The sequence below is a fragment of the Hydractinia symbiolongicarpus genome, chromosome 15 (genome assembly GCF_029227915.1).
Source record: "Hydractinia symbiolongicarpus strain clone_291-10 chromosome 15, HSymV2.1, whole genome shotgun sequence".
Classification (NCBI taxonomy): Eukaryota; Metazoa; Cnidaria; class Hydrozoa; order Anthoathecata; family Hydractiniidae; genus Hydractinia; species Hydractinia symbiolongicarpus.
In genome coordinates, this window is record NC_079889.1 from 1,554,430 (window position 1) to 1,683,567 (window position 129,138).

General features: G+C 34.6%; 11 protein-coding genes across 14 annotated transcripts; 5 read left to right on the top strand and 6 right to left on the bottom strand.

Moving 5' to 3' along the window:
- The first annotated feature begins 14,446 nt into the window (after positions 1-14,446).
- LOC130629252 (uncharacterized) lies at positions 14,447-23,796 on the top strand. The gene is made up of 3 exons (XM_057442390.1): positions 14,447-14,595; positions 14,936-19,680; positions 20,085-23,796. The coding sequence occupies exons 1-3, from the start codon at positions 14,492-14,494 to the stop codon at positions 22,406-22,408; spliced, it is 7,173 nt and encodes a 2,390-aa protein (XP_057298373.1). The 5' UTR covers positions 14,447-14,491; the 3' UTR covers positions 22,409-23,796.
- Positions 23,797-24,136: 340 nt separating this feature from the next.
- Positions 24,137-26,292, bottom strand: LOC130629253 (calcium/calmodulin-dependent protein kinase type II subunit delta-like). The gene has a single exon (XM_057442391.1). The coding sequence runs from the start codon at positions 25,612-25,614 to the stop codon at positions 24,463-24,465; it is 1,152 nt and encodes a 383-aa protein (XP_057298374.1). The 5' UTR covers positions 25,615-26,292; the 3' UTR covers positions 24,137-24,462.
- A 1,996-nt stretch (positions 26,293-28,288) lies between these two features.
- Positions 28,289-50,133, top strand: LOC130628612 (uncharacterized). Its single transcript, XM_057441593.1, has 19 exons — positions 28,289-28,379; positions 28,465-29,202; positions 29,736-31,329; positions 31,599-31,783; positions 31,975-39,471; positions 39,868-40,149; positions 40,491-40,640; positions 41,214-41,450; positions 42,345-42,754; positions 42,855-42,965; positions 44,538-44,697; positions 45,047-45,225; positions 45,806-46,130; positions 46,643-46,794; positions 47,095-47,278; positions 47,810-47,968; positions 48,885-48,950; positions 49,168-49,397; positions 49,607-50,133. The coding sequence occupies exons 1-19, from the start codon at positions 28,289-28,291 to the stop codon at positions 49,754-49,756; spliced, it is 12,900 nt and encodes a 4,299-aa protein (XP_057297576.1). The 3' UTR covers positions 49,757-50,133.
- A 690-nt stretch (positions 50,134-50,823) lies between these two features.
- On the bottom strand, positions 50,824-59,589 carry LOC130629254 (transcriptional activator protein Pur-alpha-like). Its single transcript, XM_057442392.1, has 7 exons — positions 59,381-59,589; positions 53,678-53,787; positions 52,614-52,716; positions 52,459-52,504; positions 51,728-52,028; positions 51,410-51,479; positions 50,824-50,952 (listed from the first exon to the last, which is right to left on the bottom strand). The coding sequence occupies exons 1-7, from the start codon at positions 59,466-59,468 to the stop codon at positions 50,921-50,923; spliced, it is 750 nt and encodes a 249-aa protein (XP_057298375.1). The 5' UTR covers positions 59,469-59,589; the 3' UTR covers positions 50,824-50,920.
- A 152-nt stretch (positions 59,590-59,741) lies between these two features.
- LOC130628867 (F-box only protein 30-like) lies at positions 59,742-68,847 on the top strand. Its single transcript, XM_057441898.1, has 4 exons — positions 59,742-64,977; positions 65,102-65,228; positions 65,855-66,789; positions 67,457-68,847. Exons 1-4 carry the CDS (start codon positions 64,681-64,683, stop codon positions 67,682-67,684), a joined length of 1,587 nt encoding a protein of 528 aa, XP_057297881.1. The 5' UTR covers positions 59,742-64,680; the 3' UTR covers positions 67,685-68,847.
- Positions 68,848-75,665: 6,818 nt separating this feature from the next.
- LOC130628762 (uncharacterized) lies at positions 75,666-77,177 on the bottom strand. Its single transcript, XM_057441765.1, has 2 exons — positions 76,986-77,177; positions 75,666-76,782 (listed from the first exon to the last, which is right to left on the bottom strand). The coding sequence occupies exons 1-2, from the start codon at positions 77,034-77,036 to the stop codon at positions 75,967-75,969; spliced, it is 867 nt and encodes a 288-aa protein (XP_057297748.1). The 5' UTR covers positions 77,037-77,177; the 3' UTR covers positions 75,666-75,966.
- A 1,044-nt stretch (positions 77,178-78,221) lies between these two features.
- LOC130628761 (uncharacterized) lies at positions 78,222-80,024 on the bottom strand. The gene is made up of 2 exons (XM_057441764.1): positions 79,906-80,024; positions 78,222-79,744 (listed from the first exon to the last, which is right to left on the bottom strand). The coding sequence occupies exon 2, from the start codon at positions 79,709-79,711 to the stop codon at positions 78,488-78,490; it is 1,224 nt and encodes a 407-aa protein (XP_057297747.1). The 5' UTR covers positions 79,712-79,744; positions 79,906-80,024; the 3' UTR covers positions 78,222-78,487.
- A 1,509-nt stretch (positions 80,025-81,533) lies between these two features.
- On the bottom strand, positions 81,534-84,951 carry LOC130628763 (G-protein coupled receptor family C group 6 member A-like). The gene has a single exon (XM_057441766.1). The coding sequence runs from the start codon at positions 84,498-84,500 to the stop codon at positions 81,948-81,950; it is 2,553 nt and encodes an 850-aa protein (XP_057297749.1). The 5' UTR covers positions 84,501-84,951; the 3' UTR covers positions 81,534-81,947.
- Positions 84,952-86,464: 1,513 nt separating this feature from the next.
- On the top strand, positions 86,465-90,738 carry LOC130628764 (uncharacterized). Its single transcript, XM_057441767.1, has 4 exons — positions 86,465-86,743; positions 87,762-87,901; positions 89,406-89,552; positions 90,118-90,738. The coding sequence occupies exons 1-4, from the start codon at positions 86,575-86,577 to the stop codon at positions 90,346-90,348; spliced, it is 687 nt and encodes a 228-aa protein (XP_057297750.1). The 5' UTR covers positions 86,465-86,574; the 3' UTR covers positions 90,349-90,738.
- Positions 90,739-97,698: 6,960 nt separating this feature from the next.
- On the top strand, positions 97,699-108,405 carry LOC130628753 (regulator of G-protein signaling 17-like). 3 transcript variants are annotated; one of them, XM_057441756.1, is made up of 8 exons: positions 97,699-97,869; positions 105,714-105,904; positions 106,109-106,337; positions 106,568-106,657; positions 107,130-107,191; positions 107,272-107,438; positions 107,884-107,973; positions 108,050-108,405. In XM_057441756.1, exons 3-8 carry the CDS (start codon positions 106,135-106,137, stop codon positions 108,158-108,160), a joined length of 723 nt encoding a protein of 240 aa, XP_057297739.1. In that variant the 5' UTR covers positions 97,699-97,869; positions 105,714-105,904; positions 106,109-106,134; the 3' UTR covers positions 108,161-108,405. The 3 variants fall into 3 exon arrangements, with proteins under 3 accessions (XP_057297739.1, XP_057297738.1, XP_057297737.1); XM_057441755.1 differs by lacking the exon at positions 105,714-105,904 and having other exon boundaries at positions 97,700-97,869; XM_057441754.1 differs by lacking the exons at positions 97,699-97,869; positions 105,714-105,904 and adding an exon at positions 104,125-104,307.
- A 2,079-nt stretch (positions 108,406-110,484) lies between these two features.
- LOC130628752 (amidase-like) lies at positions 110,485-118,932 on the bottom strand. 2 transcript variants are annotated; one of them, XM_057441753.1, is made up of 5 exons: positions 118,751-118,932; positions 115,296-115,928; positions 113,780-113,959; positions 112,437-112,745; positions 110,485-111,705 (listed from the first exon to the last, which is right to left on the bottom strand). In XM_057441753.1, exons 2-5 carry the CDS (start codon positions 115,882-115,884, stop codon positions 111,221-111,223), a joined length of 1,563 nt encoding a protein of 520 aa, XP_057297736.1. In that variant the 5' UTR covers positions 115,885-115,928; positions 118,751-118,932; the 3' UTR covers positions 110,485-111,220. The 2 variants fall into 2 exon arrangements, with proteins under 2 accessions (XP_057297736.1, XP_057297734.1); XM_057441751.1 differs by having other exon boundaries at positions 115,296-115,932.
- Positions 118,933-129,138: the final 10,206 nt, after the last annotated feature.

The following is a 129,138-nucleotide window of genomic DNA, read 5'->3' on the forward strand; positions in this document are numbered from 1 at the left end:
TTTTTTTTGCTTCTGCAAACCTCATTTTCTTTTTTCTGTCATTTGTAATTTGCGGAACAAACTATCCTTTTTACGTACTTAGAAAACTTAAACATTCCAAAGGCTTATGACGTCACGCCACTCACAAGTTTCTAAAACTGGAGCACAAAACAAAGAATATTTTATAGAGTGTATTTTGATTTATTTATATTTTATTAACTCGCTATTTTAATCATTTGGTAATACTACCGGAATAAACAGATTTTGGGGTGATTGTTATAAGATATTTTATTTCTCGCTTCCGGCTTTCACTTAAGTTCACTCAGCCACTCATATATTCTTGATTGCTCGATTTACTTTCCCACACCTCATAATTTACATAATTATCAAAACGAATAATTTATGCACAGTTTTAAATATGCAAAATGGCTCAAGTTGCTAAAACTTAAAATAGAATTTCTTATTGCCATTTGGGAAACCATTAATCTCAATTTCTGACTTTAAGAAAACCCATGTGTTTAGTCATAAAATTAGCAAAATCAGTAAGCATCTATACAGTGTTGTCTGTTTTAAGGCGGATCTACACTTAAAAAGAAATTGTAACGGATCAGAATTGATCGGAACAAACAATTTTTATTCTCACAATCTGATTTGTTAATAAAATTTTCTGTTCCGATCCAAACTGAAAGCAAAAATTTTTCTTGTGGACAAGAAAAGAAAGAAATATAAAAACTAAATAATGATAATAAGATTTAAGTATTTTGTCTTGTTCCGTTCCGATCCTTTTTTCTATTGAGTTAAGTGTAAACAGGACACCCGTATATAGATCACTCGGAACATATTGGTTGATTTCAGAGCAAACATTTACAGAAATTCTCTAACAGATACCTGTGTAAAGCGAACCAATTTTTTACACCAGTAGTGTCTCTTTTTGGAGTGCAAAGATGGTAGCTGTGAATAGCGGAGGGTGAATTTCACAGGCTAATGACCGGTACTTAATAATTGCAGTTTTTAAACTGTGTCTTAGCTTAGAATGTTTTGAATGTTATGATTTGTAGCTAACACTGAAAAACATTTATAACACCATTAAATTGTTGGAAATTTTAATAAATAATTCGTCAACGTTAAAAAATGATGTCTGTTTTACTTGCAAAGTTTTTATGATGTTCTTATTATTGAGCACATTCTCAGCCTCGATGTTCTTATATTCTAAAAAGCTGTTTCACCCAACTTATCGTAGGCTTTGGAAAGGCCTGTGGATGAGGTTTGTTGTGACTAACAAACTTCTTTTTATTGAGGATAAATTATCGGACTAATGTTGTTATAAAATTAAAAGTAGTATTTATATGCTGCTTCCAGGTGTTTTGCTCCTTGAAAAAAACGCAACCTCGAAATTGTAAGAACAATATAGTAAAATAACAAAAGTAGTTATCCGAGCTTTCGAACACACTATCGAACAATTGTTCAGCACAGTCACGCTCGACTGATCGCAAATGTATTGTTTTATCTGTTCGATTATGTGTGTTTTTCGGCATGATTCGCAGCAAGAAATGCAAAATGGCGGCCGGAAAACAAACGATCTTCACAGTAGCATGAAGCAACGGTGAGTCTTCTTGTATATCGTACATATGTTATGCATGTTTGGAATGTTGAAATTTTAACAGCTCCTTCAACAAAAAGGCCAAAATGCCTACAAGGGTTTATTAACTTTGCATCAAAGGTCGTATTAGCTGCATTTCATTAACCATGCAAGATGAGCACAGTAAACACAGTTCACTTTTGTGCTCATCCTCAGTTGAACCCTCTTGTTGAATAAATAATCTTTTACCCAATTCACCATCTTGGCGATTTATTTTCTCATCAGGATCTAAACGTGCACGTTCAATTACCCCTGAGACTGCATCTCTTGGGAATTATCTCAAAATATAATTTGATAACTGCAGTATTGTGTGACTACAGTGTCTTGCAGCAAGACAAAAAAATGTCAGAAAACATAAATATTAAAAGTGCACTATCTCAATGTATGGGAAAATATTTTAAAATTGGAAATGTGCCGCAATTTCATTTCCGGCATTATAAGCGACGCTCTCTGCCACAATCTCTCAAAATATTTTTTGTTGTATTATAAGTTAATTAGGGAGTCATGAACATGCCTTCACTTTTTTTACAACTTCACATCAAGATTACACTTAAATTGACATCCCAGTTAACGGCATGGCATAACGGCGTGGCATTTTGATATAACGGCGTAATATAATGGTGCGGTGTGACGACGTGGTGTGACGGCGTTATATGACGGTGTCGTAACATGTCGATGTGAATTGACAGCCTGACATTACGACATGACATAATGGTGTGACATCCCGTTACAACTTGACGGGTGGAATAACTGCGGGTTATGGACAAGAGTTGTCATGGAAACAAAGCGAATGCGTTAGGCGATTTGACTGTTTAAAATAGTTGGAAAAATACCGTTTCAGCTTAGAATCCTCACTCCAGTGTACTTTTTATGTAGTGTTGTCAGCCCATTTGGTGCCATCTATTGACCACGGACCAGCAATGCTATACGTATCTTTAGTGGTGTTGTGGAATGGTTACAGCCAGGGGGAGAAAGCCATCAGGATGGAATCCCTAAGGACGTATCACGTAAACATATAGACAAAAAATTTGCTAAAGATTTATTAAAACCATATAGAAGAGATAGTAAAGTGCTCTGTTTTTAGTATTCTTTATATATGTGCTGTTTTATATATATCAAATGATAAATTAGAATTGAAAGCTAAATTCCCAGGCCTAAATTATACTGCTTATAGTAAAGTTTCCGACGTGTCGGTAAATTTTGTTTTAGCTATAGCTTTAACTTCCGCTTCCCTAGAGATAAAATATTACTAAACGGGGCCCTGCGTCACAGACCGTGCACCCTGCAGATATGTCTCCGTTATTCACAAAGATATTGTTAACGTTGAACAATGAGAAAATATCAAAAAATTTGATACACGCTGTTTTGATTGTTTTTTAAAAATTCCCGTGGTGATATTTTCGTCACAAATTTTTTTGCATGCCATTACTTTGTATTACCTTTCACCATAACACAATGGATCGGATCAATATGTGCTGCATGTTGATAACGAGAGTCACGCTATTGAGGTTAATGCAGATTCTACTTGTTTTTATTAATTCTCATATATACATCGACCTCACAACAAAATGTATATAGATGCTTGGCTTAGCCCTACAACGGATTGTATTTGGTTCTCACGCACAAATCTGTTCTTTTTTCTTATCTATCCAATATCAAGATCACACGAAACTACGCCTAAAGCACTAACCATAATCAATTTTCTTTTGAATCAATGCTTTGATGTTTTTTTATACCGTAAGGAAACTTTAATGGTTAAATCTAAAACGCTTCGTTGATATCGTATTTTTTTATCTTGTGAGTGGTCTCTATAATGCCGCTAGGAAGTTTTGATAAGGTCATAAAAATTCAGGTGGTCAAAGATTAGGGCCTATGAAATTTCGAAAACATAGTATTCCTTAGTACCAAAGAAAAATTATTTTTAAAACAACTCTTTTGTTTGTCCGCTTTTATCCACAACTTTTCTTTATTGTGTTTATAAAAACATTCTTGGCTAGTGGTCTGCATATATCTCCTCGTTGCCCTATTTCAAGTCAAAGAAATTGCTTCCTTTCTGCAGTGATTTTATACTATATATCAGCTAGAAATTTATAAACTTTCGAGGAGAGAGGAGAATTTATAAGAGTCTTAAATTACAGTTAATTCACATAAAAATTCATCAAGATGACAGGTAGAAGTGCAATTTATCTTTCGCGTGACAGTTTGGTGTTAAGATAACAAGCTTATCAGTATATCTTTTACTTTCAATCATAACCTTTAACAAGCTTTCAGTAGATAACAAAAAAGTTGACATCCATTCTCGTCATGATCAATACTTGATCACTTGAACTTTGTACTGTGTTTGGGACAAGATAAAGGTCTCCCTCTCGGAGGATGAATCGTTAAGCTTATATAGCTTTTGTAATGTTTAAAAACCCTAAAAGCCTTCCTTTTTTAACAGACGTTGTTTTGCTAGAAAAATTTAGCATACTTATATTGTTCCTGTTATTGCTATTATGGGTTTTTTTATTTCTTTTTCTTTTTTTTTTTAATTTTTTATCTTTGTTAGACTTTATGGCGGATGCATCGTCATTAGCATCAAACAAAAATAACCAGACAGTGATTACGAATAAATTGAAGTTATTACAACCAAATATTAAAGGAATCATCATTATTTCCGAACAAATCAATTGTCCCCTGTTTGCCGAAAGCCGAAAAAGTAATTCTATTAATTGCCGTCTCACCATAAGCAAATTTATGATGAGAACTTTGTTTTTAGAACTGATCATTCACTTATATGCAGCCATTGTAACAATATGATAACAATTTATTGACAACTACTGCATGCAATTATCAGCCTTATCTATTTCCGAACATGTATTAACCTTTTTCAAGTCCTATAAAAACGCTTTTTGGAGCATTTGCCCAATCAAAAGCAATTTTAATTTAATTTAAACTAATTTAGTTTTAGGCAAAAAGACCAGTTAGTTACCAAAAAAAGTTGAACATTTAAGGAGGGAGGAGCGTGACCGTCTACTTAGACATAAAATGCAGTTTTGGTAACACAAGTAGCAACGTAAAAAAATATCAAAATATCGAGAGAAATTTATGAATATATGTTAATTATGTTTCTAACTTTTTGCCTAGCAAAACCTTATGTTTTTGCACGGTTTATTCTCATTTAAGAAAATGTATGCAACCAGATCCTTCAAAAATAATTTTTTTTCTGGAAAATATAAGAACGTTTTTGTGATTCTATTGTGAACTAAAAATTAAAAATACAAGATAACAACATTCCCAGTAATAAAACTCGTCTAAGGAGAGGGAGATTGTGTTAACATTCTTATGTCTATTGCAAATTCTACAGTGATGAAACTCGTGTAAAGAGTGGACGATCGCTTTAAAATTATTAAGTTAAAGCAATTCTGTTTTTTTTTTTTCGGTTGGTGAAATCATTCCATCTCAATTCAACTCTAATTTTTATTATTCTGCTCTCAGAAAACGAACGTGCCCTCAGAAAAAACAAAGACGTTATAGAAAAATGCTGACGCCAGCAAATATTTATTCCCACTAATCAATTTCCAAATTATGTTCCTGTCAAACATTTCATTAACAGCCATTCATATTTTTCTTTAAGTGAAGAAGATGGAAAAAAGTGATGTAGAAGATGTACCTTGTTCTTTACTTTACACTCATCTACTCAACCTGTTGTCACATACATAGTAAGTATTTTACGATAAGCATCGAGTCAAAAAATACACATACTAATAAGTACAACAGTAAGATTAATTGTGAATACTTTCAACTTAATTCGAGTAAAAACCTGATTTCATAAACTAAGTAAGACGGAGTATCTCATTTGCTTTTAATTCTTTTCACATTTGCTTTGAATTCTGGTTACTCACATTTAGAATTGCATCTAGAATCCCTGCATTACAGTAGAGAAGCCATCGTCTTATAGCCTTGAGATTAGCCATTATAAAGGCGTGTTGTCTCATTAATATTTGCACTGTATTTTAGATCGTCACAGTAGAAACAATTTTACATTTGATCACAGAAGTCACCATTTATCGTTTCATACCAAACATAAAGATGATTCATTAAAACGTTTCCCCAACAAATTTAACAATAATCAACCGACCAGCATCAGTGCTAAAGTGAAAGAACCTACTCAAGGGAAAAACATTAAAAATTCTGAGAGACCTGACGATAACACCACATCAACATTTACTATCTCAAAAAATGGTAGACGAGTACACTCACGGGACAGTAGTCATAACAACATAGAGCATACTGGGAAGAAATATCTACATAACGACACATACATTGATAGATATGATGGTGTAGATTTTAAAATAAAAGGTCTAGGTGAAAAAGCGTTCCTGGTACCAAAACTGTTTTTGGAAGACAATGCAGAGAAAAAAGCAATCACTCCAATTTCAAAGAAGGCGACTAGAAGACACAGGTAAAAAGTTCACACGCACACACTCCTTTGTGTAACAGGTCACTTAGTATTTTTTAACACAGGTGAGTGTAGCACAGGATAATATTCCATGTTTTCTTTTTTATTATTCCAGACAACACAATGAAACTAGGCGACCAGAATTTCCAATGAAAGATATTGCGCCACAAATTATTGAACGAGAATTAGGCGCTTCCGGATCGGGAGGTGGACCTGATGAATTACCCTTCCCACCTCCGCCATCACCGCCTCCCGCTCCACCTATTATTGTGCCACCGGCTCCACCAGCTGCTCCAATAGGTAAGACGTTGAAACATTTCAAAGGAACTATATTGTAAATTGTCTGAGAAAAAAATGTGATATGACAGATATTGCTTCTACAAAGTCATAATTAAAGAGAATAACAGATGACAATACTGCGAATAGAGACACTAATGTTAATGTCAACTAACAATAAATGTAATGTTTCGATATTTGAACAGCAGAAGTTTGATTTTAAGTTATTTTGTTTCAATTTGAAACTTTTCTTAACTTTTTTATTTAACAGTTATCAACACAGCCCCTGGACCTGGTGGTAATGTGATTATGGGTGAAAATGGTGGGGAGGCTGGTGCGCCTCTAGGAGCAGGAGCAGGAGCAGGAACAGGAGCAGGAGCAGGAGCAGGAGCAGCAGGCGGAGCGGGAACCGGAGGTGGCGCTGCTGGTCCTGCTGGAGGTGTTGATGCTGGAGCAGGGGGTAGTGGGGCACCTGATTGGGGTGGTGCTGGTGATGGAGCAGGTGCAGCTGGTGGTGGTGGAGGTGGTGTTAGCGGAGGTGGGACTGCTGGTGGAGAAGGAGATGGACCAAATTCTGGTGCTAAAACCTCTGCCCTTTCAGAAGCGGCAAACGAAAAGCTAAAGTCTCTTGAAAACGTGGTACAAGCTTTAGCTAACAAAGTTGACAATGAAGCAACTGAAGCCGATACCTCTCCTCAAAATTCAGGACCCACCGGTGCTCTTAATGATATGATGGAAAAATTAACGAATAAAATAAACAAAATAAATTCAATGGGAGATAAAGTTGGAGCTGGAGGAGACTGGGTTGGAACTATAAATGGTTTAGGACCCAACGAGCAGGAAAAACCTAACCCATTAGGTACTGATTATGGAGCTGGTCCAACTGGGAGTTCAGGATCAGGAGGCAGACCTACACAAGTAGCAAGTGGATTATTAGGAGGGCAGTTGTATAAACTTGAAGAAATCATAAGTAATTTGAACAAGAAAGTTGACACAATAGGACAAAATTTAGATCATAAGCCAACAGAACTTGAAAGAGCCAGTTTGCTTGCCGGAATGACATCCACCTTTGGCAATTTAGAGAATACAATTGAGTCATTGTCAGGTAAAATAACAGAGGGACTAAAGCAACCTCCACCTCCTCATCCCCAATCTGATCACGATGCAGAAGCAACTGCTTTACTCGCATCAAAAATTGGTCATCTGGAGGGATCCATGCTGACCCTATCTGATAAAATCAAACTACTGTCAGTTGCAAATCAAGATTCTCTAGAAAAAGCAATGCAATCTGGTATTAACTCTGAAAGAATTAAAAGCAATGCTCGACTGGAAGAATCAATGAAAATGTTAGCCGATCGAATGACTGGGCTGGCTGAACATTTAGCAAAACCACCACCACCTCCTGCTGCACCACCCCAACCAGCAACTCCTCCACCCGCACCTGCACCTCCACCACCTCCACCAGATCCACAAGTAACCGCGCAACAGACTCAATTATTAGCGGCTCAAACCGATTTAACAAATCAAATGGCAAATATCCAGAAAGGCATTGGAGTTTTATCAGAGGCATTGGCAAAAGCAAAGGATAAACCAGCGCCACCTCCACCGCCGGATAAACCGCCGCCGTGGATTGACATCGCCAAAACTGTTCTAAAAAATGCCGCTGATTCGTTTCGTGATGCTGCCAAAGCAAGCGAAAAATCTGCGAATGATTTTTCTAAAGGTTTAGACAAGACAGTTGGCGATGCTCAGAAAATGATGAAGTCAGATAACTTGTTAAAGGTATTGAAAAAACTTCCTCCTTCATCTGTAACTGCCATCGCATCTACTGGTCCAGGGGCTGGTTTAGGTGGATTAGGTGGCTTAGGTGGATTAGGTGGTGGGTTTGGGGCAGGACTTGCAGGAGGTGTAGCAGGGCTTGGTGGAATAGGTGCCGGTTTAGGAGGCCTTGGTGCTCCTATTGCACCCCTTGCAGCGAGTCTTGCAAGCATGCCTCTTCCTGCTGCACCAGTAGCACCCATAGAACCAGTTGCACCGATAATGCCAGATTTTTCCGCTGGACTTTACAATTTAAATGCTGGTGTAGCTTTACCGACACCACCACCACCATCTATATTTACAGGAACTAATCCTTTAAACTTTGGAACGCATGGTAACGGTTCACCGCAGCTTGGCGTTGTTACTGGTAATTTGGGTGGAAGTCTTGGTTTAGGCGGTATTGGTGGTATAGACGGCGGCAATGCCTTAACTGTGAACCGAACATTAAGTCATAAGAAGTTTATGATATGTAGAGGAAGAGCAATGAATTGTTTCTGGAAAGGAAACAGAAGATCTAACATTTATAATAAGAGAAATCTGCAACTTAAGAGGAGTAGAAGAAAACGAAGCACTGGATATTACCAGAATTTTGGAAGGTCACGAATGGGTAGAAGTTACGTTATTCGTCCAATAAGTGCTGCAAAAGCTATAGCGAATAGATTGATGCAAACGCCAACAGCTCCTAGGGATACTGAATCATTGTCTAAACTACCATTAGCTGATGCATTGCACGTTCTTTCGACACCTCCTGAGCTACCTAGTCTTACGTTGGACAAATCATCCAGAAGCGACAGTCCAAAGCAACCTGTTCCTGCTGGGGGAAATATGGCTGCAGCTATAAGTAATCTTTTAACACAACGACTGTCTGATCAACAGAAGTATGGTCCTAAAGTTATAACAGGTATTTATTTCAGGTTTTTTTTCAAATTTGGCGGATTAAACTGATCTAGTAAAATTATGAAATAAATTTGCCAGAGAAATTCTCTTTGCGATCATCGTCAAAATTATATTTTGCGAAAAATCCTGAGCAGAAGTTTTTTCTCGCAATTTTACAATACAAAGGTGTTTTGCTCTTTAATAATAGTCGTTTTCTGTCTGTCTGTCCCTGAGAAAAACGTAATCTTACGGAAACACGAAATGCAATATATAAAGGACGGGAGGACCTGTAGGTTTTTTAACGGGTGGCTGACTAGTACAGATATGTTCTCTATATTCCATCCTTACTGTTGTCAGAACTTTTTTGTTTTTTTTAAATTATAATCTTTTGCAACTTATATTTAATTGTGCTTGTGCTCATAACAATTTAAAGAGAATGCATCTTTTAGCTGCCGTCAATTCTGCCAATGGAAACTCTGGTCCTGTCATCGACCCTGTAAAAATAGCGGCTGGCATCGGTTCAGGAATTGCATCTGGGACACAAGCAATGCTTCAAAATCTAGGAGAACAACTAAACTTGAGGATTGGTGATGCAGCGGCGCAAGGAGCAGCCGCAGGTGCGAAATTCATTTATCAACTGTATTAATCATCTGCCTATTATATTTTATTCAATTATTTTTCAAACTCTTTGCTATTAAAGTACAAAACTCAGGGGAATCCTGTTCCATAAACTGGTGTTTCAAGAAGTTAATGGGAAAATCTCTTTTGTATTAACAAAGCATCAGTTCTTTCAATTTATTTTTTCCTACAAGCATTTTAATGAACTCTGCTCCTAACTTTCGAGAATTATTTATGGATTCTCTTACAATATTTCTCTTCGAAGTAAATATTTTTTTTAAAGCTTACCTGTTAAATGCATATGTTATGACGATTGCGGTAAATTCAAGAATTATGCGTATTATACATAATAACAACATGCCTAACCCTCGCTCTTATAAACAATGCTGGGGGAATATGCATAATTTCTGTATACCTACCTGCATTATCTTTCAAGGAAACGCAATGAGCGCACCAAAGGACGGTAGCATTGGTGCAGGAACTGGAGGTTATACGTCCTCTCTTGGACGGTTTAATGATCATTTGGGATATGGTAGTGGTCTCTTTGGACCAGGAGTTGCTGCAAATACAAAAAGTTCTGGCATGATCACGCCAGATGTTGCAGCTGGAAAGATAGCAGGTTGGTATTGCTTAGGTGATACAAATTACAATGCTTCATCAAAAGAACTATTTTTAATATACCACTCAATGCAGCATTTTTATTATTAATATTTTGAAATTATTTATTGATCATAACTTCATGGGTTCCTATTTGTACTACTTCCCTTAGCAGGACGAGGCCCCTGCTAAGGGAATTCTAGTACATTTTAAACTTCTACTTCAGCTCAACTACACAAGCGCATAAGATCTCAATCTTACGTTAAGCAGAAATGATCGATTCACATTTTTCTCGTACGCAATGTGATTCCTAACACAAAGCTACCAGTATTTATAGAGTCAAGCTGATTATTAAATTTTGCCTTCTTTTTCTCCTACATTGTTGTTATAGAAATTTCACTTAATATAATAATATGATTTGAATAAATATAATTTTTCAGCAATGTCAACTGCAGCTGCGGAAGCCAGTTCAGCTACATCAAACACTGCTCGAATGATTCAAGAAAATTTATGGGGAAGAGGAGTACAAAGTCACGCTGGTACAGGAAAAGACAGTCATATGCAAGAATGGCAGAAATTCTTCGGTGAGCTACCTCATCATAGTGAAAAGGGGCTGACAATGGGTGACGAGCTCCATGGAGAAGATCATAATAAACATTATTTTGACCACGGAGAGCATGGAACAGGTATGTAAAGCTGAATAGTCTAATGGAAAAGTACTTTGAAAAATTCTTTAAGCAAGCAATAAGTTAGCAAGATGAACCATGCTTGGTTACAACCTGCAAAAGGGCAAACGCATCCCACAGGTGGTAATCACGGTGCTCCCTCCATCGTGGGGATAATAACATAAGCAAGTAACTTTACCACTTTTCTCCACATTAAAAGAACGTAGAGAAAGCCCTATACTATACACCGTTTACCAATATCTTCATTAGAACTATAGGTGTCACATTGGTTCAATACACGTGCCAGCCAAGCAGCTTATTGAAGACATAACCAACATTACGAATAGTATGATACTAACGGAATAAGATTTTGTTCAGATTAAACAATTGGTTAATCAAATATTTTGTCTAACAACAATTGATTTTCAGATAAAAGAGCACCAACTTATAATGCCTGAATATGAATTAATTAAAATTAGAAGAAGTTAGAGTTAATCTTGATTTCATTGCCAAGCACGATAAAAAAATAAAACAAAATTCACGTAACTTTTTTATGAATCTAACAGTTAATTTTTTAAATAAAAACAGTAAAACTTTGCCTACTCTTTTGACACAATGTTTTCGGACACAATTTAGGCGAGGACAATCATCACCACGTTTATGGACATCACACTGAGTATGGACATCATGACGAATGGGGATTCGGTGACACAGGACAATACGGTCACCATCATAAGTGGGAAGAAGGACCGAACGGAGTGTTTGAGCATTTCGGGGACTGGGGCAAAGAACATGATAACGATGGTCACCACGAGGAACATCACGACGAAGATCACCATGGTAACCATCATGAAGAACATCACGATGGAGGACATGAAGGTATCTTAAAAATTTTACTTTAATATTTATATACAAGAATGCAAGCGTATACCTAAAAATGGTTAGCAATAAAAGTAAATATTTATTTAGAAGGACATGGCCACGACCACGACCACGATCATCATCACACACATCATGACCATGGACATTATCACTACATTGAAGTTGAACATGGCCATCATGATGGTGGTCATCTTGGCGGTCATCATGGAGATCAAAATTGGTTTGGACACCATCTAGGGGACTATGGAATAGGTGGAGGTGGTGGTGGAGGAGGATATGGAGGGGATAATAGTGGTATGAGACGAGGTTTCGGAGGTGGCAGTTACGGTGGTGGTGGTTATGGAGGTGGCAGTCACAGTGGTGGTGGCTATGGTGGAGGTGGTTACGGAGGAGATAGTTATGGAGGAGGAGGTTATGGAGGTAGCAATAACGGTGGAGGTGGTTACGGTGGAGGTGGTTACGGTGGAGGGGGGTATGGTGGTGGGGGTTGGGGTGGTGGTAGTGATGGTGGTGTGGGCGACGGAGGTGGAGGTGGTTACGGCCATCACGGAGGACACGAAGATGATGAGGGGCATCATGGATACCATCATAATGGTGAGTATGGTAGACTTCACCTACCTGTTCATTCATTCCTCGACCACAGTGGACATGGTCATAATTTGCGACCGTTGCATGCACTGCATGAGTTTCACGAAGGAAGACATCACCGTTTCCATGGCGAGCATGAAGAGCATCATGATCCAGGTAAACAAGATTATTAATAATTAATAATTCCTTTTTTCATGTCTTTTTGTGTATTTAAAACTTCCAGGAATTGCGATCGCTTTTAAAATAGAAGTGATAGATATGAAACTTTCCAACGATATGGTTGATCAAGCAGATTACTTTAAACCACAGTTCTTAGTTGATCTCTTAACCCTGTTAGGTTTGGGATTATTCGAAAATTTTATGACTGGAGGATAAAGATAAGACTAAATTTGCTTCCCTCCGTGGCATGTGACAGGCTTCTCTAACTTGGCACAGCTGTGGTCTGTTATAAATGGAACAAAATGAATCATGTCAAACCTTTTTCTGTATCCTAGTCAAAAATTAAAACTTCGTCCATATGTCTAGTATTTGCTTCTTAAAATCCATTAATTTCAATCTCAGAAAAATGTTTGAGCTATACTCTCCAATTTTTCGCTATGTAGTAAAAATATGTTGAGAGATGGACAAAAAACAGCTCATAACCATACCATAATGTCTAACAATTAGTTTTTGTTTCTTTTATTTTATTTTTACACATGGTGATTTTGCACATTTTCTTTCTTTTCTTTTGTTTTACTTGTCCATGATTTTTACTTGTATTCCCTTGGGTAGAACATTTTAATTAAATCAATTAATTATTTTATTGTAGATATTTTGTATAAAGGTTTTTAGCTTAGGATATTTTTATCACTTGAAAATGTAACTCAGTTACGAAAAGCTTCGTGCTACTTTACAAATTAAAAATAAAATTTTAACATGTGTTTTTAAAACTTTTCTTATATAATGTCTAACAAGTTTGGTTTTTTCTGATGTTGATGAAAACTATGGTGCAAGTTTAAAATTCAAATTACAAACCTAATGACAGTTATTACATGGTGTTATTGACATTAATGATGTCATGAAAATCTAAACGGTAGTTTCAAATAATAGCCAATATCTGGAGGTACAGAGCATAAATATATTTGATAGGTTGGTGTCCTATTGCGTCAGTAGGTGCAATAGTTACGCAACATATCGAAAAACGAGTTAATAAAAACCTTTTTTTTTGCTTAAAAATCGGTTTCTATTGAAGTTATTATTTGCCGTACAACATTTGATGTGTAAATGTTGTAGTAATAGAAAGACATCTCTTCCTTTGTTTGTTGTACAAAATGTGTCTCCAATACAGTGGTAACCGCGAATGTTGTGAGACAGTTGCGTAACATTTCTTGTGTTAATAGGGACCTTGACTAAATTTCTTGTGATCAGCATTACCGATACAAACAAAAACATTCTTGCCTTCACAGGTCATGCTTTGGACTTTTTGTCACATGGACTCAGTCATCACGGTCATCACCATTTGGATAGGTTACATCATAAATACCACCCAGAAGGAACAGGTCACCACTATGAATACCACCAAAATCATGATGACGATTACGACCATGGCAAGTTCTCTTTTTGGTTTTTAATATTTTTTGTTTCATTTTGTGTGTTTGAGAAGATGAACTTGCCAACTTTCTTTTTTTTTATCACTCAACTATAATTATCGAGATATGGCTTTAATGTTCGCCTAAGTATTTTTCATTGTTTAAGTTGTTTTCTAAATTCCAACTATTTAAGAAGAATAAAATTTCATCCTCCAATGATTATTAGTGTCCTCTAACTCCAAAACAGTATTTCCATTGCGTAATAACCGTCTTTTGTTCAAAATGGTGGACGACTGCAACTCTCTTCTACGGATGCACAAAATAGTGATGTTGGGAACACAGGCGAAAGTCTGAAGACGGATTCTTCCATGGGCTAATACCTAGTGTATATTATAAACGGCCGACCTTACGTAAGGCAAAGATGGTAGCTACAAAGGTTCACAATTCCAGCCTATGGAAGTGAGGTATAACCTAAAGTTAATGGACATTATAACACAAAATTTTATCACTAGGCAACCATCATAATTATCACCATGACGATCACATGGAGGATGAACAGGACACCGACCACTCTCATCATATTGGTTGGGTTCATCACGATGACGATGAATCTGAAAATCACTCAAACGAAGGAGAGCGGCATGGAGGGTGAGAATATGACACTATCTTGTGTTTATTAAGATTTTTCTCCCGCAGGCGTTCGTTAAAAAAGAACTAAAATAAAATTGATAAGCTTATTTTTAAGGAATGTTAAGTCGCTTTTATGTTTCTAATCTCGTGAAATTATTTTCTAATTTTATTATTATCCGCAGTCTAACACGGGTCAACTCAACAATGAATTTCTCTTAAATGTTTGATGAAACAAGAGAACAAAGGAAGAACACTATAAATACGTCTTTCTAATGTCAACACAGCTTTCTGGCGATTTAAAGACATGTTGTGCATCAGCTATACCATATTTGATTTGCATTTATTAAATATTTTATAGCCATCACGACGATGGAGAGGAATATCACGAAGAGGGTCACCATGGTGATGACGACGTTCACGATCATTATGACGATGAGATGGAGCACCACGAAGGAGATGAACATGGCGGCGGCCATCACGGTCATGACGACGTCCACGATCAATATGACGATGAAATGGAACACCACGAAGGAGATGAACATGGTGGCGGCGATCACGGTCATGACGACGTACACGACCATTATGACGATGAAATGGAGCACCACGAGGGAGATCAGCACCATGGAATGAATAGAGCGTGCAAGAAAAGTGATATAAACTGCTATGCTAAACCAATCGAAGTCAACATAAAATCAAAAAGTGACCACATTGGTGTAAATGACCTGAAAGAGATACAAAACATTATCAATGGACGTCCGTTTCACAAAGAGTATGACGAACGTAAGAACGATGGAGAACACTTCCATCGCACCCACGAAGATATTGAAATAGATGGAGCACCTGATAACAAAGAAAGCGCGGTGGAGGAGAGTGTAGATGATCGCAGTGATGTTGAACGAGATGGAGGTACTAGAGAAAGTTCTGATCGCATGGACAATCAGCACAATGAAGGAGGGTTGGAAGAAGGCGAGCCTGTTGAAGGAGAGCAGGGAAATAGAAAGACTAACTTTGTCACTGACGCAAAAGAAGCTGATACTGTTTTACCAGAGCAGTACAAAGAAGAAGAAAGAAATCGTTTTAAGGAAACATTAAGCAAAGAAACAAAAGCTCTTGCAGATTTATACAACCATCCAGAAAATGATGGAGATAACACAAAAGGGCCAGAAGAAAAATTTATGGAGAAAGCATCAAAATTGACTGGAACGAATTGGGGTTTAAATCGGAGAGGTTATCAAAGAACTATCATTGCAAAAAGTCCCACGAGCGGTATTCATTTAGGTAGAAATGCAAGATACATTTCCTCTCAGGTGAAATCATATCATTTTGACAGAACTAAAAAACAACATCACCAAAAGAAAAACTCACATCTTAAATCTCGAAAATATAGGAAAAAACAACATGGTCGGAAACTAATGCAGAAAACACAAGGCAATGCTACGAGTAAAAAACATATATTACCATTTGGTGAGAAAATAAACTTTCGTGAATTAACATGGTTAATGAACAAGTCTCCAGAAGCAATATCCAGGCAAACGGACGATAAATTCACAGACCAGAATAAAGTAAAGCCAGAGAGCGAAGTGGATGGTTACGCAAAAGATAGATTAAAGAATGAATGGAATGAAGAAGAGAATAGATTTTCTGATCGTATTAAAAACTGGAATAGAAAACACAAAAGCAAGGAAAATGCGCCGTCTATTAGTTGGCATGGTAACAATGACAATCCGTCAATACATGATACAAGAGAAGATGAAAATATAAATGACGACAGCGAAAAAGAAAAAAGTCGCTATTATGACATGGACAAAAGTGACCAAGCCTTTTCAAATAAACATCGCGAGAACCCTGGGAAACACAACGGTTTTGCGTCTTTTCCACATGAGCCAGTGCACTATCAAACTCACCATCACGGTTTTCATAAACCAAGTCGTCAATCACACAATAATGAAAAGTCAGATAGACAAGCACGTTATGAACCATCTGATAGACATGATAATGATGAGCTCTCAGATGAAGAAAACAGCGACCTGAAAAATTCGGAAAGTGAAATTATCCAAGAAGAGAATAAACAACGACAAGACGAGGAAGACCGTCGTTACCATGGTGACAACAATAATGACGCGGACAGCTATCATGATGACGATATTTATGAGAAGAACAATAGCAACATTGAACGACAAAACGATGATGGCTACGAAAATGACGTTGAACACCCAGGAAGACGTTACGACAATTATCAAAATATTGATTACGACGACGACGACGGCGATAAAGATGGCGGAAATCCCCATGGTTACAGAAATGAAAAAGAAGATGATGTGACATTAAAACATGTCAATAAGACTGGTAAATATCCAGCGGATAGTAATATGGATAACACAACTGTTCATGGTGCGAATATCTCCTCCGTATCTCATGGTTGTAACTTAACAATTATGGATAATAGCACCATAGACTTAACTCAACTCGTTAATGCATCGAATATAACATCTATGGAGGAGAGGACGGAGGAAGATCAACCAAGTAAAACTGGAAATTTTCATGAAAAGTTAAGAACAAACGAACAGCTTAACATTGGTGCAAAGAACAACACCATGGAAAAGAACGACACCAGAGAAAAGAACGACACGACTGAAAAAAACGACGTAGACAAAAAATATGACCAACGGGAAAAATATGACGTACGTGAAGAAGATCAAAGGATAGAAAAAGGGAAAGAGAATGACAACAACGAAACTAATAACAAAACCCAGCAGAATCAACAACAACATGGAATGAAAAATGCCTATCACGATGAAGAAGATTTTAAAAACTTGCATGTCGAAAAAATTCCATGGGGAATAAAACGAAGCCAAGCTAGTGGGACATATATAAACCAAGCAAGCAAGACAAGTATTAAAACTATTTCAGATGGGTTTGACGCAGTTGTTAATTCTAAATTTGGTCAATATTCTGCGAACACAAAAAACGGTCCAAAATTCAAGTTATTCCAGGGACTTAGAGCAAACAAAGGATACAAGCGAGCACTGAGTCAAGTGGGTGGATTAAATTATCAGAGCAGTGATGCCACGAAAAGCATGCAAGAGCTGCAATGGTTGCTTAGCAGTCCGGAACCTAACATGGGTAGGAATGAGGAAGCCGTCGATAACAACTTTGAAGTTTTTAATCCATCAAATCAGTTGGACACCCAGGGCGATGATAGATCAATCACGCCCTGGGTTAACAAGAATTTATATCCCAACCTCCATGATGATTCGTACCAGCCAAGCGATAGCGGAGACGAATACGACTATTCGGATAGGTCGGAGAGAACTGAACATAATAATATGGAAAATAATTATCGACCTTATCGCCCCTATAAAAGGGGAAGATATTTGCGTCGAAATCCTTGGTATATTACAGGTTATGAAAGAGAGGACATCGCACAGCGAAAAAAGGCTAAACATGACGAGAAGCACTTTCCATTGGTGGAAGAACATAACGGTCATGGTCTTCACCAGACTCCTAAAGAAAAAAAAACAGAGGACGGAGAATTTAAAAGCCACCACAAAGAAAAAGAAGTCGATAATTTCAAGGAGCACGAAGAAAGAGAGAAACATGAAAGAGAGGCTCAGCATTTAGAAGAACTTGAGGGTAACCATGATCATAAGGCGCACGAGGAGAAAGAAAGACATAAAGGAGGAGAGCATGAGCTTGAAAGGGGAGAACATGAACAACAGCAAGAACATAGAGAAGGTATGACAATACATAAACCAGAAGAAGAACACGACGAAGAAGAACATGAAGAGCACAAAGAAGAAGAGCATGAGGCACATGAAGATAAAACCCACCATAAGGAACACGACAAAGGAGAGCATGAAATGGAAGAACACGAACTTGATGAACACGATGAGCGACATGAAGAACATGATGATCTTCATAAAGAGAAGCATCATCATAAAGAACCAGACGAAGAAGAGCACGTGATAGAAGACCACGAGGAAAAAGAACATACTGGTGTTTATGAAGAAAAGCACCATCATGAAGGACCCAAAGAGCATAAAATGGAAGAACACGAAAAACAACAGGAAGAACATGATCACGGTCATGAAGAAAAGCATCATAATAAAGAACACGAAGATGGAGAGGAGATAGAACACAAGCCTGAGAAGGAAAAGCATGGTGAAGAGTTTCACAACACAAACCATGAGGAAGACGAACACTTTCACGAAAGTCATAGAGGACGTAAAGAAGAGCATGAAAAATACAGAAAAGAACACCACCATGACTACAAAAACACTGAGAGGAATGATGATCATGACAGAAATGACCATCAGGAGGAGGAGGACGACGAAGAGCACCATATGGGTGAAGACATACACGGGTGGTCAGGATATAGTAAAGATCATTTAAAACTATTCAATCCAAACTTCGCAGAATCGTTAATACCACGTGAATTAAAAGAGCTGGAAGAGAGACGTCTTCAGCACAAAGTGAATAAGGAAACAAAAGAATTGATGCATCTTTTCGATGATATCGCGGACCACAAAGTGAAAGAGCCCGAATCAAGATTCATTGGAGAGGCTTCCCATCTTATCGGCACGAAGTGGGGTCTTAACGGAGACTTAGGGTATAAAGTTTATTATCCACACATACCTCATGGTGATCACGAGTTTCATCACATTGTTGTAAATATCAACGACGAAGGTGTGCACGATTATAACTCCCACACGGAGGATGATTACTCCAGGTACCGGCAACATGACCAGTATGAAAATGGCTATAAAAGGAGCCCAGTACAAATGCTTCCGAAAAACCTAAATACTAAGCCGAACGTACGTATAAACAGTTTTCCACTGTCGATATTAAATACCAAGACAGGAAAGTATACAAACAAAAAAGTAAAATTGAAAAGAAGAAAGAAACATTCCAGTAAAAAGAATATTTTTAAAAAGAAATTTAAAAGTTTTGAAATTGGAGTAAAGAGAGATTTGTTGTTTCAAAATTGTGGAATGCAAGGTGAATATAAGGAAGGAGGTGAGATGGACATAGCAATTGATGATGTGAAGTTCAAACCGAACTGTGGACAGGTCGAAGCACAAAAAGACTTGCCCACAGAGAGAGGTATATGAATGTTCATTTTTGTTATTTCTTTTTTTTTATTGATTGATGATTTCCGCTGAGCTAAAACTGTTCGCCGCAGTGATTGAAAATGCATATAAAAATTCCAATGTGATGCAACAAAGCAAATATAGGTAGCTATTAAATGGAATTAGAGGCAGCTTGCTCTAAAACATGTTCTACTAACAAAGTTTCAAACTTTATTCAAAAAAAGGTTTTCTGCGATTTATCATGTGAATTTGCTCTAATACCTCATATCTACAACCTAAATTACTAACGTTTTTAATCAGAAGAACTGTTGGCTTAACTCAAATATTCATCTACACTTCTTCCAATTCTGGCACTGGAGAAATTTTCTTCATTCTAAAGTTTTTTAACCAATTGGTAATTTCATATTTTTTCCTCAGATTCTCCAACAAAAAGTGATGAAAGAATTGCAAACATGTTGTATACAGAGGTAGATGACGCAGATCATCACAGGTTTGGAGATCCTGAAGAGTCAACAGGAAAAGAATATAAGCCCATTAAAAACCAAAAAGAAAGTATGTTTAATAGTAATGACAATAGTCATTTCTCCGACGACGTCTACCCTCGTCACGACGATAATTATCAGTATGGCGATGAAAGACGGCGTGCGCATGACCGCATTAATGAAGTAATTGATCGATTCGATAATATGCAGGAAGGATCGAGAAAAGATCGAACATCGCACGATACAAGTAGTGAGCAACTGCAGTGGGATCAAGATGAACGTGATAATGATGATCATGGCAAAACACAAAGTTTACAAAACGATCACAGCGATGAAGACAAAAGTCACCAAGATGGAGAGCATGTTGATGACGACCACGAAGGAGAACATAAAAGTGATAAAGATGATCATGAGTTTAATGATGATGAGCATGCTGGGAAAAGTGATCACCATGGTAACAAGGAAGAACATGAAGAAGAACATAAAGAAGGTAACCATGGCGATAACAGTCACGAAGATATTGATGAACATAACATGGTGACCGGGCATTACCACCCGCATGATATTACGTCACATCACAATCACGGTGACATCGATGATCAATTTCATAATTACATGCGCCACTCCAGACAGGCCCAACATCTACCATCTATTGGATACACTTTGGATCATTTACATGGTCATGAGATTGGCTACACAAAAAATCAAAACACGGCAAATAGTTGGCATGGTAACCATGACTACGGACATGATTACTTAGAAGGAGGACATGATGGGAAAGGGTCGATGGGGGGCTTTTCTGCGGGAAGCCACGGACATGGAGGTTCTTCTGGTGATAAAGGGGTAGGTTACTATGGTCCTACCGAAAATGATGGTGTTCATTCCACTGTCAGTAATGAGGGTCATGTAATGCCATTATTTACATACGGCGGACATACAGATGGACATCACAATGTAGACGATTATGGGCATGACGAGAGCAGTGCTTTTCATCACGGCGTTCAAGATGGAATGCCAGTGGACGACCATCCAGCGCATTATTTATTCAGACATTTTACACCAGGTGGAGACTTTAGTGACCTCAGCTTTGAACATAGCTTGGATGATCATCTTGCGCATCACGCAATGCATGGTGGATTGCAAAATCACCATGACGACCATCACACCCATCATGGACACCATCATTTAAACGAAGAAGATTTCCATCAAGTAAATCCCTTAGATTATCATATTCCAGAATTTCCAGCAAGAAAGAACAACTATCAAACCAATCATTTCTTTGAGCACGAAACACAACGCATAGCACAACATGTTAATGAATTCCCATTAATCTCTGATAAGCAGACCGTTCATCCCAGTGTCTTTCAAGATCAAATGGATATGCTGCCTTCTGTCTCAGATTTCAAAACCTTGTCGATACATGGCATTCGCCATGTCAAGGGAGGAGGTCGATACGCAGCTGGTGGAACTTTGATCGGAGCAGGAACAGCTGGATATGGCGCCGTAGGCAGACCAGCGGTAGGCATCGGATTGGCAGCAGGAGGCGCTGCTGGTGCAGGTATCTTAATGGGCGGAAAATCGCCTCCACTAAAAGCATTACTGCAGAAAGCTGCTACTAAAAATTTAGCCCCAATTGGATCCGGTCTAAAATTAGCTGCGGCACCAATGGTTAATATGGGATTTCCTCAGTTTCATATACCAAAAGCCGAATCCTTACCAACGCCACCCGATTTTTACAAACCGCTGCCCTTACCTTTTGGACCAAATCCGTACCAAATACTAACTTCAGAAGGATTAGGATTTAAAGATACACCACCACCACCTCCACAACCACCACCAAGTTTTTCAATGGCATTTTTCAACAAGTTAACATCTGAAGGAAATCCTAAACCTCAAAAAGCAGAAAAACCGCCACCAGATTCTCCACCTGCTCTTCTTCCAGATCCAAAGCCTCCTCCTCCTCCTCCTCCACCACCACCGCCGCCACCTCCACCACCACCACCACCACCACCACCTCCACCACCACCGCCACCACCACCAAAGAGTGATGATAAACCAGAAGATAAACCTCCAAAGGGAAAGCCAAAACCAGTGGAGGTTTTAATTTCTGCGGCTAAAAAACCAGATAAAAAGCCAGACAAATCACCGGATAGAAAGCAGATGTTGTTGTGGAACCCATTGATGCCAATAACTCAAGATGTTCCTACATCACCGTTACCAAAGTTATTGCAAGCGTTAAATGAAATGACGAAAAGGTGATATCAATTAATGCATCGATTTGCAGATGGCGAAGTAATGAGAAAAAGTGTTGAATGCTTAAAATTAAGCCATTAAGAAGAAAGAATGAAAACAATTGTTGCAATCGAAGAATGAAATAACTAAGTGATTGAACAATTGTTAAAATTTTTTAGGTACAATGACGAAGAAATAAAAGCAATTGTTCTAAATGTTAAATGAAACGTTGAAAAGATAGTAACAATGGTTCAGAAAGTTAGGTGAACTATTAATGAAAACATTATTAACAGGCGCTGCTGTATCCAGGAGATACAAAGACTCGGAAATAAAAAGATTTCTTTATTGGTGGACGGAACCTTTTCTTGAGAACTACACCGTTGTTAAGGCTCGATCAAAACACTACTTACATTAAGGAGGCTTGAGCCTTCTTGGTCACACCTATACATCTATGTATGCATTTTTATTATCTTGTTGCTTCATAAAGAAATATTGTTTGCAACGTTTTTCAATCAGAGTGAATGTGATACTGATCAGTCTATTTCGGCATCATGTTAAAAAACTTTGTTTCTCCAGTAACCAAACTTTTTCAAGCAGAACGAGTTTGGGAGTTTTACTCACAACTGGGTGAATTTTCCAGCAATCGGAAATTACATTGATTTATCAAAGATTTAACCTCCTGAATAATAGAGATGGTATACATATGATACCAGTCGCTATTTCCGCACCACATGCTATTGGAGTTAAAAGAACCAAGAAAGGAAAAAGACACATCAATTTAACTTCAGACCGACATTTTATGCACTGATTTCAAAAGGACATTTGCATCCTAACTACAGATCAGGGAATGAAACATAATTTTTGAATAAATAGATTTTATCCTAATAGTCATACAAATAATTTCTTAACCAATCAAATTTTTTTAATAGCTCTACGGAGTTTTTTTTTATCCAATCACATTTTTTAGTTGCTATATAGAAATGTTCCTGTCCAATCACAATTTAAAAATAAAATTAATTGGTCAGGTTTAGTCTCTAACATGTTTAGTGTGCCCTAAAAAAATTGTGCAGTTTGTTGCTTAATTTTTTTTTCAAATATCCTAGATTATCGAAAAAATACTTCATGGATGCTAAACACAACAGACAGACTAATTCAGTATTTTTTAAATGTCAAAATATAACTCATCAGATTGAGATCAGAAAAGCTATATCATTTTCTAAAAAATAGTGTATTATTTTTTTATGTATTTATTTATTTTATAATTTTAACGTCAGAAAAATAATAATAATATTTTTTATATTTAGGGTATTTTTTAATGAAATAACTTTTGATTATTTCATATGTCAACAAATGGTATTTAGGGGTGGGAAAAGCTTTTCCTAAATTCTAAGGCACTCGTTATATTTCATCATAAGCGAATTATCTCGTCCCTAGGCCTTCTACACCTCAAAAAAAATGTGACTAGGTTGCATAGAAGATGCGATAACACTCTTGTTACCAATTTAAGTAGAGTTAGCACAACCTTATTCTCAGGATTTCTTTCTTCTTGTCGCAAGATTGTCAGAAAAAAAGATAAACACTCTGGACGAGGTTGGGGTTAGCAGACAGAACATTGACCTAAATGAGAATTATCCTCAGATTTAATTCTTTAAAAAAATGTCCCACTCGAAGGTTTAAAATAAGAAAAATACTTATAAGGTAATTTAGACTAAACCATTTTTTAAAAAACCCGTCAAGATAAAGAGAACAACAGAATTCGATCTTATTTCAACACTTAAAGGCCAGGTTCCACAAATAACCGGTCAAAATCCGGCAACATGCCCACCACCATAAGTCCTGAGCACTAAGTTGTTATAAAAGGTGGCGCGCGTTTTTAGAAAGAAGATGAATTGGACTACCTAAAAATACAAAACATAAACTATGCCTAGGTCTTGTTCTCAGCTACCAATCGCAGCTAAACCTTTGAGAAGCTGATTATGTGTTAACAGAAAGAAAGGGTTTCTTAAAAACCAGCCTGTCTTCTAAGGTTTATTGATGGACAATCATTACAGTACAACCTCAATCCATCCTGCATGAATTCTTTAAATGTGAATCCCTCTCAATCCAGGAAAATCGTTTTTTCTTTGCAGCAGAACGTTCACTTCTGATACTTTTCTCCTGCTCGGCATGTCTTTATCTATGGTCACGGCTACAGAAGAACGTCTCTCTTGTTCAGTTATTTTGAATAAACGAGTTCCAACGCTTACTTTTCGATTTTTTGTTCCATCATAACTGGATCGTTTTGGAGATTGCATTCGGTATATTGTCTGTACGGTAAAAATAGCTCCACGAAGTTTTCTGCGCGCGTTAAATTCTTTTAACTTCTCGACTGTTTTCCTCCGGTGCATTTTTGGAATTTCTGTATGAATGTCGATCCAGGGATGATTTAAAGCGGTTTCGGCGGTGATTCGGGTTATCGGGTTTTTGTCCAGTAATCCCAGAATAAGCTCCTTTGCATGATGGGATACGTTATCCCAATACGGCGAAGACATTCGTACATCTCTTGTTATGATGTCAGCATACAGAGTTTCAAGTTTTTCATTCCAAAATGGCGGATAACCACCTAACAAAGTGAACAGGATTACTCCGGCTGACCAAGCATCAACCGCATAGTTTACCGGTTTCTCTAAAATTGTTTCTGGTGCTAAATGTAGCGGGGCACCATTAGCTTCAACTTTCACAAATTTTTTGCCTTTCTCTAAACGCATAGCTAACCCGAAATCCGATAATTTCAATATTTCCCCGCAACGGTTTTGTTTAATTAGTAAATTATCAGTTCTTATATCCCGATGTATAACCCGTTTCTCTCGAAGGTATACTAGAGTTTCTAGTAGTTGTCTCATAAAGTGACAAGCATCGCGTTCTGTGTATGTTGTGAAGTTGACAACTTGATCAAACAAATTTCCGTCCTTCACATGCTCCATTACTAAGTAATGTTCCGTCGGAGTCCGAAAAATTCGGATTAATTCAACTATATTTCGATGCTTTAACCGTCTCCATATTGCACCTTCACGGGAGGAATGTATCCGGTTCCCGTCTGCGTTGGTTCGGAATGTGATAATTTTCACAGCAAACTCGTTTCCAGTTGATTTTTCAAAGCATCGATAGACGTCACCAAAGTGACCCTTATTGAGGAATATAGAAACATCATAGTGGTCATCGAACTGCATCTTCTCCTTTTCTTTCAAACCCATGAAATAAATTCGTGAACACTTTATACGAAAATTTATTTTGTTTGGCGGAATGAAACTTGATCAACCTCTCTTCACGTGATTTTCTCAGTAGGAAAGATATCCAACAAGTAAAACGCGATAAGAATTTTATTCGCGTGTTAAAACAAGTTTTTAAAATTAATTGTACAATACTGCTTGCTGTCTTGTGTTTTTTTTATTTCTTGTGAATCATAAGTAAACTTTTTTTCGCATCTGTTTCTAACGGTTTCGGCACATTGTGTTAATGTATACCGTTATGAATAAGTACTTCCGTACCGACTTACGAAAACAATAAAAGGTTAAATATTTCTTCCGTCTTCACTTTCTTTTTATCCGAGTTGTGCATACGCTATTTGTATTCAAGTTAAATCAAGTTATAACGAGTCACATAGTTCTATTTTAATCTTTGCATGTGAAAATATCTTTTCTCGTTCTTTTTGATGAAAATTTAAAAGTTTATTTACTTCCTGTCAAATTTTAATATTGTTTTTTGTTCATCTTGACAATCGTTTGAAATACATAATCCCGATTTTCAAAAAGAATTGGCGATTTCGTTTATTCTTTGTTGTATATACCGTCTTTGTTCGAATATTCTGTGTTTACCTATAAGTTATAAAAGCTTGCCTGTTTTAACGTCTCCGTGCCACCAATCACGAAAATTATATTCATCAATACTTACGACGAACTTTTGTATTTTTTCGTTTTGTGTTGATTTATTTGTTTTTCACAAATCTTTTCAGATTTAAAACGTATTAATAAAACAGTGAATCTAACATTTAAATTCAAATATCAATTTCGTACCCAGGCTTTTTTTCAAATCTTTATTCGATGAGGACAAGGTTGCTTAAAATAAGAAATAGCTGAATTTGACGACTGTGTGTGTAAGTTTATTGTGATTAAAGATATCCTGTTAACCAGATGAATTTGTGTGTTCTAGTGAAAGTTTGGGCAAACGAGTCTGTTATATTAATACCTGGATTATAATTCAAAATAGTAGCGTAATCGCTATTGTATCAGCTAGTGTTGGTATGATTTTGCAACAGCGCACTGTTATATTTTTTTCAGTTACATAAGATTAGTTTAACATTATAATGTTTTTAAATTTATTATTATTGAGCGATATTAACCTATTAAGGAATGATTCACAAATGGAGAAGTGCACGAACGTCACTACGACGTTAAAGGGGGGAGGAGAGGAAGCTAAATTATTGAAATTTAAATATTTTATACCGTGAAACATCGACTTGTAGATATAATAATAACAGAGATGATAATAAAAATAGCACTTCAAATTGACTTGTCGTCTTTTACAGGAGTGTATATCTGAATTTCTGTGATTTAAGGAGATACAAAAATATTACATTGTTTGATATAATCCAATGTTTAAAGCAAAACTGAGGAGCAAAATCGGATTGACGTTCAGGGTATAGTTTTCAATATTTGACTCATCTCTGCGATCCAGTTAGTTTCCTTATAAAAACATCAGAGGGATGTATAACTGTAAATAATATTTGTTCTCGTCTAGACATGATTAAAACCGCCAACCGCAGTTGGCAATATATCTTGTACTTCTCATAACATCTCAGACAATGCAACAAAAACAATCAGTCGTTATGAGCATATTATCTGACTTCTGTCTAAATAACGTTTTAGATAGAGAAAAAATTAAGCCGGGGAAGAAGGAAGCAGAATTTGAGGACCAAAGCAGAGAAAATGTTGAAAAAAAAAGAAAATAGAAAAATTATAATTGAAATTAAAAATCGGTTGATTTAAATACTTTTGTCCTTTTGTCGTTGTGTTATTGGAAGAAAGGAAGGCTTTAAAAATCAAACATTTGTGCAAACTCGTTTCCAGCACTTGTTGTCTCTTATCTGTAACCGGGACGGCGTACCGCAGTCTCGATGTCAGAAAAGATACAAGATGCCCTGGGGACGAATCAATCTTGAATTTTATTTGCAAAAAGTGACTAAATTATGTCAAAATGACTTTTGCTGAATTTTTTTTCAGGCTTTTTTCTATCGATAAGGTATCTGTTTTAAAGCTTACTGTCTGTCTTTGAATCAAAGATGGTAGCTGCTATTAGCGATAGGCGAATTTTTCAGAGACTAGGCAGAGTAATTTCATGTCATAGCAAATTGAACGGTGTCACATGTATAAATTCTTTGTTACGTCACATATGTGACATTTTATTAGTTTGTGCGACTTCTTTAAATAAATATATTTTCAACGATTTCAAACATGCTATCAAGTCTATGCTTATATGTTCAAACAAGCGGGTTGTCGTTATCACGTGACTTGACAAGTCGAACCGCAACTGACCAGCCTCGCTTTCAATGTTAGTAAACATACAAGACTTCGCAGAGACGAGGATGTCACTACATAAGCACATTTTGTTGTGTTTCTCTAAAAATTTGTATCATTTAAACACGTTTTTTCTTATTCAGAGAAAAAAAAATGATTGAAAATTATTCAACCAGTTCATGAAAAAGCTACTAAGTCTCAAATATAAATATATTTCAGTCTGAGAAACTTTGCTGTAATGTTTCTGTGGAAATTATAAATATTATTAACATATTCCATATTCTTTTTGTCTATTTGGAAGAAAAAGTCGTCTTACAGACACAAAAATAACGATATACATTATGGTTAAAGTTAAATGACGGGCGACACAAACTTGCTCTTGCAGTATTCGCTTATCAAAAATCTAAAAAAAGCCTTTAAACCAATTTTTCACGGAATAACGACCAGTATTCTTTGATGCAACTGTTTCTGGAAAGTTTCTTACAAGAAAAGGGTTAACCCGTGCAATAACTTAAAAACAACACTCAAGAAGAAGAAGAAGAAGAAGAAGAAGAAGAAGAAGAAGAAGAAGAAGAAGAAGAAGAAGAAGAAGAAGAAGAAGAAGAAGAAGAAGAAGAAGAAGAAGAAGAAGAAGAAGAAGAAGAAGAAGAAGAAGAAGAAGAAGAAGAAGAAGAAGAAGAAGAAGAAGAAGAAGAAGAAGAAGAAGAAGAAGAAGAAGAAGAAGAAGAAGAAGAAGAAGAAAAGAAGAGAAAGAAGAAGAAGAAGAAGAAGAAGAAGAAGAAGAAGAAGAAGAAGAAGAAGAAGAAGAAGAAGAAGAAGAAGAAGAAGAAGAAGAAGAAGAAGAAGAAGAAGAAGAAGAAGAAGAAGAAGAAGAAGAAGAAGAAGAAGAAGAAGAAGAAGAAGAAGAAGAAGAAGAAGAAGAAGAAGAAGAAGAAGAAGAAGAAGAAGAAGAAGAAGAAGAAGAAGAAAAAGAAGAAGAAGAAGAAGAAGAAGAAGAAGAAGAAGAAGAAGAAGAAGAAGAAGAAGAAGAAGAAGAAGAAGAAGAAGAAGAAGAAGAAGAAGAAGAAGAAGAAGAAGAAGAAGAAGAAGAAGAAGAAGAAGAAGAAGAAGAAGAAGAAGAAGAAGAAAAAAGTTGTCTCGTTGAACGTCTGAAACAACTCACGTTCACAGTTAGAGAAATGCACCACTTTGTTCTCATTCCTTTCCTACGTTCCCTTCTAAAAGAAGTTGGTGACGAAGTTGATTTTTTAAAAACAATACTGTTTGCCAGTGAGTGCGCACACTTTTCATTAACTTTCGATGCGGGTTCAAAATAAAAGTGCGGCAAGTAATGCTCAAAATGATGAACCAACAAGAATTAAGACTTACGAATGTTAAAAACAAATATAAAGTACAATGAAATAAATTTTCCAAGAAATTAACATAACAAGTGATGAATGTATAAATTTTGACTATGAGACTCTTTGTTGTAGTGGTCACACTACTCTTGAATGTTAATGGAAAAGGTAGGGATTAAACGCTGTTTTTACTCTATTTGTTATTGTTTCGTATGACCACCATTTTGCTGCAGCACAACCTCATATATTTTACTGCTACCGTTTCTTCACCAATAATTTCTTAAATTCTTTTTTTTCCTACTTTTCGCTAATTGTTTTAATTTTTCTGACAATTCTGGCCTTTGATTATGTTTTGGTTTCTCATTTTCAGCAAGACTTGTCATCAGTTCTGTATTACTATTTTTATTGTTTTTATTGTCGCTTGAGGAAGTTATGCCTTAGTTAGACGGCATTATTACTGTTTAGATATGCAACTACCATCATGGTTAGACGAGACACTAAGAGAAAGCAGAGGAAAGGATACAGACAAGCAGTATCTTGATTCAGGCTGTACTTTGAAAGTAGTAAACACACAATGTATCTCCACAATAACACCCAATGGAGATAATTGCTATAGATTGCTTAACCTTAAAAAGATGTTAAAAGGCTATTGGAAACTAAGAGATTTTTATAAATTAACAGACCGGAATTTACCAGCTGAAAAATTTTATGCCATTTTACTGACCGTTGATAATTGTCAAGATCGAGTGACATTTCTTGCTAATAATACGGCCACGATAAACTTTTTAGATAGATATTTATTACTAACGAATGTTTCGTTAGCTGTAACTTTTCAGAATTATCACACCAAAGTTATCAATAATTCTCAAATCAGTATTAACGTGCAAAGTAACGTGGAACTAAACGAAAGAATGCTGACTCTGCAAGCTTCGAAAGCATTTAACGATAGTAAATACGCAATTTCAATAAATGGGGAGAGGGTCACGTTTTTAGATATTCTGCAAACATTTCGAGCTGAACATACGTTTTACGAGAAAATCTGTTCCTCGATAGAGCGAGACGTAATCGAGAACATGGAATTTAAGAAGTTCTACATGAAAGGATTATACAATCTCACGCAAGGATTTTATTTAACATCTACTGCTACACTCAGAAGCTCAGGATCTAACGTAACAACTTTCATCGAGATTATATTAATACGTAAGCACAATCAACCAATTAAGTTAGCCTTTATACTAAAAGGAAAATTAGAAGAGGATGTGTTGACGTTTTTATCGGCGTTACTGCAACGACGTCGGAATGCAATACCCGTCATTGACCGATCCGTTGATGTCGGTGTGTTAAGTATATCTGGTCATCATATTACACAAAATGAATATCAATCCGACACCCGTTTAGGTGATATACCGGTAGGGATCGCTTTGCAAACTCTAACGTCGTTTAATGACGTCAATAAACGAGCACTGACGACAAACGTGACGACGGATAGTAAGAGTTATATTTTATCGAGATTAAAAATTTGCGAAAAAAAAGACAAAATTAATTTTGATGCTGAAAACAAAATAATATTGAGTGAATTTTTAAAGAAAATCCAGGACCTACAAAATCCTGACTTTCCAGACTGGTTATATGCAGGTGACGATGTGTACGCCCAGCTAAAGAAAATCACATTTACTGGATCTAACAAAAACCAAGTGTCGGTGCAAGTTACCATGCTAACAACAATTGACGCCTTGTTTAATACGATGAAGATTGAGAAACCAAAGTTAGAACTTTTGACTGACAGAGACAAAGAGGGCGGTGTATGGAACTGCGGAACTTTAAAAAGTAAACAAAAGCTTGGTACAAGGAAAGCTGATGTTGTTTTAACATGCGACGAAGGTTTAAAAAACTTTAAAATAATCATTTCTCTCCCTACATTTGGATTTCAAGATTTTTTAAGCTTACTCCAAGTAGACGTGCTTCCAGAACAATTGAAAATAGTTATGGAAAAACTTTTGAAGTTTGATATACAAGATTTCAGAGTTGAAGCAAGTCAGAGTGCTGACCAGTTCATTAGGTAAGCATATTTTTAAACAGTTGAATACAAGCTACGTAAAATGATTTTCTCACCCTCGACATCGTCCACACCAGCCCGCGCCTACCCAGTTGACGGTCTGTTCACCTGTTTGTCCATTCGTTCGTTCGCTCAATCCATTAAAGGGGCCAATCGTAAATTCACTCATACATTCGTTTGTTCGTTCACTCGTTCATTAATTTCTTCATTCGTTCATTTTTCATTCATTCACTTATTAAATCATTCATTCACTATTGCTAATTTTCTTATAGAATCACAGGTTCTCCGTTATTGTTTGGACTCCAAAACCTTACTATGGAAGGAATATTGTGGTTGGAAAACGACAAGAAGAAGATTGCTGTGGGAATCGTTCTAAAAGATGCAAAATTAGATGATCTGTTAGAGAGAATGATTGGAAAGAAGTTAAGCATTTCGTGGATTGGTGACACGAAAGCAGGTAGACAATTTACTTATTTGTTAAAGTTTTAGCTCGAAAAATGTATCTATGGTAACGGATACATCAGAAAATAAACAACCTGGAAAAACATGCGAAAACACTGATATATGAGATAGGCTATGAAATAGGCTAATATATGCTGCATGTCAACATAGGTATAAATTTATAACTTGTTTCCTTCTTTGTTTTAGCCATTCTCATTAGCAACACGAATTTAGAATCCAAAACAAAACGACAAAGCCTTCCACCTTCTTCTGGAAATGCCACATTTAACTCGACTATGCTCACAATTGGTGTTCAAAATAATTCCGTTAGCATTAGTCATGGTCACTCTCGCAAACGAAGAGATGTTTATCAGTCAACAGGGTATAACAACATCGCAATAGGCCAGGCTCAACCTGAAGTACAGCAACAAACGTTACCGCATTATAATAGCCCTGAACTGGTCACACGTCCTAATTCTTATGACAATTCAAATAGTGTAGGTTACTCTACGACAGAACAGCAAGCAAGTCCGGTCATGGAGCAAAAACCGGAATCAGAAGAGACATCAGCAATAACAAGTAATCTAAGCTCTGAGAAACCGACGTCGTTAATGGATCAACTTATTCAAGCTTATAATACCAACAACCAAGAGAAGAATGCTAAGAACTACGAACTTCAACGGGAACTCAACGAAGGAGTGCTTGATGAATCAGCAGATAAACGCTCCATCTTAGGTCATCATCGAGCGCGTGATCTGGAAGCAGATAAACAAAGAAAAGGGAAAATAAAGAAAAGTAAAAGTAACCCTGGGAAACTATCAAATAAAGGAAAAAAGACTGTAAAAAGAAAGAAAAAACGAAATGAAAAACAAAAGAAAAGAAGTGAAATTCGAAAGTTTAAAAAACGAAGAAAACATCATAAAAAACACAAAACTTCCAAAAGAAATTTTATTAACAAACATACGAATGTAGACAAGAACTTTAAAGAGAAATATTTGACTTGGTTACGCACTGCTAGGAAAGGAAGTCCTCGTGAGAACATAGAAAATATATTTGACGACGCGTACAAATTGACCAGCTTCCAGAATGTTGCAAACCTAAATAATGTGCAAAGTGCACTCACTGAAGGTGAAAATGCATACAAAAAGGACACGAAAACGCCTGATAACATCAAGAAAACTTCAAACGTTGACTTGGATGTTTTTAAGCAATCTCAATTGGATAACGCATACGAGGCTGAGCTTGCGCAGTATCAACGTAACGTTAATCCAGTCTCTTTACTGAAACCATTAAGCAGGCGTGAAAAACAAACAAAACCTGAATTTGAGAAGGAGGAGTATGGAGTGGAGAGAGAGGCTGTGGCTTACATCCCTGAGACAGGAGCCGATGTTTACAATTTGTACAAGAAAGAACATAGAAATGACTCTGAATTAAACAATGGCTTCAATGATGATGATGAAGAGGATGAAGAGGAGGCGCGTGTGGCCACGGAAAGTTATACTAGAAAGAAAAACGAAACTGCAGATTCTCAAGAAGAAGAGAAGCAGAACGAAAATAATGATTTGATACAAGAATACGCACGATTGAATGCTGAGTTAGCTGCTATGCATGAGCCGACGGTTGCACCGCTTGTGGCACCGCAAGTAAACCAACAAGAAGAGATTCAAAAGAAGCTTTACCATCACGCTGAGAAGGAGGCTACTAACAACCATGATTACCAGCAACATAAAGCACACGAGACATCCATACAACTGGACCCATCCGATTCTAAAGACCTCACGGTGACATTAAATAAGTTAAAATCGATCCAGACAGAGCTAAAAAAGATGGATTCTAACAACTCGAATCAAAACAGTTTTGAAAATGTGGTTGGGCAGGTCAAAGCAAAAGAGATGCCGTTTATGCTTGAGCAAGCTCCTTTAAAAACGGATGTAGGGTCAGCTCTTGCTCCTGAGAAACAAACCCAAAACGCACCTGGAAGTACTTACACTGCCAGCGAACATCTTAGCAAATCTGTGCCAAGCCAAACAGCTACACCTGAGACAATAGTTGCTATTGACAACAAGAGTACTCCTCCCAACGAAGTCCTTCCGTTGCAAGCTAAAATATACACTCCAACAACCACAGTCAGTCCGGAGCACAGTGAAAATGCCGGCATGGCTCAAACTCACAAGGAGCTTAACCATATAAACAACATTGGTCTATCTAATAAAGTCACTGAAACAAAAACCCGAACTGATCTCGGTAAAGTCAAAGTTTCTGAGAAAGAACATGGTATTAATTACAACACCGCACCGATAAAAGATAAAGAACACCAACCAAGTTCAATACAAAAGAATGCGAAACTTGCGACACCCGCAAAAGAGGTCTCTGCAAACGGTTTGGCGGTAGCAGCGCCATTCAATGTTACGGTTGACGGTAATGATGGGCGTGAAGTAAAAGACACATTTCTCCAACATGAAACTAAAAAAGTTACTTCCACAACCGTAAATTCTAAAACTGAATCTATGAATAATTGGGCGGATGCTACAGTGGATGGACAAACGCCTGATAATAATCTTGGTAAAAGTAATATGGTTTATACTGAACAAAAATTGACTCAAGGAGTGAGAACACATCAACAAAAACTGCCACAAACAGGAGATGCTAATACCGAAGTCACGCAAGTAAAGTTTGTTGCTCCTAAAATGAAAACACTCCGGGTAAGAGTAAAAGGAAAGAATGATGATATTATTCCAGCGAAATCTGAACCGAATCATCAATCATACTTAAAACATAAACCACTACCAGCTAACACGACTAATAGTTTGATAGCTAGCTACAAGTTTGTTCCTATGAAAACTAATCAATTTCACGTTAATTACGGGCTATCAAATAAAATTGGTGAAATGCAGAATCTTACAATGAAAAATAATATTTTACAGAGTATCAAAAAACCAATAGCGCCACAAGAAGATTCTTTACAGAATATCCCTAAAGCGAAAGCGACACAAGAAGATACTTTACAACATATTCAAAAAACAAAAGCGTCACAGGAAAATACTTTACAGAATATCCAGAAGGCAAAAGCATTAAAAGAAGATACTTTACAGAATAGCCCGAAAGCAAAAGCGACACAAGAAAATACTTTACAGAATATCAAGAAAGCAAAAGCGACACAAGAAAATACTTTACAGAATAGCAAGAAACTAAAAGCAACACAAGAAGATACTCTACAGAGTATGGTATACAAACCAAATGACATTAAGGAAAAAAATTTATCAACAACAAGAATACTTTCTGATTCTCCACCTTACAAAAAACTTCATAGCGCCAGTGAAACTAAAAACATTCAAAATTCGATGATACATCAAACTCGATTACTTGAACCAATCACAGAAGTATTTCCGCAAAAAACAACAGCTACTGATCCAGCAACAAGCATTCCAGACAAGACGCAAACTAAAAAAGTAATAAATACAAACAGTGGGGACACTTTCTTCAGCAAAATTCGAAAGTTAGCTTTGAAGAAGGACGCACGTAAAGACAGCGACCTGAGTGATAATGACGCTGAAGATATTGTCATCGTCACAAAAACTGCAGAAAGAAAAATAAAGCCAAAAAGAAATCACACTCGGCCGAAACAAAACATATTCCATGTTGAATTAACAGGTGATGAAGGAATTGGTATAAACGAGACAAATTACAAATTAAGCGAAGAGAATCCTATGAACGACAATAAATTATTTGGACAGATGAAGGAAAGAATGGAAGTTGGCATCAAGAACCAGAAAAGTAATGGAGGAAATGATTCTCACAGCCTTTCTTTCTCAATAGTAAACAATACCAATGATACAGCTTTGAACATCCAAAACAGTGACTTCAAAACTGGAACCAACATTAGCGAGGCTTCTACACATATACCCATGAACAAAATCAAAGATGATTCTAACATGTATGATAGTAAGTTTGACCACGTCTCAAATAACACCAACAATAGTACTGCTGCAGATCTAACGAGTGTGAGGAATAATACTGCAACGACAGCTGGGGAGAGTGTAAGAACTACTACTCACAATGTTGAAGCCACCCAAGGGTCAACCACTGTAACAAAAATAAAACCAAATTCAGAAATGTCTTCTCTAACAGATACAAAACGTAATACAACGGTAACAAATGCAACAAAAGAGGATTCTACACATTTAGCAGCGAATAAACCTGTCGCCGATGCAACTGGATCTAAAGCTAACACCGAGCAAGCAACGCCAAAGGTTTCGTCAGCACGAAACAGTACAGATTCATATCAAGCACTGAACAATTCAGCTACAGATGGTGATGAAGAAAATGCTAGTATGGATCAAGATGCTGAAAAAGATCACGAAGAAATTATGGAAGCCAAGTCAGAATTAACTGCATTTAAAAGTCAACAATCTAAAGGATCTAAAGAAAGAAACTTTTTAGAAGAAACATATGATGAACCAAACAGGCTATCCTCTCCATTCAACAAAAACGATACACACGTAGGTGGGCGCGACTACAACATCACAGAGGAGGAAGATGATGATGACAGATTGCATGGCGATGGTAGTGTTGGACAAAAGGATGATGAAGACCAAGAAGAATTGGCTGCGCTTGCAAAAACCGAACCGAATCGTCATACAACTCATGAGAAATCAGAGGAGGAAGAAATACTCAGCCTTGCTAAAAATGCTTTGAAGAGCAACACGGATCATGGAAGCATCTTGCCGTTACATCATGGGGATAATACTGTCAGTGTATTGCATGATGGGAATGACACACTGGCTTCAGATGATAGTGACGTGAAAGGTAAAGGAGAGAAAGGAAAGATATATGAAGTTGAAGACGCTTTAAGTAATAATGACATAGAAGTCAAGACTTACAATAATGACGGTTTAAAGAGGCAGAAACATCAACACGTGTATGCTAAAGAAAGAAATGAATTGACCTTACAAGATGAAGATAATGGAGCAGAAGAAACAGAAGCAGAAGAAGGATCTGATAATAACGAGTACAGCATAGATGAAAACAACGAGTCGGCTCTGATTGGAAAAACAAAGAGTCAAGATATTTCCAAAGTAAGCGACAATAACACCGAGGAGGAGGAGGATGAGGCAGAGGAACTAACCAATCAAAATGAAGATATAGACACTCCGGCACTTAAATCTGTTGAAGATGTTAAAGTTGAGGAAAGTACAGAGACAATGAAGGAGGACGAACTCAAAGATAAGTTAGAACCAGATGAAGAGGAAGAGATTGTGGTGAAGGTACCGAGAGAGAGTCAACATAAAGTCATTGAGCTGCAAGAAAATGATGACAACTCCAAAATCCTTACTGATTACGTTAACAAAAATGTCAAATTAAGTGATAAAAATCCAGACCAGATTGCAGGAGAGTTAAGTGACTATGCATCAAACATTAATTTACTCGGACGAAAAGTGGAGGCACACCCATCTAGGAAGCTTGAAAAGGTGGCCGACATTTTATCGGATTATCGCAAAAAATTGAAACATGGTATCAACGCGAGGAAGCGGGACGAGAGGAAAAACAAAACAATGTATTTAGTAAAAAATAAAAACTTACAGGTTGTCATGGAGATTCGACCCGATAGCAAAACAAATGCGATATCCGTTGAAACTGAAGGCTTGCAAAATTTATACAAAAACAAGCATAAACTTCTTCCAAAATTTCATCCAAACCAGAGAAATTATTCCTACCTTGACAAAGACGACAACACATTCGAAGATAGCATCGCCATGGCAAAACAAATCGAACATGGCAGAACAAGACACGAGCATCGAATTCATCGCAAAAAACATTTGAAAAGTCGATTAGATGAAGGATTGGAAAGTATGGAAAAAGAATTAATAAAAAAATATAAAATGCATTCCAAAGAGCATAATAAAAGAAAATTTCAGCCTCATCCTGAAAGTGAGAGCATAGACGATAGCATTTCAAAAAAAGATTCAAAGAATTTGGATGACAGTTTAGTGAATCATAAATACGAAAGCATACTAAGACCTGAACAAAACGCAAAAGATCAGTATATAACAGTTGGAAATGGATCTTACATTGAGAATGGCTTTGATGATGAACTTCGAAATGAAGTGTCGCAGATCGGAAAGGTGGAAACATCAGAAAGCGAAGTTTTCTTAAATGCTCTGCCGAGAGCACATATCTACAACAACTCTGAACCTAAAAACCATGTTAGCAAGAAAAATGAAACTTTCTCCAGAGAGGAAGAAATCATTGAAACATATTCGAAGAGGGAAAGACCAATCGCAGGAGTTATGAGAAAGGGCAACATAAAACGCATGGCAATTCCAGAGACGTCTATGGACGCATATAACTTATACAATGGAACGACAGATTACGGCGGGGATATGCTAGACGCCGACGAGTTCAAACCGAGCAAAACCACCAATTCTGAGATGGAAACATTTCATTTCAAAAACAAAACACAAAAACACAGCAAAGGGAAGTCACATGGGATATCTGTTGAAACTGCAGTCAAGAAAATGAAGGACAAAAAGAAAAACAAGAAGCTGCAAATAAAAAACGACACGAAGAAACATAAGAAAGAAAAAGCAAAAAATAATAAAAGAAGAAAGAATGAAAAAGGTTTACACCTTGACAGTATGGAAAGCAATGCTAAGAGTTATGAGACTTCGCTTGAACAAGCTTTGAAGGAATATCTATATCCACAAAACGACAAGAATATGGTTAATTCTGAACGATCCTCTAATAAGGATAAGACTGGCAAATCCAAGAGAGAAAAAACAAAGAAAGGTATTATAACAAAAGAAAAGAAACCTACCACAAAAATAAAGAAACGTACCACAAAGGAAAAGAAGAAAAATAAAAAAGTTGGAAATTCCTCACAGCGCAGGGTGATAGTACAGACGGAATTGAAGCCACAAGCAAAGCGCAATCATAAAAAGAGAAACTCAAAAGTAAATAAGATCGCCAGGTCAAGATTACGACATCGTAACCGAAACTCTTCTTTGGATGACAGCGATATTAGAGAAGTTCCAAGTGTTGACGGACAGCAACAGGGAAATCTAACGCAAAAACAGTCAGATGACGTTATTAATAATATTTCTCAAACATTGACTAAAAATCCAGGAAATATTTCACAAGCTCTATCAGACGACAGTCCAGGAAAGCAAGAACACAATAACAGCATCATGGAATCCTTTAATGTTTGGATTCAAAACACGACAGGCGTTAACTTTAAACGTCGACATAATAACGTCGTCGGAGGCGGTGCAGAAATACTGGTAGACAGTACCGAAATGTCTCCGGCATTTGGAAAGTTAAGAAACTCAACTGAAGATAGTGTCATCAAAGAGGTAATTGGAACCACGTTGAAAGGTAAAAGTAAAAATTTGCAATATTCCTTGATGCAGTCAAAAAGAAACGAAGGAAAATTACATATGTCTGACGCGCAACGAGAGCAAAGAAATGAATCGTCCACATTTAATAATTCAACTATGTTGTATGGAAAATATATAAAGCAATTAAACAGTGCTAATATAAAAATAAATGAAACTAAAAAGGTAAACGAGACAGCTCTATATTACAACAACACGAAATTTAACCAATCAAATAACAGCAAAGCAGTCGCACGAGCGAAACATACAAATATGAAAATCGAACGTAAGGAGTTTGCTACCAGTGAGTTAAGATCGTTGGAAGTCGTGGAAGGTAGGTTCTTTTTTTTGTTTTGTTTTGTTTTTTTGCTGTTTTGTTTGTTTGTTTTGCTTTAAACTCACTTAATTTCATATTCTCTTGCTTATGTTAGCGCGCCCATTATTTTGCAAATCTTTGTTTGCGTTGTATTTGTTAGTGTCGTAGAAGAATCGTAAATGTAGTAGCATATTCTTGAGGATAAATCTTTCCAAATAATCTTTTAACTATATTGTTTGCTGTGTAATACCAATAAGAACTCCCATCCAAGTTTTTTTAATACCTCTGGGGTCTTGGGCAATCAAGACCCCAAAAACAACAAAACTCAACTTTGATTTCTCAAGGAAATCTATTAATCATTTTACATGCCTAGATTTGACTAAATTTAATCTCCACATTAAACAATTCTCATAGGTGTGTCAGTAGACGTCGAGTTCTCGCCACCTGGTGATTGTGAAGGCAATAAGATGTGCTTATTCATCAAGGAGAAACTTCATGACGTTGACGCATTGAAACTTCAAGGTTCTTTTAATGCCAAAGGAGTACAATTGTCGTTCAAATACCCTGGTCAAACTGAGTTGACAGAATCTACGTCTTTACGCAACATACTGCTGGGGATGTCTATTGAAGGTGTCAATTCAAAGGTAGTGATAGAAGCAGAGTTGAAAATAATGGATCCTGCGTTGAAATTTATAGGTAGGTGTTTTCTTTAGATATCCTTAAATTTTCAAATTTTATTGGAATTTTAACGTTATTTAGACTAAGAACATCTTTAAAATAGTCGAAAATTAAGAAATATTTTGGAGCAATCTTTGGAATCCATATCCTGATCCAAGTTGTAAGAAAATGGCTTCATTTTCTTTAGATATCTTACAGAATAATAAAACGCAGATAAAGTACTTTATTATGCATTTTCCCAAAGATCCATACGACTGTTATTTGTTGTTGTTGTTTTTTGCACTGCCTAAGTTATTTTTCTTTCTTATTCGTGTCTATCAAATCATACTTTAGCAGTTTTCTATCCTCTTTGTGTTCAGGTAAAATATCAATCGATGCAACAGGTAGTTTACAGTTTGAAATGTCAATGTCTGGTATATGGAAGAAAGCATTTGGTATAAACAACTTGGCGATCGGGAATGCAATATTATCTCTTTCCTATCAACCTGGGGCACCGATGCCAGGATTCGGTAAGTAGTTTGGAAGGTCATTATTGGTTAGAGATTTGTCGGGTAAAGTGATTAAAGTTTTCGACGGAGGAAAATGTTTTTGATGATCTACCCCTACAGTTTATACGTTCGTGTCGACAACATTTTCAATCCGTTTCTTGGCGAAAAGACCACGCCTAGGTTACATAAGAAAACAGGTAGTTAACAACTGTCACATGGTGAATGAATCTCAGAGAGCTGCTAAACCAAATCGTACGAAATGATTGGTCAAGAATAAGAAATAGATCTAATTTGGTGTTTCAGCCAGCCAAATAAAATCCAGAATATTAATCGGTTTGAAATTTAGATTGTTTAATGTGATCAACTTATTCTGTGCTGGTTTATTTGCATCCTTTTTCTGGTTATTGGAGTAAAATAATGGTTTCATTAGATTTTTATGACGCTATGCATTTAAATTGTCTACAAAATTTTTTATATGAATCCTCAATACATCGAGGGAAATGACTTGCTTGGCAAAACAACTAAGGGCAGGATGATAATATGTATATTTTCACCTTGATTTCATTTCTTTTTATCGTTCCCTTTCTTCATTAGAACTTGGTGGCGATGTCTGGTTTGGTGTGCTTGGAACAGGAAATGAAATCAAGTCAAAAGTGTTTTTTGGGTTTGATCCAACTGATCCAACTGGAAACTATTTATATGGTAAAACTGACAAATTATCAATTGGTGCGTTATTCAAAGCTCTTAATAAATCAGTACCCTTGCCGAATCCAATCAAAGATAGCGGTTTCCCGAAAGGCTTGCAAATCGCGTTCACATCCAACCCTAAAGGTAGGCTGTTTTTCACTTTCCTGTGCAAACTGGAAACTATATTGTTTTTATAACGAATTCAGTAATGTATATTGTGGTCACATTGTGACCATCGTAACAATACAAATAACGAAGGGAGAAAAACATTAAAATGTTCGACATTGGTGATATAGCCTTAGATACAGTTTTATTTACATCTTTACAGATGATTTCAAAAATTTGCATGGCATTACATTTTCTCCTAACAAAAATTTGACTGCGAAAAGTCTCAGGGTCCTTGTCTTAACCACCAGGGCATTGCTCCCTGGCTTAACGAAGATTATCCTAGTATATTTCAGTGGTTACAAGGTCATGGTCGAAATTTTAAAGCTACTCGCAGAACTTTGATACGAATAACTTTATGCGATTTTATTTCATTAATAAATTTTTTTGCACTGGTCGTTAGCTCGTGGAAAACTCCACTGAAATCTTTCGCTCATCGCAGCAACAATAATTAGCTCATTGGCAAAAGGTTGATTATTGTGATGAAGAACTTATTCTCCCTCTATGCATATGTACAAAGCAGAGCGTCTGAGTAAACTTTGATATAAAGAACTTCATACGCGATTCATTTCATTTTGAAATGATTATTCCTGCCCGATGTAAAATGGTACTTAAGGTAAGAAATCACGTGATGAAAATAGAGTGTTTTTTGTTTATTTTATTTTTATTTGTCACCAACGGTGGAGTATTTTTGTATACACCGTGTTTTCAAAAATTGTCGAAAAATTGATTGGCTTCTTATAACTATGTGATATGCCTATACATCAAGAATACAAAACTAGTAGGGCACACGGCGGTAGTTGTTGTGCAGATGCAAAATTATCGCCTCTGAACTTGATTTCACTTAATAACTGGAGTCCTCGTTTTTCTTAGGTGTCGACATACCGAAGGATAACATACACGTGGAATTCGGATTTTTCATTTCCGGTCTAATAAATTTACTTGGTTACGAAGCGTCATGTAAAATCAAAATCACGTCAAATGAAATTGACATTGATGTTAAAATGTCTCCGATGGAGTTTGCAAATGGCCTAATTAAATTTCATCGTTCAATTACCGATAATAAAAAAGGTCCAGCGTTTACCATAAAAGTCGGGAAAACCGGATTACTTGTAAAAGCAGAGGGAGCGGCATGTTTACTTGGAATCCAGGCAGAGGCATTCCTGCTTATAACAAACACAGAATTTAAGATGAATTTAAAAGCCAATCTTTTCGACCTGATAGAAGGAAATATTATGCTGTTAGCTGACGCAAGCCAGGGTGTGGCGGCCGCAAAATTTCGAGTGAGTGTTTATATTTTTACTCGATTTATTATTAAACTTAAATTGAAGGCGACAATTTCTTCTTAACGTCACTCAATATGTCTACCATTTTATTTTTCAGTTGGAAGCATGTTTATCAATAAAAATTGAAAAACTGATGCAAGTTATCACAGACAGGTTAAATGCTATTGCTGACTTAGCAAAAAATGCAATCAAAAGAGCCAAAGAGAAGGTAAAATTATTATTGAAATATTTACCCAGGATAGCCTTTCAGTTTCTATTGGTACTGCTATCGACGAGGGTCGTGCGATGGGCGTCCTAGTGCATATAAAGTTCTCATTTGAGCTAACGAAAGTCGTGCAAGCACAGCAATTGCTCAACTAGACAACCGCCTGAAATATCAATCCTATTCTCATGCTGAGTGCTAAGCAGAAAGGATAGATTCACACTTTTATAGTCTCTGGCATGGCTTGGCCAGGGTTTGAACCCAAGACCTTCTGCACTGGAAGCGAACGCTCTACCATAAGGCTACCAGAACCATATTTATTTAAGTAAAGCTGATCATGGATCAAAGAAACATTCATAAAGTCAATCACCCAGCTAGACTCTCCAAATAGTTATTTCAGCATGCCTAGCTGCTCTTTTGTTTTTCTTAGCTAGTTAGAAAAATAGAAATATGTCTAGCTTGTTCTTATCACCTTGGAAACACTGCGTCTTTATCAGCGCATGCGCAGATATGTTTTACCTAAGTAAATATGCTAATAGTTTAAGCACTGCTACTACAGTTGAACTCATGTAATTCGAACTCCTATAATTCGAAAACTCACTTAATTCGAACAGATTCTGTGGTCCCCTCAGAATTTACCTTGAAAACCTTACAAGAAAACTCCTATAATTCGAACCCATGTAATTCGAAAAATCATGTAAATCGAACAGATTTTCCGGTCCCATCAAGAAATTTTAATCATGTAATTCGAATTTTCGAATTTTTTGAGTTTTTGAAGCTTACCAACTCGATAATTTGCAATCGAATGTTTTTTTTTACATTCGATTGGAGCTCGTCCACTGCTTTTGGCTTCCATTTCTTATCAAGACAAGATGGGGAAAAGAAAGCATAAAGAACTCACTTTAAAAACAAAATATGAAGCTCTCCGTGACTTGGAGGATAGTATGTCCAATAAAGACGCATCCATCAAGTATTACGAAAGATTAGACCTGACATTGCACCTGACGATCTGGATGTCGAATCGTTCATTGATATAGATTTCAACGTTGTTACTAATGAATCACGCCCATTGTCTGTCAAAGAAATTGTGGATATGTATAAAAATCCGGAAGTAGAAGTCATCGATGACGGCTCTTCAGACGACGAAAGTGCAGAGTGTCCTGATGATGAACCAATTCCACCCCCATCGCAAAATGAGATTGACGACGCAATCGAGACTCTCAAAAAGATGACCCTTTTCGAATCATCGAACGTCATCCCATTGATTCAGAAGATCTCCGAAGAGATTTCCAAGAAACGAGAGCAGAAAATGAAACAATCAACAATCAAAGACTTTTTCGAAAATTTATGAATTTAGTATTTCATTATTCTAACTCGAAAATACAAAAAATAGTTCGAAAGTAAACCTGGGAAAGACTTTTTTCATCGAATTAGGTCAAAAATATGAAAACTCATCTAGTTCGAAACTCATGTAATTCGAACAAAATTCTCGGTCCCTTGAGAATTCGAATTACATGAGTTTAACTGTATCTTGCCGGCATTTGCGCATGCGTACAATCTTATGCCTTTTTATTTCAGGTCAAACAGACCGCAGAAGTATTTGATCGAGCGAAAGCGAAGCTTGCAGAGCAAGAAGCTAGAATTAAAGAACGAGAAGCTCAAGTGAATTCTGAAACTCGACAAATTTTAAAAAATCGACGAGATGTATCCACGAACTGTTTTGTTAGTTGTCCTAAAGGTAAAACAATATGTTTAAAAGAAGGACTCTTTTTCAGCATGTAGCATGTATAAAAACTACTTTGTGAGGCATATGTGACGAGCTTTCAACCTCGTCTCCAGGGTTTTTATCCAAATATAAAACCTAAAACGCCTTGGGATGAGGTTAACGATGTCGACGAGGTTGACGTGGGTTCTATATTGCCTAGAGTCATTTACAAATAAAAAGCCCTGGAAACGAAGTTTTCTTTGAAATAACTTAAAAAAATGTTTAGCAATAGTTAATAGCAAGAAAAGTCAACTATGGTTTTACCAAATACTCCAATAACATGGATAAAATTAATTCAATATAACTCGTCTTTTGTTTTTAGTATGTCAGGGCGGTTATACAGATGATTCGCATTGCACGAAGGTATTTGACGGCTGGCTTTCTTGTCGCAGTTACAGTCCTTGCTTCAAACGGGCTCCCGATTTAGACTGTGTGTTAAAATGTGAGAACGAAAAATTCAAAAAGAGAGGGTTTAACTTGTTGGCGAAAGCAAGTGCCAAGGTGAGTTCCGGAGTATTTTAAACATATATGACCAGTGGTGGATCCCCCCGCCACCTCCTTGCCCCTGCTCTCCTTCGTAACTTTGGATAGACTTTTCAAACGGAATCAAACTTAGCATACTTATAGTACAACATAAAAGGACCAAAATGACAGCGACAAATTTTTGCTTATGTCAACACTTTTTTGTGACGTCAAACTTTAAATTGGTCAAAAATATAAATAGTTCTAAGCCATTCAGTTTGAGGTTTCTGATAGCCAAATAAACGTCTGTGAACATACTATTCGGTTTTTACATAATTCGCAAGAAAAATTGAATGATTTTTCCAGTACAATAAAATCCTTTACAGAATGATTTCTATTGGTAAATAGAGTTGTGTCAAGTTCTAAGGATAATTTTATCAAAATCTATCCATAGTGAACTTGGTTCAGGAATGCACTTTTACACTTTATGTTCTCGTGAGTCAATGTCGGTCTCAAAAATGATATACAATGTACAATCATTTTTTTTCTCAGATTTTCACTCGCTACAGTACCGAAGTTGCATTCGCCTATTGTGACGTAACATTTTTTTTTTTTTTAGATGAAACTGTTAGCTTTAACTGGTGCGAAAGTTTCATTAAAATTCGCAAAGCGATTCGCTGATCTGGCCAAACTTCCTATGAAAATAGCTGAAGGTTTAATGAAAGTTATTGAAAAGCTGGTGAGTGTTGGTACTGATCTAGCAAACTCCATGGCTAAAGCAGCACTCCAAGATGTTTTTCAATTCCATCATTTTTGTATAAGTGCTAACTTGGGAGATACAGATAGTTTATGTGTCGGATTCAACATGAGTATTAGTTTGTTGAAAAAAGAGCTTGCGATGGGTGGTGATTTATGTTTAAATGGAAAGATGTTCGAAACGATAGGTATACAGCTTTGTTTTTTTAAAACTCTATCTTCAATTTTATCTCATGTGATTTAACATCCAGAAGGCGATTTTGAATAAAAAAACCCTGATATGGATCTAGTGTTGAGAATAAAACGCCCTTTTCATTGTAGATTAAACAAACCTACACTCCTAACTTAATTGTAAGAGAAGCAAAAAAATACCTATCCTTTTTTATCAGAACTCATTAAACCTCAGTAAAATGAAGGAAAAAGAAAAGGTTTTCGGTGACATCATATAGGATAAGAGATAATTCTTTTTAACAGAGAAGTCAGAACAAAGACATTGTGTTATTCCGCATCCCAGAGCTCTTTGTCTCAAAAAGCTTTGAGCGCGAGAATGGCATTGTGGAAGAAAGATGGTAGCTACGAGTAACGATGGGTGAATTCCCGCGAAGTTTTCCAAGGAAAATTGAAATCGATTTCCCCTTTTAAGTAAGCCATGCCTGTAATTAGGTTACTATACACCGAGCATTGTTTACTTCATAACTAGGTAACGATGCTGTCAATAAGCAATACCCTGAATCCACAAAAATGGAAAGAGGATTAAAAGAGAAGGAAAAAGAATTTTCGAAGTTAGATAAAGAAACAGAAAAGGCTGAGAAAGAAGAACAGAAGTCAAAAGATAAAGTCGTCCATGCAAAGGTTAGTCTGTCATTAAGTGTTTTTGTAAAACTTCATGTTCTTTTAACCTCGTTTCCATGAGTTTCCTGGTGACCCTTTTTTATACTTGTTTGGATGGAAAACAAAAAGGTGGACTGAAAGTTTTTGTTTTTCTTATAACTTTAAGTTCCAGTTGACGTAAAGAGTCTGTACACGATATTGTCCTCCGATACAAATAACAAAAAAAAGAAACGCCTATTGCCATCCCTTTTGTTACCTCGCTTATTCTTGCTGACTTGATAAACCTAATTATTGACTCGATCATTTTTTTGTTTATCATAGGCAAAACGTGTTTATATACCTTCACGTTTGGAAGAATATTACGAAAAGCTACTTTACGAACCAGAGCCAATTTATTCATTTCACAGCGATATAATATCAGCCATTTATGGTCGCCATGGCAGCCCAAATAATACGGCGGTTGATGATTCTGATTTGAACGTGGAAAATATTCGAGCTATGTCGAGTAAGTTTGTGCAGGACATAATCTCGTCCTGAGGGCTTTCTTTTTCTCACAGGAAGTTGACAGAACGCTGATATAAAAGGAGGATTTTTTGTCAGTTTGTTCTTGTTGTTAGAACAACCTTGGAGAATCTGAGATGACTTTAATTTGACTAGTTGAAAGCGACAAGCTAATCAGTTTCTGCAAAACTTCTTCCGAAAGTTCGTTATAAAGACCGTTATAAATTTAAAACTGATGTATATTTTGTTCTTCTTCTTTTTTGATTACATTGCACCAATTTTCAACGCTGTCTGCAAATAAAACAACCTCATTCCCAGGGACTAATTCGTTGTTCCGATATCCGTAAGAAAAAAGATGCCGTGATAAACGGAATAATTGCATGAATGTTTTTTTAATGTGTCAAATCTGTGATAGTAGGAAATTACCTCGATAGTTATTCTCTGACTGTATCACAACCACTATCAAATTCAAGAAAAAGGCAAAATGCCCAGGGAACGAGGTTATGAATGCAGAGATATATTTGCTTTGTTATAGGTGATAACACTTCATGTGGGAATCTCACTCATACTATATCCAGTTACAACGATATTGCAAAAGCACTTGATGAAATCTTACAGCATGCAAAATCAGAAAAAGAATACCTCGGTAAAGTGAGACGAGCTATTGAAGATTCTTTAATCAGGAATGAATTAGGTATGACATTTTTTTGCTATGCCTATGTATGCTTTCATTCATACAAGTAAGATTTATTAAGGAGAGGGAGAAGACGCAGTCTTGTGGCCAGAGCTTTATCTAATGAGCTCCAGGGACGAGAAAGGGGAAGTGTTGAGTCAGATAGAGAATGTATAATGCAATCGATCATAATACACAACTTTCCATCTGTGAGGGAAAAATGGTAGCTGTGAGTAGCGATGGGTGAATTCCCTCGAAGTTTTACATAGGGAAACGACTAGTAATGTTGAAAATTTCAGGTAAAGGCTTTAATTTAAACGTATCCTTATCGGTCGATCAAAGCATGAGGGTAGGTAATTCCTGCAGCATAGGTTGTCCACGCAATATTAACTCTACATATCTCTGACATTCCTACCACCTTTAACTAATTTTTTTGGATAGTATATCTCCCTCATTTTGACACAATATTTTGGAAATTCTTGACAATTTCTGATGTTCTTAGCAAAGTTGACTGTATATAAATGGATTAATAAATTCATATGTAGAAAAAACACATTTCCACCCACTCTAAAAATATATAGAAGATAAGGCAACAGAAGAGAAATGGAGAGTAAAGGGAGGTGAGGAGAGAAGAAAAGAGGAGACTTGTACGCCCCCACCCCCATGTTAGATTTTTCAGTGTACATATTCCCTAATGGTAGTCTCTATATCTCCCCAGTCCTCCCCACGCTTTTCGCACATTTTGTTTGTTCTGTGCGGCAGTTGCTGTTGATATCTTATCATGAGCAAACGTTCTTTCTGTGTGAGAGACAGAAAACCCTACTTCTATAATCTTCTCTGCATTGACTTGCATTGAAACGTTATATATTGGTAAAGCGAGACATTTGAAAACATTATACTTCCTATAAATAAAAATAAAAACTTACTTTTGTTTTAGCATCATTGAATATGTCTGCATATGACAAGCAACAGTATGAGTGGTACGCATCAAGTCTGCGGAGAAGTGAGTAAAAAATCTCCTCTGTGGTGGCTTTCTTTTTTCGTTGAAAACAAACGTCGAATAGATAATTAATTATGATGACATTACAAATAAAGAGGAAGTCAGCTTCGGTTTCGTCAGTAATTTTTTAATCTTTCTAACATGGAGTGATGCTCCTGAATATTTAATTCCCAAGTCCAGTTATATTTTCTTTAACAGATTAAATATTTCTTTTACATAGGCTTTGACCGTTGGTTTAATAAGGCATCTGCTAAACTGGAGAAGCGACAAAATGGATTGATCCCAAAATGTGTTGGCCAGGTTCATCAACTTCTACGAAAGCGTGGCTATCCAGAACTTCAACTGTATATGAGAAGTTTATACCAACAGGCACAATACGCAGCCGCGGGTAAAAGATCGACTATCTCAACGACTGTGACCGAAGAAGAAAATCTCGATGACATTAGAAAGGTTAGGAAAATATTTCACTTGCATTTCCCGCGAAAAATTTTTAACAACCTTGTACCCAGGATCTTGCTGTGAGATCTATAAAAGATAAGAGGCTCTGGGAAAGTTTAAAAACGCGTGTCTAGTGCACTTAAACCGAAAACTAATCCCAAGGCGGGGAAACATAAAATTTACAATTTTTTTTTGACAAAAATGTATTTATTTATTTTCAGAGTTTTGAAGAATTGCTTTTCAAGAATGTTGACACTTCGTTGGAGGAGAAAATATCTCACGTGACTAAGATCAAAAGAAAACTCGCACTTGCGCAGACATTTAATAAAATATGCGCAGTATCAGCGAACCATTATGATGGAAAAAGATAAACGCCCTGATAGAAACAAAGACACAAAACTGCATGAAAATCAGGCAATGGCACACAGTCCATGTAAAGGATGGATAGATAGCGAAGAGGAGTTCAACAATAGTTACGTTTTGCAAAAAACTCCTGTCCTAAAATTCTAACGGACAGTAAAACATTCTGACGTATTACCCGAGTGCTATTCTAACAAGTTTTCCTTCCTACTTAAATCCATTTATAAAAAACGAAGCTTAATATAAACGGACACAAAGCTACCATAAATAAAATTTTTTACGCTACTTGAGGATTTAAACTGTTTTATACTGTAAAAATTTATCTACAAAATCTAACTTTATGTAAATATTGGCCCTAGTAGTAAGAAATATTTTAGTACATAGAAAATGCTTGCTCCTTACTCCTGTGTCAATTACATGCGGTTAGAAACAACCAACTCGTTTATATCCGACAAACGTTAAACTGGAATTGTGAAGAGGCCACGAAAAGATTTTTTTACTTTAGTGACTCACACGAAATTCGAAGTTTATGAAGACAAAAACAACATCTTAATATCATACTGATAACAAGTTTCATATTAATGGAAACCGACGATAAAGGGGCTACGAAACGGCTGCTGGTTTTTGACTTTATGACTTACACGAAACTTAAGACCTTTATCATATAAAACCGACGTGATTTGTTTTTCACAGACAAACGTTAAATTGGAATTATGCAAGCCGCGGCAAAATGCATTCCAATCCTAAAATATGTTGAACTAGCAGTCATGGTGGTTAGGCAGTTCCCACAAAAATGGTCAAACACACGAGGGTGATTGAACTAGAATTTTTAACACAAAAACTAGGGTAAGTACGCAAGCACCACAAAACACGTTTGCATCTAATTATTCTCTTTCACCTGAAAGTGTTTTACACATCTCTATTCCTCGTACTGTATTTAAAATTTTTAAAAAATGATCAAAACAGGATACCTGTAAAAATATCAACTTTAAGAAAGACATCTCGTCATATTTAAGACGAAATAGGATCATGTGGTAGAAAAAAATAATTTTTCCGAGGGAAACCAAGACAAGGTGGCAAAGCTTCAACGCAACTTTAAACAACAACCTATTACATATCAATCAATAAAGAATATTTCAATTCCATAATGCAGCGTATTGTTTACTTCCGATTCTTCAGGTGCTTTCCATTTTATCTATGACATTATCTAAAAAATAAAAACGATGATTTAACGATTTTGTAGAGAGAAATCACTTTAGTACTTACATATGATACTGTCTGACAATGTTATCAATGTTTAATGTCACGAACACCAGACCGAATTTTCAAAAAGCAAACCGTGTTTGCCTTAAGTTTCAGAACACCAGATCTTGGATAAGAAAAGACGTTCTTTGCAACAAACCTGGGCATATATTTTCGAAAAACGTAACCACAAGCCTCACACGCCCTTCACACTTGTCAATGTTTACAACAACATTCAGATTTAGGAACTTAAATTTGCTGACATGAGCAAGCATTTCCGGTTTCCTCGTTTAAATGTTACTCTGGTTTCAGAAATGTTCATTTTTCCAAATGTATTAAGCACAATATACTTTAGGAGATGTAGATAAAATAAATGACAGGAAAGATAACATTTACAAGAAATACTAATTATACAAACATACCTAGTATATCTTTAAATTTGCTTAAACCTTGCTTTGGAATAGTGATTGAGCTTCTGTATCTACTTGTCACCTGCGAAGAATTGTAAAGAAAATATTACACAACGTGTTCAATAGAGAATGACGCAACAAATGCACTCACCAAAATGACCAATATTCATCGCAGTTGATTCCTACGCTTGGTCACTCTCACCTCAAATTTTCAAACTTACGGCTACAAGCGAATGCAAAATTATGTCTCAGATGCCCATAGCAAGATAGTTATCCTAGCATAACCTACAGACTTACATTTTCATTATATCAAAAGAATATTAACCGTACCTCAGATATTCGTAAGAAAGACCCACGATCGTTATTTCCACAATCAAAATAAAACCGTTTTCGTTCCACTCTCATTTCTTGGAATTCTGGCAACTCTGGTGGTTCATCGACTTCTTGGCCACCATATTCATCATTGAATTCGGTTAACACGTTGCGCACATCAACAATACCTTGGGCAGGCAAAGCAATTGTTTGTCGTGGTGCACCAAATGTAGCAGTGGAGCTTATTCTTAAAAACACACCGCGTTTGTTTTCTTTTAAGTCAAAATATACTCTGCGTTGACCAGATCGCAAATCATCGCTAAAATACAACACACGAATGGTAGCTGTATATACATTAAACTAAATGCAACACAGAATGAAGATATTTTATCTAAGCATAGGCACGCAAACTTTCTTTTTTGCTTTATTTTACCCAACAAAAGAAAAATAACATGAGTAAATTCATCTTGCATTAGACCCCTCAAAAAAAAACACAACAACAAATGTATTTTTGCAAAAGAAAACAATTGAATAACTATGGCAGGATTTATAGGCAAAATAGTTTCTTCAAGAGTACTAACAAAAAGAACACAAGTACTTTAGATAGCACAATTTATAATTCTAATTTTCCTCAATTAAGACAGAACACTTAACCTACAACATAAAAAAATGATAAAAATAACATGAGTAGTTGGTAGAAGAAGCATCATTTATACATAAAATTAAAGTTTATTAGGACTAAAACCTACCTTTTCAACCTGCCATCTTCTGGTATTTCACGTTCTGCATTCGGTTCTAATAACAAAAATGTAGGTGCATAATAAGTACAGAAATTCCGATAAAGAAACAAAACAAAACCTAGCAACAACAAAAACAACACCACTAACAACAACCACATGCATACCCATATTTGCATAAAAGTCCGCAAAAGTTGACAACTTGTCTCGGATTTCGGGTACAACTGACATTGGGAATGACATCCTATTCTTGGCACCATTTGAAAGACCCTAAAAATAAAAAATATATAAACAACACAAAAAAATGGCAAAAACTTTTTTCTGTACATTTTCAGAAACAAAATTTATCCCAACCCTTTTGTTATTTTTTGGATGAGCCAGGCCCATCCTAAAAATAAAATAAAAAAAACATCACTGTTTTAGCTTAAAGTAACCTATAGTGCTCTCCCTTACATTTGTTCAGACTAACAAAATTGATTTGAAAAAGCTAAAGGATAACAAACATCCTGCCCAGACACATCCTGATTCATACTAACCCAGCTCACTAATACAGAAAATCCTAAATAAAGTCTGTATTTGCAAATAAAATCTATATTTGCAAATAAAATCAACAAGAAGCTTAACGTCTTCTGGGATCTCAAAGGGCATTACCCCATAGCCTTCAGGTGTCCTAAAAGTTGCACTTATATAGGCCACGTATATATAGTATACTTACTTTGTTCAGACTCAACTCATTAAAAAAAATAATCCTTAAACTATCATGTATTGCTTGTGTTTGAAATATTGTGTACTTCATTTTCAAGCTCATACAATTGGGTAACTCTATCTAACTTTTTTCCATTTCATTAGAGCAAAAAATATCTAAAGAGGACTTATTCGATCAAGACAACAGTTCGGCTATTTTACCGAACGAATTCCCATGTACGTTATTCTTTTTTTAATGGTGTTTTTATTCACACGTTTCAACATTAACCTCATAAGGTTATTCTACTATAGAATTCACATAAAGGCTTAAGTCGCATTAAAAGGTATGAAGTCTGAAGATGAGGTTGAGGTTAAATATCAGGTTTATCATACGGTCTGTAATTAGACTTGGACTATTCATTATTACTACCCTAAAATATAGAAGAATCCACATTTTCGGAAAAATTCAATCACAAATAAAACAAACAATACAATTTCCATGATTATTTTTTTAACTTCAGTACATATTTTCCCACTATTTTCTTACCTCAACAAGTTTTACGAAGCGGCCACGCTTATTTTCTTTCACATCAACATAGTAACGCTTTGACTGAATTCGTAAGGATCTAGTTGCCAGTTCATCATTGTCATCACGTCCTGCAAAGAAATTTTTAGAAAAAAATTGTTACTACAGTAAACTCTTGTATAAAGAACAAGCATTGTAGAGATTTTTTAAAAGTCAGCACAATTTTAACTGGCCCGGCCCAAATGTCTGGAATTTTGTAACGTTTTGAAGAGTTATCAGTGGCGTTTTTTAGTAAATGTCTAGAAATAAAAATAATTCTAGATGTAAAGTAATTAAAAGTAATTTAATTTGGTGGTACGCATTAATTTGTTTATTTTACAACTTCAGCCCTTTCAACTGTACACACCTGTACACTTTGACTGACCCTGATCACTCCTTGCATATAATCGCCAAAATGCCCCCTCCATCTAATTTAAAGTGATTTTAAAAGGTCTGAAAAGAAAAATAAGTTTGTATTACAAAATCAAATTTTCATAAAAACATCATTCTATAAAATCATACCAATAAGTGAAATAATTTAATCTATACTTCTATAAAGGGGAATTTTCACGAAGAGAATTGAACGGCGAATTCGATGGCGAATTCGCCTTTTAATTTTCACGACAAAATAAATAAGGCGCCAAATTCACTGTTTACATTAGTTAACCGTGTTCTGATTGGTCAAAAACTAGCAGTGAAAACTTTAGCCGCTAAAAAGTAGGAACTGTTTCTACTTTTCAGTGAAGCGAATATTTCGATGCAGAATCAAAACAAACAAAACTGCGCATGCTCAGATACAATTCGCAGTCGAATTCCCCGTTCAATTCGCTTCTTGAAAATCCCCCTTTAGACGCAAATACTCAAATTTTAAGATTTAAATGTCTGCATTTTTGGTAAATATAACCTTGATGTAGTTGCTTTTCTTGAAGAGGACAGCATCTGAAACTGCCTGTTACCCACTCAACTGAACAAACCTTAGAGTTCCAATGTGTTCTATGTAAATACATTTAAAAGACAAATACATTGATAAATCCAGTCTATACACCTTTCCCGAATTTCATAAATTATAATAATTATGACGTCATCCAAAATTTCATAATAGTTCTATGCTCTTCAAATCAGGATACTCAGATAGAATACCAAAACTAAAGTTTTTAAAGCAATATAATATTCTGGTTGAATTTTATTGAGATTTAAAGAAAATTATCATTTTGAAAACGAGGCTATTTATAGAAAGGGTTTGACCGTAACTTTCAGGTCATAATTGAGGCACTTAAAGAACAGAAATATTTACGAAACTAGGTAATTTGTTCTACCTTTTGCTAAGGAACTTAGGGATAAGTATCATTTTTAGTATCGACCTCTTTTAGTGAGTTTGACATAATTAGGAAAGGAAAGGTCTTTTTTATTTTTTTGTTTTAGTTCACCACGTACATAACCTTAGCTTGTTAGTACTTATCGCTTAGTGCGATAAATTGAAAGTGGGCCTATAAACTCAGGACTCGCTGTATAATTTGACATTTTCTTAAAATAATAACACTACTGGGTTTATTTTTTGATTTACCGCTCCTGCATTAATTCTTGACAAGATATAAATACAAAATTAACTTGATTAATTAAAAAAACTTGGATGGCCGAAAAATTAGAACAGGCACAGGCGTAAGCAAATGAAAGTGTGTACGCTGGGTTCAATACTTTTAAAGACTTTCTCAAAGAAAACAAGTCTGGATTTCCATTGCAGTCAAGCACTTCCATGAAAGTCAGTTGCGACAAGCAAATTAGGTGAATTTTCAGGGGACAAGCAGGGGACAAGTCCCAGTTCGACTCTGGTAATAGACAATTCAGTATAAATTATAAGTATATAAAAGGAAAGTTGGCAATCCATCTATTAGCCATGATTAGATTGTGCTTATTGGACCACAACCTATGCTTAGTTAGTGCTTTAGACTAGCAAATAAAAGGAATGTAAGAGGAACTTCTTCTCAAATATATAAAACATAATTTTGAGATATATAAAACATAATGTATATACTAAAACGTTATTGGTTTCTCAGTTCTCTATTCGGACATTATTTGAATTTCATTTACCAATGAAATCTTTATAATTATGATAAAGCATAAAACAAGGCTCCACACGGAGTGGAGTAAAACATTTGTCACACTCATCAGATGATTCTCTTCCCGGTCGTTTTCTCTTAGGAGTATTATTTTGCCAATCCATTTCCCTTCTGGCAGGAACATATACACGACATGATCGACTAACTCGTGTTTTCTTTCCTTTTTGAGATATTTTTCTGGGGGAAATGTCTACCAGAAAGTCTGTGTACTTCTAAAGAATTAGAATTAAAATTGACCGGAGCACAAGGTGGAGTAAGAGCATTAGTAGATTCTTCCACTAATTTACGAATGACAATTACTCGAAAGTCTGTTTGGGAAATTTGTTTCCTGATTACATTATCATTACTTGCCATTTTCCATTCACGGTATAAGATGAATGCATTCACCATCGCTAAATTAATTAGGCGAAAAAAGACTTTCTTCCACCATTTGAGGCTTTGACGTGAAAATGCGGAATACTGTAGCAGTTGATCGTTGCTGTCAACACCACCCATATATTTATTGTACATATGTATGATATCAGGACGCTCGATTTTCTCCTTGGTTTGCCAATGCTTTTTCCCAGTATCACTACGTTGGCAGTTGTAAGCAGTGGATAGTAATGTCACATGCTTATGGTCTAGGATACGGAACGCAACAAGCTTGTTATTGTATGTCATTTCAATTGACTCGCCTTTCTTTTTAAATTTTGCTGTTTTTATTTGAACAGGCAAACCTTTACGAGGTCGATTGGTACCACATGCTGCTGTTTGGTGTTGCATACGAAGGTTATAAAATAAGTATGGAGATGTATAAAAATTATCCATATACAGAATATACCCTTTACCAAGATGATTGTGCAAAAGATGCATGACTAAGTCATAGGTTAGCTTTCATCAACACATTCTTCCCCACCATCAGAAAATCCCAAAAAATCTTCGTCTTCACTATCACTCTGGCCAAATAATCTGTTAATTGGATCATCACTTGCTATCCTCTTACTAAAAAAGTAGTTAACTATCGCCGTTCTTTGTTTTTAAATTCTTAAAACACAATCTAAAAAAAAACACTTCTATCGCGTTTTCAAAATTTATAAACGAATTCTTTAACATTGCCGTTCGTGAGTTGGTCAAAGTTTATTTTCTTTTGTTGTTCTCTTGACGGCTATAGCAATTAAATACAGCAATAGGACACATGCAGTTCACATGAGCTAATTAAATTTCTCGAACAACACATGAACTCTATTGTTTTAACATGCAAAAATAGCTCATGTATTTAACAATAGGTTAACAATAACAACAAAAGTTCTGACACTACCAAAATCTCATGAGAATGTGATAACTATCGCGTACATGTAAAGTTACATTTGGGCGGTACTGTTCAAGTTTTACATTTAATTCATACACTATTTGTTACCCCTTGAAAACAAAACACCTGTTTTTCAAACTTATCAGTTACTACACCAGCCCTGCACGCTAAGTAAAGATTTAGCTTACTCCAATCTAACACCTTTGTCTTGGTGAAAAGAAACTGGGACCAAAAGTGATTCTTTGCTGTGAAATTTTTCACTGAAGCAATATTTGTTTATTTATTTGCTGTTTATTCTATCATCTCACACACAATCTGGCAGTTTTATCTAATTTTAAGACTTTTTAACTAGTTTTATTTTTATTGCTTATATAATATATATTTTTACCTTACTATATTTTGATTTAAGACAGGACATTTGTTAATAGCAATATTATATATATTAAAAAACTATATCCTGTATAAAAATTGTTTATAATAATATAATAATAATAATAATAATAATAATAATAATAATAATAATAATAATAATTAGAAAATTGAAGTTGCTGTCTTGCATTTCCATTGTCACTTTTTCTTATTTTTTAAAATAAAAAAGGCCACCTACCTAACCATTCTTATTTAAAAAATATGCTAACTTGCTCAACGTTAAATAATAAATTACACAGATTAATAAATGTTTAAAAATAAAATCTGATTCATGTTTCTCCGGTTGAAATTTTGAGTTTTATTTAGAACACAGGAAGTTGTCTGACATTCTTCATGGTTTTTGCAGTGAGTCGGCACCCATGCAATGTTATTGGTGACCAATTTAGGATGTTCATTAAGCATAATGTAGTGTGGCCGAATTAGGGTAAAGTGACGGGGAATGGGCAGTTTCAACAACACTGTTACATTCTGTTTACTCAAGGTCTATTTTTACGGAGGGTAGGGAAGCCCATTTCCTTATTAATCAGGCAACTATGTGTAGGGTTGAGGGTGTATAGCGTATAATCCGCCAACTCCGTGAAAAAAACACATTTAACGTCCTTATATCCATATCGTTAACATATCGGTTATTTGAAACTTTTATTATCGTAGCGCTATCTGTCGCTGACCGTTCGGGGGGTATGACAAGAAAAAAAATACATTTAATTGTGGACAAATAAGTCAGATCCGACATGTACTATCATCCGATAATGCCGTGATGGATCCTTCAACTCCGTGAAATTTGAAAAACACGTTTGCTTTCTGATGACTAGAAAAAATATTTTAAAAATTGAAATATTCATTTGAAAACATTCTCGAATCATTGGACCCTCAGTAAAGGTATATATAACATGACCATAATTATAATCAATTAACTGAGATAACAATATATATCTAAAATGACCACCGTCGCGCTTGACTTGAAAATCACAAAAAGGTGTAGCCGGCTGAACTTACGGCCAAATTTTTGTCATGCGCGAGTTCTGACACCCCTAAAATGATTAGGTGGTAGTATCAAACCCCCTGAATCGAATACATTCATTAAAAATGGTACACAGAGCTGTGTTAAATTGTTGTAGGCTTCGAAAGCAGTTTCACGGAGTTATCGGATTCACGGAGTTGGCGGATCATACGCTAGGATTTTCGTGGAGGGTTATAGGATTTTCGGCCCCACTATACATCAAAATCATTGAATTTTCGTGCCACTTTTTTTGAACTGGGTTGCCCAGTACCTTATTCAGGTCATTCTCCTATATGAGGCGAGTTCGGCGTTTTGAAAAAAATTCAGGTATCTGCCACAAAACCAGCAGTCCCGAACGATGCCCGAAAAAAAAAGATTCACCACATTAGACTCTATATTCGAAAAGTCACCTGAACTCGCCCATAAATATGCAGGCGTTTGCGGCTTATAGGCACCCCCTTGCTGTGACCTTTCCTTGCTGTGCCCTTTCCTGGTCGTAATGCCTTTGCTTTGGCAACCTCTCTGCAACACTTTCTATATTGATTGCTGTACTTATAATAATGGGCCGTAATAGGGCACAAACATACCTAACTTGGAGGATTAGTAGGCAGTGGTTTATAAAAGCAGTTTGTGGGTTTTGGTCGTTAAAGTTAACACTGGCAGTATGGGTGAACCCACCCTATCCAAACCCACAAACTCATTTGATTCCGTTGAAATGGGGCCAAAAAAGACAACTTTCTAGGTAGACAGAGTAAACCATTGGCCTGTCTACATGAAATTTGTGAGGGATAGGAATTATCAAATGCAAAAAGCTAGCTATAGGTGGCTTTACAAAAATAAATCGTCTTTACCTTGTCTGCCTCCATCTCTTTCTGGGGTTCTCTCCTCGTCTCTCTCTCTGGATTCCTCCCTTGGATGTTCATTATCACTAGATGCCATTTTCTCCAGGCTTCCTTTCACTTCCTTCTCTTCCCAAAAACCTGCAACTTTCCTCTTCTCTTGCGCCACGCAATCTCCCAATCTTTCTCCGAATCTTCTCCAGCTTCAATCTCGTGTGGTGAACTTTTCAAAACCACGGGGGGACTGGTGCCCAGGAAAGCATGGTTGTAATATGGTCTTGATGACCCAAAAACTGAAAGTTGATCATGTAACCGTGTCCTTCATGTCGGAGAGACAAAAAGGCATAGGTATGTTATGCACCCGTATTGAGTTGTCCAACCCTGATTTACCGCATCTCCAACACCACAGCTAAGCTCTTTTCTTATCTTATTTTCCCTATTGCTATAGCTAATTTTAAACTTTATATAACTAAGGAGAGGTTGGTACGAAGTGGTGCAAAGGGAGGGATTTTACAATTCTTTACAATCCCCACTTTAATTGCTTTGTGATTTCGTTCCATTGCCATTGCTCCAAGACATTCTAAGGCTCTCCATAGCTATATCACCTGCTAAGGAGCTGAGGAAAACAATATAAAAAGTGTTTCAGAGCGGAGTGGAGGGTCCCCTAAGTTCACAAGCGAAAAGTTTTACATCCAAGAGGTACTCTGACTACCTCAAAAACCCAAACCCAGACTCAATTTTCTTATCACCTGTTACCCAAGAAGAAATCATCGGGATTAATGGCAACATCTATCCAGGAAAATCTTCTGGACCAAACAGTATTCCAATCAAAATTCTAAGATTGTTGGAAAATGATATTTCCAAGCCTATATCAATTTTAATCAATCTTTCGTTTGAATCTGGTATCTATCTAAAATAAATCTATGAAAAGGTTATGTACAACAGAATCATAGGCTTTCTCAACAACCATGATATATATCCTATATTCCAAACAGTTTGGATTCAGAAAACAGCATTCAACATCACAGGCTGTGCTTACTATAGTTGAACGCATTGACATTGCCTTGACAAAGGTGAGCTTGCCTGTGGAGTGTTTGTCGACTTACAAAAAGCTTTTGATACTGTTGACCACAAAATCCTTCTATCCAAGCTAAATCACTATGGTATGCGGGGAAAAGCAAATGATTGGTTCAGGTCATATTTAACTGGTCGTCTCCAGTATGTCTCAATCGGTGAATTCAAATCTCAACTTAAAGCCATTCTACATGGTGTGCCTCAAGGCTCTGTTCTTGGTCCGCTGCTGTTCTTGTTGTATATTAATGATCTGCATAATTGTATCAAATCGTCAGAGACCTATCATTTTGCTGACGACACTCATCTGCTGAAATTCTCAAAATCACTAGAATCCCTTTGTAGAGGGATGAATGCTGATCTTAAACGCCTTGTGTGTTGGCTTAACGCCAACAAAATATCACTGAACTCCAGCAAAACAGAGTTTCTTGTATTTAGATCCCAATCTCATAGGCTTAAATTTTTACCTTTTTTGATTCTATGCGGTAAGCGCATTTATCCTAGCAATTGAAATTGTTGATGAACATCTTTCCTGGAAGTATCATGTCTCATCTGTGGCTACTAAACTTCAAAGAGCCAATGGGATGTTATCTAAAATTCGTCACTATGTTCCCCTAAAATCCCTGCTAAACATTTACCATGCTATGTTTAGTTCTCACTTAAGCTATGCTTGCCAAGTATGGGGCACTCGAGACACCACAGTAGCCCACAGAATACTTACCCTCCAAAAGGCTGCCCTTAGGCTGATCACCTTCAGTGAACCAAGATCCCCATCTTTGCCTATATTTGCAGAACTTAGAATTCTTAAATTCTTCGACCTAGTTAAAGTCCTTAACATTCAATTTATCCACAAATTCCTAAACTTTAACCTCCCATCTGACACACTTACCTCACTCAAATTTGATCGAATCTCACACTCTCATGAAACTAGATGTAACACAATTGGTTTGCTTATTGAACCAACAGTTAGCACATCGACGTTTGGATCTTTTTCATTCTCTAGAATCTCCACATTACAGTGGAACAATCTGCAAAGAAATTATCCTGATACTAACCTCACAAACTGTAAATTAAGCACAATCAAATCCCTAGCTACAAGTTTCTACATGAGTCAATACATCAACTAGCTTTCCTCTTCATTATTTTACTTTTTTCTATTTGACTATATGGTACTGAATTTTCATTTATACTAATTATAATCAATAATGCTTTTTCATTTTAATCTTTGTAAACTTACAGTATTTACTGACGTATGAAAATATTTCACATTTTTCTTGGTGGCTTTCTCCTTTGTTTAGCCTTGGCTATCGGGAAAGTCTCCTTTCTAATTGCTAATTTATTCTTTTAGTAATGTAAATTGTCATTTCTTAGGTAAATAAATAAATAAAAAAAAAAAAAATACTCCTTTCGGTTGAATCGTATAAAACACAAAGACACAAAGTTCCCATGTGCTTCATATGGTAATCGATCAAAGGGTTTCATCTTTGCCAAAGCGAAAAAGGTTTAATTTGATGAAACATATCCTGGAGTTTTCTGCATTAACAGTACTGCAGTGTGTTCTGGATGCAATATTGCATGGGCCAGTGACGTTTTGTTTAGAACCTGATGTATCTGAAAATGCTAAAAAGTGTGTTAAAAGGGACAAGAATGGTGTCCGCCATCAGTGTGCAGTTCGGGTCAAGTTAAAAAAAAAATAGAAAAAATTTCTTTATCAGGAATTATTTTCTGGTTTAGAAATTATGAGATTTCCAGATCAGGAAATTTTTTTCAATTTTCTGAAATTTATTCTGATTGAACCCAAAAAATGAATGAGATATATATATACATATATTTAAAGATCTTCAGTAGGTGTTGATAATTCCACGAGAACCGCCTGTTAGAATTTATATAAATGCGGCTTTCAAAACGAATGTAGACATTGAAAAAGTTTCCTGATATAATATATAGTGAAATAATTTCTGTTTCTATAACTTCAGCTGCACTGGTGTGCACTCATGGGCAGGGTTAAAAAAGTAGATTTCCACATCAACCTTTATATATAAAATATTTATCGCTAACAGGAGAAAGAACGTACTATCTGCAAAATATGCAGCTAGCTATGTTCTTTTGCTGACTTTGCTAAACTTTTTGGTTTTTAGTATGAAATTGTTCGAGACAAGAAATTTTGTGGATGAGTATAGCTAGAACAAGCTATTTGATGGGACATTCGTACAGTGTAGAAGTTTCTCACTCAAAAAATAGCTAAAATAGTATGTTCTCTTACTCAATTTGAAACTTCCGGGAAAAATAACCAGCCAAAGTTACTGGGAAACATAGTGGGGGAGAGTGCTTGATATTTTTTATGTAAGGGGCGAGACGCGGAAATTCTACACAGCCTTATATTTGGCTTATATAATGAGGAAATGGGCTCCACTACGCTCCATTCGCTGGCCCTCACTATGCTTTGCTCCGCAATTAAAGAATCTTGTCCTAGACATATTTAAATACAAAAAAATTTGTTTTTTATTAAGTTGCCGCCCAAGATTTATGCAGTTAGATAATTGTCCCAGAGTTTGTTGATTAAAGCAAGGTTTCCTGGGAGTTCCATGTCGCCAAGTACATGAATATAAAAATACATAAGCTGTCAACCCCATCCCAAGTGTGTTATCTTTAAAGATGAGTGTAATGTATAACAAAAGGTCCCGGAAACGCTGCACTGCACACAAGGGGATATCTGCCGACTTAAAGCGTGTAAAAAAATTCAAAATGGCGGCCGTAGAAAACCGAATCAACCCAAAACAACTTTTTTATATCATTTATTCGAATAATAGCTGTAATAAATTCCTCAAATAATAAATTGAGAGTACAATGACAAAATAGCATCTTTCTTCTTCTTGAAAAATTTTAAATGCAAACAATGAGCTAGCGCGGGTTGCCTTTTTAACGCAATCAAAATAAATGAACTCTTTTAATGCAGATACTCAAACACATAAGGACGGCAAACAAGGAACTGTAATTCAATTTCTTTCAACCTTAGGCAACACATAGTGGACTAATTATGCAATATGTAGCCACATGATGGAAAGTCACCATGACTGACAAAGCTCTAGCAGGCTTTGTCAGTCAGGTTGTCAGCTGTTTCCTTAGGGGCTTTGCGACATTATTTTTTTATCAGCATTTCACTTATGGGTACTTGCGTTTCCCCATCTGTCATCAGCTAAAAATTTTGAAAAGTAATCACAGTTTACTTCTCTCAATAAAAGTTTTAAGAGCTTGAAAAGTTGTCTTTTTTTTTGAAAAATCTTGAAAACTTGCCAAAATGTGGCTGTATATCAGAGATGTTCATCTGGAAATATATCTGCATCGTAAATGATGATTAGACTTAAGATGGATTTATATAAAATATCCAAAATATAATATATATATAATGTTAATAAGGAAATAAATAATCATTTTTGTTCAACTAATATAACCATGCATCTCTGGAATACAGGAAATTGGCCTGTGCCTCCTTCACTATCTGGGAAAAATGCTCACTGATAATCTCTTACTATAGCAGAATATTCAAGCCTTATTTACAATCAAATCACACACTTAGAAGAAGAACATATACAACATTTTGCAGCATTTAGTCTTTAAACTTGTGCAAATAAAAAGTACTGCAGAAGAGTAATTATGATAGTTAATTTTTTGCTATAATTTTTGCAGAAAGAATTTTTGCAGGATTACTTTTGTCAATTGGAAGGTTTTTTATATGCCATCCAAAGAAATAGAAATAAAAACATTATATATTATAACTTTTCCCATGTTGTTTTAAGTGTTTTTGAGTCAATTTAATTGTTAAATTGTTATTATTTAATTGTTATTATTTAATTAACTTATATTTTTGTCTTTTGCTGTGAAATTCTGTAGAACTTAATCTTGCGGATAGGAGGAAAATTCATGAAAATAATTGCCAAGACTTTTAAAAATATAGGCAAACAATTATCAGGGACATTTAAGGGAAATTTTTGGCTTTTTGTCATGAAAAGGTCAGGGATTATACTTTTCACTAAGTCGAAAATGACAGAATTTTTCAGCTAAAAATGTCAGGAGTCAGGAAAATCGAGGCCAACATTTAAGTGGACACCCTGTCAATGTGTTTCTTCCAAAATTTCATCCTTAAAAAGGTATTTACACGATTATTTTTACGTGCTTAAAAGATTTTTAGTAATACTTGTCTTACATTATTTTTTTGTCCATGTGGGTCCAGAATAGGAAATATGCAAGATGAACCAGGAATCCATTTGCATTGCTTAAACTGTTATGAATTAAATTGTTTCAAACATCCAAACTGTCCAACAATTTTATGTGAAAATCAATGTGGGTTAAAATATCATGCCTGCAAGGATGAAGAGCACAAGTTAGTTTGTAGAAGGCATGTTAGACCATGCATCAATTCCTGTTTTGGATGTCCCTTTCAAATAGATAGTGTGTCTTTGATGTCACATTTGGAATGTTGCCCTGCAAGTGTTGTTCACTGTGGAATGAACTGGAATCGGTATCCTTTGTATTCACAGGTAAGTTACTATGGCAACTTATTCTATATTTTCTGTGCGTTATGTTTCTCAATTAAATGTTGGCATATATATATGTCAGTGTTTTCATACCTTTTCTATCTGTTTTTATTTTTTTTGTTTAAAGATACGGGAACAATGGCTGCCATTTTGGCAGGGAAATCCAGTTCCAAAAGATGGTGACTTAGATATTGAATTTGCATGTTCCGATCAAAAGCATTTGAACAAAGAAATGTCGCTCAGAATGAAGAGGGGTAAATTTTTTTTCTTCAACTTTTATCTGTTTTATATACCATACACGGGGCCTTTACAAATTTATCCAGAAAATGTTATTGCAAACGAAGTTACAGATCCTGAGTTATTGGATCATTGGGTAATCAATTCCCCTTTATAATATCTATGCATTGGTAAAAATGCACATCCCTAAACAGGTATAAAATTACTGATGCCAGAAAATGTCGAAATTTGCTATTGCTTTACTGTGACAACATAATTTATGCAGCATAATTAAATCTGAAATGTGAATATGTTGAGAACGAAAAGAGTTTTTAAAAAAATTAAAAAGGACTTGTGAATTAACTTTTTAAGCTCTATAATATAATTTTATTTTATACCTTTGCTAGAAGAAAAACTTGTGATTAAAATTTTGCTAGAAGAAATACTTGTGATTGAGTGACATAAGAAATTTTTTCACGCAACAATTTTGTGCGATTACTCATGAAGAAAACGCAGAGAAATGTTTGCGACTGCAACGTTTTCTTTTTGTATTTTTAATGTTTTCCAATGAAAGTGAGGACAGGAAAACTTGTTTCAAAAACGTAAATTATATATCCCACAAGCAACATAGTTCCAAGGTTAATGTCTTCTTTCGTGTTTATAGGTAAACTTCATTTTCTTCAAAATCAGAAACAACTAAACAAAGTGAGTCCGAAACGTATCAAGAAGCTAGAAGTAATGTTAGGCGGCTTAGCTGTGACCTCCTCCATTGATAATAACAACATTGATGAGGATGATGCAGACAGCGATGATGACGACTTTGTGACCTACGATGGAGTGGCTTCGTCTGGTCTGTCGAATATATCAACTGTAGTTATGAACACAGACATTCGAAGCGGTTATTACGATGTGCCACTGAATTACCGAGATATGACAGGAATATCAAAATTTCCGATGTCCTCCTCCGTTGTTGTCAATGATTATTTACCGACAGAGAACGTCGAAGTGATTAGCGAGGATGAGAAAAAGTTGCGTATGAAGGCGTATTCCAATGTAAAGTTCGACGGGGAAACTTTAGGCTTAAACGTCACCATAGAGACGATGCCTAAATTTCAAAACCAGTACCCGATGTATAGTTTTTCGTGTTCCAACGTTTTTCGTCGTGATCAGTTTACATGGCACTGTAAAAATATGCACTGTGATATCCAGTCTTCATTAAACGGCTGGATGATGGAGAGGTGCCCACTTGCGAATTATGGCTGCCCATACTCACAAATTCGTTTTAAACCGAAAGATAGAAAAGTTCGTTTTCTGAACATGTTTTCCTGCTTTACTTCGTATTCTGACATCACGTCAAACAAAAGCGACGACGGTAGGGATCAAGAAAACAAGACGACACTTTTCGATTTACCACCTGAAATTATTACCTATTTATTATCTTACCTCGATAACCTGACTTTAAACTGCGTTGCAAAAACCTGTCACGTACTAAGAAATGCGTGTTATAATATGTTGGATAACAGAGGCATTGTGATGGTTATTTGGAACAAGAAAACATATGAAGAGAGTAATTCTTCATCCTGGAAAGAAGAGAAAAAGGTTGGTACATTAAATTATATCGAACTTCTGTCAATTTGTAAAATTTAAAACTGAAAAAAAAAATGTTGCGAAATCAACCAATTAGAGGAATGAGAAACAAATAATGAGAAGCCAGTTGATAGCTCATTATATATATATTTTTTACGTCATTACTTTAACATTTACGTTCTTAGTGATTTAAATTTCGAGGATGATAGATTTCTCGAAAATTTTGAGAAAAACAACCTGATGTTGGAAGTTTTTTAGGTTTTTAATGAAATCAAGTTGAACGTTTATATATTTTTGGTGTGTAAAGCCATTCGCGAAATTTTACTTTATTTAGAAAAAAATTCCATACTAAGGCAGCCTTTACAATGAGAATTTTATTGTATAGTCTGTATATATGTTTGCATGATTTCACACGAAATGAAATTCAATTCGGTGTTGCTTTCACGTCGGTGTAAAAGCACGTTTTACCCGAAACTATTGCACTGTGTATGAATTGCACCTGTTTCAAACGTTACTGCGCATGTCAGCAAAGTTATGGCGCATGTGCAGTTCACGCATATGAGATACACCATATACACTATTTTTAAAGTGGTTTATAATCGCTTTCTAAAAATTATCTCTCTATGCTACGTGAATGTTTTCTTATATTTTTATTGTCATTTGGGCTGTTATTTTTTAGGTAAGATTCTTCACTACAGCTAGTTCACCTATGAGAGATTGGGTTTACACAGATTCGCCACCCATTGGTCATCACCTAGCAACCTGTCCATTCTTTACCAGAAAAAAGCTTTCTAAAGCGGTAAAACTACCTATGGATGGAGTTAAGTTAACGAAGGTAAAACCAAAAAATTACACGCCACCGAGAACACATATTTCACTCTCCTCCACAGATGATTGGTCAGATTAGGTTTATATTTTTTATCTATATTTTTTATTTTTTCTTAATGTTTCGTCACATGCGTTTTACGTTCTTATTTGCAGGTATCTAATGTTAGTAACCTATACAAATCTTTCTATTAAGTATGTATTGACATAAACAAGATACTTTAATGGGATAAATTTTGGCGAGGATTAAATTTCGGCAAAATTCACCAAATTAAATACTCGCTAAATTTAACATGATTTACTGTTCGCCAAATTATATCTCCGCCAAATTTAAAAAATAATACTTTTTTTTTAATTAAGAAAAGAAAGGTTTTTTCTTAAAAAACGAATTTTCGTTTTATATTTATAATGAAAAAGAATTTTTAAATCTATAACAAATCTAGCCATTATATATACGTTTATTCTTATTTTTTATAAAACATTTCAAGACATCAAAATTCATTTCTTTGTGTCTTTCGCCAAAATAAATCCCCGCAAAAATAAGCAATTTTTTGTATTCGCGAAATTAAATCCTCGCCATATTTTATAAAATTTATCATTTGCTAATTTCAATCCCCGACAAATATTCCATTTTGGTCATTCGCCACATTAAATACTCGCCAAAATTTATACACATATTTTTCGTTTTACCTAAAAGCTTTTATTAAAATTATACTTATCAAACTCCAATAAGAATTGATAAGATTACATGTAGCCTGGTACGCCTCGCCTTAATATTCACAATGTTTTGTGCGAAAGGACGCATGCTGCGCTTTCTAATTGGCTGGTGGAACACATCGCGCTTTCTGATTGGATAAGCAAAAATGTTAATCAATGGTTGGTGGTGCATATTGCGGTGTCAGCAGTCGAAATCAGTTCTATTTTAAACAGAAGCCAAATTTCGCCATCTAGCAAACTGATTCGTTGCAACAAACTGCACGTAGTGATGAACTGATGATTGCAGAAACAATTTGATGTTTTTTCATCTATCTTTTATTTTTTTAAAAAACCCGAATTATAACTTTCTAAAGTGACATAAATTCCTGCTGACGAAGGAAAAGTGACGTATTTTTTTATCAATGTAATTAAAGTATTTATACAATGTAATTAGAATATTTTTTATAATATTCAAGTTGTAATAAGCAGATGCTTTTTGAATACACATAATATGAGCACTACTCGGAAAAAAAGACTGAAATTATTTAACGTTTTAACTTTCATTTTTTTTTTTCTTTTTCTTTTTTTTTAACAGGAATTTTTTGTTAACCCAGATACAATAACATGCAAAATTTGACATAAAAATAGAAAAACACAATCAAGATCGAATTACAGTTGACCCTCGTTTTGGCATACATAGTTTTTAGCGAATTCCTAATTATATATCGAACAAAGTGTCTCAGTCCCTTAATTTTCGCTAACAAAGCTCTCATATAATACCCTATTTAACGAACTCGCTTTTAACGAATTCCTCATTATATCGAACAAAAAATATTTTAACACAACGCCTGATTTACCCTGTACCACATTTTAAAATTTGAATTCTTCGAATCACCAAAATCGAATCAGCGGCATTCGAAATTCAATCTTTGAATTTTATTCAATACACCTTTACGATAATTCGGAAAATCTAACACTCCATCGCAGCTTATTTGCGATCAGAGGATGTAAACATCACACTTTTATAAGAGGTTAAGGAGAAAACACGTTTTTTCGTGATAACTTTTCTTGCCACGTTTTGTTTTTAATGAAAAGTACACATAAGTTGTATCTTATTATTATTAACGTTTCCTGAAAATTTGAAAGAAATTGATTCGATGGAAGTTAAAAAATTGGAGAAAACACGCTTTCGTCTCTAACAAACTCTCATAAAAACACGATTTTTACCTCCTTTTTCCAATATTGTAAAACGATGGAGAGCCGTAGGAACGCATGTACAATTGAATTATTGTAAAGGTGTATTGTTTGTTTACATATTTTTTGTTTAAAAAATGTCGGCTGCTAAGAGAAAGAGGGTGAGCCTCGGTGAAAAATATGAGGCTATCAAAGAAATTGAATCTGGTATTAAACCATCTAAAGTTGCCGAAAAGTATGACGTTCCTTGAAATACAGTATCGAAACCCTAAACGTAGATGACAACACTAACGATGCTGAAGAGACCGTATAGTGGAAATAGAAGCTCCAAACAAAACGTCCCAATCTGAAATATACGTAGCTATGGGATTACTTCATGGATGCAGTCTTTTTGAGAAGGAATGTATTATGCAACTCTATAATAACTAAACTAAACAGTACTAAAAAATCGTGAATTTATCAGATTTAAACCCAATTTTGAAAAGTTCGCTTTTAATCCCTTATTATAGCGAGCTAAATTGCTCGGTCCCCTCAGTGTTCGCTAAAACGAGGGCCAACTTCAAGCGTCAGAAGAGTTTTAGCTTTTAATCAATTTAATCGTTGACTCAAGGATGTAAATATTTCTAACTTATGCCTTTCCCTCTAGCAAGCATTATTTCTTGGTCTTTCCACTAGCTCCTATTGACAACCTAAAGAGCATTGGCTTGGGTACGAGGTTGGTTTGTCACTGTTGTTTTTAAACTACGGTGATATTATTGGAGTGGCTGCATTTTTGCTATGGCGAAAGTTTTTTTCTTAACGCGTGCGCCTGCGCATTTAGGCAAAAATCAGCCATTCGGTAAAATAATTTTCAATTTTGCGAACATTTAATGCCCGCCACATAAAACAGTGAAAACATTAGCTTAAACACAGCTTGCATTTCTATTTTGCAGAATATATCACGAGTGTTACAAATTCAATTGTGAGCAAAATTTAATCTAAAATTCAAAAGGATTGCATGTTTCCCAACCTGCTGTTATATGGAGTTCATTTTTAGTTAATGTTGTAGCCATGTTACTATATTTGGCACATAGAAAAACAATGTATAACAACTTTGTTGCAGCCAACTGTGTCGTTAATGTTTTTTTTTATCTATGTTAAAGCTAATCACCAACTTGTAAACAAGTTGATTTCATATGAAACAGCTTGAAAAGTTGTCTATGAATCTTTTCATTTTTTTAAAAAAAATCTTCATTGGTATTGACCTAAATAGCTAAAAACGTATATACATCATCATATCTTGGTATAACCGTTAAATACAACACCCCACTTAGATCAGGGAGAGATGCATAATTAATGGCTACTTAAGTCGAAGATCTTGCTAATTTATCGAAAATAAGTACCCGGGAAAATTATGGAAGCTCGCCATTCGCGAAAATTAATCCCGTGACATTTAGATAATTTTTTTCTATTCGAAAACAGATTTACACTAATTTTAATTATTTTTTTATTTTTTTGAGTCACCTAGAACAACCACAACATAAATGTAAATTTCAACTATAGCGGTTTTTATTTTATGTCTTCTTCATAAAAGCTCTTGAAAAGTTGTCATCAAAGGTAGGTAGATAACTTGCCTATGACGGCTTAAAATCGCAGTTCTTTTACGATCGCTTTCTTTTTTTGAAATATACTAATAAATCGAAAAGTGTGTTCTAAATAACGTTCATATATTTTAAGACGCTGCTCAAAGGGTAATATTAGAAATATTTACTAATATTTTTAATATATATTTGAAATATATAATATTTCATTATCAAGCATATTGGAGATAAATTTTTTACAAGATTAAAAGATAACCCTTCATACCTAACAGTAGCCTTGTGGTAAAACGCGACTATAAAAGTGTAAATCTATCCTTTCTTCTTATATTCAGCATGAAAATGGGATTGGTGTATTCGACGGTTGTCTAGTTGAGCGATTGCTGTCGATTGCACAGTTTCCGTAGCTCAAATGGGAGCTTTAAATGCACTAGGTCGTTGATAGCTACCAATAGGAACTGAAAAGGCTATCCCAGGTAAACAATTTTAAATAATAATAATAATAATAATAATAATAATAATAGTAATAATAATAATAATATGACACAAAATAAGAAATATAATAATTATTCTTAGGAAAGAAGCGGGTGCGGTCAAAATAATTTATTTTAAACAGACAGATGTACGCATCCGCTAATTCGAATGTCGTTTAATTTAAACACGCTCTCTCTATTTCGGAAAAAAAATTAGTTTCTTGTTTGATAAAACTCTGTTCTGTTTATTGCTGCTTAATTCGAACTTTTGTTTATACGAACATAATTTCGATCCCTTTTATGATCGAAAGTGGGTGAGTACAGTTTTTTAGTATGGTAGAGATCAGTCGTTAGCCTGTGGAAAAAACCGTGTTTCGCTTGTCATATTAAACTCTTGACATCAGATTTTTGCCTGTCGTACGTTGTACGGCCGCCTGTGTAAAAGACAAACAGCGAGTATCATAAAGGAGACGGAAGTTTCGTGGACATCGTATCTTCCTGTACCAATCAAATACATGGACACAGAAGATCTTGCAGTAAACAAGAATGAAAATACGGTGTCGTAAATTGTTAATATTGTCAACCAACAGCATAGCTAGTCAGTGTATTCACGAGCGAAAATTGATTACGCACATTTTTCATGACCACTATTTTAATAATAAAAATTATGATCTAAGCTAGTCGCTTATTAACTTTTAATTTATTTTACAAAAATCTTCACTGAACGCTAAAACGCTTGCTTTCAATAATCTATGAGATTTAACAACCTAATTTAAATATAAATTAGGTATAAGATTTAAAATCGGGTTGTCTTCCGATTTAGTCGGACTGGATATCGGAACTAATCTAACGCCTGTGACTCCTTTTTTGAGGGCTTACATTTTGGAATCGTGGACAGCTATTCTAAATATAAATATGGACGAAACTCACTTCCCTTTGCTATCCAAAGTGAGTCCAAACGTTGACGAGATTTATAATTATTTTATCTTTAAAAATGAGATGCTTCAAAATGGCCCTTAGTTCAAGAGGTCTCTTAGTAAAGAGAGCATTTAAGTAATTGTCCATTCGTATGTTTCACTTGATTTTTTATATATCTTTTCAGTATACTAGTATTGAAGACTTTTTAGTCATAAGTTATTATTAGTTACGTGCAACGCCCTATAGATCACCCTAGATTTAATAAATAACAACACTTTGTTATGTCAGGCTTGTGTAGTTAGTTGTATGTTCAAACGAAGGGAAATTATGAACGATATCAATAATTTGACTCGCTTCACTGATTTATTAAATATTTTAATTTTTTAATTGCATCCATTGAGGTAAGATGAATCAATCAATCAATTATTGATTTTTTTTTTCGTTCAGTTAGCATCAGCGATTGAGGCGAGTGATCATTTCAACTCTGGTATCCAGAGAGAAGAGCTTTTATTGTTGATGTTCGTTCTGTTCTCAAGAATCCTTTGGGTTTTCTTTACTACAAGAAGAGAAAATCGGATAAAACTTATGAAGAGGGACAATTGTTGAGCTGAGTAGTAAAACGAAGGCCTTTTTTGTCAATTTTTCTGACAAATTTCCGTTTCGTTGTATGAAACATTATTACTTCGTTGCAGAAGAACTGATCGCCATCTTGTGGAATACGCTTCGTTTTGGAAGTCCAATTTTTTTTTTGTTTGACGGAAATCATACATTTTAAGGCTTGAGTTGCTTGTGCTGTTAAAGAAATCCTTCCCAGCTTTGTTTTAGAAGAAGAATTATCTCTGGAGGAATATCAAGTTCAAATCTTAGAGACGTTGCCTTTTTTCTCCTGGAGAAACCATTTTTAGCTTTGTTTTAGAAGAACCATATTTCTTCGCTTGAAGAGATTTATTACAGTCGTTAGGGTTAAACTGTTTGTTTCGTTAAAGAATCGTTACCAGCTTCGTTTTAGAAGAATTTGTAGTTGTTAGAAAATAATCAAACTGGAAATTTAGAAACATAGGCTGTATTCTTCGTTGAAGGAGAACTTTTCGCTTTGTTTAAAAGTTATAACCTGGAAGCCCTTGGTTTACTTGGTCATATAAAGACATTTTCAGCCTCGTTGCAGAAGAATCATTTTAATTTTCGTTTAAAGGAAAATCAAACTCAAAACTGAAAACTTTACTTCTAATTCATTAAAGAAATTTTTATCTGTGTTGGAAATTTTCGTTGAAGAAAAATAAAAACAGACATTTATTTTGTTCAAAAATTATTATTTTTTGCTTTCGTTTAAGGAAGACATCCTGTTTGTTTACAGAACAGTGTTGACTTTAGCTTACAAAACAAGTCTAGCCGCACGTCTTTCTGTTAAAAAATTGTTTTGCTAAAGAAAGAAGAAATCTTTGTCTGAGGAGCGTTTGGCAATTCGAACTTACGTGAATTGCAGAAAGTTAAGTTTCAAGACGTGCAGAACTAAAAAGTTGTCAAGCACACCAACGGCACGTTTATTGGTAGACGTCATTTAGACATCATTACGACGGTGATTAAAAACAATTGATTACGAAATTTGATTTAATTAATATATATACAGACATTGTATAATCAGCCATAAAAACTTGAACTTGTTTCGGAGTTACCAGCAACGTGTTAGAGTGTACCTGACGATAAGGAAGAAAGCAACTGAAAGAAATATAAAGTGATCGATATCTCGGCAATTCATTATGAAAGAGAATTTTGTTGCCGTTAGTGAAAAACATTGTGAACAATTTTGACAAAACACTATGCCTGCTACATCATCATTTAAAATTCCCGTATTAAAAACACAAACTTTAACCACAAGTAAAAATAAATCGAAAATTGGAGAGGTTTTGCAGTTAGATGTGACGCCATCGCCACAGTGTCATATTATTCAAGTTGAACGGCACCGATATTCCATGATTAAATACACCAAGATGGTAACCAGTGTTACGTTTAAATGACGGTAACCGTACATTTAGCGCTCAATACGCGAAGACGCGTAAACTTCAAGAGAAGATATAATGAAACTTTTGAATAACAATTTTATAGACTGTATATATATTGTATATATGTGGCGTGTGCATATTACACAAAACAGTAAAATATTTATAATTTAAAATTGTGCTGCCTTTTTGTATTCAACCTCGTTACCAGGACTCGTCCTTGTTTTAGAAGAAACCCTGGGCATGTAGTTGCTAGTACTTGTTACTTATATTATTTTTGATAAATATTTTGGCTTTTGTGGTCTTTAAAAAAACTAATTGTTAGCCCGTGAAAAAATTCCACGGGAATTTATCTGTCACTTATTATAGCTACCATTTTTGACTCACAGCAACCTCGTCCCCAGGGCATCTTGTATTTTTCTGACATCCAGGACGGCAATATCGCTGTCCCCGTCTCAAAAAGATACAAGATACCGTGGGGTCGAGGTATTATTAGTCAACCTGGATCCCAAGTCTCTTTTTGCATATCGGGCGGCGAATCAGTAAGCGCAGCGCCGATGAGAGACAAAATGCCCTGGGAACGAGGTTGGTTATTAATGTTTTTAAGAATTCTTTCTTATATTGAAAAAACCTAACTGGGATTCAGTTTTTTCACTCTTAACGTTGAGTCATAAGTTCAATTAGACTCCTTTCGTTTAACCTCTCCCCAGGGCTTTTTATATTCAGTCGAAATCCAGATGTTAAAAACAGAAAAAAGGTGGACGATGTTGCATTTTGTTATGATAAGGATCCCGGTTAGTTACATTTTTTATAGTAAAAAAATAGAGCCCTGGAAACGAGTGTTTCATTTCCAACATTTTGAGCTAGCGCATTGCGCATATTATTTAGCTACCTAGCTGCCAAGTTGGAAGCGAAACAAATGAAGGGAGAAAATTTAAAATTAATTTTGATTTTCTATTTCTATTTTTCTTTTACAGTCTTTTGTTTTAATTTTTGTCTAATAATCTGATGTTTGTTCTCTTGAGCACAAAACAAAAAACAGGTGTACCAACGTCGTTTCCAGAGCGTCTTTGTAACATTTTGACACTGTATCGCCGTCCTGATGTAACAAAGATGCAATATGCCCAGGGGATAAGGTTTAAAAGTGAATAACCTCGGTTCCAGGCCTTTTTATTGAGAAAAAAAAGTTCTAAAAGGAAGAAACGAGATTGGAAAGACATCTTTTATTTTAACATCCAAGACGTTTGAATATATGCAATCCAAAACAAGCTCTGTGCCAACCTCGATCCCAGGGCTGTTTTTTCTTTTTTTTTTTTCGCCTTCCTGGTATAAAAACTGACAAAGAGCCCGGGGGTCGAGATTGGCTCTGTATGTATAAGCCTTAAAATAAATATTTTAATGCTATTTTACAATGTAAGTTGAAACATCACAATAACTTGAAATTTTTTATTTATTTTCCCTTTCTTTTACCCTCCTGCCATTCTAGTTGTCACTCTCCCCCTCAGTGTCTCAAATTGTTATACTTGTTTCAAGTACTTGTGTTTTCGTGTAGCAGTCCACGAAAGATTCTTTTTGCTCATCTACGTCATCCGTTTTTCTTCGACTTTTTATCGTTATTATTCGCCTGTATGGTTTGTATCGTTGCCCTTGTGGCGTTTCGTGTTGTTCGTGTGGCGTTTCGCATTGTTCATCAAGTTTATCGTTTTGTGAATCGAATACTTCAAACGATTTTTCTTGTTCGTCATCTGTTGGTGGACTTATGTTAGGTGCGTCGTTTTCTTTCATAAAATAAAAGTCATCCATTATAATCTCACTGTGTGCTTCCTTAATAACTTCTGGCTTTATTAAATCTTCTGAAACACTTTTTTCGTATCGTATAGTCCCAATTTCAAAACTTTTCAATTCGATATGCTTTTCTTTCAGCCATGCGACGCAATCGTAGAACACACCAAAACCGATACTGTCTTTTAACCGCAGAAGCTCAATCAGGGTGCTGTCCTGTAATGTGATACGAAGAATCTTCTTCAGATGCTTCACAATTCCGATTTGTTCATCCATATCCATATAAGGACCACCACAGCAATTTGAATATATGAAAGAAACGTATTTTATAACACACGTTATCGCTACTTTCACACCATCTTTTGTGATTACGTCATCGCACTCAAATTCAAAATGGTGTTCATCGTTACTGTGACAAGAACAACACCTTTTGCGAGCCCAGTCGTAGTAAGGTTCTTTTCCAGTATAAAATATGGATGAGTTTTGAGTTACAGCTGCAAACAGAACTGACATTTTGTAGGCAGTCTTTCTTTGATTATTGTCCTAAATGTCGATAAATTCATGTACATATTACACGAACTCATCCAGAAATACAGAAATTGACAAGGAACTGTGGGAATGCTTAAACAAGAAAAACGCATAGCTACAAATTATTCAACTTACTCCAACATTACAGATAAACAAGGTTATTGTATGAAATGCAATGAAAAGACAGGATTAAGAAATGAAACATTGAACATACTCACTCTAAAGTTTTTACCACACGATGAATAAAAATTATACTTAAGTAAGGTCATTGTTTACACAAAGGCTACCATTTTTATTCCCAAGATAGATTTCTATATAGTTGTTAATAATAGTTAATTACCACAATTGTCACGCTTCACTAATTTTTAATTGTCTCTGTAATAATTTAATAACAACAAAAATAGTAGCAGTTTGATGACATTAGAAACATCTACATAACTTGCAATTTGAACAGATACATAAACATGACATTCTTACTCGTGCAGCAGAATTAATTTCATTAGCCAGCCCCACTTGTTAAGTAAGATGAATTAACTCGATGCCTACAAACATTGGAATTTTGTTAAGTCAAAATCTCTGCGCCATATGTAAAGACGGTTTTTTATTAAAAATCGTTCACAGCTTCAGCTCCGAGCGTTTTCCGTGGGTGCTCAATATGTTCAATTTCATTCCATTAAAGATGGCAGCGTTTTCTGAACTTTTATTGGCTGTTGTTAACGCATTTTCTGTCTGCAAGCAATTGGAATTTGATACATCTAAAGCTGCCAAAATGCAGGAGCCGTGGCCAGAAAAAAATTTTAATGCGCATGTCTGAATGCTAAACACTGGAACTGAAGCTATAAACGTCTTGATGGAAATCTGTCTTAATTTTTTACGTTTTTTCGTGAAATTTTTTATTCGTGTTTCTCATAAAAATATATATATTATGTTGAACTTGCGAAGTAATTGAAAAGCTACGACGTAGCTAGACATTTTTCTGTCCACATCTATGTAGAATATTTCAATTTACTGAAGACTTTTTTTCGACAAAGAAACAAGTAAGCTGCGAGATTTATGAACAAAAAAACATTCTAAAATCGTTGGAAAACAATTACTTATTTATCTGCTTGACGTAACACAACACAACACATGAACACAACAAACTTGATACTTCTGTACAATCGCACACAAACGCTTGCCAAAATTTCTTATTTTTTTAAATGTCAATATTTCTCAGATCGTTTCATTATATTTCGTCCACGATTGTAGTTGTACCTTGGAGAAAATTCTATTCTTTCCTCCAAGGTTGTACGTAAATGTTTTTTAAAAACATTAAAAGAATAACTGTACAGTATATTTACAATATAAATTTCTTAAAACGTGTAACTTCTATAAAACGAACCTCATTCTTTGTCTACCTTGTGTCTCGTGTCAGAAAAAAACAAAAAGCGTGCTGGAGAGGAGTTTCCATAAAGCCGTTGATAAAATATTTCAGATGTTTAATAACAATAAAATACTTCAGATTTTTAATAACAACACCGTAATCAAACATAGTTTGCACGCGATTTGCTAGAACGCAAGATGTCGAAAGAAGATAAATTGTTTAAAAAACTAGTTCTAATCCCAGCTTAGCAGCTTTACATATAAACAGAAAACTATACTGCGACCGTTGTACCCAAGTCACACGTACGAATTTAGTATGCAAACCTATTTTGACAGCTCTTATGACTGGCAAATGTATTCACTCATCCTGCAGTACTCTCAGTTTATTCACAGAATCATCATCTAGCGTCGAAAGTTCCTCTTCACTTATGATATCATACTCAGAATCACTACCATCCTTTGGATCCTCTATCGCAGGTGTTTCAATAGGTGTCTCGTTTTTAACTTGTTCATTCAGGCGTTCATCTTGTTTATCGTTTTTCAATACTATTTCTTCTTCGACTGGAAGACTGACGTCAGGATTAGATGCAAGCTCTTTTAAAGTTGGTTTTCTGTTTTCTTTCTGTTCTTGTGTAGGGGTAGTGGTTGCAGTTGGGGACTTTCGGTCTGTGTTTTCTTTTGTCGGAATATCTTTTTCTTCGGTTGTATCAGAAGCGTATTTTCGAACTTTTTTTGGTCGTTTTATAACAATCTTTGTACTTTTTTGTCTGGTTGGCTCGGCATTAGGGGGTTTATTATTTGGTGCATCTTTTTCATCGACAGAAGGCTTTGTTTTGACTTCGTTTGTATGTTCTGTTTTCTTGTCGTCGTTCAAAGTATATTTTCGTTGTTTCTTGGGTTTAACGGTTACGACCGCGGGACTTTTATGCATGTCTGCGGTTTGTGATTTCATTTCGTTTGTTGTCTCCCCATCTCCTGATGGGAGACCATCTTTTGATATCAACAGGTTCTTAACAGCAGCCTTTATTTTGTCTACCTTTTTAGATTTTCCCTTGCTTTTCTGTTCACCAGATGTTTTAATAATTTTTTTATCATTAGGCGCTGCATCAACATCTTGCTCTTTTGGCGCTTCATTGCTACTTTTGATTTTGGTGCTAACATGATCCACAAGGCTAATGCTAAAACTTTTCAATATAATTTCATATTCCTTCAGTTCATTAGAGGATTCTGACAAAATTATTTGTCCAACATCTCTTTTAAATTCCAATAGATCTTCGTACGTAAGCTCCTCCGCAGCGCTTAAAGTTGATTCAGTCAGTTTCTCTGTAATAACGCTATCGTATTCAAATACCTCAGAACTTACATCCAACAAAGAATATTTTACAATACAGTTAATCGTAACATGTCTGCCATCTTTAATTGAAACATTTTTACATTGGAATTCGAAATATTGTTCGTCCCCTCGTCCTCTTGTAAAACAGCATCTAGGCGAGTTAATCCACCGTTTCACGAAGAGAGGTACCCCACTGCTTTCAAATATGCTAGAACTGTTTAGCTTGGCTCTGGAAAACAACATCGACATGATGGCTAAGGATCATAAAAAAACCAATCAATGCTGAAAAGAAAGTTTGGACGTGGTAAGATAATACAAATACGTTATGTTTTTACTATTAATTTTCTCCTGAACAATCCCAAAATGTCACAAATGTCACATCTAAGGCATTAATTCTGTCTTGTAATACACAGCAAGAAAATTGTTAAAAGAAATTCCCTTACCTTTCTGAAGATGTTTTTAAATTACTTCTCAACTAAATCTTGTGTTTAACAAAATATAATTGCACGCGCAAACCACTAAAATAATCAAGTAATTAGTATCGCCATGGTTTGTATTGTAATACACTTTTTTAAAATGATCATGTTGTTTACGCTTGAGATACGTAGCAAGTATAAACACAAAGCTAAGAGGATATTATTCTAGATTTCTGCGCAAAAAAGAGTCTTTGTGTTTCCTACAATGTGACGTGTAAATTAATTGTCTCTTTTTAACAACGCCCTTTTTATAAACATAACATGAATTAAATTTTGTAAGGAATATATCATAGGCACGCATTATTACTCACAAAAAGTGTATGCTAAAAAAGTGCTAACACTTCCTTCAATAATAAACGCCCTCCATAAATAACGCCCTTCATAAAAGCGCCTTTTTATAAGAAACACCCTTCATAAAAGACGAGATCAATATATTCCTTACTTACACTGAAATAAATTATTTGGTTAAAACAATACTCGCAAATTTGGGATCCTTCGTGGGCTCCAGCGTGGAGTATTTTGTTGTACCTCTAGCAAATTTAAGAAACGAAGCGCGTTTTCTGCCGTTCATATTTCTTACTTGCCACCTGCGTGAATTAAGCAAGACTGATTTTCTTAACGGCACATAATTTTCAAAGGAACTGATGCGGAATTTCTCGTCGTTCCGCTTGAACACGAAATGGTACTAATGCTTGCTACGACAGAAGAAATTGTGTTGAGATTTTTTGTTTCGCGATTACTATTGTTTAAGTTTATTGTTGCCATGTATGGATTAAAGCGTGTTAAATGAAAATATAGTGGTTCAAAATTTACATAAATTCATTGAAAATGGTTGCTATGACATTTTTTTGCAACTGGTTGTTAAAATTGCCGGGTTGCACAATATAAACCGAAATTTATTTACACTGGATTTTTATACAAATCTAGTGTCTAAACAACGTTAAAACACAGTTTTTCTATGGGTACACCTCAAAAGCTATATTCCTAAATCCTGCCTACTCAGCCCGTTTACCTCGACAATTTGTTATATCTAATAGTATGATCTTCTAATAATAGTAAGGCGCTTTGTCATAAAAAAATTTGATACCTTTCTCCAATATTAGTTGTTGGTCAATGATGACTGGAACAAGTCGAAGACATATTTTGTCTTATCATCATGACCCATAATGGTTGAGATAAATTAAAGAGAGCAAGTTAGAATTGAAGTGCAGCCAGCGTATTAATATACCAACCTCGTCCCCAGGGGCTTTTGCCTTTTTAACATCTGACCGGGCCGTCAAGTAAGCGCTAGCGGCTTTGACATGGAAACAAAGGCTAAGGACGGGGATGATTAATATAAATGTCTAGCAGTTAAATCAAAATTAAAAGTGAAAGTAAAAAGAAATTCAAACACAAAATTTAAAAATTAAAACACATTCAAATAAAACTGAATCTTGTTCAAAAGTTAGAAAAATTAACATGCGTATAAGTTTATTGGAATTCCAGATGATAGAATTTCAAATATCTCCTTTCGCGCTTCTTAATAATGTGGCATCCTCCCCCGCAACTATAAATTGGCTGCTTGGCTTTTATTGCCGTGTCTAATATAGTTTGATTTAAACCTTACTTTTTAGGGGTTGATGCAGATATATTTTCTACACATTTCAATAACTAAAATGGTAACTTCATTATAAACACATTGCTTCGGAACATATTACTATTTTATTAATCTATCACTTAGCCTATTATAACAAGAAGTCACATGTTCAATTAGATATAGTGTCGTCAATTCTGTCTTCCAGTGCTCAATTCATAAAACATTTTATTGACTCAATTGTTATTCCACGAAACTGAATATCACTTGTTAATTGTCGCTTGTAGGAAATATCGCTTTTCATTATTTTTTCTGTTCAAGGTTTCTTATATCTAAGTACCCTTTAACTAGTCTTGTGGAAAGTGTCGTATGGTTATTTCAAATCCTTATTTTAAATGCACCACTCTTGTTTATTTTTCAGTTTCTTCTGTTACATTCATATTGTTGATTCCTCAAAATTATGATAGCTATTTTGGACGAATTCCATGGTTCCATTAAATGTAGATGTGATGTTTTGCGCATGGATCGAGGCTGTTCTTTTCATGCGATGCAACCAAATCATCCATGTTTTATACCCGTACAAAATACCGAGCACGGCTAAGTTGTTAAAAAAAATAATAAGAAAAAATGCAATCGGGTTTTGTTCATCTCTCGAGTATATTGATAATAGTGCCATGATAATGAAGTTTAAAGAGGATACAAATACGGCATACATTATTAGAAGAGCCTCGTTGTACATATCGGGTAGGTTTCGTGCGCGGAAAGCTTGTATACCACACATTACTGAAAGTAAAACCAGATACAACATTGTCCACACCATGTGGAGGTTGTAATGACAAACTGTCACCACTGTTTGTTCTGCCATATTGATAATTTGCTTGCTTTTGATTGGTTCAAATTGATATAAAAAGCTTTGCAGGAAGATAAACAATGAAGTTGTTGCAAATGCAATCGCTATCTGGAGAGTTGTTGTAATTCGAACATGTGTTTTGTCGATCCGAAGATTCGAATTAAATATTCGAAGCAAAACTTCCGTTCGAATTAATATGATGGTAATAATTAATACAGTCAAAAATCCCATTATATAAATTCTTAGTGAACAGGTGTGAACGTTGACATCAAGAACTGCGATAATGAAAGACAAAACCAAAAGAGATTGCAGAGAAACTTGAATAAAGGACAACTTTGCATTGCCTGTTCTAACAATTAAGGTGTGTTTGTGTTTAACGAGCGTGAAAAGTACAAAAGAATATGGTAAAACTCCAATCAAAGTAAAAGCAACAACAAGAAATGTGGATATCAGCATCGGCTTTGCCTCTTTTAACTTTATACATACCCTTTCTTTATAAGGCATGTTGTTTTGAGGACATCGAGTACAATTTCCCTGTCCATATCCAGTTTTCACTAACCCCTTGCTACAGGGAACACAATCCCAACAACATGGTTTGTCATTATGGTATAAGGGGTAAAGTCCTGGACTACATAAGGCTGAACAATGTGACACAGCCTTACCATTCTTTGGCCAAGCAATGTTGTTGGTTGTAAAAACCAATCCTGAATCTGTCTTCCACTTTCCAATTGTATTTAAAGTCAATCCCTTATCCGTCTCTTGTACATTTGTTATAAAATAAGTGACTGTGCTTATATCTCCATTCAGATCAAATTTTACGGTTTCGTTCATCAGTCCTTTAAATTCAACGACCTTCATATAATTTTCGTTAAATTCTGTACGGTCACCAATGTGAGGAAAATCGGAACAATTTTGACCACATTTTTCTCGAACAAATTTCTCCAAGCCAACTATAAACGCAGTAATTGCATTTCTAGTGTAACCTATTTTGTTCAACTTGAAGTAGGATTTGTAATCATTCAAAGTGACTCCATTACTATTTGACACATTGATTCCTCGTTTATTAAAAAATGTTTTCAAAAATGGATTATGCATTGAATCATGGTACGACAAATTCCAAAAATAATCTTCAAATTCAGTATACTGTCCAGCATATGGTGTAATGCCTATTGCACCCGATAAAACACTGGGTTCAATTTTATTAAGCAAAGTGCCAGCACCAGTAACAGCTTCTGATAAAATCCATGTTTTGTTATGCATCCCGAGTTTTTCAGCTTGCTTAAAAAGTAACAGACTTGGCCGCGATAAAGCAAATAAAACGATAACTTCTGCTTTTTCGTCCTGTCTTAAAATTTCAACAGCTTTTGTCAATTCATCTTCATCGTAAGGCATCTCAAATAATACTTCTGCACCAAGACAAATACCTTTAGCTTTCGCAAGTTCTCGAAAATGGTTCTGGCCTGCTCTACCATAAACATTATCAGTAGAGATGACAGAAACATATGTCCAGTTGAAATGAAGTATCAAATCCATAATAACTTGTACCTGAAATGTATCACTTGGTATTGTTCTCAGGAAGTCAGGGTAATCTGTTTTGCTGCTCAAAACTGGACTTGTAGCAGCGTAACTGATCATTACTAAATGTTCATCCGCCAATAACACACTTGCTCGTTGAGAAGCAGCAGAGGATGCTGGTCCTATGATTCCAATATGATGCTTTTCGTTTGCATCTTCCTGGCAACGGCATGTATTTTTTTCTTTTAATATTTTTTTTTTGGTATGCGTTTTGTTGACACGATTTTTTTCGTTTTGAATAACATAAAAGTCATCCAGCAACATATCCGTGAAAATCCCTGCTGTAATATCTAATTGCTCTTCTCCACAGGTGTCGTAAAAGACATAGCCAATACGATACGACGATTGCTCATTAGCTTTCATTAGAACATATCTGACTATCTCTATATATTGAAGGCCATTCGCATTAAACCTCGATGGAGAAGTATTATAGACAGGAAACATTCCCGTGACGTAATAATCAACCCTACCACTAGACATTTTGCTGACGCTAGCGCATTTGTTGTCAGTTAAAACTGACCTTGTCAACACAAAGAAGCAGTGAAGAAGAGCCAGGTGATTCATTGTACCTTGTACCCAAGATTTAACGAGCCCGTACTAGCGTTGCCAGTTTAATTTTTTTCATTTCCTAACCAGAGGTTTTTTAATGTGAGATTTCTTTTTATAGGGCCTTTGAATCTGAAATCTATTTGATCAATAAATTGCTCAACCGATTATTTTAAATTATTAAATATCTTTGCGTTTCCTTTTTCTTTTCTTTTAAATAATTTGTTCAATATTTTAAGTGTTTGTTTCTGCACCGGTTTTCTATTTATTTTTATTTTGTTTGTAACCGACTAATTGCTTGCTTTCTTTTCTGTAGAAAATCAAAGGTGGTACTCGCCTACTTGACCTCGCCTACCTGACATTTATTTCATGTATTATTTCGAATAATATTTCTTTTAGTTATATTAAAACAGTGAAATTTTCTTATTTGAGAACGACATTGATATTCACCGCTAAAAAAAACAAAGGTAGACGTCTTTACAAATTTCACGATCAATTACTTTTAAGCTTACCATATTCTCTGAAATTATCTTCCCAAAGATAATACAGAAATTATTATCGGACTAAAAATGTATCACGGGTTACAAAATTCTGTTCAATAAATAATTTCCTCTGACAATTTTTTTATCAGGCAAGGTAGCAAAAGTCAACCTTCATCCCCCGATGCACTTTTACCATAGCGTTCTCAGTCTATTTGGAACCATTGGTCGATTAATTAAATTAGACCAAACCTCAAGTATCGCTGAAAAGCTGGTACAACATTGTAACGTACGCGAAATCGAAAACAAATCATTACCATGGATCTGTTTCTCCACGGGGCGTAAAACGTGAAGGCGTGCGGGTTTTTTTCAAGGTGCCACATGCGCAGTAGCATAATATTGTACAATATGCAGCGAAAAAAATGGCTTTTACGAAAATTAGAAACCATTCCTATTTTTCGCCGGTCGCTTACAAATCTAGCTAATCAAGATGCCTGGAATTTGTATACAAACTTATTTAATCGACACAAGACGGTCCAAACAAAAATATTTACTTATTTACTTTCGTGTTTACAAAAAAGATATATAACTTTGAAGCATTGAATAACAACATTAGATCTTCCTCATTGTATTTATACAATTAGTATTTCATTTGTAACTATGGTTACTGTTAAACTTAATTTTTATGTTTGTTTTTAACATTGCAACCAATCAACCAATCACAAAATCACAAATATAATTAATTTATTAATTTAATTTTGTTCCAAATATGTCCAAGAAGATTTTATCTTTTAAATTTCGTGGGAGTTAATCTAATCACACGTCGTTGCGATGTTGAAGTGAATCAGGGAAGTGTACATTGAAATGAATAAAAAACCGCAACGCAATGACGTCAGCGTTTCCTTTTTTAATATGAAAACTTTCACTTTGATGACTTAGACAAGCCATTTGTTTTTTTTTTTAAAAAATTATTTCTTGCTCAAGTATTTCTCATTTTACTCGCGGCCTGATAGTACAGACCGCTAATTCGAACACAGAAGGCGTCGGAAAATATTCGAAATATGCAGCAGTCAACAAAAGGAGTTTCATTAAGCAAGGGACCTAAATAACGCATGTTCGAATTAAAGGTATTCGAATTAGCAGACACTAATTACCTTTCTTAAATTAGCAGAAAAATATGGAAATACGTGTTTGCTTCACTTCACTTGATAGTACTTTCTAAAACCTTTAGAAAAAAATTATATGTATCATATAAAAGTTTTTGTCAGGTCATTCTTTATCCCATCCCCCTCATTCGAATTTTATGGGTTGCTAGGTAACAGTAAACAGTAAAAACAGCTAACATGTTAATATGATTTAAAATAAAAATTATTAATAATAACATTTTTTAAATAATAAATTATGCATATGATTCTCAGTTGATAACTTTATTATTTAAAAGTATAATTATTAATATTTTATACTACTTTATACTTTTTTACTCTTTTCTATTATACTCTTTTTTATATTATAGTAGCTTTATTTAATTATACAATTCACACTTTCTTTAAAACTGGTAGCGCAAAATAATCGCTAAAAAATAATCACACAGTATTTACATCAAAGCTTACAAAATGTCTGTAAAATCAGCAAAAGATCTACAGAATATTTCAAGATTTGTTGCGAAGGACGACAAAAATAGTAACATGAAAGTGAGTGTCAACCCCGTTACCATGGTAGTGACGGTAGAATATAATAATGAAAATAAAGAGACGGATGATTATGATCTAAATGACGACAAAGGTAGGAATACTATTGCCAATTAAAATATTTTTTTTTATTCAAAGATCATCTCGTGGCTTGTGATTTAAATACATAAAAAATTTACAGGTGCGAAGTAGGCCAGTATCTAAACAAAAAAGTATTTATCCAAGGATACACGAAACACTTTGTTGAGAATACTAAATTGGGAAATTGTTGTTTTCAAATTGTTGTTGTTATAAAAAATGAAAAAAAAAATTGAAAAAAAAAAGAATTCTGTGTTTTATGTCTATTTAACCCTGAATTCCTTCATCAACTGAAATACTCCTATAATAAAGCCAAACTTGGTGTTTCTTACATTTCACTACTTCACTTGGCAACTTTCATTCGATTTTTTTGAAATCCTATTTTGTTTGCTGATATTGTTGAATGTCCGCGAAAAAAACATTGGTATTATTCACATCTGCCTTTTTCCCCTAATGGTAATATTATAAAGGGTAATAATGTAGGAAATATTCAACAAACTAAATTTACGTACCAACCAATCTTCCCGATTCATAGCACACAGCAAATCACTCTGCTTCAATAGCAACTAGTCTTTAATAATAACAAGATATTTAAACTTTTTAACATGGTTTGTTTTAAAATCATCATCCAAAGTTGAGTTTTTTGAAGAAAAAATGTTGATGTATATGAAGGTTTATCATGGCATACGAGTGTGTCCATTCTCTGGGGATAATGGTGCACGCCGATTGCATCTTTGGCAAATATATTTGGTGTGATGAAATTTAAGTCGAGCTTTGCATATCGCTAGTATACTACACGGCAATAAGTAGGGTTCGAGCTGCACTTAGGGTAGTAGATCCGTTTACTGCTCTCAGTTCTGAGGACCGTGCATAGAACCCCGGTCACGGTGAGGCAGTTTGATAGCTATGCACAAAGTGGTTTAATATTTGTTGAAAAAAGTTCGGTTTGTTCTTTATAAAACCAATTTACACGTTATTTTCATTTTTCTTTCTCTTGGAAATTCATGAATTGTTACATAATTTATCATTTTTAGATGCTGTGCTGCAACATCAAAAAGTTAAAAAAAAGAAACCAAAAAATGCTAAAGATGTTGATGACTACGGAATCCGAAAAGTTTTTAAAGCTTTCAAAGATGATATGAATGCTGGTGTATCTGCAGATGAACTCATGGAGGTTGTTTTTCCCAGCTACTTTTCTTATTATTTAGCTGCCTATTATATGTTTTCTACTAATACAATAATAACCAATTACCCCGGGCTGTACGGCAAAATATCAATATATTTTGGTACCGCCCAAAACAATTGGTTATTATTTTATTTTTTAACCGTCTAAGTTAGATAAAAATAAAAAATGAGAGTTGTGGTTTAGTGTTCCTGGAGATAATATCATTCACTAGCACTACTTTCGTAAACACTCGAGGTCAAAATTCGGAACAATCCTGTCTAATAACAAACATTCTATGCAGAATTCGAATGTCCGTATAGAACACACATTTGTAAACAAAACATTGCGATGTTCGACACTGACAGAACAATGTATTGAATGGGCAATTAAAATTTAGTTGCAGCAAATATTTAAGTACTAGTCATTAGCCCGTGGAAAAATCCACGGTTTCGCCTGTCCTTTTTTATACCACATCACATGCGTCTCGCTACTTGCACAGCTAAGCTACCATCTTGCGTGACAGACAGACAGACGTATACGGGTATTGTAATATAGATTTTTTTTAACTAGCTAGCAAACTGGCCAAAAATAACATGGGCTTCAACGAGTATTATATTGACTCAATAACCAAAAATCTGAAGGAACGGGTGTGAAAATGAGAGGAGACGTATTTGTTATAACTTTGTCGTGTTGTGTTTTGTATTTTTGATAAAAGTGGATATCAGATCATTGTTTTTTTACGGAAAAATATAGCTAGTAGTTAACTAGCCATGTATTGTAGAAGTTAGATACATAATCATTTCCAATGCTTCTTTAAACTTGTTTACATTTTAAGCTACCATATTTCTTGACGACGGGAATACTGCAAAATATCGACCCGCCGTCAAGATTGCTTAGCCAATCAGATATCTTAAAAAACCACATTGCCTGCTTGAAAAAACCAGAAGGTTAACAATCTGTGATACTACTTGTAGCAATTGTTATGCAAATCGAGTAATATTGCTTCTAATTTTCAATATTTTATTTTACTTTTTTTGTGTGTGAGTGAGTGAGTGAGTGAGGGAAGGGGGAGTGAGAGTCAAGAAAGTTGCTGCGGTTGAGGCTGACGCACAAGAGCAAATTTATAAGATTCAAACTGTATTTGCATTCTCTACATAAGTATCTACCATAATAAAAATAATCGACAAAAAAAATATACCCCTCTTTCCAGCTTCCTAGGCTGCTACGGAGTGGTAAGCAAGCATTCTTTTATAGTTTTACTTTGGTAGTTCGGCACATTATTTTCCCAAGTGCTGTAAAGATGATGGATCGGGTCCCATTAGATCCATCATCTTTGCAGTACTTGGGAAGATAATGTGCAGTATTACTTATACAACGTGCATCGTTGTTCCTATAGCTTTAATAGTTGTTCAACCTCTAAAATATTTACAGTCAACCCTCTTAAAACAAAGAATCGCAATTAATTCGATATAGTAAAACTTTATCTTTATCATTTCTTCCACTATATGTTTAGGTGTTTCATGAGATGGGATATAAAATAAATGATGCCGAATGTGCTCGTTTAAAACAGTATGCCGATGCAGATGGAAATGGAAAATTGGATATTCAAGAATTTGTGAATCTTATTCTTTTTGTTTTTCTAAAGATTGAAGATACAGAGGTAACTAGCGTCTTTAAAGAAAGATAAAGTGCGTATTATAAGTTACGGTCTATTAAACACGAGGTGCAGTCTACTTATTAAGGGAGTTTTTTTAGCCAGATTTTTATCGACCAAGCATTTTAAACCACTTTATATTTTGACCGATTGTGTTGTCTTTTTTAAGTGCATTAGAAAGCCAAATGGCTTCTTAATGCAATTTTTGAGTTTAAAATTGTGATTTATGATAAGTCTTATTTGGCATTTCCAAAATTTAGTTAGTGAAAAGTGACAAGTAAGCAACGGGAAGTTTCTTCTTCCCGTCGGACAGTAGCTAAGTTACATTACCCGCTAGAAATACGTATGGGATTGCTCTAACGTTCTTGCCTCTACATTGCCAATTGCAGTAGATGGTTTGTAGCGAGTTGAAAACACTACATTGGAATGTAGTGTTTTATGATTACGCTACCACTACGCCATCTTCGCTAAAATCTGTGCAGTTGACTAATATATTTAACAACTCAATGTTTGTGCAAAATTTCTTTATACCGACTTTCTTACCGATATATTTTTATATTGTTGATTTTAGGATGAAGTGTTAGACGCCTTTAAAATCTTCGATTATGGCGACACAGGTTTTATTCCATCTGTTGAAATGAGACGCGTTTTGTTTAACTTGGGAGATAAATTATCGAATATTGAAATGGATTCTTTCATACAGAAAGGAGATTTAGATCGAGATGGAAATATTAATTATGGTGAGTTCACAAGAAATATGATTGAAAAAAGTAATGAGTACGAAAAATTACATAAACTTTAAACTTGGATATAAATAAAAGAACTCAGAGAGAAAAACAAAAGAACTCAGAATATGACGTTGTAACTAGTTGTTGAGACCTTTAAGCTTAACGCCCACTGGACACGTTTCTGTAGTGTTAGCCTTAATACTACGGTGTTACGACACTCCTATAGAGTTAAAGAAGTAGGAACGGATATCAGTAACAGCCCTTAACCTTCTGGTGTTAAAAATAATTTTTTTTTAATCTTATCAACCTTTTAGCGCCTTTTGTACCGCTTTTTAGATATATTTATCAGACATTCAAATTTACATGATTTAACGACGTTTTCACCAAGTTTTTATTTAGAAAATTTAAAAAGACGTTTAACGCCCAACGTGTATCATATTTTACTTAAAGCCGACGGCTCCCTACATGAATATGCTACTTCTGTGTTACTGTCTGTAACAGGTACAGTGGATTTTCTTATTTTCCTTTGATGTAGCTGGACGAATTATGTCTCAATTGTTAAATCTTCTGATATTACAGTACGACCCTAATAACATTAATGTAACCTCAAAATCTTAATTTAAATTAAAGAAGCCAATACAATGCACTTAAAATTTTGAGACCGAAGAACTTGGTAACAGGGCGGTAATGTAAGTCATTATTCACCGCGTTGGTAACTAGGGACAACCCAGGACCAAATTGAGTAAGTTTCCCAAACCTGGGTCCCCAAATCTGTTTCGATTAAACCTCAGTACATCTGCAACCGTTTGTCAAAAGTACATGATACTATACATTTTTTTCATCAGCGTTTCGATATCTATAAAATGAAGGCAACGAGTATACAAATTTCTAAAAAACTTGTACTTTGGCAAGACCTTGCTTAAAATTTTAAGCTATAATATCTAGGCGTTGGTCAAAAACATACGATCCTAGACATTATTTTGATCAGCTTTTTAAGTTCTACACAATAGAAACAACGGGTGAACAAATTTGTAAAAACAAATTTTTGTGCATTGACGAGTCCTTGCTCACGTCATCAAAACTCAAGTGACGATTCTTTTTTATTGTTCTCATGCTTAAGTGGATTATTCCAGGGCCTTACCGCCTTATCCCATTTACTAATAGGCTAGTGTTTGTGCGTCTATGGCTGGTAAAGTGTATGTGTTCATATTTTTGATGCAGCCGAAAACCTTTGAGGGTAAAATAAGCTACGGTCTGTAAATATGCTGAATATCAGTAAATCGAAAGCTTGTTTTGACGGGAAAACATAGACAACAGGAGGTTGTTGTTACTTGGACTGGCTTTACGTGCAATATACTTGTATCTTTCTATGCAAAATTTCAAAGGATATTATAGCTAACTAGTTCAAAAGTTTGAAGCTTATTTTAATAAAAAATTTGAAGTAAAAGCAAGGTAAATGCTGATGTCGAATAAATTAGGCATTGTCAATATATGTAGGGAAATTTTCTGTCATTTTCAGTTATACTTGGATACCCAATATTACATTAAAGATGATTTAAGTTATTAGCTATTTGTAGCTCGACTTTCGTGTAAGTCACGAATGTCGAAATCCAACAGCCGTTTCGTAGCCCCTCCAAAGGATAAATTGTTATCTTAAAAAAAGTTATAGGTAATCAGTTGATATCCAAAAACAAAACTGGAAATAAATTTGGGATAATTTAAATAAAGATTTGAGCCTAACAGTACATCTTAAAATCCTGTGATCTTTGGACACTCTTGATAGATTTTTCTGAAGGTAGACCGGATTCTCTACAAAATCAAGTGGGTTTGTGGCCGACCTACCCAAAGCGAAGCCTTGCCTTAAGAATGACCTTTTTCGAAAATGCACAAATTTTTCGCTGCGAAAGGATTTAAAGTCAATATATTAAAAGTCAACTTCTTTTGATTTTTAGATTTATTTTTTCAATGTATATGGAAGGTAGCCCATCAAAAAGGCTTTTGCTATAAGTCTAGTCAAGGTCAAATACTTAGGCGGTGAACACACCTCACCGATACCTAGAAAGCACTTTGACATGGTTTGTGGATATTAAAAAATCTAGTCCAAAGGTCAAACCCTCAGGCAAAGAATAAAACAACTCTAAAATGGTTTGTGTGGTGCACAATTTAGGTCACGGCGAAAAGTGCTACGGCATAAATGAGGGCGTACCTTAGCGATTGCTGGAAACTACGTTGACAAAGTTTGTGCACTATTATACTATATAGTCAAATATATCGAGATTGTCTGACCTAAAACAGGGCAGGCTAACATAGGATATATGTGCTAATCAACAACGGGAAGCGATAAAAGCAGGATTTCGTGCAATAATCTTTTTATTGTGTCACGTGACAGTGCTGCCCTAGTCTAAATCCGTGGCTGCAACCTATGTAAAAAAACGTAATGTCTACTTTGTTTGTGTGATGTATATGATTAAATATTTTCTTCCCTAACGTTGCGTTTTATCGCCTTGGTATTGGGAAAGGGATTTCCAACCATCTAATTATGTTAGATTATTTTCCTATAGAAACTTTCTTTCACATTTTAGTCTTTTTTTCGTTCTTTTGCAAAGGAGGACTATTATCTTCTTGATGGGTAATGACACAAGATTGTTATCAATAATTTTAATCTTTACTGAAGAATTCCAAACACGTTGTTATGTCAATTTTTAGTCCTTTTTTGTCATTAATTAGCGTGATTTTCTCTGGCAATAATTTTGCGATTCAATGTCAAATTTTTTGCTTTTCAGGCTTTATTTTTTACAAATAAGGTCCGAGAATCACAATTGGGGAAATTATGTTTGTGAGCCCAAAGCTAAATAAAAGAATATGTCAAACACATTTTCTTTGTGAGTTTTTGTTTGTTTGTTAAAAGAAACTCTAATTAATCTTTTTCAATTTTTTCAATACATACGTAACTGTTCCTAGAAAAAGGTGCAATCTTGGCGATGAAAAAGCATGCAAGTCCCTTGTAAAATGAATTTCCCTTGACAGAAACATCTATCTATATTATATCAGGACTTAATAAAAACTAAACAAAGACTTAAAATTTGACATTTATCTAGTCTTTGATTTTCTTTTTTCGAGTAAAAAGTTCGTGTCATCTGGAGAAATTAGCTTCAGTGGGTACGAAAAGTGGGTCGAGGTAAGGAGTGTTTGGGTGTTATCCGTGGTTCGAGTTACCAGAGTTTTTTATAAGAAAGTATTAAGGTGAAAAAATGTGTGCAAAGACATGTGACATACGCCCACGTACAATGCCCACTATACTTCAAATATACCGCAAGCATCTTCAATAGTTCATGTACCAGTATGTTAATTCAGAAAATAGTATAGCTTCATTATTTGAAGCCTCTCCAGGAACATGGCATTTTTGAAGAACATCAGTGCAAGTTTTGTCATCTGGAACTTAAATCGAGTTCCTTATAGTCTACTAGCTGATATAAAGTTGCAGCTAGATGTTTACAGCAGCCGCCTACGCCGGATTTACATTTGCATGTTGCATATAAAATCTTTCCAGTGCTTTGGTTTAGGTGTACATATAAATCGTATTTGGCTCTTTTCATGGAAGCAGCTACGTAGCACTTTACAATAAAAAGTGTATAATGTCCTTTCACATTGGTATCCTTCCCTCTTTTTGGCCATTGGATAGTTCCCTGCAATTCTTGAAATAACGCCTCAAAAAGTTCATAGCTTTCAGATCCGGTATAAAATTTAAAGTGAGTTTTATTATGCCTGCATATTTTTTTCAACTAATATATTTTCAACATCATTTTTTTTTTTTTGTTATTTCCTCCAGTTTTGTTTTTAAAAGTTCTATTTCCATGGCATGATGCTCTTCTCATGTCGGTTCAACTTTGTGTGAACTTTTTTGTTCCCTTGCGGATCGAATAGGTGAAAATAACTCTGGTAAAAGTCCAAGACTAGTACAAGTGTTTCTTGGTTTCTTAGGGACTAGCAATGCGACCTTTGGAACAATAGTTGGCACTTTATTCATATATGCCTTTTTACCCCCTTTAAAGTGGGATGAGAAAAACCTATGTGAGCTTTTTGACTTGAAGTCTTTTCTGCTAATTTCAGCAAGCCACTGTTTTCTCAAGGCCTTGTCTTTAGGAATGATATAAAAACTAAGTTTTTTGTTTCGTTTTAAGTTGTTAAAACAGTGAGGAACACAGCATGTTATCCCGCCACTGTTGTTCGAGCCAATGACGGTTGTATTAGCTGCTTGTACATCTGATAAGGTAAAAGAAACAGAACTAGAAGTTCCAGTGATACTGCCAGTTGTAGAGTTTTTAAAAACACTGTTTTTTATTATATATAGTTGTAGAATTCAGTGGATTTTCTTCGGTACTTTCTGTGATACTCATTACTGCAGCCATAATTGTTTACATCTAATATTCGGCGATGAATACAACTACCATAATGCAATGCGAATCTTGAGAATTACGGGAACTGCGAATTGTTCATTGCTTTCAGCGACTCATTCCCGCTTCTCTGTTCTCACGGACACATTTCCACCGGTTTTTTACATTCTGGGAGACATTCCCACTTGTTCACTGTTGTCAGACATGTGTTGCTGGGAAAAAGTATACTGGTGCGCAAGATATATTTTATCGGTTAAAAATTGCTGATGCAAAGTTACCTTCTCCAACTGTCTCTCTAATAGTGCAAATTCTTCCTTAATATTTTTTCTGGGTAATAATAAATTCTAACTTTGTTATGGGGTGGCATAAAACTTCTCATGATTTGGTACGGTTGACAGCAGTACTTCTAGGAACATGCAAAAAGAAATATTTGACTGATTGTGGTAACATTTATGTGCTCCTTGACTTTTTAAAAACAGTCTAGAAAAATAAGTTGATATGGTTTTATGACTACGAATATGAAAGAGCTTAAAAATTTTAGTTCCCTATTCAGAATTGTACTAGAAACAATCTATAAAAATAACTTCAGTAGAAAGTTTCGATGCCGGTGTTTTTGTGCAGTTGACTTTTATAAGTTCTATCCCAGTAAACACGAGACGTCTTAAACACGTCTTTAAAACGTCTTTTAAAGACCAGATGAGACGTCTCTAAGACGTCTCTGACCCGTCTAAAAGCGTAACGCCTAAAGACGTCTTTAAGAAACGTAAAAAAGACGTCTTTTTGCGACGTGTTAAAGACGTTTTAAAGACGTTTAAGAGACGTTCCCGTAGGTACCAAAACGTCTTAAAGACGTCCTTGTTTAGTCTCTTTTAAACGTTATACTGCCAAGGTAGGCCTGCTTCAAATAATTTTCGCCTATGCGTATTAGGATTTTAGTAATGGAGGTGTGACAAACCAAAACAAGAAAAGGGTTAAGAAAACGATGATGAAGTATTTAATAGAAAATTTATATTTCTATCATTTATATAAATAAATAGTTTAATAAGAATAAAATAATATCACATACAAGCTTTTTTATAAGCAACAACAACGAGAACAAATTCATTATATACTTTCGGAAACTTTTCTTGTTCTAAAAGATGAATGTTCAATGAGCAACAGATAAGCAACAATCAAGCATTTAAAACAGAATAACCTAAGATTCATTAAGCTAAACTGCTGTTTTGCTTATAAAAAAGCGTGCATTCAAAAAAATATACAGCGTAGCTAATACTAGAAATATTTAAAATTGTTGACCATAAACAATAACAGTTAGTATCTTTGAAGGTTGTCTTGAACAACAGCGTCATTTTATTTCGCCAATCAGTAACACTTTGGCCTGAGCCCTGCTTGTAAAATATGTCTGTCATATTGTGCACGTTGGATGATGTGTTTATTCTTTGAAGTTATATCCAAAAAACCCTTTAATAAAATGCATTTCAGTCATTACACCAATATATAAAGTAGCTACTGCTTTTTTTTTCAAGAACAAACTTTATAGGTCTAAAGCTTTAGAACATGTGTGACGTGCACTTGAAGCGGAATGGATAGCTAAAACTAAGCATTTAAAGTATTATTTTCCCAAGTATTAATGAAAGCTCCCCTTGAAAGACCAAAAATCACAAATGTTCCTGACCGAGAAAGTACAAAAAAGAATATCTAAGATACTTACTTTTAATCACCAAAATATTTTCTTCATTGTCCATTCATATCTCGGGTAAAAACAGCCTTTTGCTTTACCATTTACTTGTTGTTTTATGGAGCACATTATTCCTTTAACTTCAAAAGTAAACGTCAAATGTAACATTTGTTGAAATGGAACGATGTTCTTTACAAGTTTATTCTATGCGGTCTTTCGAACGCTGTTTTCATTGTAAAATGTATCCTTTTTTAGACAAATTTAATTCGAATTTTTGGCTACCTCTGTATAAGAAATTCTGAAATATCAAAAACGTTTATTTCTACGCCAATTATTGCAAATGGGCAAAGAAATAACGTAGTTATTTGTTTCTTGTGAAATTATCCTAACGAAAAGAAATGATGACATTCATTTCAAATGAGATTATACTTGTCTTACAGAGACCAAATGAAGACGTCTTTGAGACGTTTCTTTCGAACGAGATTTTACTGGTCTTACAGAGACCAAATAAAGACGTCTTTGAGACGTTTCTTTAGAACGAGATGTACCTGGTCTAACGGAGACCAAATAAAGACGTCTTTAAGACGTTTCTTTTGAACGAGATTTGACTCGTCTTATAAAGACGTCTTTAAGACGTCTTTTTCTGGTCGAAAGACGTCCGAACGAGCTAGAGACGAGAAAAGACGTCTTTAAGACGTCTTTGTGTTTGCTGGGATGGTTTACCTAGGATACCTGTAGCTACTTATTCATTTGAATAAAGTTTTTAGTTTTTAATCTACTTAATTTTGTCGCCTTTGAAAACAGCAATTCATTAGGAGACGTGTACGGTGTAAGCGCGGGCATGTTTAGCAAGTGTCTTTACTACAGCTACGGGTCAACCCATGCCATGTGAGGGAAATTGGGTAGGTAATGCCAGTGTATACTTAATGTATACATTCCGAACCAGGACCCACATTGATAACAGTGTTTCAAACACTGAAGTGGCTATCCTGTATAAATATTCGGAATAATAATAATAATAATAGGAAATTCTGCTGTAGTCATTCAATACACAAACTTACACATATATAAAAATTCATTAAAATATGTGTTATTATAAATATGTATTTTTGACGTTAATAATAAATCATTATTATAAATTATTATCTAGTAATAAAGAATTTCTCTTTCGATTTAAAAATAAAACAAAAAACAAGCAGATCGAGTCGCAGTACTTATTTTTTTTCAGCCTTCAGGGAGTTCCAGGAAAAATCGAAAGTAGAAAAAATGTTGTTATGTATTTATTGTTCTAAAAATTATAATTAATTTCATTTTTAATACACTGTTCGATTGACCCACACTTAATTTTTTTAATTTAAAACTTACACTCAACATCTGTCTGTTATATTCTACTTTAATATTTTGTTGTAAACAGCTGCAGTAGATCAGTTAACCACCTTAAAGTTGAACTGAAAAAGAAAAAGCGATAAAAAAAGAAGAAGAAAAAAAAAAGAAAATCAAGTGAGAAAATGGTAGTTTAAAAGGTGGGAATTTTATTTCGAGAATTACGCACACTTGAAGTGAGAGACTTCATAACACATAATTCACCAGGTTCAAAATCAAGTGCGAAAATTTGAATTTTTTTAAAGAGAAATGTCTTCAGTAAAACGGATGGCTGTATAAAAGTGAATTGAACGTTTATTTAGCCATATTATTGTTTGCCTCTGTTGTAACACGAAGTCAATCTTAATGCTTTGTCTTGGTGTTTGGGTAACTAAGAAATTAAAAACAGGGTAGGAATTAGCATTGTATTACAATAAATCAATAATTATTACAACCTATTTGAACGCAACATTGAGCTTCATTTTGACAAGCTTTGGTTTCAGCAACTTTAATTTTTAAAATATTTGGCTGTAAACTTTTCAGTCCCTTAATTTTGAACAAATTTGAGACAAAGACAATACTATAGCGAAAGCTCTCTATCTATAGAAATACCAGCTGGACTGAAAAAAGTGTCCTGTCTAAGAGATGGTAGGTACCAGCTTTCAACTTCAACTTCCAAAGAGGTAAAAATTGGTTACAATAATAACAAATTCAAAGACTCGTTAACCCTATGTACCTGAGCTTTTTTGGCCCTTGTAACACCCGGGGGGGGGGCACAAAGTGCCCGCGGGACATAAATCCTGAACCACTGGTGCTTAATTGATGAAACTTGACTCAGTTGGAGAATGTGTTAGTGCAAACGCAATCCAGGTAAAAAAATAATTTGATGACGTCATAGGGATTAGAAATGACGTCACACATGTGAAAAATGGTCATTTTCCCAATTTTTAAGTACGGTTTAATTTCTCGCGTGTTAATAATGATACGGCCTTGATTCTTGGTAGATATGTGGAATGAATACCAAAATATGTTTCACATGAAAAAAGTAATTTTAATGACGTCGTTGGGATAAAAAATGACGTCATTTTGGCCAAAAAATTTCTTATTTTAACGATATAGATACAAAGAGCCGTTCTACCAGAAATATTGATGCTCATGTGATTAAACATGGCATATATGTAGAACAGGGCATGTAAAGATAATCGAGATAAGGAAAACATTATAATGACGTCATTCAAATCTGGTCTGGTTTTTGTCCCTAGTAACCATATAATCACCTTAGCAACACCTTGGTTACCACTTAGTAAATAACCTACATGTAGTAAACATTCTTACATGAATGTCAACGGTTTTCAAAATCCAGAAAATTTACCCCCGTCCAAAAAATGCAATACCCCCAGCAAAGTTCAAAATTTTTTCGAATTTTTTTTTTTTCATCAGAAGCCCTAATAAAAGTTAGGAATAGCCCAAAAATTTTAGCACTTAATCACATGTGTATCCAAAGTTATGCCTAGGTAAAGAGGCCGCGGGCACTTTGTGCCCCCCCCCCCCAAGTATAATAGGATTAAAGAAATACAAAAATAGTTTTTTTTTATTATGATTTGACCGTCATATCATGAGGTTCTCAGAGAAGTTCCCACCCTAGAGATTTGTCCGCTATATAAAGAATATCTGCTATAAACAGGTTTCAGTGTAATATTTTTTGAAAACTATTTTTTTACTTTATTTACTTAGATCAACCTTTTTCTTGAGATAGACAGGTTGTTTTTAGTTTCGGTTCCTATTAAAGTATCTTTGACTAATTTTTTTTACAAGAATTGTATCTCAAAAACAAATTATATGAAATTAATTTTGAAAACAACGAATGTTCTAACATGGGATGTTTAAAATTTCAAAGCAAAAAAATTTTTGGATTAAAAATTTTTGTTCGAAATTATCAACACTTTAAACACCAACTAACTTGAACAACACTATTTGAAGTTGGGGTCAAATCGTTTTTTATTGTTTTCTGTGTGGGCGGTAAGTTCTCATATCACATGTGTTGTTTTCGAAAAAAAATTAATAAATAGATATTTGTGTTGAAATTATTTTTGTAAATGTAAAATTGAAACTTATTAAAAATTAATAACTTATGCAATATCAAAGATGAAAGATATAATTTGGATATAATTTTTTCTTTCTTTTAATAACTATCTCGAGAGAGAAAAAAGGAAAGAAAAACAGCTCATATTCTTTATTCGTAAAAATAAATTATACCGCGTTAATTAAATGAAGCACGTTTTTGTCTTAAACAACCCACTACTGTGCCCGGTTAGGCGCCTAATTCCGGATTAGCGCCAACCTCCAATAACCGTCCATTAAATGTGGCGATTCTATCCATATGAAAAAATGTTCGAACTAAAAGTTTTTTATTTCTTTTACAAATGAATATTATTTTTTTGTTTCCAATTATTTTATTACATTTGAAAAATATAATTCGTATTTTTACTTTGGCCAAAGTGCGATCCTGGGACCTGGTAACAAAGATTCAAAATTAAAGTACTTTACAATCTGTTCCAATAGTACTTGTGAACACGTCAACAAACTTTAAAATATGTTTGGTAAAAAATAATCCAAACTTTCATGTTTACGTACAGCAGTGTTACGCAATCCCCAATGGGACTCCACAGAGTCTTAAGAATTCATAGTTTATCAAGGCAGCACGTTTTAGCCATGGATATAGTATTACTGCGATCATTCTTAACAATTAGCGTAGTATAACAATGTAAGTACAGTATGGTTTGGTATAGGATAGTGCAGTGCAGTGCAGTGCAGTGCAGTGCAGTGCAGTGCAGTGCAGTGCAGTGCAGTGCAGTGCAGTGCAGTGCAGTGCAGTGCAGTGCAGTGAGGACTACAATTTACTCAAAACAAAACAACTAAAACCCTTCGAATGACTAAGCGGAATCCATCATGTCATATAATTATAAAATTTGTATAAATACATGATAGCTATCATGTATATCAAGTATGCTGTTCTTAAATCAGAGCATATTGCGCTGCCCGGCTTTCAGTATCATTGAAAAAGTCCCAGGGTTAGTCCGTCCTATACATTCCGGTCCTTAGCTTATCACCTTGCATTACCTGGAGATCGCTAATTTACGCACCCTTCACGCAAAGTAAAGATCCAATTTCCATTTTTAACGAAATAGAAACTATTATTATAGTTCATCTCCATAATATTAATGTACTAGAATGTTTAAACTAAGCGTTGTATTATCAATGCTTTTAAGGTGCAAATTTATATTATTTATTTATTTATAGAATTATCAACAGAGTAACAATCTCAAGCACCAACTAGATTTCCGTGTGAAATTTTGCTCTGTTAAATCTGCAAAAAAAATAGTATTAACACTCTTTGTATTTTAACTTTTATGATATCTAAATAGCCGCTACACATCTCTCACAAGCATAAATTTTATAAGCATATATAAGCTGAGATTCCACAAGATTTAGGCATACGACTGGCATATTTTAAAACTTGATAAAATATAAAATAATAAAAAAAAATATTGTACAAAATGAAAATATGAAGAACATTAATGTTTCTTTCTAGAACTTAATGAATTTGGAATGTGTAAAATGTAAAATGTGTTTTACTAATTTTCTATGTTAATAAAGGAAGGATAATTTGTGATCAATTAGCAGAAATAATTGAAATTCTGACAAGGAAATGTCTGGCATTTTGACAAGGGAAATTCCCTCTTTTAAAAGCATATAATTACTATACTTAATCACATACTGGCAGCACTAAGCATGTGTTTTAAACAGATGTTGCCTCTTCAATCCCTAGACGCATTGTATTTGGAAAGAGGGCGGAATTTCAAATACTGCAACCGCAAGCAATTAAGAACTTTCCCACCGCGAACTTTGTTAAAATTCACTATCTTCACAGCGGACTTGGGCTTGTACTACTTGGTTAAATCCAAAAACTTAAAGGGTGCTAATATTTGCTATCGTCAGCACGCTCCAATTCCACGATATTTTGGACTTGTCAAAGTCGATTGTTTCATAATGCGGACATTGTGAAAATTGCTGCTAGCGATTTTTTGACGTTGATTACTCGGCCTATTCATCTCTTCCTAAGTAAAACGTTTGAAAAGTAGCTACCAGCTGCAGAGCACTGACCAAGTGATACTTGCTTCGAAAGAGTTACAAAACGGACAATTTCCCCAATTATGTCCAGGTTTGTAGGTATTTTTTACAAGAACTACGAAACGATTTAAGTAAGTCATGGCTATTACTCTAATCCTTGTAGAATCTGAAGAATGACGCGTACTAAACAGACCACCCAAGTCAAAGTGTCCAAAGATGCCAGAAATTACGCACGATTCACACGTCATAGGTGTCCAGACAGCTTATTTGTAAATAATCGAGGGGAAGTAGAATGAACACGAAAGTCAGTACTGACTTTATGTGACGTATTTTTGCCTGTTTCTCTAACAATAAGTCTAGTTGGCTAATTGGCTAATTTATTTTCTTGCAAACTGATTGGATTCAATAGTTTCAATCTATTTTTGGATGTTAATGAGAAAAGATTATTTTGTGTACAGTATGTATAGAAATTTTCACTATCGTTATTTGGATTTCGTGTAGGGTTTGTAGCTAAGGTATACAGACAACAGCCGTTTTGTAGTTCCTTTAACTTCTTCAATAAAACACGAAGCCTTAAGTGACTCACTTTATAAAGTTGTTGCATATTAACAAACACATCTGATCAATTGAAGTCAATTTTTCTTTTTCAACAAATTTCTTTAAAAGGCCGATTTCAGAAAGAACATTTTTATTTCTCACTGAAGCTTTGTGTGTACCGTTTAAAGTTATTCCGCTCATAAATATTTCATTGCATTTACGTAAAGATTCACGTTTATTCCTAAAAATAACATGAATCGTGAAAGTCAGTCACCCTGAGAAGAAAAGTTTTTATGATTACGTAACTATATATATATTTACGTCAAATGAGTCTCGCAAATACAATTGGCCTGGTCTGGGAGTAGCCGTTTTTTGACCGCATTTTTTTTTCTTTTAAAACCACTTTCAATACTCTTAAATTTTCCCTGAAAAACAAGTTGGTTTTATACGAAAGAACTTAAATAGATGTCTATCACTCTTTTCACCATTTATAGATATCTATATAGCTTTCAGAGTTACGGGACTTGGAAATTTGGTTAGTTATGAGGAATCATGACAGAAGAAGTTAAACAGAACCATATTTACATCACGACATACCTGATTAACCCTTAAAACAGCAGCTCATTTACATCATATACTTGATGTCATGCATTAATTAGCATAAATATATCAAAACCTTTTAAGTCAAAGATCTTGAGAAGCGATCAAGATTGCTCAAACACATATAAAGTTTCTTAGACAACTTTTCCACATCTTGCATATGAATCCAATTTAGTTTTTCGCAGGAGGTAAGCATTGATTAAAAATTAGGCGAAAGTTTTGTCAATATTCAATCTATTCAACGCATTTAGCCTTGTTGATGAAGTTGATGGCCACTTAGAAATGACGGTTCAGGGGCCATAAGACCCTGGGTACGAGGTTGATCAATGTTGTTATTAAAACTGTTAAAAAAAAGAATTCTTGGTGCTGATTCACACTTACAAACTTAAATAAAACGAGTCAAGAAATTTTTTTTTCGATTTTAGAAAATGAATATTTAAAAATTTCTTTTAGGCCCAAACATGGTCTTTCACCACATTAAAATATGGCACCTCTACTGTTATTCTTCTGTCCACAGCCGTCTGTTTAAATTGACATAAATCTAAGCGCGACTACTGTTAAAAAAATTTAGTTAATGACAGTATACTATTCAGGAGGTTGCTTAATGTTTATGCTACCCATTTTAAAATACTTAAAGATTTTGTTATTATTTATTAGAAATGTTTTGTAAAGCTACCTAATTTCTATTATCGGTTTAAAATAACTATTCATCTCAAAGATCGTGACACCCACGTTGATTGTAGTCTTCCCTGCGATGATGTTACACAATATTCTGTGTGTAAATTCATTGTAATTATATTTATTAATATAACAGTATTTTAGAATAAAATGAATGAAAAAGTAACATATTTTGAAAATAATCAGGTCAACATAACAGCTGATAAAAACCATGTCTTTGCCATGGGTAGTGGAAACCAGGCGTACAAAAAAGCTACTCATTCAGGCATGAATAATGTACAAGAATGTGAAATGTTAGTTGTCGTATTGCGAAATAAATTTCATTGAGCAGTCGTTGTGCAACTGCAGAGCTTGTTTATGTTTTATTAAAATAACCATGAACCTTACCCCCGGTTTTATCTTCCACAATATGGTGAACTATAGAATGAACAAACGTGCGTTTATTAGCTGAATTATTTATAACTTTATATTTTACATTGAGAGTCTTCTTCAGCGTATGGCCATACAAAATTATCAAAATATTTAGCCTGTCGCAATAAACTTTTTATGGACGGGGGTATGAAGTGAGAACTGCTGTGAAAGCTTCTCCACACAAAAATACTTAAACGATTTAATTTTCGACGGTAGTAGACGCATCATGTATGATTATAAAGGTATGGAGTTTTTTTTATCATTGTGTGTATATTCCCCACAATAAACATTCGCTAATTCGAATGCTGATTGATTCGAACACTAGTTAAAGCAAACGAGTTTTTAAAAAATTCGTGTGTTCGGTTTACCACAGGCAAACTCCAAGCATTTTTGATAAACACAACATGCGATATTTACTAGCTAAGTAGCTATAAACCTCAAAGTTTAGTTCAAAACACACATTAAGGGAAGTTCAACAGACAGCAGTTTCATTAAATTCGCAAAATTTACGCTATATAAAGTCACGTCTTTGATTTAATGACTTAATACTGCAGTCTAGCCAAAATCAAATAACCCTTTCTTCATGAGAGCCAGTAAACTCTGGCTTTAGGCAGTCAGCAGTTCCTATCCTTATGAACCTTTCTCAGCTTAACTTCAGAAAGCAGCCTGTTTTCATTCTCAAGGAAATTATTCTCAAATTTCTTTCAAAACCTTTGTGTTTATATGAATAGACGTTCTTGTTGCTAATTGAGCATGTAAAATGCCTTTATGAACAATCAAGACAGAGAAAAGAAACGACCACAAGCAGTCGTTAACTTGAGAGGGAATCTGGGAGAGAATTGTTTCGTGTATTGTTCTTTTAAATGGCAAAACTTCGGCTCAGGTTGTTGATATTTTGTTTTTAAAGTTCAGGAAAAGAGACTCGCCGTTTTAGAATTGTTCTTACAAAAAAATTCTGAAATGTGTAATACGCCAAAAAAGATCTTTATGAAGAACAATACTATATATATTATTAATCGACACCACAGAGTTTATACTTTTATGGAATTTTTTTCTGGCACGAACAATTTTATCATAACAATAAGGCTGTAAATGGTTAAATTACAAGAATAATAAAGAATAAAGGTCAGGCTGAAATCTTTCATGCAGGAAACATGGAAAATACACCTTTAAAACTGGCAATCCAAAACAAATAAAAAATGTTTAAGGTAAAAAAAAAAAAGAACAATTTCGGTGTGAGCTTAAAAAACTGACTTCATTGAAAAGCCAAATTTCCTGATTCTGATAAAAAAGTAGCTAACACTATAAAAAATTAGTATGTTTTAAACTTTTAAGTACCTGGCCACATGCCAGTCCTGGCTGTCTCTAACTGCATTTAATGATTGCATGTCTCAGATTCTGTTTTAGTCATCTGTCCACTGATAAACAATAAAATAGACCACATTTTATTTCATGTTGTCAAGTTACTTCCTCTAAAAAAGATTATGCAATCAAAGGGTTTCTTTTACTTTGAAGTTTCCTCCAAAGAATATTTTTATAGAACAACAATGGACTACAGACGAGACGTTTCTTTGGATTTTTTAAGTCTGAAAATTCTTTTCAAATGTTTTTATGAATGTAATAACTCAAGCAGGCTTTTTTTTGTTAGGGTCAGTGTTGCCATCAATACAATGTCATGCATCGTTAAAGTGTTTCCGCTGCTTCAAATTTCGACCAATCAAAGTTTTACATTTTTTACAATTGGGCGATGTTATGAACTTTGGTCCGAAATCGCCTAATACATTTCACGCCAATATTAATTTTTCTTTGCAATCGTCAAATTATTTGGCTCTAGAACAGGTACAAACTTCTCCATCATACTGTACCCAACTCCCTTCCCATAATAACCCTATTGTGTCAAATTTATAAATAGGTAGGGCAAGTGGTCGAGATGACACATTCTCAAAATAGACTTACTCTAATGCGGGGAATAACTTATAAAAATTTAATTTTCGCAAAAAATTATTGAATGCATCAATTCTACTTATGTTCTTACTTTTTTAGATCTTTCAAGTAGCAAGTCTTCTTTGATGTGTTTTCCATTTTCAATCTACGCAACTTGTTGTTCAGCAAGAAACTTCACTACGGCTACCTTCAGCATCTCCAAAGTTGTATTAGATGCTGACGAACAAAACACGTATCAAACACCGTGGGAACACCAACAAAAATATATCGAGAAAAAGCGTGTCAGACGAATATGCATTTGTTGGTGTTGCCTTTGCAAGTGTTTTTGGTAAGTTTATATGCTGCGAATTGAAGTTTTTAGTTATGACTAAAGAAGCCTCAAGAGCTCTTACTAGCTAACTTCTTCGTACAAACATGGATATTCATTCGTCCCTGGAGTTTAAATAACTTTACTTATATGATTCTATGAAGGTTTAGATATTCAGTACACGATGCAGATTTTTGTTAAAAGGTTTGTTTCATTCATTGATATGAAATTAGACTTACTTCTTGTTTTAGTAAACCGATGAACAATCGATTACGACGTCGCGTATCGAGTTCGATCGAGAAACGAGCTATGTGTTATAAACAACTTATTGAAATGACAAGGTCAGTTCTTTCTAAATTCCCAATTGCGTCGCATTCTAAAAAAGGTGGATCAAGATACTTAAAATGTCACCCACATCATTTAGTACTTTTCTAATAAGAAGAATTTGTGGACGAGTGATTAAGTTAACTTTTTTTTGTTATCCAAAGGGCGCGGTTAGGGTTAGGGTTAGGATTAGGTTAAGGTTAGGGTTAGGGTTAAGGGAAGACAAATGCAGAACTGTCGTTGCAATTCCTAGGGGTTATTCTTTTTGGCAAGTGAGGGTTAGTTACACAAAAAAGATGTATGTATGTTTAGTCCATATACTTTAAAGCACTGGAACCACATGAACAGCAGTGTTTTGAATACTGAGCTAACATCGTGCATGAATAAGCAGAAATAATATTAAGAGCTTCAAAAATTCGAACTTCCGACGTTTCGTATAATACTAGTAACTACTTTGTTTACTTATTTTTTACTTTATTCGCTCCTTAGGCCTGGTCTTGAACAAGTAAAAAAATGGGAAAATAATTTCGACGCGCTCATTCAAGACGATAGTAAGTACTATTGAGTTGCTGTTAAATTTTTTCTGCCAATATTCGCCAGTGTTGCTAGATCATATGTTTTTTCTTTACAGCTGGTAAAAAACTATTTTCAATATTTCTTCAACAAGAACATAGTGAAGAGAATTTAACTTTCTGGTTAGAAGTTAATCAACTACGAAGCATGGAAAATCTAAACGAAAGGAAATTAAAAATGAAAAAAATCTACTTGGAATATTTGAAACCAATGGCAAGCAATGAGGTAATTTTTCGTGTTCTTTATAAGCAGCTAAGATGCTGAATTTCTTCGCCTTAAACTGGAATAAAAAATAGGCAATATACTGGACAATATTCAGGTCTCAGAGCCAACAGTTTTTCCTCACTTAAAAATCTTTTTAAATTGCGTTTAAAATTTAAAAGTCTTCCACAATATATATCAGCATATAAACAGCACTTAGTTTGCCTTGAAGAATGTTTTTTATGTCATATGTCCACTACTGATAGACATTATCAGCAGGGTCGAGGTTGGGTTCCAGACGACAGCACTGTGTCTGTGGAAAACTAAATGCAAGCACCTAAAAGGTCAAAAGATGACCCCAAACTAAAGCTGTTTAAGGTTGTACTTGTGCTGTCATTATTGCTATTCTTATTCTCATTCTTCGTTTGCTGTACTGTTGCTATTGCCATCATATTCTGTTTTAACACAGATCAACGTAGCTGGCACAGTACGAAAAAAAATTGAAGAGGAATTACAGCACAATCCTAACGAACATGTTTTTGATGTCGCACAAAACCAGGTAAGATTATGACCACACAACTTAGTTCAACATTGTTTTACCTGCATTGCCTTATGGTCTATTAAAAATTATTTAGGTGTATTTAATGATGCATCGACAAAGTTATCCACGGTTCCTTTCATCAGACCTTTACCATGCAGTAGTACAAGGAACCTACGCTTATCAAAAAGCTAGAGATGCTAGCTAATACCTGAGTATGATAGCTATTACAGATCCAAATGATGTTTGTAAAGTTGCTGCGCTGGACGCATTATCGTAATTTACCCCAAGAAAGACACAGGCATAAAGTAGTAGAAGATGTACTGTTTCTAGTCCAATGAAATAATGATATGACATTTCCCCTGTGAGACAATTTTTGTTTTGTTTTGTTCTTTTTTGTAATTATGTAAATATATTATTGTAAATTATCTTTCAATAAAAACGTTGACGTTGTATTGTTGTTTTGCATTGCTTTAAGTGCATTATATCGTTTATACTAGTAGAAAAAAAAAATCTTCTTTGTCCTTGACATAATCCAGCAATACTAGTCGTTAACCCGTGGAAAAATCCACGGATTTCCCGCCCTTTATTTATGGCATTTCGTGTTTCCGTAACACGGCTCTTTCTTCTCGACACTTTGCATCATTATTAATTTCTCCCTTGTGAGACACAAGAGGTTCGAACTCGTGTGGCTGTAGCTTTGTAAAGTCTTTTTCATGAAGAGAATTATCCGATTCTAAGTTAGTTATAATCTTCGTCATTATTACAAGACGTCTTATCATCGAACAATGTAAACAGTAATTAAACAAACTTTTAGAAGGTGTGCTGCTGAGCTTACGGACTTTCTGCACGATGTGATGTAAGCTTATTTATTCGGACCTAGTCCTCTCGACTTTACGCGGCCTTGCAAATTTATTCAAAATTGAAGATGTTCACAGACCCGATAAAGGTATAAATAAAGATTTTTAACGATTGTAAAAGGTTTATTCTGACATATTTTTGTATTGTCTTATTAAAATAATTTTTTTTCAAATATTTTTCTTTCACTGGAGTGCCCCTTTAAAAATAAAAAAGTTATCAAACAAAGAATAATTATATCGCACTCCATCTTTTATTGTTCTCCATAGTAGTACACAAAAGATAAGCAATCAGATGGAGAGCTGAAATTAACTAAAGCGCGAAAGTTTGGAACACAAGAAACAAGAACACTGAAAAAGACAAAAGACAAAATAAAACAAATAAAATATGGAGAGGTTTGCCCCTTTAGATAATAATAAGTTAGAGAGGATTGTTTTAGAAAACGATAGTCCCAATACCAATAAGGCTACATCAATGGCATGGATTGTGTACAATACTGTAAGTAGAAAAATATATGTTGGTGAGAAAGAAAGTTTGGACAATAATTTAATGAATTTTTGCGTTGATGTTCGTAAATGAATTGTTTTTGTCATCTCATTCCTTTTCAATGATGCATGATAAAAGAGATATTCAATGCGGTAAAATCGGATATCGTGATTATTCGGTTTCGCTTTGCTAATATTCGACTTTGCTACGCGTCGTCGAATATTAAAAGCTCCACTAAATAATTGCGTTGATATTCGTCTTTGCTACGCGTCGTCGAATATTAAAAGCTCCACTAAATAATTGCGTTGATATTCGACTTTGCTACGCGTCGTCGAATATTAAAAGCTCCACTAAATAATTGCGTTGATATTCGACTTTGCTACGCGTCGTCGAATATTAAAAGCTCCACTAAATAATTGCGGATATCCCATTTTTTTATCGGATATCCGCGATTATCTGCTTAATGTGAAAACAGTTTTTTAAGAAAAAAAACGGTTTTACCCCATTACAGCTGCTGACATTCATTGGTCACAAATGTAATTGATGTAATTGAGAAGAACTGTCTGTGTCACTGGCTTAATCTTATTCAGTCTGGAGTGGGAGTTAAAATAATTATTTTCGATATGTTACATCAAAATAAAATAACTACCAAGTATTCAGGTAGCTTTATAGAAGTTTAATAGAGATGCAATATCTTTAATATAACAGGCCTGGTGGAGCCAGGGAGTTGGGGGACCTAAAGAAACTAGCAGTGTGATTTTCCAAAAAAATTAGGTCGAAGAATATTCGTGAATTTCGTCTAAATACTACCACAACTTTTGTTCAGAAAAGTTTATACATATATACCATCATAAAATCTGATAAACACAAGATTGCACATCTATTTCGCAAATAAAATCAGATAGTAAACTAGTCGGTTGCCTTTTGATAAATCCACAGTTTCGCCCGTCGTTTATATACTGCATTTCTTTATTCTGGCTACTGTCGTACCACTTTGCGCAGAGCCGCCGGAAGCTTTGCGCAGAGAAGCTAGGGGACCTGGCGTCAAAACGACAGACGACAGGTTAAGCTGCAAATAATTGAGCGTTAAATGACAAGTTGAGCGCTTAAGTCCAGGTAAACCGCGACTCACATCCAGGTATAGCGTTGTAGTAAAGGTATACAGTTTGTAGAAAAATCTGTAAACCGTTCATAGGGATACAACATTTCCGTTGTATTATATTTTTTAAATATAACTTTTTCCGCAACTATAGCTCAGATAAAAACAGAGATTACAACATATTGTTACCCTGTCAAAGCAAAAACAGAATAAATGACACTTAATTGGGACACTGGGTGGAGCGCTTAGTCCAGGTAAACCATGTTGCACATGCGTATAGATAAAAAAAACTTTATTGCATCTTCGGTTTAAATAAAAACACAGGAAACAGCCTATTGTTACCCCTCCCAGCCAAAACAACCACTAAGCATCTTTTCTTAGTTTTCGTGAAAATAGAAAATGTAAATGCCAGTTTAAATAAAAACATAGCCTTTAGCCTATTGTTACAGAACTGCCTTTTGTATAAGAATTATCGCTTGAGAATTGTGTTGTAGCCAACTGTATTTGACTACTTTTAACTTCTAGCCAGAAGTAGCTAACAATAGCCAAAACCCCAGGTGCAACTGAGTAAAAATTAGACTTGTGAAGATAACAAAAAAATAAATAATGTTGGCATGTTTAATAGCGTTTATATAAAACTAAATGAAAACTTAAAAGGATAGCAAAGGATGCTCCCCTTTAAATCTAAGTTTGTAGCCGATATCATAAAATTGGTTTGTTTTAGAACATATAATATATATATTTTAGAATATATAATATAAACTAAGTGGTATATTCAGAGAATCGTCAAATATATTAAGCCATATTGGTCAGACAATTGTCAAATCAAGTACAAACATTCTTTTTGTCCAACCACTTTGCGAAGACATCTTCAAATATACTAGCCGCATTTAATACACCCAATTCATCATAATGCTTTCCAACAATCATCAACCCCACTGGCAAATCCTTATCGAATCCACAATTCAATGACAACGCCGGATGTCCTGTTATGTTGAATATTGCTGTGTTTTTATTCACATAAAACACACTAGTTATCTTCTCTGTAACAGAGGCATGTTGAGGTGGAATTTCACTTGCTGTTTCTTTCAGTGTCGGCATAATTATGACGTCATATTGGTTTAAGAGCTTGTCATATTCAAATTTCAAATATTGTGCTAAGGTTGATGCCTTTGCATAATGGTAGGATCCATAGTTTTCATGGATGTAGTAACTCATTAACGCTTGTAATTTGACAGTTTCAGCTGTGTCTTTGAAATGTTGCCTGTAGCCATCAAACATTTTTTTAGCCAAGGTGTGAGATTGCATGCCTGAAAATATAAACGAAGTAACTAGATCTTGTAAATGTACACTTAGTTGTAGGAGAAAGAAAACAAAATCATTATGAACGAAAATTTCTAGACGAAAAAAATTTCGGATTTTTTTTGTCCGCAAATTTTTCCGTTCAAAATTTGTGCCTACCGAAAGTTTTTCTGTCTGAAAATTTTAGGTTTTTTAATTCTTTAAAAAAAGGAGCAGTGTATAGAAATTATTTATAGGGTAATCAAAAAATTAATAAAAACTACAGTTTTTGAACTTATTGTTTTCGTTCTTTCCACGAATAATCCAGCTATAATTTGCAATGGTTTCGACGAAGTTGTCATTTATGAGGCTCTATCTATAATGTTTGATCCAAAAGACCTTTTTTTGCATCTCGATTGAATATATATATACAATATAAATGCTTCTAGCCTTCTTTTTGTGTCATTTCCTGTAATCATTACTTTTGAAATTTAGTTAAAACTCGCTTAAAAGACTTTAAATGTTTTGACTTTATAAATCTTGTCCTAAAGTTTTCCTCTGAAAAATTTTGTTTTTAAAATAACACTTTTCAATATTTTAGTTCACAGCTAACTCATACGATTTGCAGGTATACGCTCTTAAGGACTGAGATTTTGAAAAGGAAACTATAAATCTATATCCCTTTTAAATCTGTATGTGATTCAATTTTTATATCTTTGTGGAGTGAAGCACACAAAGAAAAAGTTTTGCCAAACAATACCTGACACGCCAAATCCGCAGCCATTTATCATTGATTCAAATGTACCACTGCCAAAAATTACAGATGTAATATTATCATTTTCTGCATGCTTTGGGAGGCTTGTGTTTTTAAGACAAAGATGTTCTGAATCTTTTAAATGCTTTAAAGATGCATTAAAAACATCCTTTACATTTTCAGCACACAAATCAATTCCTTCTTGAAGAACACCAATGTTAAGCTTTCTTGATGGTTTTACATGTGGGAAGATCAATTTTGAATATTCAGGAACTTGAAATGGTCGTTGACGATAGTCGAATCCATTATCGTAACCTAAAAAAGGAGTAAGCTGTTCCATGTAAAATTAAAGATTCATAGTATTTATTATAAGTATTATAATCTACCCATTGGGAATTTGAATAGTTTAAAAGGAATTGGAAAGCAAAGCTGTTGGGTCAGGAGAAGCTACTGAAATCTATAAAATGAAATATGACAACTAAAAAAGTAACCAAAACGCAACCTTTGGGCTTTTTTTAATTTTAAGTTAAAGAGTGACGATTTCCCATCAAAGAAGCCGTCAAGTTGAAAGTCATTATGGACGAATTTGAGAGGAGCTATATGTTTAAATGATATTTTATTATTAGAACAGTTAATTTATGATGTGCGTAACTGTGACGATTTACGCGTTGTATCGTGTCGTTGTTTGTCCTTCGTGTATCGTCAATTTGTTATATATAGTAGTTTTTAGTGTTTCGTACACGGATAACATTATGACACCTTAAAGAACGAAAAGTAATGTTGCGAAGGCTAACAATTCGATTAGTGAACGGAGGTTCAAATACTGCCAACATTTAAAGTTACTCAAGCACTTGTAGCTAGTAAGTTATTTGTGCGTGTTTGTATTTGTTTGTTTTTATTCATAATTATTTGTTAATGTTTACTAGCCCCACAAGCGATTAAAATATATGTAAGTATCTCCAGTGTGTAGTCTGTTGGCAGTAGCATGGAGTTTAAGAACTTTCGCGGCGACTCCAAATCGTTCTGAGGACAACGTTTTTTTTCACCTCTTTCCATACATATATTTCATTGTTTCTTCTTAATGTTATTTTTTTCGTACATATTATTATTGGCGCAAGTTCTCAAGAACTATTTCACTATTTCCCTAAGTCTTATAATATCAATTAAACTTATATCTCAAACACGTTAAATTCAAACTGATTTATCAATCTATTTTTTACAAAGTTTTGAAAAGAAAAATGGCTGTAATATTTTTGGAAATAATTTGATAACAGCCCATGATTGCATTTAGTTATATTCCAAATAGACTTAAGAGACACGTTAAACAAAAACGGGAAAAGGTACATTACCGGCTATAACTTCCAGTAAAAGAGCACAATCTGCTACGTTCTTTGCCATCGGTCCTAAATGGTCAACGCAGGGAATGACAGGCACTGCTCCAGTGTAAGGTACCAGACCATGTGTAGGTTTCATACCAACGATACCACAGTTACTGGATGGGATACGAATGGAACCTCCTTGATCACCACCTGTCAAAATGAAATTTTTTGTTTATAATTTTTTTTCTATGCCGTGTTTTAATAATAATTTATTTTCCTAGTAAAGCAGTCGTAAATAGTATCGTCATAGTATCTTATAACATTATCTAGGCTATGTTTGGAAGTCTTATTTTTTAATGAAATTATAGAATTTTTGGTGCGCAAAAAAGAGATTTTTATTTTTATTAATTTTTATTTTTGCCCATTGTTTCCATTGTACCTATATATAACTACACTGCAAGTTTTACATAAAACTAGTCATTTTGCCTGGCAGACAGACGTATATGAGTATTGTAATATCAGGTATTTAGACTGGGATAAAATTAAAATAATTCAAACATGTATCAATGAAAAAAACGGCGGAGTTTTTATAGAAAAAATTATTATAAAATGGGTAGCACCAACGGCCTCGCGCTTATTTCGAAATTTATATATTTTTAACATGTGTGCAAGAAATTTCTAAATTGAAATGGTTCCGGCTTATGCGATAAAAGTCGCGGCGCTTTTTACGTCGTAACGGAAAGTGGAACACAACTTTTAGTCCCTTTCACTAAGCTTTTTATTTACGGCGCACTAATAATATCACAGTGCTACTCTTAAGTGGCAGATATCGGCTACCGTACATATATCTACAACATCTTTATTGATCTTAAAGGCTGTTTTTCACTACAAGATTATTTTTCGCAGAAAGGAACGGACAAGAACATAACGGAAACTTTTCTGCTGGTAATTTTCACTTCATAATATTGCGCACATTTCAAAGCAGAAAGTATACACACCTTGCGCAATTCTCACGAAATAAAATAACTTGATTGGCTAATAATTTTGTTGTTTCCTCACAGAACGCAAAAAAAGTTGAACTCAATTCTACTTTGCCTGGAAAGGAACGGACAAGAAAATTTTTTCAGCAGCTTTTCTGTTTCTTCTTAATCCGCTCCACGGAAAATTTTCTTGTAGTGGAAAATAGCCAAGGATACTTAAAGGTCCTTTTCAATAAAAATCACAAAAAAATTAAACCGTAACAAATTGCATTTATTTGACTTTTAACGGTGTTGTTTTACTTTGATTAAAATAAGATTATTTCAAGAATTTCGCGATTATAACATTCATATCCAAACTACCTACAGTATCCTTAAGAACTAGCCGTTAGCCCGTGGAAAAATTCACGGGTTAACGACTAGTTCGCCCGTCCTTTTTATACCGCATTGCGTGCGTCTTGCTACTTGCGCAGCTAAGCTACCATTTTGCGTGACAGACTGACAGACAGACAGACGTATACGGGCATTGTAATATAGACAATATAGATTTTCCAGAAAAAAAATAATACCAATTGCCATATCACACTCCCCAACAGCTACTACGACTGCACTACCAGAGCTCGAACCACCAGAAGAGCACTTAGTATTGTGTGGATTTCTAACTGGTCCATACGCAGTAAAGATGCTACCTCCACTAGCACAAAGATCTTCGCAAGTTGTCTTTCCACAGATAGTTCCACCTGCTTCCAGAATCCTTTGCACGATAGTAGCATCATACTCAGGTATATAGCCCTCCACAACTTTAGAACCATTCATCATGGGAATGTTAGCTACAGCTATGTTATCTTTTATAGCTATTCTTTTCCCAGCGAGTTTTCCACTGCTAGCACCCTCTATATTACACTTCACATACCAAGCATTGTATTTGTTTTCATCACCTTCGGGTCGCACATACTCTCGATTACCTCCATATTTGGATACGTACGAAGGTACTTCTTGATCATCAATGAAATTATATGCCGCCACTGTATTCTTCATAATACTTTGATATTCTTCCAATTCATCTTCATTGCAACCTACTTTGTGTTTTTCGTTTAACTTTTTCAAATTATCGATGGAAGGAAAAGATACCGGGTTCTTTTTCACCGAATGTTCCATCTTATTTAGCAGTTTCACCCTGGCCAAACTGTTGAGCTCAACTTCTAACTTAAAAATAATTAAAAAATGTTATTGTTAAGTTCGGGTAAACAGTACTGTACGAATTAATGTTTCCCTATGGCCATCAGTAAGTTAGTCGATGTGTCTTGACATAAAATTTATATACAGAAAAATGCACTACTCTTACACATGCATCTTTTTAAATCACACTGGTGGGTAGTTAATATATGCAAAATGAGTTTGAAAGGGCGTTTTATAAGAATACTTTACACTGCCATGAACCATGGTAAATACAGTTAACACAGCCGTTTTTTGAAATATTATTTTAATTAATCTCAGTCAACGACGAAAACTAGTTCACTGTATTCGATAAGTGCCTTAGAGCTCGATTGTAAGGTATTTTCATCTCGACCTTGACAAACAGTTGATTAACCACCCATGTAGACATATCTATGCGCGAAGAAAGAAAACACGTGAAACTGTTTTCTAGGCACTTAAAGGACTATCGCATGACAAATATCAGCCTCTTAATACGGACAATCTCCGCTTGGCGAGGATTTTACTATTAACCAGCTCTCGCAAAACACAACTAGCTATCACGTGACCAAACATAACAAACTTGCCTGGCTGACCGGAATCTGGCGTTATAAATGCGAAACTCGGGCACACGGGTAAGAAAAAAGTCTATATGGTTGCTCCTATCTGTTTTTGTGAATGATTAAGGTTATAAAACACATTTTTTTTACAATGAAAAACAAATGACATAAGCAAGGGTGGAAATTGAAAATAAGGTGGAAAATGCCTCCGAGAATACTTGCAGAAGTAAGTTTTTCTTTTTCAACAAAATGTTTTCCAAAAAACTCCACTGGGAAATCCTTATCGATTCCACAATACAATGACAACGCTATTATTATTATTATTATTATTACTATTATTTACCCAGGATAGCCTCTTCAGTTCCTATTGGTACTGCTATCAACGAGGGTCCTGCGAAGGTGGTCCTAGCGCATTTAAAGCTCCCATTTGAGCTACGAAAGTCGTGAAGCACAGCAATCGCTCAACTAGACAACGGCCTAAGATGTCAATCCTATTCTCATGCTGAGCGCTAAGCAGAAAGGATAGATTCACACTTTTATAGTCTCTGGCATGACTCGGCCGGGGTTTGAACCCAAGACCTCCCGCACTGAAAGCGAACGCTCTACCACAAGGCTATCAGTCGGTGTTATGTTAAATATTACACTAGTGATCTTCTCTGAAATAGAAATATGTTAACATGCTCACTTGTTTTTTCTCGTCGGTGTTGTTATGACGGCATATTGCTTTATGACTTCTTCATACTTAAATTTTAGTTATTGTACTATACGAAAGCTTTTAAATAACCAAAATAGCGGGATTTTCTAATTTTTAGCACCATAGCATACAAAAATAGCCAATCATCTACCTTAGAAAAAAGTATGACCCCGCGTTGGCTGCACTTGTTTTGTGGTTCAAAATCTTGTAAAACCCTTAAAAGAATCCGGTAAAATCACCACCTTATTCATAGATACAAGGATCAAAAACGCCGATAAATAATAGGCTTAACTATTTAATATATATGTCTTTCCTGATTTTCAGGAAGATAGGAGAAGGCTATGAAATGTTTTGATGATGACACTAATCTGTTTTTGATGTTCATATCACGTGATGTTCATGTGACACTAATCTGTTTTTGATCTTTATATGTGTCACGTGAGTTTCGCCTCTTTTCAAAGCTAGTTGTTTGAAGAGGAAGGCTTTATTGCTGTTTTTATGATACGCTTTAAAACCGCAAAATTTTAAAGCAAAGAAGACTCTTTCCAGTTTGGTTGGTCTATAAGTGCAGAAGAGAAAAACAAAGTCATAACCACGAATCCAAAAAGTCTTGGTCAAGTCTCCTTGTTTATTAATTTATTGTTTGTCTTTTAGGTCATGTGTACAAGTTCTTAAAATATACCATAATAGCGCTAACTTAGAGAATGCATTTTAGCACTTTACCTTCAAATCTATAATTTGCAGCTTTTTATAAATTGGATTTTAGAAACGATAGGATTTATTTTGAGAATATAAATACATATAGAAGGATTTGTTGTAAGGTTCGACTTGTACCCGGTTTTCTTTGTAATTTCCCGCTTCTTGTCTTTTCACTGAAAAAGCGTCACAGAATATTTTATTTTGACGATAATATGTAGAATGAGAATTTATCTGCACTGGTATAAATTCCAACACTATTTTTTTTGACAGCAACTTTAGATACTTCATTATTTTTTAACTGATTTGTGATTATTTATTAAATTTTGATGTAATCAACTAATTTCAAAATGTGGAGAGCAAAAGCAAACTTTAATAAAAAATACAACATAACTGTCTTCAGTTTCGGTTGCAAATTACGAAATATTTTTTGATTCATTCTTTCAAAAAATCAAAATGTTAGTGAGTTAGAGCGGTTTGCTATTTGATCACCGATATAACAAAGCTATGTGATAAGTTGATGACACAAGCTGTTTCCTATATATTTCATTTTACAATGACTTGTTTAATGTGACGTAGCCAAAGGTTTTGGTATATATGTCAGGTGATATAACGGGAATTGGCAGTTAAGTTTTTAAACTCTACAAAAGTAGGACAGGCGAGTAACTAGTTCACTTGACATTATTCCTTCAACTTCTCGTGTTTGCTTTAATAAATTCTTACATAGAAATACTGAAATGCAGAGAAATTCCAGCATGTTTATAACTAGTCAATTTTTACAGAACTTTCAAGCAGCAGCTCTTCCGACACAATCCTGTCCACACCAAGAAACTTCACTACGGCTACAGTAGGATTAGATGCTAATGAACAAAACACTTACCAAACACAGTGGGAACAGCAACAGAAGAAAAACGAGAAGAAAGGCTCCCGGAAAATAAGTATAAACAAAATTTTCAGGTACTTTGATATCCTATTGTTTTTAAAAGTTTAAAATCCTTTCTTAGATTAAAAACAATTCGTTACGTGCTCTTCTCTGTTAATGCTCTAACTGTCCAACTAAATTCAAAAGTCAACCATATCTAAATTAAATCTTAAGAAAGCTAATATGATAATGATTATGCAATTTCTTTTGTTAACAACGAGTATTGCATATGCAAACGCTATAATTGTTTGTAATTATAAACCTGTTATAGCGTAGTGGGTACTGCTCCCATGGGTATTGTTATCAATGCCGGTCTACAAACGATTGCAGCAATTAGGGAAAACTTTGTAAATAAAACGCCCCTGTTTTAATATGCGACCACTCCCCCCTTAGGAAAAGGGGCGCTTATTCGGATCGGCACGAAAAACAACGATTTTTCCTATGACTATTACTAACGATGATGAAGGTGAAGATGAAAATTTTGAAATTTTATAAAAGAAACATTATTACTGTTGTATTTCTTTCTTCCTTGTTTGTATTTCTCTTTTTGATTTTCGCCGACTGCTACGCGAGGCGGAATCTTTAAAATAGTCTTGAGGGATACAATGGGAGACAGCGCAGCTAGGCTGTATACACGAGATTATGATATTTAGGCTTTAGGCTAAAATATTTGCGCGGACCCTGTCATTGTTATTACCTTGTTTCCGATTTCTGCTTAAACAACTCCGCGCCCCTTATGACCTCCAACAGGCTTTTACAAATGGCATTAAATTTGGAAAGGCTTGCCAAAAACTTAACACAGCTACGGTAAGTAAATTTAGCACACGTACAGTACGTCATAAAAGGCACACAATGGCGGCAATAGAAACTTTAATTTTGTCTAAAATATCAAAGTCTGATTAAAAATTTAATTACTTTAGTTCTACAGCGAATTGTAAATATCTAAAAAAATATGAAAACCGGGTAAACACGTGTCCACACTTTACAGAATGATTTCGCTTGATGAAGTAAAGTTGTGTTGTGAATTTCAAGGTTTTTAGATAACGAAAGTTATTAGATTTTCCTGATTTCATAGAAATTTGGAGGGTAGTCTCGACTTGTGACCAATATCCAAGGCTCCACGCGTTATTACACCTACAAAATTTACTATGCAGGTCTAATAATCATATAAAAACTCAATTGTCATGAACATACAGCATAACAAGCGATAGTTAGGCGGATAAATTAATGTATTTTCTGCAAAAAAAAATTCGTTTCTATGTCATAGCTACATAATATTTTCCAAGCTTATTTTATCTTTCCCAAATTCCACATAACTTTTTACTTTTTATCTTCCTGTAGAAGAATTACATTTTTGTAGAAGCAGGGTTTCCCTACATTAAGTAACATTTTGTGAGTAAAATCGTAAAAAAAAACGAAACTGAAGTGAATGCTTTCTTCAATTTCACTATTAAAATTGTTGGAATTACTGAAAAGATATTTAGCCGCCGTATAGATACGTTCACTGTCACAAAAGTGGGACAATTTTCGGGTTAGACTTTGACATGGAGATATTCTTGAGTTTACGATCTTCCGCTATCTTTTCGGATTTTGTAATTAATTTAACGAATTATTAATTTTGTTAAATTTAGCGAAAACGTCCTCTCGCGAATTTGCCATGGTCCTATTATACCTAAGGGAAATATGTTTAATTACTCACGACATTTTTGTACATGACATTTGATTTTGATATTGTGTCATTTTTCCTTACTTTTAATGTTGATATTGACCAAAAAAACTGGGATTTCTTAATTTCTTAAAATTCTGCGCTACTTATTGTAAGCTAATGTATTTTTTTAAGAATATTGAACAGTGCTATGTTTCTGCAGTTTCTCTACATATGTTAGTAAAGTCCTATTTGCAGCATTTTTTCCACACACAACATAAAAACATTTTGCTGCGCGTTGATGACAAACGTTGTTTGTATCCCCTATATATATATATATATATATATATATATATATATATATATATATATATATATATATATATATATATATATATATATATATATATATATATATATATATATATATATATATATATATATATATATATATATATATATATATATATATATATATATATATATATATATATATATATATATATATATATATATATATATATATATATATATATATATATATATATATATATAATACAGAATACAGACCAGTTTTGCAGATAATTTGTAGCACTGATGATATCATTTCCCAATTTTTTGCAACGTGTGTGTCCATTGCTTTTGTTATCTTAATTATTATGTTATATTCTGTTTTAGTCAAATTAAAACTTTGTTTCCTATATTTTCATATGATTTCCGTTATTTCGCCAAACCGCTGGATAAATTTTTTTTATTCTATTTTATTTTTATAAACTTTTTGTAAAACAACCGATGCAGCAATATATTTGAAATATGTATATGTTGTTCTGAAAGATACAATCTTAGCGGCGTATGAAACAATTATAATAATTATAAACACAGGAAATTATATCAGCTGTAAATGTTTTGGCCCTTCGAGTAACAAATCAAACGCTATATAAAATTTATTAAAAATTAATAAACATGGCTAATATAAGCCAAACGACAATTGCGGGGGATGAAAGAGAGAAAAAAATATCGTTGAAAGACAAGGTTTAAGGTAAGAATTTAATGTAATTTTTGTTTTAAAACATTTAGTGAAGTCGTTTCCATTAATCTCCTTCTTTCTGTTGTAATTCTTTGTTTGCAAATTAATACCGTAGTAAATGAGGCATAGATAAGTTAAAGTTAAGTAAGGCCTAGATAGAATGCAATGCAACCTTGTAGGAAAAAAATTATTTTGAGTTTTAAATTAAAAGTAGTACAATAGACCTTTCCCGAATTTCGTAATTATGCCAAACTCAATTAATAAGGTAGATACTAAAAATGATTCTTATCCCTAAGGTTTTTATCAAAAGGTAAAACAAATGACCTATTTTTGTAAATATTTTTATTAGTTAAGTGCCTCAATTCCGAGCGAAGTTACGCTCAAACCCTTCATATAGCCGAGCTTTCTAAGAATAACTTCGTTTTCAAAATAATTATTTTCTTCTAATCCAACTAAAATGTTATATTGCTCTAAAAACTTTATTTTTGTCATGATAATTTTATATTTTATCTGAATATCCTTATTTGCAGGGCATAAAACCATTATTTTGGATGACGTCATAATTATTATAATTTAAGAAATTCGGAAAAGGTGTATTAGAAAATAGACTTTTGTTCCATATCCAACACCAAAGATTCTTCTTTTTCTGTTCTAAACAATACAAGCCGGCTTTTTTAGGGGTATTTACGTCCTAAATTACTATTCTAATTTGGAAAAATGTTAGTCAGAATTGGCTGAATGAATCATCAACCAAAGCATTTATCGACAGTGTCAAAAAACAGTTTGCAATAAAAATTTACAAATAATAGTTGTGATCAATTAAAACTACTTAACCAGTTTTTCGCCAACCTGACACACACCAAATAATACAGTTGTATTTTACAGATATAAACATGAAGATCACCTTACTTATTGGAATGGGACTAATCGTCCTTTTTCAGTTGGCACATCGTACTGAAGCAGAATGTTTAGATTCGCTTGGTAAGTATATCATTGGTATCAGTACACCTGTACATTAGATTCCCAAGTGCTGGAAAGATGATGGATCGAATTGGACTTAAAACCACAGCCTCTTTGCTTACCGAGCGATTGCTCTATCGATTGCGCAAATGACCCAATATTATCTCCCTAGAACATTTAGTATGTAGCACATGTAACTCATGTGTAGAGTTACTCAAACGAATGTAACTCACATGTTGTTCTTATAAAGTATATGATTGTCTCGTTATCTCACATACCTTACATTCCCACCTATCTCACAATCTCGCATTCACACGTATTTGACATATGCACTTTTGTTCCTATAATGTCCGTTATTTTCTTTCTAAAAAAACACTTCTGCTTAACATAGACTCAGCACTATGGTATTTAAACTTTTCTAGGAGCTGTTCATTGAGGACATATTTCCTCGGGATCTGAGAAACCGTTTTAGCATGATTTCAAGACGATATCTCGTGTATAGGACTTCTTTTAAAAAAGTTAATTGTGCTCTTATAGAGAATAAAACATTTTACTAGTTAACACACGATCTCTGTTGTGCATGATCAATAAGCCGGTAATCATTTTTTCATTTGAATAAAAAATGAAAAAAAAGGAACAATAAATTTTTATCATAATAAACAGTAGACACTCTGATCACATGTTACTTTTCACTTGGAGGAATGTATTGTCGCTCATGCCATATGCCATATATAAAATAAAATCCACATCATGCTAATACATTTCGGCGCTGACCAGATAAATATTTTCCTTATAACAACCCCTATCCGTTTCTGTACTTACAAATTCATTGCTTATTTCTCTCTAGGGGATCCTATACCTGAAGGTAGTAAACGGCCATCATCTATTATTGGACTTTGTTCCATGTGCTCACAAGGAATGTGGAAACTAACCGCTTGTTCGCGAAAACGCAGTGTGGAAGAAATCTATGATACAATGGAGTAGAGGATGTAGTTTTGTAAAAGAATATATACTATAACTTGTTCTTTAAAAGTTATTGTTTTTATGTTTACTATGCTGGAATAAATTAAACAAATTAATTTTCAGATATATTTCCATTTAATTTTTGATACAGTACTGATTTTTTTGGGCTTAATCTTAAGGCATCTTAACAAGAGGAAATAGATGCCTATAGTCCCTACAGTCCTGATGAACATATCATAAAATCAAGTTCAAAAAATTATATTTGGTGCACGATTGTAGTCAGGTGGCAGGGTCTACTGAAAATGCAAAACACCAATCAAGGCCCCTTATCTTAATTTCATGGTACCATCTTGTTTAAGCATGGCTGTATACACCTCCATGGTTAAAGCATGTAGTGAAATCCAATGTTTGTGGATATTGAACAGCTTACCACTGTATATGTATTATCTCAGGATTTTTGATACAGGGCAGTGAACATAAAAATACACAAAATAGGTCCAAGCTAGGTAGTCCTTATTGTAAAAACTGTACTTTCCCTTCAGTAAGTCTCATAACATTTGTAAAAATTAAAATACTGACTTGAGATTTCATATGATATGGTTTTAGACTGGTTTGGTGAAATTGAGTCAAAAAACCACTTTAGAGAAGGTGATAAGCTTTTATTGACAAGATTAGGGTACTGATACAGAAAATAATGAAATCAATGTTAACCTTGGGTCAGATAAGGTTCAATCTAAATTTATGCCAGTCAATTATGCCAGTGAAATTAATTTGCAAAAATTATTATTTGGATATATTTTTATGATTGAGTTTTGAATATCTTCTAAACAGAATGAAAACAAAAAAACACATAAATACAATGCGTTTCGTAAACAGCAGTAGAAATTTATGCGTGGTGAGCTCTAAAAAAAGGTCGTTTTCTGGAACTCAATTTTAGTCCAAAATTCCCAAAAAGTTCTTTAAAACTTATTTTTTTCTTTTTTAAAATAGCACAGTTTGTTGTTGTTAAAATTATTTACCAATATCATGTTTAGTATCACTTTGAAACTATTAATAAGGTCTGACACATGATTTGATTAATTTAAATTTTAAAAGCTGCCTAATGCTTTCAATCAAATTTTTGGATTATAAAGATTGTAAATAAAAAATTCTTGTTTTTGTATATATCGAATGTGTATGCAATAAAATGTGATCTTCTTGAGTAAAAAATAAAAAAACCGTATAACGTTTTTAAAATGTCGTTAGGAAAGAGCAAAATTTATGAATGAATAAGTGCATATTTTGGAAACGTAAAGGCCACAAAATGTATAGGCAAAAATGAGAAGACACCTAAAGTAAACACTTCTCTGAAGTCATTTTGTCATTTACTTTTAAGATTTCCTCCAGCTTTTTGGACTTATAGCAGTTGCTTATTACAAGCAGTGAGTTCACCATTTTCTTCACTTTTTGATGACATTTTTGTCACAAATAATAATAAAAAAACTTTCGGAGTCATACCGCAAAATCTTGGTCATAATATAAACAACCACTGCAATGCAGAGCTACAGGTATGCAATTACAGAAAATGAGAATACTAAAGTTCAGTCAAAATGAAAAAATAATACAATAATGTTAACATGAAGTTACGTTTCTGCCTAGCTACCTTCCACAATCACATTACCATTTGAAAAATTATGTAGCCAGTTTAGAACGTGAAAGAAACAATGAAGTGATATACATGTATTTTTTCAGATGAAAATTGTTTATAAAACACTTAAGGCTGAAGTTTCCAAGAAATAAGAAACTTCCAGTGCCATTGCTAGAGACTTTCACTGGCTTCTTAAAAAAAGGTTCGTATAGCTAAGTGAGCAAATCATTTACCAAATTTTAACAAGTTTCTCCATTTGTAGTTAGCTACAAGTTTTGCAACCCAGAGATAAGTCAAGTAAACGATAGCCTAAATAACATGATTGTGTTTTTATACATACAAAATCAAGAGTAATATGCGAGTTCGTCTGTTGCGTATGAAAGGAATGAAGACAAACTCGATGCATATATCTGTGATGTAAAACGCTGAGCTTGCTTTGCTGTTCAAGTTGATATATAAAATTTTGGTTTTATTGAGAGAAATCTCGTAAATATTACACCTAGAAAAACTGTACCTTAAAGGTTTATGAGGTTAATATTAGCAACTCTTAATATTGATGTGTATGCTATGATTCTCATTACATAAAAAATGGGCTTTGCAAAATCATACAGATTAAAAACTATCGATTTTATCATCCTTGTCATTTTTATCATAACGTTTAGCTATAATATTTTTAAATGGAAAAAGGAACGTTTTACTGGAATTAGCTATCTTCCTGTTTTGTTCGTTTAGCGAATTAACTTTTTTAGATTTAACCTCGACAGTTTTTTTAGTTTTAGCCTAAAATAATTTTAGTAGTTAATTAGATTTTAACCTGGTGTAATTAGTGACAAATAATTGTGCTTTATTGTATATTTTTGTAAAATATATACATCTGATATGTTCTTATAATCAATTGTTGAGATCCTGCGACATTTAAATTAACTGAACTGTTAATTTGTAGGTCTTTAAGTTTTAATTTAACTTGTAGGTCATAAAGGTAATGTTTAGTTTCCATAGGACTACAATTAGATTTCATTTTGTTTTTAATATCCTAAAGCAGACTTTTTTTGTTTCATCAAGTGGCTTTTCTTCATCCTATTTGCTCGAATAGATCTGATTGGTGGAAAGAGTGTCTATTAGAACCTGTAGTATGTCGCAAATTTTTGGATCCAATATTGTTCTTTCTCACCTAACTTTAAACATAAGTCGACATAAATCTTAACTTCATTATTCTATTAACAAAAAGATAACAAATCGATGAATATTGCAACCACAGCGCTTCCTTTATTTTTAAAGCCTCATTTAGCGGCGTGCAATATTAAAAAAGCTTTTGTCGGTAAGAACTGATACATAATATTACATAAAAATGTCATAAATCGAAAATCGGTATAACACAATACAAATTTTTAATTATTAATAGATAGATAAACAAAAACGTCATAATTTATATATAATGGATAGAAAAAAATTACAATTCAAACCAATAGTAAAGGTAAGTATTTAGGAAGTAATTCGTTCTTTCTTCCAAGGTTTTCTTTCCTTAAATTTAAAGGTAAACGCTTTTTTTTGATAAGCAGCAAATATTGAGATTTAAAACGTCAAACAAACAATGCTGTGCAAACAACAGGCTAGGCCAAGCAGATAGCGTTTACAATTTGCTATTCGCATTCTCTAGGATGCCCTCGCAACGAATTAATCCCTGTTGGGTATATAAGGTTGAAAAATCGCAAGCTGACATCAGCAACAATTAGCACATCACAGAATTTGCATTTATCCTAAGTCTTACGTCTACTGTAAACATTGATAAGTGAGCTTTGCCAAGTTTAAAATGTATAAATCTCATATAGAAGCGCCTATAGATTACTTGTGGTAGCGAACTTCATAATTTAGCCGCCCTGTGTCAACTTATTTTGACCAAAATTGTAAAAATGGCGCAAGTCTTGATATTAAAAGCAAAGTTAGAAATAACACAAGTAACAAGTCAAACAAAAAAAGCTGACGGCAAATTTATATTTCACGCTATTACCTCAGAATTATCTTTCGTAACCTTAAAATAGCAAGCTCTAATTTCGAGTTTACGTTTTTTTTTGTTTTTTTTTGCTTTTTTATTAATCGTGTATCACAGACAGCAATTCGATTTGCAGTATTCATCTGGCCAATTAGAAGCCGCTAACATTTGCCTTGGCTAAACCTTTTCTGATGATTGCAATCTACCGACACAAAAATAATATTCCACGACTAAAGCTACTCCCAGTGGTATGCAATATTATATATTCTTTTTCTTCTTTTTTTTTGCAATATGAAAGAGGTCCAAAACAACCCTGGCCTTGAAAAAGAGTTTGTGTAAATTCTATAACTAACCCTCAGCACATTTGCATAGTTTTAGATGTGATGGGATTCCCTAATTGGATTTTTGTTTTGCATACCAATGAATGCTGTTCTCTCAGGCTTAAATGTTTTTTGATTAAAGTTTTTATGTGGAGAAATGATGTTGTGTGGCTATAAGGAGGATTAAGAAAGCAAGTTTCGTCAGACGCACGGGCTCTGTTTCTTATACCTGTTTTTGTTGTGTTGTGATATTTATCCATGACGTAATTTAGACGGTCCGATATGTGGTGTTAGTGGGGTTAGAATAAATGCGTTAACTTTAAATAAAAACCCCTTTTTTTAAGGGATTTGTGATTCCAACAAAACAATTAAAGTTTTATTAGGACTTAGTAAACTTTCTTTTAGCCTATACTCTGTAAGGTTTGCTAGCCAGCAGCCAAATAATATGGTTGTATTTCATAAATAATAAACATGAAGATCACCTTTGCGGTAGAATTAATCTTGCTTTTTCAGTTGGCACATCCTACTAAAACAAGTTGTGGTTAGACATCTATTAAAAGAAATATTTCATAAACTAAAATTTTATTATAAGCCAGTACACTAAAGCAATATATATATAACAATGATTTTTAGCAAAACTAATTTTTTTGTAGGGAGAAATTAAAAATGATATAAAATATTTTGTCAAGGGTAATACACATTGTTTAGTAAAAAATGTTGTGGTCTCAGATGAATCATCATCATTTAGATGAGTGATTATTTGCTAAATCCTTATATTAGTGCATGTTTTTAATTAAAATACTTTTAAATTCAATATTTTTCATCAAATGTGCATATTTTTTCACTTTCAAAAGAATTTACTTTTGTTGAGAATTATGATCTTTTTACTTTCAAATAGTTATTTATTTATTTATTTATTTAATAAATAATTTTTATCTTATGATTATACGGAAAGTGTATCTGTGTGTTTGTAACAGGCAAAGTTAAGGTGTTCGTTTTCCTTTGATGTTGCCGAAAAATGGATGTCTCATATGTTAAATTTTCTGACGTTACTGCGCGACGTCAATAACACTACTTTAACGTCAATATCAATTAATGAAGCCATTACAGCGCATCTAAAAGTTTAAGGCCAAATAATCTGTAAACGAGGTGGTGACGTCAATGATTTTTCTCCGCGTAGGTAACTAGGGACCACCTAGGACCAATTTGGGTAATTTTCCCAAGTCTGTGTCCCTAAATCCGTTTCGGAATGGACGGGTTGATGACGTCATCAAAAAACCTTCAAACCCTAATATCTCTGCAACCGTTTGTCAAAAGTACATGGTCCTATACATTTTCTTGATCAGCGTTTAAAGATTTATACCATGAAAGCAACGGGTATACAAATTTATATAGAAAAATTGGTTTTGACGGGCCATTCCTGACGTTAGCAAAACTTTTGAACCCTTATTGATATTATATTACAACCGTTTATCCAACGCACATGATCATATACATTTTCTTGATCAGCAGTTTTAGCTCTGCACAATAGAGGCAACGTGAAAACAGGGTTCTATTTTTTTCTTTTTGTGGATGAGTTGCTGACGTCATCGCAATTCAAATGACGCTTCTTTTTCATTTTTATCCTGCCTTAGTGGATTTCTCCACTGGCCTTATCGACCAGTTATTAATATTTATAGAGGATATACATTTCAAAATATATGTCTTTGTAATGTGTTCTGTTTAGCTTATACTTAGAGCGTTCCTTTTACGTCACGTGATTAAAGAGCACCAGATGACGTCATATTTTTGTTGTGAGGATGGTGCGTTAATGA

Bases quoted from the DNA above. Each gene is read 5' to 3' on its own strand.
- LOC130628753 (XM_057441754.1), top strand. The intron at 107,439-107,883 runs GTAATTTTTCGT...GTTTTAACACAG, and splicing joins AACCAATGGCAAGCAATGAG to ATCAACGTAGCTGGCACAGT. The intron at 107,974-108,049 runs GTAAGATTATGA...AAAATTATTTAG, and splicing joins TTGATGTCGCACAAAACCAG to GTGTATTTAATGATGCATCG.
- LOC130629254 (XM_057442392.1), bottom strand. From the start codon at position 59,468: ATGGCATCTAGTGATAATGAACATCCAAGGGAGGAATCCAGAGAGAGA. The intron at 52,717-53,677 runs GTAAGAAAATAG...TTTTATTTTTAG, and splicing joins GCTTCGTAAAACTTGTTGAG to GGTCTTTCAAATGGTGCCAA. The intron at 52,029-52,458 runs GTAGGTTTTAGT...GTTGTATTTTAG, and splicing joins GAAGATGGCAGGTTGAAAAG to CGATGATTTGCGATCTGGTC.
- LOC130629253 (XM_057442391.1), bottom strand. From the start codon at position 25,614: ATGGGTTTGAAAGAAAAGGAGAAGATGCAGTTCGATGACCACTATGAT.
- LOC130628763 (XM_057441766.1), bottom strand. From the start codon at position 84,500: ATGAATCACCTGGCTCTTCTTCACTGCTTCTTTGTGTTGACAAGGTCA.
- LOC130628762 (XM_057441765.1), bottom strand. From the start codon at position 77,036: ATGACCTTACTTAAGTATAATTTTTATTCATCGTGTGGTAAAAACTTT. The intron at 76,783-76,985 runs GTGAGTATGTTC...ATCGACATTTAG, and splicing joins CGTGTGGTAAAAACTTTAGA to GACAATAATCAAAGAAAGAC.
- LOC130628752 (XM_057441753.1), bottom strand. From the start codon at position 115,884: ATGGAACATTCGGTGAAAAAGAACCCGGTATCTTTTCCTTCCATCGAT. The intron at 112,746-113,779 runs GTAATGTACCTT...CTCCTTTTTTAG, and splicing joins TTTACTGGAAGTTATAGCCG to GTTACGATAATGGATTCGAC. The intron at 111,706-112,436 runs GTATTGTTTGGC...TTATATTTTCAG, and splicing joins CTGCGGATTTGGCGTGTCAG to GCATGCAATCTCACACCTTG.
- LOC130628867 (XM_057441898.1), top strand. From the start codon at position 64,681: ATGCAAGATGAACCAGGAATCCATTTGCATTGCTTAAACTGTTATGAA. The intron at 65,229-65,854 runs GTAAATTTTTTT...TCGTGTTTATAG, and splicing joins GTCGCTCAGAATGAAGAGGG to GTAAACTTCATTTTCTTCAA. The intron at 66,790-67,456 runs GTTGGTACATTA...GTTATTTTTTAG, and splicing joins CCTGGAAAGAAGAGAAAAAG to GTAAGATTCTTCACTACAGC.
- LOC130628761 (XM_057441764.1), bottom strand. From the start codon at position 79,711: ATGTCGATGTTGTTTTCCAGAGCCAAGCTAAACAGTTCTAGCATATTT.
- LOC130628764 (XM_057441767.1), top strand. From the start codon at position 86,575: ATGTCTGTAAAATCAGCAAAAGATCTACAGAATATTTCAAGATTTGTT. The intron at 87,902-89,405 runs GTTGTTTTTCCC...CTATATGTTTAG, and splicing joins CTGCAGATGAACTCATGGAG to GTGTTTCATGAGATGGGATA. The intron at 89,553-90,117 runs GTAACTAGCGTC...TGTTGATTTTAG, and splicing joins TAAAGATTGAAGATACAGAG to GATGAAGTGTTAGACGCCTT.
- LOC130629252 (XM_057442390.1), top strand. From the start codon at position 14,492: ATGGAGGATGAACAGGACACCGACCACTCTCATCATATTGGTTGGGTT. The intron at 14,596-14,935 runs GTGAGAATATGA...AATATTTTATAG, and splicing joins GAAGGAGAGCGGCATGGAGG to CCATCACGACGATGGAGAGG. The intron at 19,681-20,084 runs GTATATGAATGT...TTTTTTCCTCAG, and splicing joins AGACTTGCCCACAGAGAGAG to ATTCTCCAACAAAAAGTGAT.
- LOC130628612 (XM_057441593.1), top strand. From the start codon at position 28,289: ATGACGGGCGACACAAACTTGCTCTTGCAGTATTCGCTTATCAAAAAT. The intron at 47,969-48,884 runs GTATGACATTTT...CTTTTGTTTTAG, and splicing joins TTTAATCAGGAATGAATTAG to CATCATTGAATATGTCTGCA. The intron at 49,398-49,606 runs GTTAGGAAAATA...ATTTATTTTCAG, and splicing joins ATCTCGATGACATTAGAAAG to AGTTTTGAAGAATTGCTTTT.